Source organism: Scyliorhinus canicula, chromosome 3 (assembly GCF_902713615.1).
Source record: "Scyliorhinus canicula chromosome 3, sScyCan1.1, whole genome shotgun sequence".
Lineage (NCBI taxonomy): Eukaryota > Metazoa > Chordata > Chondrichthyes > Carcharhiniformes > Scyliorhinidae > Scyliorhinus > Scyliorhinus canicula.
Window position 1 is genome coordinate 273,647,391 of NC_052148.1, and position 144,179 is coordinate 273,791,569.

Consider the following 144,179-nt stretch of genomic DNA (forward strand, 5'->3'; position numbering starts at 1 on the left):
CAGCAGGAAGAGCAGTAGGCGTAGGCAGGAGATGGAGGAGTCCCTCGTGTTAATCTGCCTCTCAAACAGATCCACCATCTTGGATAGTGTTGGGGGTGACGGCATCTCAGGGGTCAGTCTGCAGCCAGCGTCTGGGCTGAACGTCCTGCAGTTCAACCTGGATCTAAGTAGAGGATGGTCTTTATGTTGGACCTTTAGACAAAGACCAACAGGTCAGATAGAGGTCAGGGGCAGGATTCTCCGTTCCTGAGTCAGTGTTGATGCTGGAGCAGAATTTGTGGACTTTCACGACAGCAAAGCCAGCGCCGCACCTGGACCGTGGAGGGTCAGCGCCAGCACCAAGTGGAACACAATCCATTCCAATGAGAAACGGGGCCGGATTCACCGGGTCCGTGACTGACACTCGGGAGGCTGACAAGCTGCAGCCACACACACACATTACACTCACCACACACACTCATCCCAGCCCCACACACACATTACACTCCCCACACACACTCATCCCAGCCCCACACACACATTACACTCACCACACACACTCATCCCAGCCCCACACACACATTACACTCCCCATACACACTCATCCCAGCCACACACACACATTACACTCCCCACACACACTCATCCCAGCCGCACACACATTACACTCCCCACACACACTCATCCCAGCCGCACACACATTACACTCCCCACACACACTGATCCCAGCCCCACACACACATTACACTCCCCACACACACTCATCCCAGCCCCACACACACATTACACTCACCACACACACTCATCCCAGCCACACACACACATTACACTCCCCACACACACTCATCCCAGCCTCGAACACACATTACACTCCCCACACACACTCATCCCAGCCCCACACACACATTACACTCCCCACACACACTCATCCCAGCCCCACACACACATTACACTCACCACACACACTCATCCCAGCCCCACACACACATTACACTCCCCATACACACTCATCCCAGCCGCACACACACATTACACTCCCCACACACACTCATCCCAGCCGCACACACACATTACACTCCCCACACACACTCATCCCAGCCGCACACACACATTACACTCACCACACACACTCATCCCAGCCACACACACACATTACACTCCCCACACACACTCATCCCAGCCGCACACACACATTACACTCCCCACACACACTCATCCCAGCCGCACACACATTACACTCCCCACACACACTCATCCCAGCCGCACACACACATTACACTCCCCACACACACTCATCCCAGCCGCACATACACATTACACTCCCCACACACACTCATCCCAGCCCCACACACACATTACACTCCCCACACACACTCATCCCAGCCGCACACACACATTACACTCCCCACACACACTCATCCCAGCCGCACACACACATTACACTCCCCACACACACTCATCCCAGCCGCACACACACATTACACTCCCCACACACACTCATCCCAGCCCCAAACACACATTACACTCCCCACACACACTCATCCCAGCCGCACACACACATTACACTCCCCACACACACTCATCCCAGCCGCACACACACATTACACTCCCCACACACACATCCCAGCCGCACACACACATTACACTCCCCACACACACTCATCCCAGCCACACACACACATTACACTCCCCACACACACTCATCCCAGCACCACACACACATTACACACCCCACACACACTCATCCCAGCCACACACACATTACACTCCCCACACAAACTCATCCCAGCCGCACACACACATTACACTCCCCACACACACTCATCCTAGCCGCACACACACATTACACTCCCCACACACACTCATCCCAGCCGCACACACATTACACTCCCCACACACACTCATCCCAGCCCCAAACACACATTACACTCCCCACACACACTCATCCCAGCCGCACACACACATTACACTCCCCACACACACTCATCCCAGCCCCACACACACATTACACACCCCACACACACTCATCCCAGCCACACACACACATTACACTCCCCACATACACTCATCCCAGCCTCAAACACACATTACACTCCCCACACACACTCATCCCAGCCCCACACACACATTACACTCCCCACACACATTCATCCCAGCTGGACACACACATTACACTCCCCACACACACTCATCCCAGCCACACATACACATTACACACCCACACACACTCATCCCAGCCCCACACACACATTACACTCCCCTCACACACTCATCCCAGCCACACACACATTACACTCCCCACACACACTCATCCCAGCCCCACACACACATTACACTCCCCACACACACTCATCCCAGCCACACACACACATTACAGTCCCCACACACACTCACCCCAGCCGCACACACACATTACACTCCCCACACACACTCATCCCAGCCGCACACACACATTACACTCCCCACACACACTCATCCCAGCCCCACACACACATTACACTCCCCACACACACTCATCCCAGCCCCACACACACATCACACTCCCCACACACACTCATCCCAGCCGCACACACGCATTACACTCCCCACGCACACTCATCCTAGCCCCACACACACATTACACTCCCCACACACACTCATCCCAGCCACACACACATTACACTCCCCACACACACTCATCCCAGCCGCACACACACATTACACTCCCCACACACACTCATTCCAGCCACACACACACATTACACTCCCCACACACACTCATCCCAGCCGCACACACATTACACTCCCAACACACACTCATCCCAGCCGCACACACACATTACACTCCCCACACACACTCATCCCAGCCGCACACAAACATTACACTCCCCACACACACTCATCCCAGCCGCACACACACATTACATTCCCCACACACACTCATCCCAGCCGCACACACACATTACACTCCCCACACACACTCATCCCAGCCGCACACACATTACACTCCCCACACACACTCATCCCTTCTGCACACACACAATACACTCCCCACACACACTCATCCCAGCCGCACACACACATTACATTCCCCACACACACTCACCCCAGCCGCACATACACATTACACTCCCCACACACACTCCTCCCAGCCGCACACACACATTACACTCCCCACACACACTCATCCCAGCCGTACACACACATTACACTCCCCACACACACTCATCCCAGCCGCACACACACATTACACTCCCCACACACACTCATCCCAGCCGCACACACACAACACTCCCCACACACACTCATCCCAGCCGCACACACACATTACACTCCCCACACACACTCATCCCAGCCGCACACACATTGCACTCCCCACACGCACTCATCCCAGCCTCACACACACATTACACTCCCCACACACACTCATCCCAGCCGCACACACATTACACTCCCCACACAAACTCATCCCAGCCGCACACACACATTACACTCCCCACACACACTCATCCTAGCCGCACACACACATTACACTCCCCACACACACTCATCCCAGCCGCACACACATTACACTCCCCACACACACTCATCCCAGCCCCAAACACACATTACACTCCCCACACACACTCATCCCAGCCGCACACACACATTACACTCCCCACACACACTCATCCCAGCCCCACACACACATTACACACCCCACACACACTCATCCCAGCCACACACACACATTACACTCCCCACATACACTCATCCCAGCCTCAAACACACATTACACTCCCCACACACACTCATCCCAGCCCCACACACACATTACACTCCCCACACACATTCATCCCAGCTGGACACACACATTACACTCCCCACACACATTCATCCCAGCCACACATACACATTACACACCCACACACACTCATCCCAGCCCCACACACACATTACACTCCCCTCACACACTCATCCCAGCCACACACACATTACACTCCCCACACACACTCATCCCAGCCCCACACACACATTACACTCCCCACACACACTCATCCCAGCCACACACACACATTACAGTCCCCACACACACTCACCCCAGCCGCACACACACATTACACTCCCCACACACACTCATCCCAGCCGCACACACACATTACACTCCCCACACACACTCATCCCAGCCCCACACACACATTACACTCCCCACACACACTCATCCCAGCCCCACACACACATCACACTCCCCACACACACTCATCCCAGCCGCACACACGCATTACACTCCCCACGCACACTCATCCTAGCCCCACACACACATTACACTCCCCACACACACTCATCCCAGCCACACACACATTACACTCCCCACACACACTCATCCCAGCCGCACACACACATTACACTCCCCACACACACTCATTCCAGCCACACACACACATTACACTCCCCACACACACTCATCCCAGCCGCACACACATTACACTCCCAACACACACTCATCCCAGCCGCACACAAACATTACACTCCCCACACACACTCATCCCAGCCGCACACACACATTACATTCCCCACACACACTCATCCCAGCCGCACACACACATTACACTCCCCACACACACTCATCCCAGCCGCACACACATTACACTCCCCACACACACTCATCCCTTCTGCACACACACAATACACTCCCCACACACACTCATCCCAGCCGCACACACACATTACATTCCCCACACACACTCACCCCAGCCGCACATACACATTACACTCCCCACACACACTCCTCCCAGCCGCACACACACATTACACTCCCCACACACACTCATCCCAGCCGTACACACACATTACACTCCCCACACACACTCATCCCAGCCGCACACACACATTACACTCCCCACACACACTCATCCCAGCCGCACACACACAACACTCCCCACACACACTCATCCCAGCCGCACACACACATTACACTCCCCACACACACTCATCCCAGCCGCACACACATTGCACTCCCCACACGCACTCATCCCAGCCTCACACACACATTACACTCCCCACACACACTCATCCCAGCCGCACACACATTACACTCCCAACACACACTCATCCCAGCCGCACACACACATTACACTCCCCACACACACTCATCCCAGCCGCACACAAACATTACACTCCCCACACACACTCATCACAGCCGCACACACACATTACACTCCCCACACACACTCATCCCAGCCGCACACACACATTACACTCCCCACACACACTCATCCCAGCCGCACACACATTACACTCCCCACACACACTCATCCCTTCTGCACACACACAATACACTCCCCACACACACTCATCCCAGCCGCACACACACATTACATTCCCCACACACACTTATCCCAGCCCCACACACACATTACACTCCCCACACACACTCATCCCAGCCGCACATACACATTACACTCCCCACACACACTCCTCCCAGCCGCACACACACATTACACTCCCCACACACACTCATCCCAGCCGTACACACACATTACACTCCCCACACACACTCATCCCAGCCGCACACACACATTACACTCCCCACACACACTCATCCCAGCCGCACACACACAACACTCCCCACACACACTCATCCCAGCTGCACACACACATTACACTCCCCACACACACTCATCCCAGCCGCACACACACATTACACTCCCCACACACACTCATCCCAGCCTCACACACACATTACACTCCCCACACACACTCATCCCAGCCGTACACACACATTACACTCCCCACACACACTCATCCCAGCCACACACACACATTACACTCCCCACACACACTAATCCCAGCAGCACATACACATTACACTCCCCACGCACACTCATCCCAGCCCCACACACATTACACTCCCCACACACACTCATCCCAGCCGCACACACACATTACACTCCCCACACACAGTCATCCCAGCCCCACACACACATTACACTCCCCACACACACTCATCCCTGCCGCACACACACATTACACTCCCCACACACACTCATCCCAGCCGCACACACGCATTACACTCCCCACACACACTCATCCCAGCCGCACACACACATTATACTCCCCACGCACACTCATCCCAGCCGCGCACACACATTACACTCCCCACGCACACTCATCCCAGCCACACACACATTACACTCCCCACACACACTCACCCCAGCCTTCATACACATTACACACCCCACACACACTCATCCCAGCCCCACACACACATTACACTCCCCATACACACTCATCCCAGCTGCACACACACATTACACGCCCCACACACACTCATCCCAGCAGCACATACACATTACACTCCCCACGCACACTCATCCCAGCCCCACACACACATTACACTCCCCACACACACTCATCCCAGCCGCACACACACATTACACTCCCCACACACACTCATCCCAGCCCCACACACACATTACACTCCCCACACACACACATCCCTGCCGCACACACACATTACACTCCCCACACACACTCATCCCAGCCGCACACACGCATTACACTCCCCACACACACTCATCCCAGCCCCACACACACATTACACTCCCCACACACACTCATCCCAGCCACACACACATTACACTCCCCACACACACTCATCCCAGCCACACACACATTACTCTCCCCACACACACTCATCCCAGCCCCACACACACATTATACTCCCCACACACACTCATCCCAGCCACACACACATTACACTCCCCACATACACTCATCCCAGCCTCAAACACACATTACACTCCCCACACACACTCATCCCAGCCCCACACACACATTACACTCCCCACACACACTCATCCCAGCCACACATACACATTACACACCCACACACACTCATCCCAGCCCCACACACACATTACACTCCCCTCACACACTCATCCCAGCCACACACACATTACACTCCCCACACACACTCATCCCAGCCCCACACACACATTACACTCCCCACACACACTCATCCCAGCCACACACACACATTACAGTCCCCACACACACTCACCCCAGCCACACACACACATTACACTCCCCACACACACTCATCCCAGCCGTACACACACATTACACTCCCCACACACACACATCCCAGCCACACACACATTGCACTCCACACACACACTCATCCCAGCCGCACACACACATTACAATCCCCACAGACACTCATCCCAGCCGCACACACACATTACACTCCCCACACACACTCATCCCAGCCGCACACACACATTACACTCCCCACACACACTCATCCCAGCCCCACACACACATTACACTCCCCACACACACTCATCCCAGCCCCACACACACATCACACTCCCCACACACACTCATCCCAGCCGCACACACGCATTACACTCCCCACGCACACTCATCCTAGCCCCACACACACATTACACTCCCCACACACACTCATCCCAGCCACACACACATTACACTCCCCACACACACTCATCCCAGCCGCACACACACATTACACTCCCCACACACACTCATTCCAGCCACACACACACATTACACTCCCCACACACACTCATCCCAGCCGCACACACATTACACTCCCAACACACACTCATCCCAGCCGCACACACACATTACACTCCCCACACACACTCATCCCAGCCGCACACAAACATTACACTCCCCACACACACTCATCCCAGCCGCACACACACATTACATTCCCCACACACACTCATCCCAGCCGCACACACACATTACACTCCCCACACACACTCATCCCAGCCGCACACACATTATACTCCCCACACACACTCATCCCTTCTGCACACACACAATACACTCCCCACACACACTCATCCCAGCCGCACACACACATTACATTCCCCACACACACTCACCCCAGCCGCACATACACATTACACTCCCCACACACACTCCTCCCAGCCGCACACACACATTACACTCCCCACACACACTCATCCCAGCCGTACACACACATTACACTCCCCACACACACTCATCCCAGCCGCACACACACATTACACTCCCCACACACACTCATCCCAGCCGCACACACACAACACTCCCCACACACACTCATCCCAGCCGCACACACACATTACACTCCCCACACACACTCATCCCAGCCGCACACACATTGCACTCCCCACACGCACTCATCCCAGCCTCACACACACATTACACTCCCCACACACACTCATCCCAGCCGCACACACATTACACTCCCAACACACACTCATCCCAGCCGCACACACACATTACACTCCCCACACACACTCATCCCAGCCGCACACAAACATTACACTCCCCACACACACTCATCACAGCCGCACACACACATTACATTCCCCACACACACTCATCCCAGCCGCACACACACATTACACTCCCCACACACACTCATCCCAGCCGCACACACATTACACTCCCCACACACACTCATCCCTTCTGCACACACACAATACACTCCCCACACACACTCATCCCAGCCGCACACACACATTACATTCCCCACACACACTTATCCCAGCCCCACACACACATTACACTCCCCACACACACTCATCCCAGCCGCACATACACATTACACTCCCCACACACACTCCTCCCAGCCGCACACACACATTACACTCCCCACACACACTCATCCCAGCCGTACACACACATTACACTCCCCACACACACTCATCCCAGCCGCACACACACATTACACTCCCCACACACACTCATCCCAGCCGCACACACACAACACTCCCCACACACACTCATCCCAGCTGCACACACACATTACACTCCCCACACACACTCATCCCAGCCGCACACACACATTACACTCCCCACACACACTCATCCCAGCCTCACACACACATTACACTCCCCACACACACTCATCCCAGCCGTACACACACATTACACTCCCCACACACACTCATCCCAGCCACACACACACATTACACTCCCCCACACACACTAATCCCAGCAGCACATACACATTACACTCCCCACGCACACTCATCCCAGCCCCACACACATTACACTCCCCACACACACTCATCCCAGCCGCACACACACATTACACTCCCCACACACAGTCATCCCAGCCCCACACACACATTACACTCCCCACACACACTCATCCCTGCCGCACACACACATTACACTCCCCACACACACTCATCCCAGCCGCACACACGCATTACACTCCCCACACACACTCATCCCAGCCGCACACACACATTATACTCCCCACGCACACTCATCCCAGCCGCGCACACACATTACACTCCCCACGCACACTCATCCCAGCCACACAAACATTACACTCCCCACACACACTCACCCCAGCCTTCATACACATTACACACCCCACACACACTCATCCCAGCCCCACACACACATTACACTCCCCATACACATCATCCCAGCTGCACACACACATTACACTCCCCACACACACTCATCCCAGCAGCACATACACATTACACATCCCCCACGCACACTCATCCCAGCCCCACACACACATTACACTCCCCAACACACTCATCCCAGCCGCACACACACATTACACTCCCCACACACACTCATCCCCAGCCCCACACACACATTACACTCCCCACACACACACATCCCTGCCGCACACACACATTACACTCCCCACACACACTCATCCCAGCCGCACACACGCATTACACTCCCCACACACACTCATCCCAGCCCCACACACACATTACACTCCCCACACACACTCATCCCAGCCACACACACATTACACTCCCCACACACACTCATCCCAGCCACACACACATTACTCTCCCCACACACACTCATCCCAGCCCCACACACACATTATACTCCCCACACACACTCATCCCAGCCACACACACATTACACTCCCCACACACACTCATCCCAGCCCCACACACACATTACACACCCCACACACACTCATCCCACCCACACACACACATTACACTCCCCACACACACTCATCCCAGCCACACATTACACTCCCCACACACACTCATCCCAGCCGCACACACATTACACTCCCAACACACACTCATCCCAGCCGCACACACACATTACACTCCCCACACACACTCATCCCAGCCGCACACAAACATTACACTCCCCACACACACTCATCCCAGCCGCACACACACATTACATTCCCCACACACACTCATCCCAGCCTCGCACACACATTACACTCCCCACACACACTCATCCCAGCCGCACACACACATTACACTCCCCACACACACTCATCCCAGCCGCACACACATTACACTCCCCACACACACTCATCCCTTCTGCACACACACAATACACTCCCCACACACACTCATCCCAGCCGCACACACACATTACATTCCCCACACACACTCATCCCAGCCCCACACACACATTACACTCCCCACACACACTCATCCCAGCCGCACATACACATTACACTCCCCACACACACTCCTCCCAGCCGCACACACACATTACACTCCCCACACACACTCATCCCAGCCGTACACACACATTACACTCCCCACACACACTCATCCCAGCCGCACACACACATTACACTCCCCACACACACTCATCCCAGCCGCACACACACAACACTCCCCACACACACTCATCCCAGCCGCACACACACATTACACTCCCCACACACACTCATCCCAGCCGCACACACACATTACACTCCCCACACACACTCATCCCAGCCTCACACACACATTACACTCCCCACACACACTCATCCCAGTTGCACACACACATTACACTCCCCACACACACTCATCCCAGCCGCACACACACATTACACTCCACACACACTCATCCCAGCAGCACATACACATTACACTCCCCACGCACACTCATCCCAGCCCCACACACATTACACTCCCCACACACACTCATCCCAGCCGCACACACACATTACACTCCCCACACACACTCATCCCAGCCCCACACACACATTACACTCCCCACACACACTCATCCCTGCCGCACACACACATTACACTCCCCACACACACTCATCCCAGCCGCACACACGCATTACACTCCCCACACACACTCAACCCAGCCGCACACACACATTACACTCCCCACGCACACACATCCCAGCCGCGCACACACATTACACTCCCCACGAACACTCATCCCAGCCACACACACATTACACTCCCCACACACACTCACCCCAGCCACACATACACATTACACACCCCACACACACTCATCCCAGCCCCACACACACATTAGACTCCCCATACACACTCATCCCAGCCGCACACACACATTACCCTCCCCACACACACTCATCCCAGCAGCACATACACATTACACTCCCCACGCACACACATCCCAGCCGCACACACACATTACACTCCCCACACACACTCATCCCAGCCGCACACACACATTACACTCCCCACACACACTCATCCCAGCCCCACACACACATTACACTCCCCACACACACTCATCCCAGCCACACACACATTACACTCCCCACACACACTCATCCCAGCCCCACACACACATTACACTCCCCATACACACTCATCCCAGCCGCACACACACATTACACTCCCCTCACACACTCATCCCAGCCTCACACACACATTACGCTCCCCACACACACTCATCCCAGCCCCACACACACATTACACTCCCCACACACACTCATCCCAGCCACACACACATTACACTCCCTACACACACTCATCCCAGCCCCACACACACATTACACTCCCCACACACACTCATCCCTGCCACACACACACATTACGCTCCCCACACGCACTCATCCCAACCCCACACACACATTACACTCCCCACACACACTCATCCCAGCCACACACACATTACACTCCCCACACACACTCATCCCAGCCCCACACACACATTACACTCCCCACACACACTCATCCCAGCCCCACACAAACATTACACTCCCCACACACACTCATCCCAGCCGCACACACACATTACACTCCCCACACACACTCATCCCAGCCACACACACATTACACTCCCCACACACACTCATCCCAGCCCCACACACACATTACACTCCCCACACACACTCATCCCAGCCGCACACACACATTACACTCCCCACACACACTCATCCCAGCCCCACACACACATTACACTCCCCACACACACTCATCCCAGCCACACACACACATTACACTCCCCACACACACTCATCCCAGCCCCACACACACATCACACTCCCCACACACACTCATCCCAGCCGGACACACATATTACACTCCCCACACACACTCATCCCAGCCGCACACACACATTACACTCCCCACACACACTCATCCCAGCCGCACACACACATTACACTCCCCACACACACTCATCCCAGCCGCACAGACATTACACTCCCCACACACACTCATCCCAGCCGTACACACACATTACACTCCCCACACACACTCATCCCAGCCGCACACACGCATTACACTCCCCACACACACTCATCCCAGCCACACATTACACTCCCCACACACACTCATCCCAGCCGCACACACGCATTACACTCCCCACACACACTCATCCCAGCCGCACACACACATTACACTCCCCACGCACACTCATCCCAGCCGCGCACACACATTACACTCCCCACGAACACTCATCCCAGCCACACACACATTACACTCCCCACACACACTCACCCCAGCCACACATACACATTACACACCCCACACACACTCATCCCAGCCCCACACACACATTACACTCCCCATACACACTCATCCCAGCCGCACACACACATTACACTCCCCACACACACTCATCCCAGCCGCACACACATTACACTCCCCACACACACTCATCCCTTATGCACACACACAATACACTCCCCACACACACTCATCCCAGCCGCACACACACATTACATTCCCCACACACACTCATCCCAGCCCCACACACACATTACACTCCCCACACACACTCATCCCAGCCACACATACACATTACACTCCCCACACACACTCCTCCCAGCCGCACACACTCATTACACTCCCCACACACACTCATCCCAGCCGTACACACACATTACACTCCCCACACACACTCATCCCAGCCGCACACACACATTACACTCCCCACACACACTCATCCCAGCCGCACACACACAACACTCCCCACACACACTCATCCCAGCCGCACACACACATTACGCTCCCCACACACACTCATCCCAGCCGCACACACACATTACACTCCCCACACACACTCATCCCAGCCTCACACACACATTACACTCCCCACACACACTCATCCCAGCCGCACACACACATTACACTCCCCACACACACTCATCCCAGCCGCACACACACATTACACTCCACACACACTCATCCCAGCAGCACATACACATTACACTCCCCACGCACACTCATCCCAGCCCCACACACATTACACTCCCCACACACACTCATCCCAGCCGCACACACACATTACACTCCCCACACACACTCATCCCAGCCCCACACACACATTACACTCCCCACACACACTCATCCCTGCCGCACACACACATTACACTCCCCACACACACTCATCCCAGCCGCACACACGCATTACACTCCCCACACACACTCATCCCAGCCGCACACACACATTACACTCCCCACGCACACTCATCCCAGCCGCGCACACACATTACACTCCCCACGAACACTCATCCCAGCCACACACACATTACACTCCCCACACACACTCACCCCAGCCACACATACACATTACACACCCCACACACACTCATCCCAGCCCCACACACACATTACACTCCCCATACACACTCATCCCAGCCGCTCACACACATTACACTCCCCACACACACTCATCCCAGCAGCACATACACATTACACTCCCCACGCACACACATCCCAGCCGCACACACACATTACACTCCCCACACACACTCATCCAAGCCGCACACACACATTACACTCCCCACACACACTCATCCCAGCAGCACATACACATTACACTCCCCACACACACTCATCCCAGCCCCACACACACATTACACTCCCCACACACACTCATCCCAGCCACACACACATTACACTCCCCACACACACTCATCCCAGCCACACACACACATTACACTCCCCACACACACTCATCCCAGCCCCACACACACTCATCCCAGCCGCACACACACATTACACTCCCCACATACACTCATCCCAGCCACACACACCCATCACACACCCCACACACACTCATCCCAGCCCCACACACACATTACACTCCCCACACACACTCATCCCTGCCACACACACACATTACGCTCCCCACACGCACTCATCCCAGCCCCACACACACATTACACTCCCCACACACACTCATCCCAGCCACACACACATTACACTCCCCACACACACTCATCCCAGCCCCACACACACATTACACGCCCCACACACACTCATCCCAGCCCCACACAAACATTACACTCCCCACACACACTCATCCCAGCCGCACACACACATTACACTCCCCACACACACTCATCCCAGCCACACACACATTACACTCCCCACACACACTCATCCCAGCCCCACACACACATTACACTCCCCACACACACTCATCCCAGCCGCACACACACATTACACTCCCCACACACACTCATCCCAGCCCCACACACACATTACACTCCCCACACACACTCATCCCAGCCACACACACACATTACACTCCCCACACACACTCATCCCAGCCCCACACACACTCATCCCAGCCGCACACACACATTACACTCCCCACATGCACTCATCCCAGCCACACACACCCATCACACACCCCACACACACTCATCCCAGCCCCACACACACATTACACACCCCACACACACTCATCCCAGCCCCACACACACATCACACTCCCCACACACACTCATCCCAGCCCCACACACACACTACACTCCCCACACACACTCATCCCAGCCCCACACACACATCACACTCCCCACACACACTCATCCCAGCCGCACACACACATTACACTCCCCACACACACTCATCCCAGCCGCACACACACATTACACTCCCCACACACACTCATCCCAGCCGCACACACACATTACACTCCCCACACACACTCATCCCAGCCGCACAGACATTACACTCCCCACACACACTCATCCCAGCCGTACACAAACATTACACTCCCCACACACACTCATCCCAGCCGCACACACACATTACATTCCCCACACACACTCATCCCAGCCGCACACACACATTACACTCCCCACACACACTCATCCCAGCCGCACACACATTACACTCCCCACACACACTCATCCCTTCTGCACACACACAATACACTCCCCACACACACTCATCCCAGCCGCACACACACATTACATTCCCCACACACACTCATCCCAGCCCCAAACACACATTACACTCCCCACACACACTCATCCCAGCCGCACATACACATTACACTCCCCACACACACTCATCCCAGCCCCACACACACATTACACTCCCCACACACACTCCTCCCAGCCGCACACACACATTACACTCCCCACACACACTCATCCCAGCCGTACACACACATTACACTCCCCACACACACTCATCCCAGCCGCACACACACATTACACTCCCCACACACACTCATCCCAGCCGCACACACACAACACTCCCCACACACACTCATCCCAGCCGCACACACACATTACACTCCCCACACACACTCATCCCAGCCGCACACACACATTACACTCCCCACACACACTCATCCCAGCCTCACACACACATTACACTCCCCACACACACTCATCCCAGCCGCACACACACATTACACTCCCCACACACACTCATCCCAGCCGCACACACACATTACACTCCACACACACTCATCCCAGCAGCACATACACATTACACTCCCCACGCACACTCATCCCAGCCCCACACACATTACACTCCCCACACACACTCATCCCAGCCGCACACACACATTACACTCCCCACACACACTCATCCCAGCCCCACACACACATTGCACTCCCCACACACACTCATCCCTGCCGCACACACACATTACACTCCCCACACACACTCATCCCAGCCGCACACACGCATTACACTCCCCACACACACTCATCCCAGCCGCACACACACATTACACTCCCCACGCACACTCATCCCAGCCGCGCACACACATTACACTCCCCACGAACACTCATCCCAGCCACACACACATTACACTCCCCACACACACTCACCCCAGCCACACATACACATTACACACCCCACACACACTCATCCCAGCCCCACACACACATTACACTCCCCATACACACTCATCCCAGCCGCACACACACATTACACTCCCCACACACACTCATCCCAGCCGCACACACACATTACACTCCCCACACACACTCATCCCAGCAGCACATACACATTACACTCCCCACGCACACACATCCCAGCCGCACACACACATTACACTCCCCACACACACTCATTCTAGCCGCACACACACATTACACTCCCCACACACACTCATCCCAGCAGCACATACACATTACACTCCCCACACACACTCATCCCAGCCCCACACACACATTACACTCCCCACACACACTCATCCCAGCCACACACACATTACACTCCCCACACACACTCATCCCAGCCCCACACACACATTACACTCCCCACACACACTCATCCCAGCAGCACATACACATTACACTCCCCTCACACACTCATCCCAGCCTCACACACACATTACGCTCCCCACACACACTCATCCCAGCCCCACACACACATTACACTCCCCACACACACTCATCCCAGCCACACACACATTACACTCCCTACACACACTCATCCCAGCCCCACACACACATTACACTCCCCACACACACTCATCCCTGCCACACACACACATTACACTCCCCACACACACTCATCCCAGCCCCACACACACATTACACTCCCCACACACACTCATCCCAGCCGCACACACACATTACACTCCCCACACACACTCATCCCAGCCGCACACACACATTACACTCCCCACACACACTCATCCCAGCCACACACACATTACACTCCCCCCACACACTCATCCCAGCCCCACACACACATTACACTCCCCACACACACTCATCCCAGCCCCACACAAACATTACACTCCCCACACACACTCATCCCAGCCGCACACACACATTACACTCCCCACACACACTCATCCCAGCCACACACACATTACACTCCCCACACACACTCATCCCAGCCCCACACACACATTACACTCCCCACACACACTCATCCCAGCCGCACACACACATTACACTCCCCACACACACTCATCCCAGCCCCACACACACATTACACTCCCCACACACACTCATCCCAGCCACACACACACATTACACTCCCCACACACACTCATCCCAGCCCCACACACACTCATCCCAGCCGCACACACACATTACACTCCCCACACACACTCATCCCAGCCACACACACACATTACACTCCCCACACACACTCATCCCAGCCCCACACACACTCATCCCAGCCGCACACACACATTACACTCCCCACATGCACTCATCCCAGCTACACACACCCATCACACACCCCACACACACTCATCCCAGCCCCACACACACATTACACTCCCCACACACACTCATCCCAGCCCCACACACACATCACACTCCCCACACACACTCATCCCAGCCCCACACACACACTACACTCCCCACACACACTCATCCCAGCCCCACACACACATCACACTCCCCACACACACTCATCCCAGCCGCACACACACATTACACTCCCCACACACACTCATCCCAGCCGCACACACACATTACACTCCCCACACACACTCATCCCAGCCGCACACACACATTACACTCCCCACACACACTCATCCCAGCCGCACAGACATTACACTCCCCACACACACTCATCCCAGCCGTACACAAACATTACACTCCCCACACACACTCATCCCAGCCGCACACACACATTACATTCCCCACACACACTCATCCCAGCCGCACACACACATTACACTCCCCACACACACTCATCCCAGCCGCACACACATTACACTCCCCACACACACTCATCCCTTCTGCACACACACAATACACTCCCCACACACACTCATCCCAGCCGCACACACACATTACATTCCCCACACACACTCATCCCAGCCCCAAACACACATTACACTCCCCACACACACTCATCCCAGCCGCACATACACATTACACTCCCCACACACACTCCTCCCAGCCGCACACACACATTACACTCCCCACACACACTCATCCCAGCCGTACACACACATTACACTCCCCACACACACTCATCCCAGCCGTACACACACATTACACTCCCCACACACACTCATCCCAGCCGCACACACACAACACTCCCCACACACACTCATCCCAACCGCACACACACATTACACTCCCCACACACACTCATCCCAGCCGCACACACACATTACACTCCCCACACACACTCATCCCAGCCTCACACACACATTACACTCCCCACACACACTCATCCCAGCCGCACACACACATTACACTCCCCACACACACTCATCCCAGCCGCACACACACATTACACTCCACACACACTCATCCCAGCAGCACATACACATTACACTCCCCACGCACACTCATCCCAATCCCACACACATTACACTCCCCACACACACTCATCCCAGCCGCACACACACATTACACTCCCCACACACACTCATCCCAGCCCCACACACACATTGCACTCCCCACACACACTCATCCCTGCCGCACACACACATTACACTCCCCACACACACTCATCCCAGCCGCACACACGCATTACACTCCCCACACACACTCATCCCAGCCGCACACACACATTACATTCCCCACGCACACTCATCCCAGCCGCGCACACACATTACACTCCCCACGAACACTCATCCCAGCCACACACACATTACACTCCCCACACACACTCACCCCAGCCACACATACACATTACACACCCCACACACACTCATCCCAGCCCCACACACACATTACACTCCCCATACACACTCATCCCAGCCGCACACACACATTACACTCCCCACACACACTCATCCCAGCAGCACATACACATTACACTCCCCACGCACACACATCCCAGCCGCACACACACATTACACTCCCCACACACACTCATCCCAGCCGCACACACACATTACACTCCCCACACACACTCATCCCAGCAGCACATACACATTACACTCCCCACACACACTCATCCCAGCCCCACACACACATTACACTCCCCACACACACTCATCCCAGCCACACACACATTACACTCCCCACACACACTCATCCCAGCCCCACACACACATTACACTCCCCACACACACTCATCCCAGCAGCACATACACATTACACTCCCCTCACACACTCATCCCAGCCTCACACACACATTACGCTCCCCACACACACTCATCCCAGCCCCACACACACATTACACTCCCCACACACACTCATCCCAGCCACACACACATTACACTCCCTACACACACTCATCCCAGCCCCACACACACATTACACTCCCCACACACACTCATCCCTGCCACACACACACATTACACTCCCCACACACACTCATCCCAGCCCCACACACACATTACACTCCCCACACACACTCATCCCAGCCGCACACACACATTACACTCCCCACACACACTCATCCCAGCCGCACACACACATTACACTCCCCACACACACTCATCCCAGCCACACACACATTACACTCCCCCCACACACTCATCCCAGCCCCACACACACATTACACTCCCCACACACACTCATCCCAGCCCCACACAAACATTACACTCCCCACACACACTCATCCCAGCCGCACACACACATTACACTCCCCACACACACTCATCCCAGCCACACACACATTACACTCCCCACACACACTCATCCCAGCCCCACACACACATTACACTCCCCACACACACTCATCCCAGCCGCACACACACATTACACTCCCCACACACACTCATCCCAGCCCCACACACACATTACACTCCCCACACACACTCATCCCAGCCACACACACATTACACTCCCCACACACACTCATCCCAGCCCCACACACACTCATCCCAGCCGCACACACACATTACACTCCCCACATACACTCATCCCAGCCACACACACACATCACACTCCCCACACACACTCATCCCAGCCCCACACACACATTACACTCCCCACACACACTCATCCCAGCCCCACACACACATCACACTCCCCACACACACTCATCCCAGCCCCACACACACACTACACTCCCCACACACACTCATCCCAGCCCCACACACACATCACACTCCCCACACACACTCATCCCAGCCGCACACACATATTACACTCCCCACACACACTCATCCCAGCCGCACACACACATTACACTCCCCACACACACTCATCCCAGCCGCACACACACATTACACTCCCCACACACACTCATCCCAGCCGCACAGACATTACACTCCCCACACACACTCATCCCAGCCGCACACACACATTACACTCCCCACACACACTCATCCCAGCCGCACACACACATTACACTCCCCACACACACTCATCCCAGCCGCACACACACATTACACTCCCCACACACACTCATCCCAGCCGCACACACATTACACTCCCCACACACACTCATCCCAGCCCCACACACACATTACACTCCCTACACACACTCATCCCAGCCGCACACACATTACACTCCCCACACACACTCATCCCAGCCCCACGCACACATCACACTCCCCACACACACTCATCCCAGCCGCACACACACATTACACTCCCCACACACACTCATCCCAGCCGCACACACACATTACACTCCCCACACACACTCATCCCTGCCACACACACATTACACTCCCCACACACACTCATCCCAGCCGCACACACACATTACACTCCCCACACACACTCATCCCTGCCCCACACACACATTACACTCCCCACACACACTCATCCCAGCCGCACACACACATTACACTCCCCACACTCACTCATCCCAGCCGCTCACACACATTACACTCCCCACACACACTCATCCCAGCCGCACACACACATTACACTCCCCACACACACTCATCCCAGCCGCACACACACATTACACTCCCCACACACACTCATCACAGCTACACACACACATTACACTCCCCACACACACTCATCCCAGCCTCACATACACATTACACTCCCCACACACACTCATCCCAGCCGCACACACACATTACACTCCCCACACACAGTCATCCCAGCCACACACACACATTACACTCCCCACACACACTCATCCCAGCCCCACACACACATTACACTCCCCACGCACACTCATCCCAGCCGCTCACACACATTACACTCCCCACACACACTCATCCCAGCCGCACACACACATTACACTCCCCACACACACTCATCCCAGCCGCACACACACATTACACTCCCCACACACACTCATCCCAGCCCCACACACACATTACACTCCCCACGCACACTCATCCCAGCCGCTCACACACATTACACTCCCCACACACACTCATCCCAGCCGCACACACACATTACACTCCCCACACACACTCATCCCAGCCGCACACACACATTACACTCCCCACACACTCATCACAGCTACACACACACATTACACTCCCCACACACACTCATCCCAGCCTCACATACACATTACACTCCCCACACACACTCATCCCAGCCGCACACACACATTACACTCCCCACACACACTCATCCCAGCTGCACACACACATTACACTCCCCACACACACTCATCCCAGCCGCACACACACATTACACTCCCCACACACACTCATCCCAGCCGCACACACACATTACACTCCCCACACACACTCATCCCAGCCGCACATACACATTGCACTCCCCACACACACTCATCCCAGCCCCGCACACACACACATTACACTCCCCACACACACTCATCCCAGCCGCACACACACATTACACTCCCCACACACACTCATCCCAGCCGCACATACACATTGCACTCCCCACACACACTCATCCCAGCTGCACACACACATTACACTCCCCACACACACTCATCCCAGCCACACACACACATTACACTCCCCACACACACTCATCCCAGACAACAAGATGGCACTGGTTATGCTGGAGCGGGTCCATCCCATGTGCTCCATGTGGCAGGTTGGGGACAGTTCCAGTCCCCAGGGTCAGCATGTGTGCAGGAAGTGTCTCCAGTTACAGCTCCTGGAAGCTCGAGTTTCAGAGCTGTAGCGGCGGCTGGAGACACTGTGGAGTATCCGTGAGTTGGAGAGTATTGTGGAGAGCACGCATAGAGAGGTAGCCACACCGCAGGCTCAGACTCCGCAGGCAGGAAGGGAATGGATGACCACCAGACAGAGCAAGAGAGCGAGGCAGGCAGTGCAGGAATCTCCTGTGGCCATTCCCCTGCAGAACAGATATCCCGCTTTGGATACTGTTGAGGGGAATGGCCCCTCAGGGGAAAGCAGCAACAGCCAAACTCCTGGCACCATGGTTGGTTCTGCTGCAGAGTGGAGGGGGGATAAGTGTGACAATGCAATAGTTATCAATAGGAGAATAGACAGGCGTTTCTGTGGCCGCAAACGAGACTCCAGGATGGTGTGTTGCCTCCCTGGTGCGAGGGTCAAGGATGTCTCTGAGCGGGTACAAGACATTCTGGAGGGTGAGGGTGTGGTAGGCAATATTATGGGTATCGCGGTACCTCAGTGGGATGTACCTTATGCTGTAGTATGAGTGGTAAAATCTGCCTGCTGGTTCCGCCCAGCAGGCGGAGCATAAGAGTCTGTGTTTCACCCACAGCAGTCATTCTGTACCAGAGCTGCTGGGGTAACTACTTGTTCATTAAAGCCTTCAACTGGACTACAATCTCGCTTCAGTAGTGATTGATCGTGCATCAGAGGGTGAACAGCCAGTGGTTGTGGTGCACATCGGTACAAACGACACAGGTAAAAAAAGGGATGAGACCCTAAAAGCAGAATACAGGGAGCTGGGAAGGAAGTTAAGAAATCGGACCTCGAAGGTAGTGATCTCAGGATTATTACCGGTGCCACGTGCTAGTCAGAGTAGAAATGACAGGATATATAGGATGAATACGTAGCTGAGGAGATGGTGTGAGGGGGAGGGTTTCAGATTCCTGGGGCATTGGAACCGGTTCTGGGGGAGGTGGGACCTGTACAAACTGGACGGGTTACACCTGGGCAGGACTGCAACCGATGTCCTAGGGGGGATGTTTGCTAGGGCAGTTGGACAGTGTTTGAACTAATATGGCAGGGGGATGGGAACCGATGCAGGAAGTCGGAAGGTAGTAAAACAGGGACAGAAGCAAAAGGCAGTAAGGGGGAAAGTGTAAGGCAGAGACGCCATAGTCAACAATCAAAAAGGGCGACAGTACAAGGTACAGTGACTGAGGGGAGCTCAGTGAATAGGCCCAGTAATACTGGAGGGTGAGAAGGTTAAATCAAACACCAGTGTTTTGTGCTTAAACAAAGGAGATTACAATGGGATGAGAGAAGAGCTAGCTAAGGTAGACTGGGAGCAAAGACTATGGTGTAACAGTTGAGGAACAGTGGAGAACCTTCCAAGTGATTTTTCACAGTGCTCAGCAAAGGTTTATACCAACAAAAAGGAAGGACGGTAGAAAGAGGGAATAAAACGGGAAGTAAAAACATAAATGAAAAGCGACGCGGCAGGTTGTTACATGAAGATATGGGTTCAACGACAAGGAAAATTAGGAGAAAAGTTAAGAGGTAAAATAACTTAGGAGAGGTTACTGATCGAGGTGTTAAGATTCAAAACAGAGGTATAAAAGCCAACATAAGTGTACTTTACCTGAATGCTCGTAGTATTCGGAATAAGGTAAATGAGTTGATGGCGCAAATCATCGTGAATCCCTATGATTTAGTGGCCATTACTGAAACATGGTTAAAGGATGGTCACGACTGGGAGTTAAATATCCGAGGGTATCAAACTATTCGGAAGGACAGAGTGGATGGTAAGGGAGGTGGTGTAGCTCTGTTATTTAAGGATGACATCCGGGCAATAGTAAGGGATGACATCGGTGCTATGGAGGTTATGGTTGAATCCATTTGGGTGGAAATCAGGAATAGTAAGGCGAAAAAGTCACTGATAGGAGTAGTCTATCGGCCACCAAATAGTAACGATATGGTGGGGGAGGCAATAATCAAAGAAATAATGGATGCGTGTAGAAATGGTACAGCAGTTATCATGGGGGATTTTAATCTACATATCGATTAGTTTAACCAGGTCAGTCAAGGCAGCCTTGAGGAGGAGCTTATAGAATGTATCCGCGATAGTTTCCTAGAACAGTATGTAATGGAACCTACAAGGGAACAAGCGGTCCTAGATCTGGTCCTGTGTAATGAGACAGGATTGATTAATGATCTCATAGTTAGGGATCCTCACGGAAGGAGCGATCACAATATGGTGGAATTTAAAATACAGATGGAGGGTGAGAAAGTAAAATCAAATACTAGTGTTTTGTGTTTAAGCAAAGGAGATTACAATGGGATGAGAGAAGAACTAGCTAAGGTAGACTGGGAGCAAAGACTTTATGGTAAAACAGTTGAGGAACAGTGGAGAACCTTCCAAGCGATTTTTCACAGTGCTCAGCAAAGGTTTATACCAACAAAAAGGAAGGACGGTAGAAAGAGGGAAAATCGACCGTGGATATCTAAGGAGGAAGTGGAAGACACAAATAACATGCCAGTGACTGATGGAAATGAGGCTATGACAGGTGAGGACCTTGAGATGATTGTTATCACTAAGGAGGTAGTGATGGGCAAGCTAATGGGGCTAAAGGTAGACAAGTCTCCTGGCCCTGATGGAATGCACCCCAGAGTGCTAAAAGAGATGGCTAGAAAAATTGCAAATGCATCAGTGATAATTTACTAAAATTCACTAGACTCTGGGGTGGTCCCGGCGGATTTGAAATTAGCAAATGCGGCACCACTGTTTAAAAAAGGAGGTAGGCAGAGAGCAGTAAATTATAGGCCAGTGAGCTTAACTTCGGTAATAGGGAAGATGCTGGAATCTATCATCAAGGAAGAAATAGCGAGGCATCTGGATGGAAATTGTCCCATTGGGCACACGCAGCATGGGTTCTTAAAGGGCAGGTCGTGCCCAACTAATTCAGTGGTAATTTTTTGAGGGACATTACCAGTGTGGTAGATAATGGGGAGCCAAAGGATGTGGTATATGTGGCTTTGATCTTTGGGTCCTCACTGTCCACGGGGATAGTGCCAGAGGACTGGAGAGTGCCGAATGTTGTTCCTCTGTTTAAGAAAGGGAATAGGAATGACCCTGGTAATTATAGGCCAGTTAGTCTTACTTCGGTGGTCGGTAAGTTAATGGAAATGGTCCTGAAGGATAGGATTTATGACCATTTGGAAAGATGCAGCTTAATCCGGGATAGTCAACACGGATTCGTGAAGGGTAAGTCTTGCCTCACAAATTTGATTGAGTTCTTTGAGGAGGTAACTAAGTGTGTAGATGAAGTTAGAGCAGTTGATGTCGTATACATGGAATTTAGTACGGAGTTTGATAAGGTTCCCCATGGTCGGCTTATGAAGAAAGTAAGGAGGTGTGGGATAGAGGGCAATTTGGCCAATTGGATAAGTAACTGACTATCACATAGAAGACAGAGGGTGGTGGTGGATGGAAAATTTTCAGACTGGAGACCAGTTACCAGCGGTGTACTGCAGGGATCAGTGCTGGGTCCTCTGCTATTTGTGATTTTTATCAATGACTTGGAGGAGGGGGCTGAAGGGTGAGTCAGTAAATTTGCTAATGACACCAAGATTGGTGGAGTGGTGGATGAGGTGGAGGGCTGTTGTAGGCTGCAAAGAGACATTGATAGGATGCAGAGCTGGGCCGAAAAATGACAGATGGAGTTTAACCCTGATAAGTGCAAGGTGATACATTTTGGTAGAAAAAATTTGAATGCAGATTACAGGGTCAACGGCAGGGTTCTGAGGAATGTGGAGGAACAGAGAGATCTTGGGGTTCATGTCCACAGATCTCTGAAGGTTGCCACTCAAGTGGATAGAGCTGTGAAGAAGGTTTATAGTGTGTTAATGTTTATTAACGGGGGCTTGAGTTTAAGAGCCGCGGGGTTATGCTGCAACTATACATGACCCTGGTGAGACCACATTTGGAATACTGTGTGCAGTTCTGGTCACCTCACTATAGGAAGGATGTGGAAGCATTGGAAAGGGTGCAAAGGAGATTTACCAGGATGCTGCCTGGTTTGCAGGATAGGTCTTATGAGGAAAGGTTGAGGGAGCTAGGGCTTTTCTCTTTGGAGTGAAGGAGGATGAGAGGCGACTTAATAGAGGTTTATAAGATGATGAGGAGGATAGATAGAGTGGACGTTCAGAGACTATTTCCTTGGGTGGATGTAGCTGTTACAAGGGGGCATAACTATAAGATTCAGGGTGGGAGATATAGGAGGGATATCCGAGGTAGGTTCTTTACTCAGAGAGTGGTTAGGGTGTGGAATGGACTGCCTGCTGTGATAGTGGAGTCGGACACTTTCGGAACTTTCAAGCGGTTATTGGATAGGCATATGGAGCACACCAGAGTGACAGGGAGTGGGATAGCTTGATCTTGGTTTCGGACAATGCTCGGCACAACATCGAGGGCTGAAGGGCCTGTTCTGTGCTGTACTGTTCTATGTTCTATATCTGGATTTCCAGAAAGCTTTTGACAAGGTGCCACACAAAAGGTTGCTGCATAAGATAAAGATGCGTGGCATTAAGGGTAAAGTAATAGCATGGATAGAGGATTGGTTAATTAATAGAAAGCAAAGAGTGGGGATAAATGGGTGTTTCTCTGGTTGGCAATCACTAGTAAGTGGTGTCCCTCAGGGATCCGTGTTGGGCCCACAATTGTTCACAATTTACATAGATGATTATGGAGTTGGGGACCAAGGGCAATGTGTCCAAGTTTGCAGATGACACTAAGATGAGTGGTGAAGCAAAAAGTGCAGAGGATACTGGAAGTCTGCAGAGGGATTTGGATAGGTTAAGTGAATGGGCTAGGGTCTGGCAGATGGAATACAATGTTGACAAATGTGAGGTTATCCATTTTGGTAGGAATAACAGCAAAATAGATTATTATTTAAATGATAAAATATTAAAACATGCTGCTGTACAGAGAGACCGGGATGTGCTGGTGCATGAGTTGCAAAATGTTGGTTTAGAAGTGCAACAGGTGATTAAGAAGGCAAATGGAGTTTTGTCCTTCATTGCTAGAGGGATGAGTTTAAGACTAGAGAGGTTATGTTGCAATTGTGTAAGGTGTTAGTGAGGCCACACCTGGAGTATTGTGTTCAGTTTTGGTCTCCTTATCTGAGAAAGGACGTACTGGCGCTGGAGGGTGTGCAGAGGAGATTCACTAGGTTAATCCCAGAGCTGAAGGGGTTGGATTATGAGGGGAGGTTGAGTAGACTGGGGCTGCCCTCGTTGAAATTTAGAAGGATGAGGGGGGATCTTATAGAAACATATAAAATTATGAAGGGAATAGATAGGATATATGCGGGCAGGTTGTTTCCACTGGCGGGTGAAAGCAGAACTAGGGGACATAGCCTCAAAATAAGGGGAAGTAGATTTAGGACTTAGTTTAGGAGGAACTTCTTCACCCAAAGGGTTGTGAATCTATGGAATTCCTTGCCCAGTGAAGCAGTTGAGGCTCCTTCATTACATGTTTTTAAGGTAAAGATAGATAATTTTTTGAAGAATAAAGGGATTAAGGGTTATGGTGTTCGGGCCGGAAAGTGGAGCTGAGTCCACAAAAGATCAGCCATGATCTCATTGAATGGCGGAGCAGGCTCGAGGGGCCAGATGGCCGACTCCTGCTCCTAGTTTTAATGTTTCTTATTCTGCTGATGGGTTGGCTGGGGCCAGAGGACACCCAGGGAGGAGGCCTGGGGGTGGGGGGGGGGGGGGGGGGGGGGGTGGGGGGGGGGGGGGGGGAAGATCCGTAGACCCGTAGACCCGTGGCCCTAAGTTCTCAGTGGGCAGTCAGCGGCGTGCGCAGCTGCGTGGCTGCCGTGCCGGCTGCGGTAACGGTGTTCCGTGCCCGTCCACCCCGACCCAATATCCCACATCCTAACCACCCCCCACTACTCCCCCCGGCCCTGGCAGAAGCCCCCCGTCCAGCGGTCCGACTGTCAGCAAACTATGCCGCTGTTGGACACTTTCTGTACCCCCCTCTCTCCCTGAGCTGCCGCCAAGCCAGTTTAATGATGTTTATAAAGCACAAGTGAACCGTACCATCGGGAATTCGGCCCATCTGAGGCAGCGAATCACGGAGTCCCCAGAGAATACCGGGTCAGGTCCACTAATGATATGCAAAGGGTGTTTACTGTACGTGCATTCTGGACTACATTGACACCGCTGGCAAGGTGACGGAGAATTGCGATTTGGTGTCAAATTGGCGCCCGCTGCGATTTTGGCGTCGGAACCTATTCTTCACCCAATCGCATTTCCTGATTTCGGCGAAGGCCAATGGAGAATCCCGCCCCAGGGCTTTGACCCTCCAACTTCTTGATCAAACCGAAACTAAAAGCAAAAAATACAGTCTCACACAGTAAGGAACATTCCCGAAAAAAAACCTGACCAATCAGCACGATCCATTGATAAGACCCGGCAATCTGAAACAGTCTATTGGCCGACAGCCAAGTCCATCATGTCATCGTCGATATCTGAGCAATGACACATCATGCTGGAGGTTCTTTTTTTAAATATAAATTAACGGTGAAGTTCATTTGCAAGGCACAGGCAAATGTTTGTCCATGTACAAAAATTGAAATAGCAGAATAACGGAAATTAAAAAGAACAAAACATGGGGCAGCCAGGGTTTAACAGGAGGGTCCTTACAAGATGAACTTTAATAGTGTTGACCAGAAGATGTAAATATTCTCATGCTGCAGTGACTGAGACATGGTTGAAAGAAGGGCAGGACTGGTAACTCACCATTCCAGGGTACAGAAGTTTCAGGTGTGATGGGGGATGTGAGAGAGGAGGGGGCATTGCAATATTGATAATAGAGACCATCACGGCAGTAATGAGGGAGGATGTCTTAGAAGGCTCTTCAAATGAGGCCATATGAGTGGATCTTAGAAATGAAAAAGGGGCAGTCACTGGGATTATGCCTCCTACAGGTTGTGTTGGCGGCAGGATCTGGGTTTGTGCAGCGGGAGAATGACCCATTCACATCTATTTAGCGGGCCTGGCACCATTTTCTCCGTACCTCCGTCATTCTTCTCAAGGGAGCTGCCCCCAAGTCCATCGAAGGCGCCCCCTCCCGCCCGCACAATACACGCCCTTCTCGCCCCTCCTCTACCAGACCCCAACCCCACAGACCCCGCTTCCCCAAAACCCCTAACACAGGAGCCCCTCCAGGAGACCCCCTAAATAGGGACCTCCTGAATAGGGGATTCCCCCGAACTAAAGAAACCCTCCATAGGGACCCCCTAACATGAGGGACCCCCACAGATACCACCTTACCGGCGCCCCCCCCCCCCCACACACACAGGGGCCGCCTAACTAGATGGATCCCCCCCCCCCCCTCCCCCCCCCACACACCCAGAAATATGGCCTATGTCAGGAAGCTGGGGAGCCGCCAGACAGTGACAGAGATTACAGCTGGAACACTGACATAGAGGCACCACGTGTCCATTCCTGGAGAGAGAACAGCTGTGACCTGTAATTAAACCCTCCAGACCCTGGAGCAGAAACCCATTCATTCATTTGTAATAGTGGGCTGTGATTGACAGTTTCCACAAAACAGCTGGAGCCTTGATTCATTCATCTTCCTTTCATGGGTGGGTGACTCGGGGCTGGATTCTCCCTGCGACCTCCCTGGTCAGGGCTGGATTCTCCCTGCGATCTCCCTGGTCAGGGCTGGATTCTCCCTGCTATCTCCCTGGTCAGGGCTGGATTCTCCCTGCGATCTCCCTGGTCAGGGCTGGATTCTCCCTGCGACCTCCCTGGTCAGGGCTGGATTCTCCCTGCACAAAGTGAAACAAATTCCCAGCCCTGCAGGGGGCGATCAAGGACCCGGAGTGAATCTCACAGCTTTTGCTGCAGATACAGGTCCCCGAACTTCCTGGTCAGGGGCCGCGCATGCGCAGGCCGGCGGCCTCCAGCGACCGCACCGTGCTCCATGGCAGACTCGGGCCGCGGAGCCAGACCGAAGAAACAGACCCCACGATCCTCAACCCCCGCACCTTAAATCCCACCTATAAGGCCCCCCCTCGTCTATGGTCCGCCCACCCCCGACCAGGGAGGTCGCAGACTGAGTCCGCAGCCACCATGCCTGCATCACGACCGGCAATAGGTGGTTAGTTCTACACCGTCGGGAACTCGGCTGGTCTGGAGCGGTGGTTTGCTGAGTGGGTCTCTGGCAATGCCCCCCCGGCGACGCGGTGTACTCCACGGTGACACCAATTTTTGGTGCCTGGAGAATTGCTGGCCAGAGCCAGGCCCGATTGCCGCGTCAAACTGGAATCCCCGCCCCAGCGCCGGTGGTGATTTCGGCGTCGGGCTGCGGAGAATTCAGCCCCCTAAGTGCTGAAACGCCAATACTTACAAACATCAACCACATCAAAGAGAGGTAAGTGCATTGCAGTCACATATTGGAGTGATTGGAATGCACTTAATGTACCGACTGTTCTGTGGCTTGTTGCGTGGCTGATGAGTCCGATCCTCGAGCCGCATCTACGACTGCACACTTGCCAGGTGTTTCCAGGAGGTGGGATCGGTCCTTGCATTCTAGATAAACGCAATAAACATGAGGTCCCTCAGGAGTTTTGAGTGATTGGAGTGTGCTGCCTGAGAGGGTGGCGGAGGCAGGTACACTCACAACATCTGGACAAGGGCCTCAATCACCACGGCAGAGTAGGCTCTGGACCAATTACTGAATTAGTATAGATGGGTATTTGATGGTCAGCATAGACAGGGTGGGCTGAAGGGCCTGTTACTCTGCTGTGTGACTCTATGGGTGCAATTGAACGGAAATGTTTCTAAGTGTCATTTGTGGTGGGTTTTGCTGCTGGTTTGACCCCGGCTCTCTTGGAGAGATCCTCATCGCTATCTAACCACACTTAATCGTTTGTTTAGGCCCTGGGGGGTTTCTTCCTGGTCAAGCCCACACTAAGGGCGCAATTGAATAAGAAGGTTTCTAAGTTTGGCAGCGAGGGGGAGCTGCTATAAAACGTTAATTGGTCCACATAACGAGGGCCCACCCCCTGCCATCCAACATGCCCTGCCCACACATCCCCGGCGCAGCAAGGGCCCCTGGTCACCCAACCCCACACCCCCTACCCCAGACACCCACACCTAACATTACCTGAACAGGTGGATTGGCCATGATAAATTGCCCTTAGTGTCCAAAATTGCCCTTAGTGTTGGGTGGGGTTGCTGGGTTATGGGGATAGGGTGGAGGTGTTGACCTCGGGTAGGGTGCTCTTTCCAAGAGCCGGTGCAGACTTGATGGGCCGAGCGGCCTCCTTCTGCACTGTAAATTCTATGATAATCTATGATTAATCTAGGACAAAGGTTCGGCACAACACCGTGGGCCGAAGGGCCTGTTCTGTGCTAAATTTTTCTATGTTCTATGTTTTTCCATTAACCAGGCACTGGCCCCTCCCCAGTGCACACACCCACCCTCTGGTCACCAAAATGTCCCCGGTGCTGGGGCCCAGACCCTGGGTGTTGGATGTTGGCCGCTGCACCTGCGGTGTTGCCTCCCGCAGTGTTCAGGTTCACTTCCAATTGGGATGCTGGGAATGACTCCCACATGTTACAGGACCCGCCCACCCACGGGAATCCATTTGGGATGTGTGAAGTGCTCACTTAACCACGATTGCCAAGTCCCAATTAACCTTCAGCCACGGCCAGTGGCCTCCGCGGTCAGCGGTCAGTGGGAGTTATGGGTGGTCAGTGGGAGTTATGGGCAGTCAGTGGGGGTTATGGGTGGTCAGTGGGGGTTATGGTGGTCAGTGGGGGTTATGGGCGGTCAGTGGGAGTTATGGGTGGTCAGTGGGAGTTATGGGCAGTCAGTGGGGGTTATGGGTGGTCAGTGGGGGTTATGGGCGGTCAGTGGGAGTTATGGGCGGTCAGTGGGAGTTATGGGCGGTCAGTGGGAGCTATGGGTGGTCAGTGGGAGTTATGGGTGGTCAGTGGGAGTTATGGGCGGTCAGTGGGGGTTATGGGTGGTCAGTGGGAGTTATGGGCGGTCAGTGGGAGCTATGGGTGGTCAGTGGGAGTTATGGGTGGTCAGTGGGAGTTATGGGTGGTCAGTGGGAGTTATGGGTGGTCAGTGGGAGTTATGGGTGGTCAGTGGGGGTTATGGGTGGTCAGTGGGGGTTATGGGTGGTCAGTGGGAGTTATGGGTGGTCAGTGGGAGTTATGGGCGGTCAGTGGGAGTTATGGGTGGTCAGTGGGAGTTATGGATGGTCAGTGGGAGTTATGGGTGGTCAGTGGGGTTATGGGTGGTCAGTGGGAGTTATGGGTGGTCAGTGGGAGTTATGGGTGGTCAGTGGGAGTTATGGGCGGTCAGTGGGAGTTATGGGCAGTCAGTGGGAGTTATGGGTGGTCAGTGGTGTTGTGTTCTGCTTCTTCATGTAGCATAAGCTGCTTCCTTGATGTATACTCTGACAAAGGAAGGTTCAGACGTCTTAACTGCCCATTGGTCGTGTCCTATTCTATGTGTTCATTAGCTGTATGTCTACATGTCATGATGTCTCTGGTGCTCCCTCTAGTGGTTACCTAGTTGCAGTGTACCTACATTAACCCCTTGTGTATTTACAGTGATGCATATCGCCACAAGTGGGAGTTATGGGTGGTCAGTGGGGCAGGCGGGCTGGGGCTGAGGTTTCCCCCAGAACAAGAACACAATCCAGGGGGTGGAATGGCCTACCCACGGGCGCTTAGACATCCAACTCCCCCCCCACCTCCCCAAGCCATGTGCAGGCAACTCCCCCCCCCCCCCCCCCCCCCCCCCCACCCTGGCGACTCTGCACTTTCCCTGCCACTGATAGCAGGCAGACCTGACCAAGACCAGCCCCACCCCCCCCCCCCCCCCCCCCCCCCACCCCGGCGACTCTGCACATTCCCTGCCACTGATAGCAGGCAGACCTGACCAAGACCAGCCCCCCCCCCCCCCTCCCCCAGGGCCTCGCCCTCCCCACCCACCCTCTTGAACACTGAGGCATAAACCCAGCACCCCCCAGGCTCTGTGCCTGTGCGTGAAGATGGCGACTCACCTCCTCCGCTCCCCACAGCAGCCCATCCACCACGCTGACTTTTTTAAAAAGGTGACTAACTGTCGCCTGCGTGCCCACTTGCTGGGGAGACCATTGGATCACCGGAGGCCGTTAGACAGGTGCTCACACCAGTTAATTGTGTGGGGATTGGCCCTAAGTGGTGATTATTGATTTCTCGCCACGTTATAGCGGGTTCCTGATTTCACCAACGGGAGTGGGCCGATTGGATCATAAACCGATCAGCATCCAGCACAGTTCTCGAGTTCGACCTCTCGCGCAATTCATTGGCCTTGTCGAGCCCTCGCTTAAGTGCAACACAGCCATTAAATCGCACCCTTAGAATTATTTTTATCACTGGGGAGCTGAACTCGCTGGCTCCTCAGAGATCGGGCCACCATTTTGAAAGGGGCATATGACACAGGGGTTATGGGAGTGAGACCCACGCAGACACGGGGAGAATGTGCAAACTCCACACGGACTGTGACCCGGGGCCAGGATTGAACCCGGGTCCTCAGCGCCGTGAGGCAGCAGTGCTACCCACTGCGCCATCGTGCCACCCTGACCTCCATAAATCTAGTAGACACACCCTTTATGGTCAACAAATACGGATTCCCACTTTCTGTCTTAGGAAGCCGTCCCACGTGATCCATTAGGACCCTAGTAAAAGATTCCTGAAATGCTGGAATGGGTATTAAAGGTGCTTGTTTGATTACCGCTTGAGGTTTCACTATTACCTGACACGTGTGACATGTACAGCAAAATTCAATTACATCCTTATGCAGTCCAGGCCAATAAAAATATTTTTGTATTTTTGCTCGAGTTTGCCTTCCTCCAAAATGATCCGCTACTTAAAACTCATGTGCTACCCGCAAAATCTCTTACCCACCGGTAATACAGCTTGATGAACTTCTGCCCATTTTTCATCTGCCTGAATATGTAATGGTCTCCTCTTCCTCATAAACACATTCTTTGTAATGTAATAACACTCCGATACACTCAGATTCTATTTCTGTATATGCTTTCTGATACCACTGCTTTATCTCTGAATCCTTCTGTTGTAATTCTACCAGCTTTCCTGAATTAAAGATATCCGCTTCGCCCACTACCTGCTCTTGGTCTTTATCAACCATCTGGTCAAAGATTGTTTCTGTTAGCTGGAGCTCTCCCTGTCATTACACCTTTGATTTCTCCTCCTCCTGTCTCACCCTGTAGCTTTGTGATCTTGTCACCACACAGTCAGGAAACACCCCAGGATATGCCTCTTGCAAAAACCCCAGTTGATTGACTTTCCACTGGCACTTCAACCACAGCAGGCATCACACTTCACCTGTATTTACGGGGAGCTTGTTCAATAAATCTGGTTAATATCGAGAATTCTCAAGCAAATATTTTATTCAATAATAAACTTTGCACCCCTTGATTGTCATAACAGAAAGAAGAAAGAATAACTTGCATTTATATGGTGTGTTTCACACTTACAGCTGATGAAGTACTTTATGAAGTGTAGAGTCACAGACACAATTTACTTTCTTATTGTCCTTGATCAGTATATTTTGTACGGAAGGAAGTAGATATTTTCTTACCCTTGGAGAGTGTATTCCAATTAAATCATTCAGCAACAACCTTTTGTGAGTTTAAAATAAAGGTTTGTCATTCTCACCCATTTACCCCAAAATAATGCAATGTCACATTCTCGGTCTTATACATACACACCAGAATATTGGACACAGGTGAATGCAGTGCTCTTTTACAGATGAAAGTGAATTTAGTCTCTGATTTATGATTTCCAGTCGCCCACGTGGCAGGTTTGTGATTTCTTGAATGGATTCCTTGATTTAAAGTTGAAGAAAGGGCCCTGTAAATCGAAGGGTGCACAGCAGGTTGCGAGGTTTCTTGTCGTCAAATATCCGGGAGTTTGGTTCTCAAGTGAACTTTTAACTGTAACAGGTTATGTATTTTGGTTGACATGCAGTTAGTTTCAGAGTCTGTGGGTCTCACACTGGCTGATGGTTCTGGCAGATCTGCTGGATCCCAGGGTAATTTTCTTTCTATTCATTCTTGGGATGTGAGCATAACTGCCTGGGCCAGTATTTATTTCCCATCCCTAATTCCCCTTGAATTGAGTAGCTTGCTGGGCCATTCCAGAGGGCATTTCAAAGCCAACTACATTGCTGTGGGTCTGGAGTCACGTGTAGGCCAGACAGGGTAATAAGGGTCCAGTCCATGAAACCAGCTTTGACCACAGCATTAACACTTCTGAAGTCCACACAGTCATTTGGATGGGGGAGGCCATCGTGATATTACGGGAATTTGATAGTGACCAACGGGTTTCAATCTTCCCTTTTGTCCAGTATGAAACATGGAAGCAGGCAGTCTGTAAATTCCATAATCTTTAGGTATTTGGTCCATCCTTAAACAATGAGATGTGTGAATTCCAAAAATGGCTATGAGGTACCCGTCTTCATGTCCGTATTTAATTAGGTATTCGCCAGAGACTTTATACTATCGACTGTCCAAATGTCACATGATTTGCCACAACCATTGTAACAGCTGGTTTGTGTCCAATTTTTAAAAGTATCGACTGATTATAAAAGCAGGGAGGTCATGTTGGAGTTGGAGAACTTTGGTGAGGCCACAGCTGGAGTACTGTGTGCAGTTCTGGTCGCCACATTATAGGAAGGATGTGATTGGACTGGAGGGGGTGCAGAGGAGATTCACCAGGATGGTGCCTGGGATGGATCATTTAAGTTATGAAGAGAGGTTGGATAGGCTTGGGTTGATTTCTCTGGAACAGAGAAGACTGAGGGATGATCTGATCGAGGTGGACAAGATTATGAGGAGCATGGACAGGGTGGATAGGGAGCAACTGTTCCCCTTAGTTGAAGGGTCAGTTACGAGGGGGATACAAGTTCAAGTTGAGGGGCAGGAGGTTCAGGGGAGTTTGAGGAAAACATTTTTACCCAGAGGGTGGTGAGGGTCTGGAACGCACTGCCTGGGAGGGTGGTGAGGGTCTGGAATGCGCTGCCTGGGAGGGTGGTGGGGGTCAGGAACACACTGCCTGGGAGGGTGGTGGGGGTCTGGAATGCCCTGCCTGGGAGGGTGGTGAGGGTCAGGAACACACTGCCTGGGAGGGGGGGTGAGGGTCAGGAATGCGCTGCCTGGGAGGGGGGTGAGGGTCTGGGACGCACTGCCTGGGAGGGGGGTGAGGGTCTGGGACGCACTGCCTGGGAGGGTGGGAGAGGCTGGAACACACTGCCTGGGAGGGGGGTGATGGTCAGGAACGCACTGCCTGGGAGGGTAGTGAGGGCCTGGAATGCCCAACCTGGGAGGGTGGTGGGGGTCTGGAATGCGCTGCCTGGGAGGGTGGTGAGGGTCTGGAATGCCCTGCCTGGGAGGGTGGTGAGGGTCTGGAACGCACTGCCTGGGAGGGTGGTGAGGGTCTGGAATGCCCTGCCTGGGAGGGTGGTGAGGGTCTGGAACGCACTGCCTGGGAGGGTGGTGACGGTCTGGAATGCGCTGTCTGGGAGGGTGGTAGAGGTGGGATGCCTCACATCCTTTACAAAATACCTGGAGGAGCACTTGGCAACGTCATGACATTGACGGCTCAGGGCCAAGTGCTGGCAAATGGGGTTAGGTGGGCAGGTCAAGTATTTTATATGTGGCGGTGCAGACTCGATGGGCTGAAGGGCCCCTTCTGTGTTGTATTATTCTGAGATTCTGTGAAAGTTCATATTATGACCTGTCTGAACTGGGCATGATTGTAATTACTGTTGTAATGCAGGGGACATGACAGCCAATATGTGCACAGCAAGCTCCCACACTCAGCAATGACATAATGACCAGATAATCTGTTTTTTTTCCCGATTTGAATGCTTGTACAAAACCATAACTGCCTCACAAGAAGAAACTGAGCAATTAACTGAGTTTAATGAGATAAATATCATCTGTCACTCGTTGTAATGATTCCTGCACAATAGGCAGAAATTGGGTGATTCACGGACGTGGTCGGCATCCGTTAGCAACATCCTCATCGAATTTCCTACTGTCGTCTCAGAACAGTTAGTGCACAGAGGCCGGAATTTACCAGCTGTTTACACCGGTGGGACCGCACGCTGATGGCACCCCCCCCCCCCCCCCCCCCCCCTCCCCCCTCCCCCGCCCCACCGCCAGGAGTTTCCCATCGGCAGGGCTGCGGAGAACCCCATTGGCAATGGCAGGATCAGAGAGTCCCACCACCCGACAATGGCGGGATTCCTCCATGGCGCGTTGCACAGAAATCCCCGCCCAGCATGTTTGAATATTAAATGCAACCTTTGTGTCTAATTATCCAGTTTCACATCTCCATTTGTTGGTGAGTATCTTCAATATTTGTTCTACACTTTCTGCAGGTGAGTTGCTGTTCCGACTAGTCTCATAGAACATAGAACTGTACAGCACAGTACAGACCCTTCGGCACACAGTGTTGTGTCCAATTAGTCTGAAACTAAGATCAAATCAACCTCCTCCCAAACATTCTAGTGCACTCCATGTGCCTATCCAATAACCGCTTGAAAGTTCCTAAAGTGTCCGACTCCACTATCACAGCAGGCAGTCCATTCCACACCCTAACCGCTCTCTGAGTAAAGAACCTACCTCGGACATCCCTCCTATATCTCCCACTCTGAACCTTATAGTTAAGCCCCCTTGTAACAGCTACATCCACCCAAGGAAATAGTCTCTGAACGTCCACTCTATCTATCCCCCTCATCATCTTATACACCTCTATTAAGTCGTCTCTCCTCCTCCTTCGCTCCAAAGAGAAAAGCCCTAGCTCCCTAAACTTTTCCCCTTGAGACCTTACCTCCAATCCAGACAGAATCCTGGTAAATCTCCTTTGCACCCTTTCCAATGCTTCCACATCCTTCCTATAATGAGGTGACCAGAACTGTACACAATACTCCAAATGTGGTCTCACCAGGGTCATGTATAGTTGCAGCATAACCCCGCGGCTCTTGAACTCAAGCCCCCTGTTAATAAACGCTAACACACTATAGGCTTTCTTCACGGCTCTATCCACTTGGGTGGCAACTTTCAGAGATATATGGACATGAACTCTGAGATCTCTCTGCTCCTCCACATTCTTCAGAACCATGGCGTTAACCCTGGAATCCGCATTCAAATTTGTCTGACCAAAATGAATCACCTCACACTTTAGTCTCACCTCGCTTCTGAATGTGAAGCCTCTGTTGAGGGGATTGGAGAAAAAAGCTTTCTGCTGAGAAAAAGTGAAAGAACTTATCTGCTTTTGATGTGGTCAAGAGCTGTCAGTCATAGCTAGATGTATATAAACATTGTGTGTAATTTCAAAGCAGGGTACTTGAGATCCATTCAAGCGAGAAGGGAAATTAAGTTAAACAATCCAGATGTTTGGCTGTCTGGAAGTTGTCAATCACGGCCTAGTAAAAACTCTTTCTCATTGATGTGGTTAAAAGTCTTGCAGATCAGATGCGGATCTGAGGGGAGGGGTTAAACCCCGGTTATGTGGTTCCAATTTCTAGGTATGACAGCTGCTTCTTATTCTGCCTGAGGCAGCAGCTATAAGGGACAGGTGAGTTTAAAAGCAATGATTTGTTTTCATTGTTTCTGTCTGGACTGCTCTTTAGCTTCCAGGCAGGGGACTCTTGTATGGGGGGGGGGGGGGGGGGTCTCTGCTATGAGTCCGAGGTCTCTGTTATGTGGGTCTGATGGGGGTCTCTGCTGGGGGTGTCTGGTGAGGGGTCTGGTGGGGGTGGGATGAGCAAGATTTGCATTTGTGTGGGTGAGGGGTTCTCTGAAGAACTTTGGGGGACCTACACTTAGCCCACCGCGAGTTTCACTGCATCAGGGCCGCACTGTCAAATACCTGCACCAATCCACGGCCACATGAATCGCAGCCCAGAGGACCAGAGAATCACAGGGGCGTGAAGAATCCGGTGTCCAGCCCATTGATAGGATGCAAATTGGTCAGTTTGACCTATTTACCCCCTCCCGCTGGTGTGAGGAGCGAGACTCAATGGTGCTGCCAGTGGGGGACTGGAGCATCGAGTGACCATACCGTTGTACTAACGACGCTGGATTCTCTGCCTGATCGCAGATCTCTCTACCGGTATCGGGAGCAGAGAATTCAACCCTACATCATAGAAGCTTCAGACACATTGGTCTGTGTGATCTCCTGGACTGGATCGCCCGCGGGAGTTGGAGTTGGAATTTTCTGAGCATCAGTTCACGAGAAAACAAGAAGTCAAAGCAGGAGGGGACCATTCGGCCCATCGAACCTCCTCCGCCAGTCAATACGATCATTGCTGATCTCATCTCGGCCTCAACTCCACTTTCCTGCCCGTCCTCCATAACCCTTCAACCCATTACTAATGCTACCCCTTATCCTAAATCCTAAATATAAACCAGATTACCCCACAAGAGGAAGCATCCACTCTACGTCTATTTTATCATCTTACATACCTCAATTTGATCTCCTCTCATTCTTCTAAACTCAAGAGAGTATAGCCCTAAACTGTTCAATCTCTCTTCAGAAGACAACCCCCTCATCTCTGGAATGAATCAGGGATAACAACCAGGTTTGTCTGAGGATTTGAAGGTCTTTAAGATGATGAGGAATTTTGTCAGGGGAGATGGTGCTTCCACTTTTGGAAAGTCCAAAGCTAGTATCTACTAATATAAGACAGTCATTAATAAATTTGACTGAGAGTGTGTGAAACCTGCTACCACAGGGAGTGGTTATGCCAATAGTACAGACACATTTAAGGGTAAGATAGATAAACACATGGGGGGGGGGGGGAAGAAATAGCGGGGCGTGTTCGTCGGGTGAGTGGAGTGGGTAGGAAGGTTGTCTGGAGCAGAAAGGCTAGCATTAACCAATTGGGCTGAATGGCCTGTGTTCGGGGCTGTACACTTGATGCCAGAAAGGACAGAAAAATGAGTCCGCTCGCAGTACAGCAGCAGAAACATGAGGCCTGTTTCCATAGAAATCTGGAAATAAATCGAGCTAATTGCTAACAGAATTATTTATGCTTTACTAATGAAGTGATCCCAATGAGGATAAGATTTGTCACCTTAGAGACAGAATAGTTGCCCGAAAAAAAAACAGACTGTTGCTCAACTAATTATTGACTGCCCTTCATTGCCCTCAATGAAGAGTCTGCTTCACAGAATGGCCCTCAAATTCTGTCCGTCACAATTGAGATCACAGATCAGGCATCAGATGACATCAGATTGCTGAAAATTATCTGAAATCTGGACACTCAACAACCTGACAATCAATATTCAGTGGTGGGTATGTAAATCGAGTAACCCCTGCACCCCACCCCTTCCCACAACGCAGAATTCAAATTCCGAATAAAGATCCTTATGTGGAATTCTCTGCAATCGATAGGTTGTCCTGCTCGATGGTCAGTTTAGAGATGGGCTTTGCTGAATGTGGACCCTGCAACAGAATTAAAAATGCATTAAAATTTGCACAAAGGCAGAGGATAAATATTAAATCGTAAATTAATTTCATCATAAATATCCAAACCTGAACTACATCTGGCATTCAATTAGCTTAACTATTCATCAGCTTATCTGGCCTGACCATGTTAAAAGTTCACTAAACCTTCCTCTCCTCGTTAAATGCTCCCATTACTGCAGCACCCTCCTGGAGAACGGGCTAAAATCAGCTTCCTTACCCCGCCAGGACTGCCCACCCCCTTCAACTCCTGTCTGCTGCCCTCTGTGGTCTGCCCTCTGTTACATTTCCTCATCAGGAAAATAATAATAATCTTTATTAGTGTCCCAAGAAGGCTGACATTAACACTGCCATGAAGTTACTGTGAAAAGCCCCTAGTCACCACACTCCGGCGTCTGTTCGGGTACACGGAGGGAGAATTCAGAATCCCCAATTCACCTAACAGCACGTCTTTCAGGACTTGTGGGAGGAAACCGGAGCACCCGGAGGAAACCCACGCAGACACGGGGAGAACGTGCAGACTCCGCACAGACAGTGACCCAAGCTGGGAATCGAACCTGGGACCCTGGTGCTGTGAAGCAACAGTGCTAACCACTGTGCCACCGTGCTGCTTCAACTGATTCCCTCACTCTCACCCACACCCCCAGGTGAACCCCATACCCCACCCCATCCCTTCATTCCAGCCTTGACCCCCAAGGGATATTAACCCATTAACACAGTTTGTGGGGGAATAGATAAGTTAGTAAATGATTCCTTATTGTCAGCTTTTTATAGCATCCTCTTGATAAATGCAATAAACAGGACATCCACCGTACATACTGAGCCTGGGATAGATCCTCAACTTTTCCATTTTCCACAGCATCATTCTTCCCATAAGACACTTCACCTGTAATTTGTCAGAAAACATCCAAAATAACGACATGAGCCAGTGACAAATTCAGGACTATTTTTTGATGTTGCCAAAGAACAAAGAACATTACAGCTCAGGAAGAGGCCCTTCGGCCCTCCAAGCCTGTGCTGATCCACATTCCTTATTTAGTTTGATTACTTATTGATCTGTATCCCTCCTTTCCCCACTCATTCATGTGTCCATCAAGATACATCTTAAACATTGCTATCGTGCCCGCCTCCACCACCTCCACTGGCAACGGGTTCCAGGCACCCACCACCCTCTGAGTGAAAAACTCTCCCGCACATCCCCCCTGAACTTTCCCCCTCTCACCTTGAACCTGTTTGCCTTTGTAATTGAGGCTTCCACCCTGGGAAAAAACTTCTGACTGTCTCGACCCTGTCTATACCTCTCGGTGTTTTGTAGAGTAAGGGAGCTGGGTGACACCCTTGGTTAATACACTGTCCTTTGACCTCTGCAACCTTTATTTATTCTTTAATGGGATGTGAGTGTCGCTGATGAGACCAGCATTTGTTGCCCATCCCGAACTGTCCCTTGACTGGAAAGCTTGGATAGAATGGCTCGGACAGAGTGGCTCGGACAGAGTGGCTCGGACGGAGTGGCTCGGACGGAGTGGCTCGGACAGAGTGGCTTGGACAGAGTGGCTGGGACAGAGTGGCTGGGACAGAGTGGCTTCGGCAGAGTGGCTTGGACAGAGTGGCTTGGACAGAGTGGCTGGGACAGAGTGGCTCGGACGGAGTGGCTCGGACAGAGTGGCTCGGACAGAGTGGCTCGGACAGAGTGGCTGGGACAGAGTGGCTCGGACAGTGTGGCTCGGACAGAGTGGCTCGGACAGAGTGGCTCGGACAGAGTGGCTCGGACAGAGTGGCTTCGGCAGAGTGGCTGGGACAGAGTGGCTCGGACAGAGTGGCTTCGGCAGAGTGGCTTAGACAGAGTGGCTTCGGCAGAGTGGCTCGGACAGAGTGGCTCGGACAGAGTGGCTCGGACAGAGTGGCTCAGACAGAGTGGCTCGGGCAGAGTGGCTCGGACGGAGTGGCTGGGACAGAGTGGCTCGGACGGAGTGGCTCGGACAGAGTGGCTCGGACAGAGTGGCTGGGACAGAGTGGATGGGACAGAGTGGCTGGGACAGAGTGGCCCGGACAGAGTGGCTCGGACGGAGTGGCTGGGACAGAGTGGCTCGGACAGAGTGGCTCGGACAGAGTGGCTCGGACAGAGTGGCTCGGACAGAGTGGCTCAGACAGAGTGGCTCGGGCAGAGTGGCTCGGACGGAGTGGCTGGGACAGAGTGGCTCGGACGGAGTGGCTCGGACAGAGTGGCTCGGACAGAGTGGCTGGGACAGAGTGGCTGGGACAGAGTGGCCCGGACAGAGTGGCTCGGACAGAGTGGCTCGGACGGAGTGGCTGGGACAGAGTGGCTCGGACGGAGTGGCTCGGACAGAGTGGCTCGGACAGAGTGGCTCGGACGGAGTGGCTCGGACGGAGTGGCTCGGACGGAGTGGCTCGGACGGAGTGGCTCGGACGGAGTGGCTGGGACGGAGTGGCTGGGACGGAGTGGCTCGGACGGAGTGGCTGGGACGGAGTGGCTCGGACGGAGTGGCTCGGACAGAGTGGCTCGGACAGAGTGGCTCGGACAGAGTGGCTGGGACAGAGTGGCTGGGACAGAGTGGCTCGGACAGAGTGGCTGGGACAGAGTGGCTCGGACAGAGTGGCTCGGACAGAGTGGCTCGGACAGAGTGGCTCGGAGAGAGTGGCTTGGGCAGAGTGGCTTGGGCAGAGTGGCTGGGACAGAGTGGCTCGGACGGAGTGGCTCGGGCAGAGTGGCTCGGACAGAGTGGCTCGGGCAGAGTGGCTCGGACAGAGTGGCTCGGACGGAGTGGCTCGGACGGAGTGGCTCAGACAGAGTGGCTCAGACGGAGTGGCTCGGACGGAGTGGCTGGGACAGAGTGGCTGGGACGGAGTGGCTCGGACGGAGTGGCTCGGACAGAGTGGCTCGGACAGAGTGGCTGGGACAGAGTGGCTCGGACAGAGTGGCTGGGACAGAGTGGCTCGGACAGAGTGGCTCGGACAGAGTGGCTCGGACAGAGTGGCTCGGGCAGAGTGGCTTGGGCAGAGTGGCTGGGACAGAGTGGCTGGGACGGAGTGGCTCGGGCAGAGTGGCTCGGACAGAGTGGCTTGGGCAGAGTGGCTCGGACAGAGTGGCTCGGACGGAGTGGCTCGGACGGAGTGGCTCGGACAGAGTGGCTCGGACAGAGTGGCTTGGGCAGAGTGGCTCGGGCAGAGTGGCTCGGACAGAGTGGCTTGGGCAGAGTGGCTTGGGCAGAGTGGCTCGGACGGAGTGGCTCGGACAGAGTGGCTCGGAGAGAGTGGCTTGGGCAGAGTGGCTCGGACGGAGTGGCTCGGACGGAGTGGCTGGGACAGAGTGGCTCGGAGAGAGTGGCTTGGACAGAGTGGCTGGGACAGAGTGGCTGGGACAGAGTGGCTTGGACGGAGTGGCTCGGACAGAGTGGCTCGGACGGAGTGGCTCGGACAGAGTGGCTCGGACAGAGTGGCTCGGACAGAGTGGCTCGGACAGAGTGGCTTGGACAGAGTGGCTGGGACAGAGTGGCTCAGACGGAGTGGCTCGGACAGAGTGGCTGGGACAGAGTGGCTCGGACGGAGTGGCTCGGAGAGAGTGGCTTGGGCAGAGTGGCTGGGACGGAGTGGCTCGGACAGAGTGGCTCGGACAGAGTGGCTCGGACAGAGTGGCTCGGACAGAGTGGCTCGGACGGAGTGGCTCGGACAGAGTGGCTCGGACAGAGTGGCTCGGACAGAGTGGCTCGACGGAGTGGCTCAGACAGAGTGGCTCGGGCAGAGTGGCTCGGACGGAGTGGCTCGGACAGAGTGGCTGGGACAGAGTGGCTTGGACAGAGTGGCTCGGACAGAGTGGCTTGGACAGAGTGGCTCAGACAGAGTGGCTCGGACAGAGTGGCTCAGACAGAGTGGCTCGGACAGAGTGGCTCGGAGAGAGTGGCTCGGACAGAGTGGCTTGGACAGAGTGGCTGGGACAGAGTGGCTGGGACAGAGTGGCTTAGACAGAGTGGCTCAGACAGAGTGGCTCGGACAGAGTGGCTCGGAGAGAGTGGCTCGGACAGAGTGGCTCGGACAGAGTGGCTGGGACAGAGTGGCTGGGACAGAGTGGCTTAGACAGAGTGGCTCGGACAGAGGGGCTCGGACAGAGTGGCTCGGACGGAGTGGCTCGGACAGAGTGGCTCGGACGGTGTGGCTTGGGCAGAGTGGCTCGGACGGAGTGGCTCGGACGGAGTGGCTTAGACAGAGTGGCTCGGACAGAGTGGCTCGGGCAGAGTGGCTTACGAGGGAAGTTAAGAGTCAGTCACACTGCTGTGGGAATCATGTGCAGGTCAGACCAGATAAAGATGGCAGATTTCCTTCCCTAAAGAACTTGGCAAACCAGATTAATCTTTTTATGACCATTGATGAAAATCTCAAAATCCAGAATTATTAATTGATTGATTAATAATTCCACCGGCTGCTATTGGGGGATTTGAACCTGTGCCCCCAGAGCATTGTGGGATTTTCTGGATTACTAGACATTATGACCACACCACTGTTGCCCCTTTAACCAACCCACATCAATAGGAATGATACTCTCCACTCCCCAACTGTCATGGTAGGGAGATATTAGGAATTTTGGTCCAGAAATGGAGTCCAAGACGTAGCAGGAAATTTAAGGGTTAAACAGACTGAAGGAAAAGACTGCTCACAGCAGAGTTAGAGGGAGACGCTCACAGCCTGAGTTACCTTGTCCCATTCAGACCTAATCTCGTTAGTGGGAATACACAGGATGCCCCGGCTCAGGAACGATGATCCACTCAAGATCCATTGTCATTCGGGACAGCCTTGATTTACCAAACCATTAACCAATCACAGAGTCCGATTACCTATTTGTCTGTCAATGGAAGGTTAGTTGCATCCAAATAGCATAGCTCTGTTCTTTGTATAAACATGAGTGGGCAATCATCGAAGATAATGATAATAGATTCAAGTCTGTCCACCTCAAAGGAGAACCTTTGTTTTAGGAGCGGGGTGGAGCTTAGTGAGCGAGAGAGGAAGTACTGTTTTGAATAGTTACAAGCAGAAGGCTGTGGAAACAGAACAGAGAGGTCACGAAAGTTCCCACCGAGGCAGGCTTTGGAAAAGGATTCTGAACCAATGTTCTTACCTTTGTAAATGCAAGTATTTGCATTTACAGCAGTAAATTGAAGGGGTGTAGGTTAGGTTGATCTTAGATTAGGATAAGTGGTTGGCACAACATCGTGGGCCGAAGGGCCTGCACTGTGCTGTACTATTCTATGTTCTATATTGCCTTTGTCTGTCTCTGATAGTGGAACAAGAGCTGAATGCTCCAGAACAGTGTTGTTTAATGGGAACTTGTGTGTTAAGGTTACAAAACTGCATGTAATCTCTTAATGTTAGAGCTGAAGTAAAAGTTTAAATATTGTTTTCTTTTCTTTCATTTTAATGAAGTTAGTTTATAAAATAACCACACCTTATTTCTGATACTATCACTCCCAGGTCGAATCGATCTTTCCGCACCGTATTAAAAACGTGACATGCCTGGTTCAGTATCTTAGCCACTGTTGAGGGCTGGCCAGGATTCTGTAACACCCATTGTGAAATTAGGTTGGAAATGAATGTGTCTCCATATGAGAAAAAGTGGCTTCAGTTTGTGATAAACTGAAACATTCACGCGCACCGGGGCAGTGCAAGAAATATATCTGTCAAACTGGTGCAACTGGAGTTAGTTTCATGAATGACATCTCTGGGGTCTCTCTGCCCTGCTGTAGTTGATCCGGGAATTCGCATTCAGCCATTGGAGATCCAGTCATTACTGGGAGATCTCGCAATCTGGTGGAAGCAGCAGGAAAATTAAAAACGAGAGAAAGTCAGACTTCTACTTGGTGGCAAATCTGTAAACTAAATTGGCATTGAAAGTAAATTAGTGCTGTGCTAAATCAGCTGTTAGGTTCCTCGTCTGCGTTCGAACTTGAGTTAAGTCTGCCCCTTGTTCAGTTCAAAACGTTGGACACTACCTGGGCTGGAGTGAATGGGTCAGGGCTGATGGCTCCCATTGTCCTCCAAAAGGGTCACCGGGTGTAAACCTAAGTGAGAAAGTCCATTTCACATAGGAAAATTGAAGCCAGCAGAGAAAATGTCCTTCCCATTAGCTTTGGCCAGGTTTGAACCCAGAGATAAAAGCACAGTGGAGTAAATGTCCACCTTCAGCATACGGTTAGTAACGCAAACAGGCAGCTCGACCACAGTAATATATCCCATCTGATTTTCAATCCATCAACATTAGTCTGGAATATAAAGCTAGTCCCAGTAATGTAGACCATGAAAATATCATCGATTGTTGTAAAAACCCATCTGGTTCATTAATCCCCTTCAGGGAAGGAAATCTGCCGCCCTTACCCGGTCTGGCCTACATGTGACTCCAGACCCACAGCAATGTGGTTAACTCTTAAACTGCCCTCAGAAATGGGCAAGCCACTCAGTTCAAGGGCAATAAATACTGGCCCAGCCAGCAAATGCCCACATCTCATGAATGAATAGATTTAAAAACTAATAATCTCAGGCATATTGGGAAGTGTCTTTCATGTGTAGACTATCCCTCTGCGAAATTACAATCCATGTGATCAAAGAGAGTGAGATAATATTTGAAGGGGAAACATTTTAAGCTCTTTGAAGACAAGGATTGATTGATTCGCTCTTTCAAAGAGCCAGGACTGGTATAATGGGCCAAATGGCCTGTTGCGTACAGTGTGATTCTAAGATTCTAATATCTAATCAATTACAATATTATGGGTGCAATTTAACAGCCTCGTTCAGCCTAACTTAGTGTCGGGGCGAGGCGGCGGAATCTCGCCAGATGCCTCTCTCAAGATTTGCGACCCTCGAAATGCCTCGCCAGTATTAACGAAATCTCGCGAGATGTCGAAATCTGGATCTCGCCCTCACTGGGCTGGCAGTGTCAGGGTGCCCAGATGCCAGGTTGGCACTGCCAGGGATCAGGTCTAACAAGTGGAGGGGGGGATTAAGGGGTGTTCCCCAGGGCCTCCCTGAGGTTGGGGGGGGTGGGGGGTGGGGGTTGTGGAAAGATCAGAGCAGCCAGACAATATGGCGTTCCGGTAGACAAGTAGCCTTTCCGGCTGGGTTCGCCAGCAGGAAGTGACTCAAGTGTGGCCTTGGCAGAGAGAAACTCCCCAAGGCCCAAAACAACGGCAAAATGCCGCTGAATAGCCGCGTGTTTCCCGGTGCAGCAGCCTCTGAGGAACATCCAGCTCAACACGCCCAAAACCGGACATAGATTTCTTTTCGTTGAATCGCGCCCTATGTCTCCAATCCTTATTTCTTTCCCAAGCTGCAATTATTTTTGGTTTTGTTCAGAAGTCTCCTCAACGCTGCTCAGTGAACTGAGGGGTGGAGCTGGTGGGATGAGGGAAACATCTGGGAGGACCTCTCATGCTTTCAGTACATTTACTCTGCGGGTGGAAAATCTCCTGATTCCCAGACATGATACAAAGATGTGCAGGTTTGGCGGATTGGCCATGGTCAATGCGTTACGGGGATAGGGTGGGTGAGTGGACCGAGGTAGGCTGCTCTTTTGGAGGGTCGGTCCAAACTCGATGGGCCAAATGGCCTCTTCTGCACTGTTGGGATTCCATGGATAAAAACCGCTGGCCTGTTTGATGCAGCACTCACCTGGTTGATATCGACACAGCTTCTCCCACTTTCTCTGCTAAAGAACGGGAATTTAATCATCAATAGGTTCTGATTCAAAGCACAAAAGGAATTGATAAACCGCATCTGGATGCTTACCAAACTCTGTGCTGGTTTCCAGAGGTGACCCACACCATTTGCCCTAATCCACTGGAATTAAGCATTCCCACACAAACTCCAATCTCACTTTGAATGTGGCTGTTCAGAGTTGTTGCATTTTGAATGATTCAGACGATAAATGTTTTCAGGAACCGTTCATACCAGCATCTGTATCGGTTGTCCTTATAGAGATGAGAGTCACTTGGTCTTTATCTGTAATTGCTCTGCATAGATTTTGTGGAAAAGAGAATCACAATTAAGAGGTAATCTCTTCATTACAATATCCCAAAACTGCATCTTAACATGGCATGGCAGTGCAGAATGAGTCAGTATCTCCCACTGTTTTTATTGCAAGTTTAATTACCCCCAACAATGGTAAGTGGGAGCATTTTGTCCTCTCTTTCATGGGTTTTGGGCAAAACCAGAAGTTATTGTCCATCCCTAATTGCCCTGGAACTGAGTGGCTTGCTAGGACCTTTTCAGAGGGCAGTTCAGAGTCAACCACATCGCTGTGGGACTGGAGTGACATGGAGGACAGACTGGGTAAGGACGGCAGATTCCCTCCCTGAGGGACATTAGTGAATCAGATGGGTGTTTACACGATGGAGCTGAGTAGTGTTACAGATATTTATTCCTTTAAAAGAGATTTTAATAACTGCTGAGTTTTAGATGTTTGTGACACAGTGATTCTGCTGCAATGGTGATCACAGCAGCTTCACTCTGCCTTCAACGATGAAGAATCGCGGCCACCGTGGCAGTATTGTTAGAATTTGCGGGATCACATTGCATCGCCTCTTTAGATTCTACAAATAAACAAACAACAGGAATCTATTTTGGAAATGAATAACAGGATGCTGTATAAGGTTTCAGCTGTCAACAGCTGAATATGTATTTGATGGACTCCTCACTTCTGACTTATCAATTTATATTTTAAAAGTCACCATAGTCCCGGGGGATATACAAATATCAATTTGTAACCAGTTGCTCACAAACAATCGGCATGTCTACATTTATCCTGTCCGTATAGATTCAGTTCTTTTAACAAATTATACTTACTGGTCTGACGTGCTGTTTTTCGCCTCTGTTCAAAGAACAGAAATAAAATGTTTGAATTGTGGAAAAGATAAACAAAGCTGATCTTTTTCTCAGTAAATGTTCTGCAACACATTTCCCATTTAGACCCAGCCAAACTCCTAACAAATCATAACATAAGAACTAGGAGCAGGAGTAGGCCATCTGGCCCCTCGAGCCTGCTCCGCCATTCAATGAGATCATGGCTGATCTTTTGTGGACTCAGCTCCACTTTCCGGCCCGAACACCATAACCCTTAATCCCTTTATTCTTCAAAAACTATCTATCTTTACCTTAAAAACATGTAACTGAAGGAGCCTCAACTGCTTCACTGGGCAAGGAATTCCATAGATTCACAACCCTTTGGGTGAAGAAGTTCCTCCTAAACTCAGTCCTAAATCTACTTCCCCTTATTTTGAGGCTATGTCCCCTAGTTCTGCTTTCACCCGCCAGTGGAAACAACCTGCCCGCATCTATCCTATCTATTCCCTTCACAATTTTATATGTTTCTCTAAGATCCCCCGCATCTTTCTAAATTCCAACGAGTACAGTCCCCAACCTCTTTTCATAATCCAACCCTCTCAATCCTGTGATTAACTCAGTGTTGGTGCTGCGGGGTCGAATGGGGGTGGGACGTATATAATTGGGCACAATGCCTACCTCTCCCGCACCCTCCCCGCCGCTATTATATGCAGGGTGGGTAAGTGTTAGACAGCACATCCACCCATGGGCAAAATGAGTCTTGCTAATGGCCAATTAATTGTCACGTGAGGGCCTCATCCTAACCCTCCCTTAGGGGATGGAGGACAGAGTCAAGTGTGAAGCCCAGAAGGCTTATGGCGGGCGGGAGGGGGCTGGGGATTGTAGCCATCTGGGATGGCCACTTTCAGTATATAAAATGGACACTCACAGAGTCTGTAGGGAAATATGGACAATGCAAAGCAAACAAGCACAGAGCCAGAATGTATATTTGGAAGGCAGACTGTAGACGGAACCGAAACTCTGGGTCGATTTACATGTTGATGGCCCATCTCCGGGAAGCAAAGGACAAGTGGTCAGGTAGCCGATACCGTCCCAGACAGTCCGGCGCCCCTACCCCAGCAAGAAGACACAAACAAAGCAAGGCCAACGCCCACTTAGGACACGCCCAGCCATCAAGGCACCCGCCCCTTTATTGGTTTAGATGGATGGCAATGATCAAGAAGCTGCCCAATTAATTGGGCCCAGGTTTAAGGCCCGCCTAAAAGCGCGAAGCCCCTCCAAATATAAGAAGGAAACCCCACGAAAGATTCAGCCTCTTGGATTCGGCTCTCAGGCGGAGAGACCCTTCCACCAGCATCACCAGAAGCAGTAAGTTCAAAGTCAATGCTCGCTACCAGACGGACGGCCTTAGCTGTTCTCCTGTCACCTCTTCAAACCCAACAGCCTCAGATCCGAACAATGGCCATTGTTCCTCTGACCTAAGTGGGCACCCGAAGTGAAGTATAGGCGTTAGTGATAGAGATAGTTTGGCCTGTAGTGTTATTGTGCATGAGTAGATCTTACTGTGTGTAAATAAAGTAGTATTGACTTTGAACTAACTAACTGGTGTATTGGCTCTTTGATGGGTATTGGGGTTGAACCTTGTGGCGGTATCCAGAGATACCTGGCCACTCTGAAAGTATACACATAATTAGGATTAAGAGAGGCGACCTTATTAACCGCCATATTTATAGCTGGTAAATACAGCAACAGGATCGCCTCCTTTACAGGCCTCCTGAGCCTTTCACAGGTTCCCCTCCTTCCAGGTCGTTCCCACATTACCCTCCCCCCCTGGCCTATCCACCCCAGAACCCCCTCCCAGCCTGGACCCAGCAATATCATTTTCCCCCACCCCCAACTTACCTCAGTTTAACTCCATCAACGATCTCTGTTGGGGACTGGGTGCAGTCCCAGCAGGTGGCCATCACTCCTGGTGGTGCTGCTGGCACCAGAGTGCGGCTATTTGTTAGGCCACAGCACTCCCCTCCAGCTGGTAAAGCCCCTCCCCCCTGGCCTGGTACCTGGCAGTGCCCCTGTCAGCCTAGTAGTGCCTGGGTGGAACTGCCAGGGTGCCAGGCTGGCAATGCTAGGGTGCCTGGGTGCCAGAGAGAGTGCCAGGGTGCCACCCTGCCCTGTCCCCAACCCCCCAGCAGTCTCTAATGGCTGGGAGACCCCCTCAATGCCGGTACGACTAGTCCACATTTATGGGAACGAGCACTAAATGGCACCCTGGCGAGGTACCCCGGGAGCTCCGGGGGAATCCCACAAACGCTTATTTAAATTAGCCGACTGGATATTTAAATATGCAGATCTGAATCACGCCCAGTGAAGGTGAGATCACGATCGCAAAATCTCACAAGATTTTGTTGAATCCCGTGAGGCATTTCAAGCATTGCAGATCTTGCGAGTTGCCTTTCGCGAGATTCAATAACCTCGTCCTGACACCACGTTGGGCGCGACAAGCCTGCTGAATCACACCCGTTCGCTCTCTCTCTCGAGAGGAGAAGGACGAAGGAGAGATATGTTTGGGATTCCAGGTTTTCAGGGATGTATGGAAACTTAACTAGTGATGCACGATCAATTGCGCAAAGACGAGAGTTGGATGCAAACGAGGCTTTATTACACTAAGATGTGTGGCCTCCTACAGCAGCTGGCCAAATGGCTGCTGTATGGGGAGCACACATATTGATACTCCGCCTACTGGGCGGAGCCAGCAGCCAGGGACTACCCCCATACCTGTAGTACAGGGCCTTACCATACATGCCCTAATATATACAGCAGTGGTTACTATCACAACTAGATTCAGGAAAGATTTTTTTTGGCAACAGAATTCTAAACCTCAGGTGCACAGAATGTTTAAGGCACCTGGACAGATGTAGCAATGGAGAACGTCCACATCATTCACTCTGTCACCAGTCAGGGCCCACGCAAGAGCAGAATACGGACAGGTTTGCATTTACATATCGCCTTTCATGACCCCTGGACTGACTGAAGCACATTCCAAACAATGAAGTTCTTCTTGAAGTGAAGCCTTCGTTATAATGTAAGGAAACCGGGCAGCTCATTTTCACACAGCAAGATCCCACACACAGTAAGGTGGTAATGACCGGATAATCTGTGTCGGTGATGTAGATCTCCTGTGAAGTAACGCCATGGGAGCCTTTACATTCAAGTGACGTAGAAAAGGAACCAACAGATTGCCTCAAAAATGATAGAGGAGTAAAAGGTGAGGGAGGAATGCCAATCTCCGGATGGGAGTAGGAAGGGTTAAATCCAGTGCAATGTGGAAGGATTGTTTCCGACAAGAGGGAGGATTCGGAGACACTTACTACAGAACTGGAGAAGGAAAGTGCCTGTGAACTTGAGTGCGTGGGATCGATGGAAACCTGACCTTCTCCTCTCTTTACCATGAATGGTCATTACAGAAACAGGCAACACAGTAGGAGGCCTTTCAGCCCATCGTGTTTGTGCCAGGTCATGGACCACTTACTGTAGCCTTGCAAATTTCCCCTCTTCAGACGCACTGTCCCGATGGGTCACCAGGTGCTAATCACCAGCAATTATTTTGGCGATGATCTTTGCGTTCCTCGCTCTCCACTGGAGTAGTACCGGATGATAGGAGGGAGGTGAATGTTGTTCCCCTGCCCAAGAAAGGGAACAGGGAAATCCTTGGGAATTACAGACCCACCAGTCTTACGTCTGTGGTGAGCAAAATATTGGAAAGGATTCTGAGAGATAGGGACTTATGATTATTTAGAAAAACATAATTTGATTAAAGATAGCCAGCATGGCTTTGTGAGGGGCAGGTCATGCCTCACAAGCCTCATTGAATTCATTGAGGATGTGACGAGACACATTGATGAAGGTCGGGCAGTGGATGTGGTGTATATGGATTTCAGTAAGGCATTTGATAAGGTTCCCCATGGTAGGCTCATTCAGAAAGTTAGGGGGCATGGGATACAGGGAAATTTGGCTGTCTGGATACAGAATTGGCTGGCCGAAAGAAGACAGCGAGTGGTAGTGGATGGAAAGTATTCCGCCTGGAGGTCGGTGACCAGAGGTGTCCCGCAAGGATCTGTTCTGGGGCCTCTGCTCTTTGTGGTTTTTATAAATGACGTGGATGAGGAAGTGGAAGGGTGGGTTAGTAAGTTTGCCGATGACACAAAGGTTGGGGGAGTTGTAGATAGTGTTGAGGGATGTTGCAGGTTACAGCAGGACATTGACAGGATGCAGAGCTGGGCTGAGAAGTGGCAGATGGATTTCAACCTTGATAAATGTGAAGTGATTAATTTTGGAAGGTCAAATTTGAATGCTGAATACAGGGTTAAAGGCAGGATTCTTGGAAGTGTGGAGGAACAGAGGGATCTTGGGGTCCCCTGCCACCCAGGTTGATAGGGTTGTTAAGAAGACGTATGGTGTGTTGGCTTTCATTAACAGGGGGATTGAGTTTAAGAGCCGTGAGGTTTTGCTGCAGCTTTATAAAACTCTAGTCAGACCACACTTGGAATAGTGTGTCCAGTTCTGGTTGCCTCATTATAGGAAAGATGTGGATGCTTTGGAGAGGGTACAGAGGAGATTTACCAGGATGCTGCCTGGACTGGAGGGCATGTCTTATGAAGAAAGGTTGAGGGAGCTAGGGCTTTTCTCACTGGAGCGAAGAAGGCAGAGAGGTGACTTGATAGAGGTGTACAAGGTGATGAGAGAGTGAATCGCCAGAGACTTTTCCCCAGGGTGGAAATGGCTGTCACGCGGAGACATAATTTTAAGGTGATTGGAGGAAGGTATAGGGGAGATGTCAGAGGTAGGTTCTTTACACAGAGAGTGGTGGGTGTGTGGAATGCACTGCCAGCAGAGGTGGTGGAGTCAGAGTCATTAGGGACATTTGAGCGACTCTTAGACAGGCACATGGACAGCAGTAAATTGAAGGGGTGTAGGTTAGGTTGATCTTAGATTAGGATAAATGGTCGGTACAACATCGTGGGCTGAAGGGCCTGTACTGTGCTGTACTGTTCTATGTTCTATCTATGTTCTATCTGATGAAGATGCATCAAAGAGAGGCAAGAGGTGGAAAAACCCACAGTGTTGGGTAAGGGCGGAACCGACAACCAATGAGGAGTTGTTTTTGAACAGACAGTGAAAAAGGAAGTTTTACTGTTACCTCGCTTTTGCTTCCGATAATTTCTACATTTGAATCTCAGAACAATGAGACTGATGAGAACCATCATTGCAATGACAAGCAGCAGGACCAGCACCAGGTTTTCTAAAGGGATAGAAATTTGGAACAATGGTTAGAGAAAACCAAGTAACAAACAGCAATCAATAGCTCGGAGTGAAGCATCCTTACCATGAATCCTTGTAAAGAAATAAAATAAAATAAACACTTTTCACAAACACAGGGCACTTCAAACCACCGTACAGCCAATGGCGTACTTTCTCAACTAGTCATAGGTGCAATGGAGAAATTCTGTGCACAGCAAGATCCCACAAAGAGCGCAATAATGAGCATTTGATCAGTTTCAGTGCTGTTGATTGAGGGATACATATTGGCCCCAGGGCACCAGGGAAAACACTCCATCGCTCTTATTTAAGATGGTGCCATAGAGTCTCCTACACCCAGCTGAGAAGGCAGACTGGGATGTCACGGTCTTGGAGAGGATATGGAGGAGATTCACTAGAATAGGGCCAAGGGATGAGGGACTTGGTGGAGAGACTGGGGAAGCTGGGCTTGTTCTCCCTGGAGTAGAGAAGGTTACAGGGAGATTTAATAGGAGGTTTCGAAAATGAAGACTGGTTTTGATCGAGTAAATAGACTGGAGTAGCTGGAGAGTCAGTAAGCAGAGGGACACAGATTGAAGGTAATTAACAGACGAACTCGAGGTGAAATGAGGATATGTTTAATGTGGCGTGTTGTTATCATCCTGATTGTAATTGGGGGGAAGGAACTGTGAGGATGGCCTAATTGGATTAGTCTTTCAAGGTGCCGGCACATTCATGATGGGTTGAATGGCCTCCTTCTGATTCCATACTTAATCTGAGCCCCAATAACCTGGTCATTCTAAATCTCATCCCCAGTAAGGGTTAACTGGACCATCACAACACAACGATCATTAATCTGGACCCAATAACACAGCGATTGTTAACATGAATCCCAATATTCATTAATCAGAACTCCATTGGTAGTGATATCTCAATAACCTAGTGATCATTGATATGAACCCCAATATCACACGCATCACTTGCTGAAAAACACTGTTAAATCTCTCAGACACAATTTGCTGATGACAATCTCGTTCTGAGATTCTTGCAAACTATTGTTACAGCACCAATGGATAGTGGCTGGTTTAGCACAGTGGGCTAACTAGCTGGCTTGTAATGCAGAACAAGGCCAGCAGCGCGAGTTCAATTCCCGTACCAGCCTCCCCGGACAGGCACCGGAATGTGGCGACTAGGGGCTTTTCACAGTCACTTCATTGAAGCCTACTCGTGACAATAAGCAAATATTTTTTATCATTTCCAGATGTGTCGAACCAGCGCTGGTTAATGGTTTATTATATAAACGGAAGGATATGGGAGTGGAGGGAACTTTGGTGTGAGCTCCGATCTGTGGGAACCACCGGTTTGTGCCGGGAAAGTTGGATGGAGGGTTTTCGGAGGTGGCAGAGAGCGGGGAATGAGAGGCTGGGGGATCTGTTTATTGATGGGAGCTTTCCTGGTTTGGCGGAGTTGGAGGAGGAGTTTGATTTGCCGGGTGGGAATGGGTTTCACTATCTTCAGGTGAGTGACTTTGTACGAAGGCAGGTCTCGACCTTTCCGCTTCTCCCGCTCCAGGGGATACAGCATAGGGTAGTTTCGAAAATGGGAGTAGGGGAAGAGAAGGTGTCAGAAATTTATAAAGAGTTGATGGAGTGGGAGGGGACCCAGATAGGGGAGGTAAAATGTAAGTGGGAAGATGAGCTGGGAGGGGAGGTAGAGGCGGGTCTGTGGGACGATGCTCTGAGCAGAGTCAACACGTCTTCAAGATGTGCCAGGCTCAGCCTGATGTGGCTCATCGGGCACACATGACGGTCGCCCGGATGAGCAGGTGTTTTGAAGGGGTGAAGGACAGGTGTGGGACGGGAGGGCTCGCAAACCACGTCCATATGTTTTGGGCTTAGGGATTTGCGGATGTCATGCCCACGGTATTAAAGACAAGGGTGGCACCGAGTTCAGAGAGGCCACCTTTAGAGTTTCGGAAAACCCGGGAGTCCAGGGAACGAGAGAGGCTGATGTTTTGGCCTTTGCCTCCTTAGTAGCCCGGAGACGGATCTTACTGGCGTGGAGGGACTCGGAGTTAGCGTCATGGCCGGGTTTCTCAGGCTGGAGGCAAGTTCGCCCTGAGAGGATTAACGTTAGCGTTTGTTCAGAGGTGGCAGCCGTTTATCGACACCTTCGGGGAAAATTAAACTGTTAGCCATTACAGTAAGGGGGGGGGGAGTTAGGGAATGAGGGGGGGGTGGGGGAAGATAATTTAGTTTAGGCGAGATCAACGAGTGGAGGAAGAGGGACTGGGGAACTGTGTGTATCAGCCATGTTGGCTGGGTATGGTTTTGGTGGTTGGGGGGAGGGGGGGGGGATTTACTGAGTTATGTTTACATTTGGAATTGTTGTTATAAAATTGTAAATGCTGTAATAAAATGTTTACAAAAGAAAAAATGGTTTATTATATAAACGAGAGCCCCCACATTGAGAGCAATGACCAGAATATTAGATGTGGTGATTTTGCTCCAAGTTCCACAGTCTGTCTCATTCTCTGCCCATTAATCTCTGTTATTGGACAATACTATCATTGTATTTGTGGGTTATTCCATTAAAACTGAACACACACACAGACATACGCACACACACACAAACACAAACACACGCACACACACACAAACACAGACACACGCACACACACACACAAACACACACACAGACACACGCACACAAACACACACAGACAGACACACACACACACGCACACACACACAGACAGACACACATACAGACACACATACACACAGACTCACACAGACAGACACACACACACACACAGACAGACACACACAGCCACACACACACACAGACACACAGACACACACAGACACACGCACACACACACAGACACACACAGCCACACACACACACACAGACAGACACACACACACACAGACAGACACACAGACACACACAGACACACGCACACACACAGACACACACAGACAGACACACACACACACACACACGACAGACACACAGACAGACACACATACAGATACACGCACAGACACACACACACACAGACAGACACACACAGCCACACACACACACAGACAGACACACAGACACACACAGACACACGCACACACACACAGACACACACAGCCACACACACACACAGACAGACACACACACACACAGACAGACACACAGACACACACAGACACACGCACACACACACACACACAGACACACACAGACACACACAGACACACACAGACAGACACACACACACACACACGACAGACACACAGACAGACACACATACAGATACACGCACAGACACACACACACACAGACAGACACACACACAGATACACACAGACATACGCACACACACACACACAGAGATATACGTACACACACACAAACACACACACAGACACAGATACACACACAGACATACGCACACACACACACAAACACACACACAGACACACACACAGCCACACACAGACACACACACAGCCACACACACGACAGACACACACACAGATACACATATAGACACACACACACAGACAGACACACACACACAACAGACACACAGACAGACACACGCACAGATACACACACAGACACACACACAGACAGACACACACGCACACACACACAGACAGACACACACAGACACACACAGACAGACACACACACACACACACGACAGACACACAGACAGACACACATACAGATACACGCACAGACACACACACACACAGACAGACACACACACAGATACACACAGACATACGCACACACACACACACAGAGATATACGTACACACACACAAACACACACACAGACACAGATACACACACAGACATACGCACACACACACACAAACACACACACAGACACACACACAGCCACACACAGACACACACACAGCCACACACACGACAGACACACACACAGATACACATATAGACACACACACACAGACAGACACACACACACAACAGACACACAGACAGACACACGCACAGATACACACACAGACACACACACAGACAGACACACACGCACACACACACAGACAGACACACACACAGACACACACAGACAGACACACACACAGATACACACACAGACACACACACACACACAGACAGACACACACACAGACACACACACAGATACACACAGACATACGCACACACACACACACACAGACATACGTACACACACACACAAACACACACACAGACACACACACAGCCACACACACGACAGACACACACACAGATACACACATAGACACACACACACAGACAGACACACGCACACACAGCCACACACACGACAGACACACACACAGATACACACATAGACACACACACACAGACAGACACACGCACACACAGCCACACACACGACAGACACACACACAGATACACACATAGACACACACACACAGACAGACACACGCACACACGCAACAGACACACAGACAGACACACACACAGATACACACACAGACACACACAGACAGACACACACACACACACGCAGACAGATACACACGCACACACAGACACACACAGACAGGCACACACACACACACGACAGACACACACACACAGATACACACACACACGCACACACACAGACACACACAGACAGACACACACAGATACACACACACAAACACACACACACAAAGGTCACAAAACAACAAGCAAAGAGGTGAAATAGATGTATCTTCATGGTTGCAACACAGCCTGTTTAGAAAGGAACCCAATCGTTCAGATATAGCAGTGTTTAATTCTACCCTGGCTGCACTGCAAACCAAGGGAGGTGATGGCAAAGCCAGGGTTGATACAATAGCAAAGAGTTTGCAAGTGAAACCAACATCCTCACACCAGGAATCTCAGGTTCCAGACAAGAATTTTGATCCTGTCGATCTTGTAGGAACAGTCATGATGTGGAGATGCCGGCGTTGGACTGGGGTGAGCACAGTTAGAAGTCTTACAACACCAGGTTAAAGTCCAACAGGTTTGTTTCAAACACGAGCTTTCGGAGCGCAGCTCCTTCCTCAGGTGAATGAAGAGGTAGGTTCCAGAAACATATATATAGACAAAGTCAAAGATGTACAATCAAGTGAGACCATTCCTGGTGTGTTTGTAGAGAATATTGCCAACTAACCTTACTGTCATACATCCCTATTGCCCTTATCTGGGGCATTATAGAGCATTGCCATACACCTCCCTTTAACTATATAAATTAAAACACTAGGAAACACCAAAATAGCTGGGGGTTTTAAGTCAAGTGAATGATCTGATCTGGACAAAACCCTCATATTGTGCACAGGATCTAAATCATTCGTAACTCATCTACAAAAGATTTATCAGGAGATCAGAGGTATGTCAGTACCGCAGCCTACATTCCCCTCAGAAAAAGTAGCTTTAACTGCCCCCCACATCCCCCACCCGGAGGATCAGAGCCTCAGGAGTTAGATCATAAACAGAGATTAATCAAGCTTGTATTCTCTGCAATACAGAAGGTGAATGGGTGATTTGATTGAATTTTTTCTAGGATTTTGAATGGAATTGACAGAGTAGACGGAGATAAACTTTCTGTGTGGGTGGAGGGCAGAGGACACGGAGAGGTGAGCTGATGGTCATAACCAGGCCATTCAGTGGAGGAGTTCGGAAACACAAAGGGGGTTAGAAGTGGAGAGCTCTCTCCCACACTAGGTTCCACCTCAATTAACAATTTGAAAGCTGTGATCAATCAAGTTTTGCTTTAAAGGTTATTCAGGGGAGATGGAGCCAGGATGGATAGAAACGTAGAAAATAGGAGCAGGAGGAGGCCATTTGGCCCTTCGAGCCTGCTCCCCCATTCATTATGATCATGGCTGATCATCCAACTCAATAGCCTCATCCCGCTTTCCCCCCATTTCCTTTGATCCCCTTCGCCCAAAGTGCTATACCTAACTTTTTTTTAAACGTATATGTTTTGGCCTCAACTACTTCCTGTGGTAATGAATTCCACAGACTCACCACTCTCTGGGTGAAGAAATGTCTCCTCATCCCTGTCCTAAATGGTCTACCCCGTATCCTTAGACTGTGACCCCTGGTTCTGGACACACCCACCATTGGGAACATCCTTCCTGCATCTACACTGGGCTAAATCGCTGGCTTTGAAAGCAGACCAAAGCAGGCCAGCAGCACGGTTCAATTCCCGTACCAGCCTCCCCGGACAGGCGCCGGAATGTGGTGACTAGGGGCTTTTCACAGTAACTTCTTTGAAGCCTATTCGTGACAATAAGCGATTTTCATTTCACCCTGTCCAGTCCTGTTAGAATTTTATAGGTTTTTATGAGATTCCCCCCTCATTCTTCTGAACTCCAGCGAGAACAATCCCAACCTAGTCAATCTCCCCTCATGCGTCAATCCTGCCATCCCAGGAATCAGTCTGGTAAACCTTTGCTGCCCTCCCTCCATAGCAAGAACATCCTTCCTCAGATAAGGACACCAAAACTGCACACAATACACCAGGAGTGGCCTCACCAAGTGTCGTGGAAATTATAATAAAGACAAATTCTTCGAGGTTCGATTTAAGGAAATTTACTTACACAAATATATTTGCGGAGAGAGAGTGTCCCGGCTGCAAAGCCAGTGCACCGCACTCTGAGATTCAATTGAAGGAAGCATATTTTTATAGTCTGAATTAACAGCTGGAAGTAAACAGCCATGTTTATAATAAATAGACCTTGGAAAGTACGTAAGATGAAATACGTAGTGCGTATGGTCTTGCCCTTGGCTAAAACCAACTTGAGTACACATTTTGTTATCTTTCAGAGGACAATGTGTTATCATATGGGCAGCACGGTAGCATAGTGGTTAGCACAATTGCTTCACAGCTCTAGGATCCCAGGTTCGATTCCCGGCTGGGTCACTGTCTGCGTGGAGCCTGTATGTTATCCCCGTGTCTGCGTGGGTTTCCTCCGGGTGCTCCGGTTTCCTCCCACAGTCCAAAGATGTGCAGGTTGGGTGGATTGGCCATGCTAAATTGCCCTTAGTGTCCAAAATTGCCCTTAGTGTTGGGTGGGGTTACTGGGTTATGGGGATAGGGTGGAGGTGTGGGCTTGGATAGGGTGCTCTTTCCAAGAGACGGTGCAGACTCGATGGGCCGAATGGCCTCCTTCTGCACTGTAACTTCTATGATAATAAGGCTGAGACCAAAATATTAAGCAGTATTTCATTTATGTTTCCTGACCTACTTATTTTCGTTCAAAAGCAGTGTTAAACTATATAGTCAAGCATTTCCCAGCATGCTTCTAAGTTGGCAACCCATTAATTTCCCTTCCACACTAAGGCCCTGTATAATTGCAGCAACACATACCTGCTCCTGTACTCGAATCTTCTGAAACATACCATGGGCGGGAATCTCTGCCGGCCGGATTCTCCGTTTTGCCGCAGCCCGGGGGTTTCCCGACGGCGTGGGGCTGCCCCACAATGGGAAACCCCACTGACCGACCGGTGTAATGGAGAATCCTGCCGGCGGGTCGGGGCAGAAATGGGGCGCGGCCGGGCGGAGAATACAGCCCCATATTTACAAAATGAGTAAATGATTTAAGATACAAAACGGCAGAACAGGCTCGAGGGGGTTAAATGACTTCCTCCAGTTCCCATGTTTTGTTTTAACGATCGATTTGTTCACCACACAATAATCCTCTCTCCCTTCCTCCCCATCCCCACCCCCACTGGTCGAGAACACGAATAAAAGAATGGTTCTTACTGTCAATTGGCAATTCTCGATCTGGAGCTTCATTTGTGACTGTGTCATTCCTGGATTCGTCTTTCAAAGATACAGTGGGCCCTAGTGATATGTAAAAATAATAAAACTTTCAAACATCGATAATCGTAAAGACTAGAAAATTCCAGCCCAATAAACTCAAGGTAATTCTCATTCAATTTTACTCCAATAGCAGAGAACTGCCTGTACTTCCACCAGTCAATACTAAAACATTCATAAATACAACCACAAGTCAATTAAAATGATCCCACAGGGATTTAAGTGTTCCTGACTGTTGCTCTATTTATTTATCTCAGTGAACCACAAGCCTTTCCCTTATATCGATCAAATGACCACACAACCAGTTAGTTCAAAAGATGGTTTATTTACATACACAAGAGTTATCTCAACATGCAAATACAATATCCACTACAATTTAAACTACATCTATCAGCTATAATAACTTAGACTTAACTTCAGGGTGACCGGCACTGTGCAAATGGATAGGGCCTTTATCCGGATTTCATTTGACTGGTTTGAAGAAAGTGGCTCTGTCTCTGCTGGGCTCATCCATCAGGTAGCGATTGTTGGTCTTGAATTTAGCTGGCTGTTCCTGCTGCAATTAGGTTGGCACAGGCCGGATCCAAGAGAGACAGAACACATGGCTGTGTCCTCTTTTATCCCTCTGGGATTTCGTGCTCTTTGGGGCGGTCCTTAACCTTGGACCCAATAGTCCAACAGGGATCCGATCACCGTCTTTGATTTCGGCCAATAAAGGAGCAGGTGCCTTGGTAGCTGGGCGGGTCCTTAGCGGTCATTGACCTTGGCTGTTGGGCTTTCCGAGTAAGCGGAGTGGCGCCGATCAGTCTGTGGCTGTACCGGTTGCTTGATTGGAATTCTATTGTCCTGGGGAAATGGGCCATTAAAATGTAAACGAGCGGGAGTTTCGGTCAGGTCTGGTTACCTGTGTTTTAGATACACATAGGCTCTGAATCTGTCTGAGTCCTGGGTTGGCCATAATTCCCATGGTCCTTTGCAGGTGGCCATCTTAGATATCTACATGACAATATATGTATCGCAAATAAAGAAGAATCATAAAATCATACAACGCAGGAAGCGATTTAACCTATTATAGACCTGAAAAAAATATTTTAGTATAACTTGGCCACTTTTACACTACTTTAAGATTATATTCACTAGAGTAAAGGTGTTATGTATTTAAGTAACGCATTCCTGTTGGTAAAGTGTCGCATGATCTGTAGTGACGTCAGCAGAGTGTCTGTGGGGACTTTAATCCTCCATCTTGTATTGTACCAGCGGCATCTCCTGAATAAACCTTGCATCGTGCCTGGAATAAATCCAGGTGTGCGGCACCTTTTCTCTTTGCAGCACATTGAGAACGTAACAAAAGAGAAAACTGGCGATGAGGATTGAGGAAGGAGAAAACTGTTGAGGCGCTGAAATTTTTGCCGAGAAAAGTGAAAACAGCGAAGAGAGGGGATGAGGAGATTATCGGGACCGGATTCAAATGTCGATCGAAGGAAAAGCTGTCGATGGAAACAGGTTTGGAAAGTAAACAACGCACAATAATAAGCAAACAGAACACAAAGTGGAAAAGCTTGCTTGCCGTTGGAAGTGGGTAGACCCTAAGCTACAGAGACCACACACACAGCAAAGTGAAACGGGCTGTGGGAATGGGAATTCAGACACCTTTCTGATTCGGGAGAAAGGGGTGTGGTCTAAGCAAATTGGCACTGCCAGACTGGAACCCAGGTAACACTGCCAGGGTCCAAGGCTGGCAGTGCCAAGGGGCACAGGTGGTACCAGCAGTGTCAGGGTGCCATCCTGCCAGGGGGCAACCACATGGGAGCCTCCGATCCCTCGGGAGAACCACCCCCCCCCCCCCCCCACAGGTGCCGCAGCATCTGGGCCTGTTTGTGGTGACCAGTACTGAATGGCGCTCATCTGAGGCAATGGTGTTAGATCCCAACACCTCGGGTAGTTGTTGTGGAGCTGTATGTTAGAGTGAGGCTAGCTACTCACTCTAATATGCAGATTTGCCGAATACTGATCCTGCCCACAATGGGCAGGATGCAGGTTGCGACATCTCGCAAGGCGTAGCGAGCCAGGTAGATCCCAGAAGAAGCCTCTCCTGACTCCTACCGGCTGTGTCGCTGCCCCGTTTGCCTGAATGTGGGTGCAATGCGGCCGGTAGATTGCACCCATCTACAATGAATTAATGAAATGCGAGAAGGGTATTTCTCACCAAGACCCCTTGTAATCGCAGAAAGGTTTGGTTAGCGCGAAGACGAAAGCATCTTACAATTTGTGGTGACCTTAAGAAGATTAGCAAAAGTTTGGTGCAACACTGGACGACACGCTTCGTGATAGGCTGGGGGGTGTGGGGGTTTGGGGGTTCAGTGTGGGGCAGGTGGGGGGGAGTGGGGGGGAGTGTGGGGTATGGGTGTGGTGTGGGGGGTGGTGTGGGGCGGGTGGGGGCGGAGTGGGGGGGAGTGTGGGGTATGGGTGTGGTGGTGGGGAGGGTGACACACATGCCACGGGGATCCGCAGCTCAGTGGGGGGGGGGTCTCACTTGCTCCCCTGATGCTGACCTCCGCCTGGGCGACTACCCTCTCTCTGGGCCCACTAACCGGGTCCAGAGCCCACCGCCCTGCTGCCCCGCTGCCCCGCCGCTCCCGCCGCCCCGCCTCCCCGCCTCCCCGCCTCCCCGCCTCCCCGCCTCCCCGCCGCCCCGCCTCCCCGCCTCCCCGCCTCCCCGCCTCCCCGCCGCCCCGCCTCCCCGCCTCCCCGCCTCCCCGCCTCCCCGCCTCCCCGCCGCCCCGCCTCCCCGCCACCCCGCCTCCCCGCCTCCCCGCCTCCCCGCCTCCCCGCCTCCCCGCCGCCCCGCCGCTCCGCCGCCCCGCTGCAGTGAGGGGCCACAGGTCCGGCGGTACCCATCTGGTCCTCTCTCTCTCCTGGCGGTTGTGCGCCACCTCCTCCTGGGCAGTGGTGAGGGGTGGAACAGAAAGAGCACAATATTAGGCAGTCGGACGCATGCAGCACAGGGGGCAGGCAGCTGGTGGCTTCCGTGGCCAGGGCACATGGCCATGGCAGCCGGTATGGGTGCTGGCATGTGATGCAGGGGGCGGAGTGCACACACTGCCGATGGGTGGGGGTCGGTTGCCCTCCAAGTCGGGGGTGGGGGTAGGGTAAGGTGTGTTTGGGGCAGGGATTGGTGCCAGGGGGCACAGTGCTGTTTGGGGCGGGGTGCCAGGGGCACAGTGCTGTTTGGGGCGTGGTGCCAGGGGGCACAGTGCTTTGGGGCGGGGGGCCAGGGGGCACAGTGCTGTTTGGGGCGGGGTGCCAGGGGGCACAGTGCTGTTTGGGGCGGGTTGGTGCCAGGGGGCACAGTGCTGTTTGGGGCGGGGTTGGTGCCAGGGGCACAGTGCTGTTTTGGGGCGGGGTGCAGGGGCACAGTGCTGTTTGGGGCAGGGGGGTGCCAGGGGGCACAGTGCTGTTTGGGGCGGGGTGCCAGGGGCACAGTGCTGTTTGGCGGGGTTGGTGCCAGGGGCACAGTGCTGTTTGGCGGGGTGCCAGGGGCACAGTGCTGTTTGGGGCGGGGTGGGAGGGGGAGTGCTGTTTGGGGGGGGGGGGGGGTGGGGGGGGTGCCAGGGGGCACAGTGCTGTTGGGGCGGGGTGCCAGGGGGCACAGTGCTGTTTGGGGCAGGGATGGGCCAGGGGCACAGTGCTGTTTGGGGCAGGGGTTGGTGCCAGGGGGCACAGTGCTGTTTGGGGCGGGATTGGTGCCAGGGGCACAGTGCTGTTTGGGTGGGAGTTGGTGCCAGAGGCACAGTGCTGTTTGGGGCGGGGTGCCAGGGGGCACAGTGCTGTTTGGGGCGGGGTGCCGGGGGCACAGTGCTGTTTGGGCCAGGGATGTGGTGCCAGGGGCACAGTGCTGTTTGGGGCGGGGGTTGGTGCCAGGGGCACAGTGCTGTTTGGGGCGGGGGTTGGTGCCGGGGCACAGTGCTGTTTGGGGCGGGGTGCCAGGGGGCACAGTGCTGTTTGGGCGGGGTGCCAGGGGGCACAGTGCTGTTTGGGGTGGGGTTGGTGCCAGGAGGCACAGTGCTGTTTGGGGCGGGGTTGGTGCCAGGGGGCACAGTGCTGTTTGGGGCGGGGGTTGGTGCCAAGGGCACAGTGCTGTTTGGGGCGGGGTGCCAGGGGGCACAGTGCTGTTTGGGGAGGGGTGCCAGGGGGCACAGTGCTGTTTGGGCCAGGGATTGGTGCCAGGGGGCACAGTGCTGTTTGGGGCGGGGTGCCAGGGGGCACAGTGCTGTTTGGGGCTGGGTGCCAGGGGGACAGTGCTGTTTGGGGCGGGGTTGGTGCCAGGGGGCACAGTGCTGTTTGGGGGGGATTGGTGCCAGGGGGCACAGTGCTGTTTGGGGCGGGGATTGGTGCCAGGGGCACAGTGCTGTTGGGGCGGGGATTGGTGCCAGGGGGCAGTGCTGTTTGGGCGGGGTGCCAGGGGCACAGTGCTGTTTGGGGCGGGGTTGGTGCCAGGGGCACAGTGCTGTTTGGGGCGGGGTGCCAGGGGGCCAGTGCTGTTTGGGGTGGGGATTGGTGCCAGGGGCACAGTGCTGTTTGGGGCGGGGTGCCAGGGGGCACAGTGCTGTTTGGGCAGGGATTGGTGCCAGGGGGCACAGTGCTGTTTGGGGCAGGGATTGGTGCCAGGGGCACAGTGCTGTTTGGGCAGGGGTGCCAGGGGCACAGTGCTGTTTGGGCAGGATTGGTGCCAGGGGCACAGTGCTGTTGGGGGCGGGGTGCCAGGGGGCACAGTGCTGTTTGGGGCGGGGTGGCCAGGGGGCACAGTGCTGTTTGGGAGGGATTGGTGCCAGGGGGCACAGTGCTGTTGGGGTGGGGATTGGTGCCAGGGGCACAGTGCTGTTTGGGCGGGGGCCAGGGGGCACAGTGCTGTTTGGGGCGGTGGTTGGGCCAGGGGCACAGTGCTGTTTGGGGCGGGTTGCCAGGGGGCACAGTGCTGTTTGGGGCAGGGATTGGTGCCAGGGGGCACAGTGCTGTTTGGGGGCGGGGTGCCAGGGGCACAGTGCTGTTTGGGGCAGGATTGGTGCCAGGGGGCACAGTGCTGCGACTCACCCTGGCCACCCTGAGGAGGATTTGCAGCTTTTAGCGCCACTGCAGTCCGAGCCCACATCGCTCACGTCCTCTGCCACCTGCGCCCAGGCCTAGTGTACGACAGCAGCTGGCAACCTCCTTCCCACCCCAGGGTATAGCCCACCTCTCCTCCATAGTGTTGAAGATAATCTGAAGCTGTGCGTCTGCGAACCTGGGTATTGCTCTCCGTGCTGTCATTCTGTTGGCTGGGATGAGCGTGTGTGGGTAATAGAGTGCTTATTACGCGCTTGCAGCTTGTTAGCCCTGCGAGTGTCAGTCCGCATTCCGCCAATCGGGCACCACGTTTCATCGGAATCACTCGAGTTCCACATGGCACCACTGCCAGGCCATTAACCATCGGTGGGTTGATCTGGGATCCGTGCCAATTTTGCTGTCGTAGATCTCCACCAATTCAGACCCAGTGTCAGCACTCAGCTTCTTCCGCAGAGAATTCCGCTGCTGATCTCGGAAAGGGAGGATCCCGCCCATTTTCCTTTCTCCAGCTCTCTTCTTGAACGCACCCCCGTTGCACAGCACTGATTAACACTGCAAAGACATGGGTCACATTCATAGACAGGGACTCATTCTCTACAAACAAGAGGACTATGTTCAAGCCTTGTGCCTTTTCTGAATTACCCGGGAGCTTGGGGAATCTCTCATTCCCCATTGTATTCTCCATGACAGCACCTTGCCCAATCGCAGTCAACCTGCCAACCAATCACCATCCCTTCTCTCCTGTAGTAGAATTACATAAGAACATAAGAACATAAGAACTAGGAGCAGGAGTAGGCCATCTGGCCCCTCGAGCCTGCTCCGCCATTCAATGAGATCATGGCTGATCTTTTGTGGACTCAGCTCCACTTTCCGGCCCGAACACCATAACCCTTAATCCCTTTATTCTTCAAAAAACTATCTATCTTTACCTTAAAAACATGTAATGAAGGAGCCTCAACTGCTTCACTGGGCAAGGAATTCCATAGATTCACAACCCTTTGGGTGAAGAAGTTCCTCCTAAACTCAGTTCTAAATCTACTTCCCTTATTTTGAGGCTATGCCCCCTAGTTCTGCTGTCACCCGCCAGTGGAAACAACCTGCCCGCATCTATCCTATCTATTCCCTTCATAATTTTAAATGTTTCTATAAGATCCCCCCTCATCCTTCTAAATTCCAACGAGTACAGTCCCAGTCTACTCAACCTCTCCTCATAATCCAACCCCTTCAGCTCTGGGATTAACCTAGTGAATCTCCTCTGCACACCCTCCAGCGCCAGTACGTCCTTTCTCAAGTAAGGAGACCAAAACTGAACACAATACTCCAGGTGTGGCCGCACTAAACACCTTATACAATTGCAACATAACCTCCCTAGTCTTAAACTCCATCCCTCTAGCAATGAAGGACAAAATTCCATTTGCCTTCTTAATCACCTGTTGCACTTGTAAACCAACCTTCTGTGACTCATGCACTAGCACACCCAAGTCTCTCTGAACAGCGGCATGCTTTAATATTTTATTCGTTTAAATAATAATCCCGTTTGCTGTATTCCTACCAAAATGGATAACCTCACATTTGTCAACATTGTATTCCATCAGCCAGACCCGAGCCCATTCACTTAACCTATCCAAATCCCTCTGCAGACTTCCAGTATCCTCTGCACTTTTCGCTTTACCACTCATCTTAGTGTCATCTGCAAACTTGGACACATTGCCCTTGGTCCCCAACTCCAAATCATCAATGTAAATTGTGAACAATTGTGGGCCCAACACGGATCCCTGAGGGACACCACTAGCTACTGATTGCCAACCAGAGAAACACCCATTTATCCCAACTCTTTGCTTTCTCTTAATTAACCAATCCTCTATCCATGCTACTACTTTACCCTTAATGCCATGCATCTTATCTTATGCAGCAACCTTTTGTGTGGCACCTTGTCAAAGGCTTTCTGGAAATCCAGATATACCACATCCATCGGCTCCCCGTTATCTACTGCACTGGTAATGTCCTCAAAAAATTCCACTAAATTAGTTAGGCACACCTGCCTTTTACGAACCCATGCTGCGTCTGCCCAATGGGACAATTTCTATCCAGATGCCTCGCAATTTCTTCCTTGATGATAGATTCCAGCATCTTCCCTATTACCGAAGTTAAACTCACTGGCCTATAATTTCCTGCTTTCTGCCTACCTCCTTTTTAAACAGTGGCGTCACGTTTGCTAATTTCCAATCCACCGGGACCACCCCAGAGTCTAGTGAATTTCGGTAAATTATCACTAGTGCATCTGCAATTTCCCTAGCCATCTCTTTTAGCACTCTGGGATGCATTCCATCAGGGCCAGGAGACTTGTCTACCTTTAGCCCCATTAGCTTGCCCATCACTCCCTCCTTAGTGATAACAATCGTCTCAAGGTCCTCACCTGTCATAGCCTCATTTCTATCAGTCACTGGCATGTTATTTGTGTCTTCCACTGTGAAGACCGACCCAAAAAACCTGTTCAGTTCCTCAGCCATTTCCTCATTTCCCATTATTAAAACTCCCTTCTCATCCTCTAAAGGACCAATATTTACCTTAGCCACTCTTTTTTGTCTTATATATTTGTAGAAACTTTTACTATCTCTGTTTTTATATTCTGAGCAAGTTTACTCTCATACTCTATCTTACTCTTCTTTATAGCTTTTTTTAGTAGCTTTCTGTTGCCCCCTAAAGATTTCCCAGTCCTCTAATCTCCCAGCAATCTTTGCCACTTTATATGCTTTTTTCCTTCAATTTGATACTCTCCCTTATTTCCTTAGATATCCACGGTCGATTTTCCCTCTTTCCTTCCGTCCTTCCTTTTTGTTGTTATAAACCTTTGCTGAGCACTGTGAAAAATCGCTTGGAAGGTTCTCCACTGTTCCTCAACTGTTCCACCATAAAGTCTTAGCTCCCAGTCTACCTTAGCTAGTTCTTCTCTCATCCCCTTGTAATCTCCTTTGTTTAAACACAAAACACTAGTATTTGATTTTACTTTCTCACCCTCCATCTGTATTTTAAATTCCACCATATTGTGATCGCTCCTTCCGAGAGGATCCCTAACTATGAGATCATGAATCAATCCTGTCTCATTACACAGGACAAGATCTAGGACCGCTTGTTCCCTCGTAGGTTCCATTACATACTGTTCTAGGAAACTATCGCGGATACATTCTATAAACTCCTCCTCACGGTTGCCTTGACTGACCTGGTTAAACCAATCGACATGTAGATTAAAATCCCCCATGATAACTGCTGTACCATTTCTACATGCATCAGTTATTTCTTTGTTTATTGCCTGCCCCACCATCTCGTTACTATTTGGTGGCCGATAGACTACTCCTATCAGTGACTTTTTCGCCTTACTATTCCTGATTTCCACCCAAATGGATTCAACCTTATCCTCCATAGCACCGATGTCATCCCTTACTATTGCCCGGATGTCATCCTTAAATAACAGAGCAACACCACCTCCCTTACCATCCACTCTGTCCTTCCGAATAGTTTGATACCCTCGGATATTTAACTCCCAGTCGTGACCATCCTTTAACCATGTTTCAGTAATGGCCACTAAATCATAGTCCTTCACGATGATTTGTGCCACCAACCCATTTACTTTATTCCAAATACTACGAGCATTCAGGTAAAGTACACTTATGTTGGTTTTTTTACCTCTGTTTTGAATCTTAACATCTCCAGTTTTATTCCTTTTGTTATTACTGGGCCTATTCACTGTGCTCCCCTCAGTCACTGTACCTTGTACTGTCGCCCTTATGGATTTCTGACTATGTCTTCTCTGCCTTGCACTTTTCCCCTTACTTCCTTTTGTTTCTGTCCCTGTTTTACTACCTTCCAACTTCCAGCATTGGTTCCCATCCCCCTGCCACATTAGTTTAAACCCTCCCCAACAGCTCTAGAAAACACCCCCCCTAGGACATCGGTTCCAGTCCTGCCCAAGTGCAGACCGTCCGGTTTGTACTGGTCCCACCTCCCCCAGAACCGGTCCAATGCCCCAGGAATTTGAATCCCTCCCTCTTGCACCATCTCTCGAGCCACGCATTCATCCTATCTATCCTGACATTCCTACTCTGACTAGCTCGTGGCACTGGTAGCAATCCTGAGATTATTACCTTTGAGGTCCTACTTTTTAGTTTAACCTCCTAACTCCCTGAATTCCGCTTGTAGGACCTCATCCCGTTTTTTACCTATATCGTTGGTGCCTATGTGCACCACGACAGCTGGCTGTTCACCCTCCCCCCCCCAGAATGTCCTGCAGCCGCTCCGAGACATCCTTGACCCTTGCACCAGGGAGGCAACATACCATCCTGGAGTCTCGATTGCGTCCACAGAACCGCCTGTCTATTCCCCATACGATTGAGTCCCCTATCACTATAGCCCTGCCATTTTTCTTCCTGCCCTGCTGTGCAGCAGAGCCAGCCACGGTGCCATGAACCTGGCTGCTGCTGCCTTCCCCTGGTGAGCCATCTCCCTCAACAGTATCCAAAGCGGTATATCTGTTTTGCAGGGAGATGACCGCAGGGGACACCTGCACTGCCTTCCTACTCTTGCTCTTTCTTTTGGTCACCCATTTTCTATCTCCCTCAGTAACCTTCACCTGCGGTGTGACCAACTCGCTAAACGTGCTATCCACGACCTCCTCAGCATCGCGGATGCTCCAAAGTGAGTCCATCCGCAGCTCCAGAGCCGTCAAGCGGTCTAACAAGAGCTGCAACTGAACACACTTCTTGCACGTGAAGGAGCCAGGGACAGTGGACGTGTCCCTGAGCTCCCACATCGCACACGAGGAGCATGACACGGGTCTGGGATCTCCTGCCATGTCTTAAACCCTTGGTAAACTTAAACAACTACAATTTCAAAATAAAAATAAGTAAATTAGACAATGAAAAGAAAAAGAGAGACTACTTACCAGTCACTTACCAGGGTTAAAAAGCACCTCCTCACACTCTGTACCGAATTACCTCACTGCACCAAATTACCAAATTTCAATCCTCCACTCTGTACGAGTCTCACTCCGGATGAGTCTCCTGGAAAGTGCTTTGATTTATCAAAAACTTGGCATTCTTGCTATTGTCTTGACGAGTGTAAGGTGAAAAACTTCAACAACATGTCTCTAATATTGGCAATATTCCAATTTGGCCATCCTGTGGATAAACCTTACCATCTGTGGATGCTTCCTTTGCAAAGTGTGTTGTGGAATCGGAATCTGTTCCCAGGTTTCCAGGCGGAGTTGAATTGGCAGCTGGCGGAATTCCTGGAGATTCTGGGTGTGAATCAATGTTTCCTCCTGTGGTACAGAATACATTAATCCTGACACTGGCTGCAATGTCTAAAGTACTTTGTGCTCAACTTAACGCTCAGGTTAAAAGTAAATTCTAATGAACAGGTAAATGATGGAAGTAGCTCATTGGATCTTCCTTACTGAGGGATCGCCACAGAAACAAAATGCTCCCCTTCGGAGAGGGTGCGGAGGAGATTTACCAGAATGGAGGCAGGGGTGAGGGACTTCAGTTAATGTGGAGAGACTGAGATGTTCTCCTGAAAGCTCTGGGGGGGGTGATAGAGGTGTTCAAAATGACAAATAGAATATATAAGGAGAAACAGTTTTCATTGGTCAGTAAGTGAGGGAAGCAGGTTGAAGAGAATTGAGAAAAGACGAGAAGGGTATTTTATTTTTCGACAGCGAGTTATTGTGATCGGGAATGCGCTGGCCGAGAGTGTGGAGGGAGCAGATTGATTAGGGAGGTTCAAAATGGATTTGGGAGACATACTTGTGGGGGAAAGCAGGCAGGATAATGGGAAAAGAGCAGCGGAGGTTGGACACACACACCATGGGCCAAATGGCCTCATTTTGCATTGTGAGACTCTGAGTAAATCTGATTGAGTTTCCAGCCAGACACCAGTAGATGGAGCACGATATACACAGGAGGTGATGAGGGGAGAATTGGGTTGTTCATGTTAATAATAAGGAAAAACATCACTTAAACGGAAGCAGTGGAGCGAACCTGGAGACACTGCTGAATATCTCAACAGCAGTGTAAAAATGCAGCAGTGTCAATGTACTCTGTCCTATCTCTCTTTTCACAACACATCTTTCTGTTACATTTGAACGGCTGTTAAATTGGGGTCAGCCCAGTATCACAGGGTAAATTTGAGCCTGTACTCAGAACGAGAGAGTCAATGCTACAAGCTTTTTTCTAACTTAAACTCCAAGGTTTGACAGTGAGGAAAGGAAGGCATTACTGAATGCATTGCTGGCCAAGCCCCTTGCGAGAGAAAGACACAGAAAGACAGATAGATAACGAGAGAGAGAGACAGAGAGATACAGACAGAGAATGACAGACAGACAGTGATCGAGACACAGAGAGACCGACAGAGAGAGGGACACAGACAAAGATAAAGAGATAGACAGATAGAGATAGATAGGCAGACAGAGAATAACAGGCAGTGAAAGAGAGACAGACAGACTGAGAAAGATGAATACTGCAAGAGAGAGAGAGACAGGCAGAGACAGGCAGAGACAGATGGAAAGACAAATGGAAAAAGAGAGATTTGCAATTCTGTCGGACCTTCGACCAATTCATGAGGTTCCAAAGTGCTTCACAGCCAATGAAGCATTTTTGAAGTGCAGTCACTGTTGTAATGTTGGGAATGTGGCAGCCAATTTACACACAGCAAGATCCCATAAACAACAACGTGATAATGACCGAGATATATTTTTTTGTGATATTGGCTGAGGTGTGAGACCCAGGGACAACAACTCCTTTTCTCCTTTGAAATTGTGTCTTGGAGCTTTTGAGGCCACTTGAGAGGAAAGAACTGGGCCTCGTGAATTGTGCATCTAATGCTCCAAGAAATATTTTTACATTTCTGAATTAAGGTTTTCCAACATTATTTCTTGGCCATCAATGTCCATTGAACCTTTTCGGGCAAATGGACTAAGAAGTTTCGATTTTGTTCGGTGAATGTTTATGTGTTTTGTATCCAACAATTCACCATTCACTAAAGTGGGGGCAGCAGTGTTTGTAGGCAATATTAAACTGCTAATTAAATACAAGGCCAATGGTGTCATTTGACAGATTTTACAGTTATTTGACAGTGTTAACAGTTATTTGACAGTCATTTGACAGTTCCTTGACAGCTTTGACAGTTCCTTGAGTGCTCTGGAATACCAATGAGTCTATGCACTTTTGCTGCTCAATCGTGTTTACTTCTAACAGTCCCAAGGGGTGCCTTACCTCTCCTAAAAGTGTCCTGGGACCCTACCCAGAGGAGTACCACACCTCTCCAAAGGGGTACTCTAGCTATCCAAATGAATCCACCAAGTTCAGACATCCTCTTACCTGGTGTAATCTGCATACTCTGAATTTCACACTCCTGGCCGACTAGGAGCCAATTAAAATCATAGAACAATTACAACACAGATGAGGCCATTCAGCCTGTTATGTCTGTGTTGTCCCTCTACAAGACCAACTCAGCTAGTCCCACTCTCCCGCTTTTACCCCATAACCCTGCAAGTATTTTCTCTTCAGATAATGCTACAATTGTCCTCCCAAAGCCATGATTGAATCTGCCTTTTCCTCACTCTCAGGCAGGGCATTTCCGATCCTAACCACTCACTGCAAATCGCTTTAAACCTGTCTCCTCTGGCTCTCAATCCGTGGGAGCTGTGAATCAAATTTTCACCATGATGGAAATGCTGGGAAGTCCCGCCCCCGAACATGGCACATCCTATTTTCGCGGGGACAGAACTGAAGTCAGGCAGGTGTTCACCCCTGCGCGATTTACAAAGGCATCTGCCATTGAAACCATTAGCTGCCTCCACTGGAGTGAGATTTTGGAAGGCCAGGAGGGTGAAACTCAGAGTGTGCAGATTACACCAGGTAAGAGGAGATCTGAACTTAGGTGGATTCGCTTGGATACCCCTTTGGGAGATGTAAGGCACCCTTTGGATTGTTCAAAGTAACATGATTGAGCATCACAAATGCATAAACTCATTAGAATTTTAAAGTGGTCAAGGATTTTTCAAAGCAGTTAAGTAACTATCAAACTGTCAAAGAACTGACATACTCAAAGAAGTGTCACAGCTGTCAAACAACTGTAAAGCTGTCAAAAATTGTCAAACTGTCAAAGAACCGCTAAAGCTACCAAATATGTGTCGAAGGACACCAAGTAGGTTGGCTTGGACAGCAAGGGCAAGATGTGGTGGGTGAGGGGCATGAGTTGGCACAATTTTGCATGGGTGTATGAGGGACCTTGGGGTGGATGGGGCTATGAGGTGGCATTGGTTGGCATGAAAGGGGCATGGGGTGTATATGGGGGAAGAGGTATGAGGGCTGGAGGGCAATCTTTTGCTTCAACCTTTTCTAAAATGTAATTCCTCAAAGTGTCTGATCACAGAGGTGGGTCTCCCCTTCCCCACACCCAGTAGCCTACACACTACTTATAGGACGGCATGTCCAGCTCCTACTCCAGCCCAAACCCTGAAATGAACATTCAAACATCAGACCATCATTTCTGAAGGTTGGGGTCACAGAGCCAGACTCAGACATGAAAGTCTGGATCATTGTCTCTCTAACCCATCTGTGTAGACCCTCATGAGTATGTTATCAGGGTTATAGCTTGTTAACCAATGTTCAAGTCATTAGTTGCATGTCTTCCTTTCAGCATATTTATTACTAACCATTACCATGTGTTGTAGCCGCAGAATCAGATATTAAAGTTCTTGTCTCAGCTTCAGATGATGGTCTGGTTGGTGATGAGGTTGGTAGTTCTGCGCATCCCCCTGCAGTGCACAATATTCCATGTTAGTACCACCCTGGATGGCCAGAAACTGTTTAACATTGTTCATGCCTTTTTGGATGCAGGAAAGAATAGATAGAACCATAGACTGATACAGCACCAAAGGAATCCATTCAGCCCGCCATACCTATACCAGCCCTTTGAGACAGCCATCCATTTTGTTCCATTCCCCCTGCAGACGGCAAATCATTCCACTTCTAGGAAAATGATTATTCAATCAGTTTTCACCCCACTATCAGGTAGCGCAGTCCAGGTCACAACTATTCTCTGCCTCAGGGCAGCACAGTGGCGCAGTGGTTAGCACTGCTGCCTCACAACGCTGAGGTCCCGGGTTCGATCCCGGCTCTGGGTCACTGTCCGTGTGGAGTTTGCACATTCTCCCCGTGTTTGCGTGGGTTTCGCCCCCACAACCCAAAGATGTGCAGGGTAGGTGGATTGGCCATGCTAAATTGCCCCTTAATTGGAAAAAATGAATTAGGTACTCTAAATTTATTTTTTAAAACTTTGTTTTGTTAACGTTGAGGGAGAGATTGTTGTCATTGCACCGTGTCACTAGGTTCTCTATCTCCGAACTGTATTCTGACTCATCGTTGTTTGAGATCCAACCCACTACGGTTGTGTCATCAGCAAACTTGTAGATGGAGTTTGAGCCAACTTTTGCCACACAGTCGTGTGTGTACAGGGAGTATAGTAGGAGGCTAAGTATGTAGCCTTGCGGGGGGCCCAGTATTGAGGGCGATCGTGGATGAGGTGTCATTGTTTATCCTTGCTTACTGATTGTGGTCTATGGGTCAGGAAGTCGAATAGCAGGTAACAGTGTGCAAATGCAGAGGATATTTAAAGGAGGAACCGCTGTGTGTGTAATATTGACTCACACTCTCAGGATGAGACACAGATTTACATTGCCCATGTCTTAACTTCTGAAATATTTGTTGTGCTGTTAGTTATTCCTGCTATCCATACGCTGGAGATTTTGTAAGACTGATGCAAACACCAGCGATAAACAAGGTTCACCTGGCAGGAAACACAGAGGTAAACAAAATAGACGGGACAATTAGTGGCACCGTGATCTGCCGGTCGGTCGATAAGTTATGTGAAAGGTTGAGATTGATAAAGGAGTCATCTCTGTAATGAGCTGAGCTTCAGAGAGAGGTGAGGTTCCGTCATAATGCCGTTTTGCCAATTACCACTGGGATGTCCTTCGTTTGGTAGTCGAATTATGGAATATTTCAGAACAGGAGGACGCCATTCGGCCCATCGGGTCAGTGTCACTTAGTCCCACTCCCCTTCCTAATTGGCCAATCCTTGATTCAAACAGATTTCCTGGTGGGAAGCAAAGGTGAGAGATCGGACAAGCGGCAAAACTGAATCAAACCAGTTCCTGATGCAGGAATGTGTAAGATTGGGAATATAGACAGTTAAGGGGATTGGGAAAAGCGAGGAGAGTGGATCTGTTTAGTTTTGTTGGATATTTTCCTCGATAGGAGTGAACTGAAACACTGGCCTGTGTCGAATCTGGGTCTTTGTCACAGAAAAGGGAACAGACTCCCCATGAATGTGAGAAGAATGATCTCAAATCTCTGGCAATTTACCCTGAATCACGAATCAACTATCATCCATTTAACCATTCATACTGAATAACTAACTATTTACATTAATCACTAACCAGCCAACATGCATGTAACTATTTATACTGTATCACTAACTATTAACACTAAATCACAATTGTGGAAGGGAAATTAATGAGTTGCCCACTTAGAAGCATGCTGGGAATATTGTCTATATTTTAACACTGCTTTTGAATGAAAATAAGTAGGTCAGGTAACGTAAACTAAATACTGCTTAGTATTTTGGACTCGGCCTTATTATGATAATAAGTTGTTCTTCCGAAGGACAACAAAATGCGGACTCGAATTGTTTTTAAACCAAGGGCACAACATTCATATTTCCTCTTGCGTATGTTCCCAAACTTTATCTCTTCAAAGTTGTTTATTTCACACTATAAATATAATGGCTTCCAACTGTATAACTCAGAGTATTGTGTAATGGCTATGCATCCAGACCATGGCCCTCTCCGCAAATGTTTGTGTTGAATAGATTTCCTTAATCGAAACTCGAAGAATTTGTCTTTATGATAATTACCACGACAACTAACCAGCTAACACATTCAACTATTTATACTGAATCACTAACTATTTGCACTATATCACTAACCAGCTAATGTACATGTAACTATTTATACTGAGTCAGTAACTAGCTAACATATATCTAACTATGCTTCAGTGCTGTTTGACAAGTTGTGTGAGTGGGCAGATGCATGGTAGATGCAGGGTAATGTGGATAAATGGATTAAAAAACAGAAGGACAAATTATTACTTGAATGGCTCTAGATTGAGAGAGGGGAATGTGCAATGGATCTGCGTGTCCTCGTACACCAGTCACTGAAGGTAAGCATGCAGGTGCAGTAGGAGGTAAAGAAGACCAATGGTTTGTTGGCTTTCATAGCGAGATGATTTGAGTACAGGAACAGGGATGTCTTGCTGCAGTTATACAGGACCTTGGTGAGGCTACACCTGGATTATTGTGGGCAGTTTCGGTCGCCTTACCTGTAGAAGGATCTTCTAGCTATGGAGGGAGTGCAGCAAAGGTTTACCAGACTGATTCCTGGGATGGCGGGACTGACGTATGAGGAGAGATTGAATCGGTTAGGATTGTATTCACTGGAGTTCAGAAGAATGAGGGGGGATCTCATAGAGACTTATAAACTTCTAACAGGACAGGACAGGGTAGATGGAGGAAGGATGATCCTGATGGTGGGGGGGTGTCCAGAACAAGGGGTCACAGTCTGAGTATACGGAGATGAGGAGAAATTTCTTCACTCAGAGAGTGTGAGCCTGGGGATTCGTTACCACAGGAAGTAGTTGAGGAAAACATGAATGTTTTCAAGAAGGAATTAGAAATAGCTATTGAGGTTAAAGTGAACAAAGGAAATGGGGGGGGGGGGGGGGAAACAAATTATTGAGTTGGATGATCAGCCATGATCATGTTGAATGGCGGAGCAGGCTGCAGGGGCCGAATGGTCTCCTCCTGCTCCTATCGTCAATGTTTCTGGGAAATTACACTGAATAGTTTAACAGGTAAATTACATTTAATGGTTTACACTGATCATGAACCCAACTAACAGATATTTAGACAGCGCAGCTCACCCCAGTACTGACCCTCTGACAATGCGCACTCCCTCAGTACTGACCCTCTGACAGTGCGGCACTCCCTCAGTACTGACCCTCTGACAGTGCAGCACCCCCTCAGTGCTGACCCTCTGACAGTGCAGCACTCCCTCAGTACTGACCCTCTGACAGTGCAGCACTCCCTCAGTACTGACCCTCTGACAGTGCAGCACTCCCTCAGTACTGACCCTCTGACAGTGCGGCACTCCCTCAGTACTGACCCTCTGACAGTGCGGCACTCCCTCAGTACTGACCCTCTGACAGTGCAGCACCCCCTCAGTGCTGACCCTCTGAACAGTTGCAGCACTCCCTCAGTACTGACCCTCTGACAGTGCGGCACTCCCTCAGTACTGACCCTCTGACAGTGCAGCAATCACTAGCGACTCGTGTTATTCCCAGGAGACGGCTACCGTCCACTTCAGTCATGTTAATGAGATTGAAATGAATGCAAATGAGGGTTAATAATATTCTCGCCCTTTTTGGCTGAGATCTGGAACTCACCTCCGGGAACGGGCAGCTGAATTGCAAACTGATTCGCGCTCAGCGTGAATCTCGATTTTGACATTTCCCGCTATTTACCCGGCATATCCAACTCCACGCTGGTGCAACGCGGTGGGTAAATCGTGCCAATGGAATCAAAATCATAGCAAGAAGATTTGGAAAGAGCTGTGGAGAATTATTTTCACTTCGAGTTGTTGGGATCAGAAATGTTCGACTTGGTGATGGTGGAAGCCGATTTCAGAAATAACTTTCACAGGGATTTTTTAAAATTCTCCTCCTTTTACACATTTTCTCCCAAATGTACACCCATCAACAATAAACAATAAACAATGATCAGTAACAAATGCAATGTCAATCCCCATATCAATAATAACGCTCCCATCCTCCCCCCAAACCCCAGACATTAGCTGCATGTTAACATAAACAAATGACAAAAAGAATGAGGAATCACCCATAGTCACCCTTAACCACACAGTCCCCCTCACCCCCAACCCTCCCAGCCCCCTCCCCCAATCCTCCCAGCCCCCCCTCTCACCAACCCTCCCAGCCCCCCCCTCCACCAAACCCTCTCCCAGCCCCCCTCCCCAACCCCCCCAGCCCCCCCCTCCCCCCCAACCCTCCCAGCCCCCCTCCCCCAACCCTCCCAGCCCCCCCCCCCCCAACCCTCCCAGCCTCCCCTCCCCCCAACCCTCCCAGCCCCCCTCCCCCCAAGCCCTCCCAGCCTCCCCTCCCCCATCCCTCCCAGCCCCCCCTCCCCCAACCTCCCAGCCCCCCCTCCCCCCAGCCCTCCCAGCCTCCCTCCCCCAAACACGCCCAGCCCCCCCCCCTCCCCCCAACCCTCCCAGCCTCCCCTCCCCCAACCCTCCCCAGCCCACCCTCCCCCATCCCTCCCAGCCCCCCTCCCCCACCAACGCTCCCAGCCTCACCTCCCCAACCCTCCCAGCCTCCCCTCCCCCCAACCCTCCCAGCCGTCACCCTTCCCCCCAACCCTCCCAGCCTCCCCTCCCCCCAACCCTCCCAGCCCCCCTCCCCCCAACCCTCCCAGCCCCCCTCCCCCCCAACCCTCCCAGGCCCCCTCCCCCAACCCTCGCCAGCCCCCCTCCCCCCAACCCTCCCAGCCTCCCCTCCCCCCAATCCTCCCAGCCCCCCTCCCCCCAAACCTCCCAGCCCCCAAACTCCCCTAATGTTCGATGTGATCCAATTCTCGAAAGTGCAGAATGAATAACGCCCATGAATTGTAGAACCCCTCCATCCTTCCCCTCAGTTCAAATTTGACCTTCTCAAGAGTCAAGAATTCCAGCTGGTCCCCCCATCACGCCCAGCTGACACTACCCCCTTCTCCAGTCCCCCTGTCGTCAGCACCTCCTCCAGCAATGTGGAGGCCGGCTCCACCGGGAAGCTCTGTATCTCCTTCCTGGCAAAATCTCGAACCTGCATGTATCTAAACATTTCCCCCTGCTCCAGTCCATACTTCCCTTCCAGCTCCTTCAATCCCGTAAACCGACCCCCAAGAAACAATTCTTTTAGTGTCCTAATTCCTTTCTCCTCCCATCTCCGAAACTTTCCATCCCACTTCCCTGGCTCAAATCTATGGTTCCCCGAATCAGCATTTCCCTTGGTCCTGCCCCCAACCCGAAGTGTTGGCGAAACCTCCTCCAAATTCTCAATGAAGCTATTATTACCGGACTCCCTGAGTATTTCCCCGGGGCCATCGGGAGCGGCGCTGTTGCTAGCGCCTTCAATCCCGACCCCCTGCACAAACTCTCCTCCAATACATCAGCTTCGGAAGACCCAAACCCCCTGTCTGCCTCCCTCTCTGTAGTAGCACCTTTCTAATTCTGGCCACCTTCCCTCCCCACATGAACGAGGTAATCATCCCTTCAAGCTCTCTAAAAAATGCCTTTGGCAGGAAAATCAGTAGGCATTGGAAAATAAACAGAAATCGCGGCACACGTTCATTTTAACCGCCTGTATCCAACCCGCCAGCGACAGAGGGAGACCTGCCCACCTTGCCAGATCAGTTTTCACCCTCCCCATCAAACTAGAAATGTTGTACTTACAGAGCCCTCCCCCCCTTAACCCCGGGCAACCTGCACCCCCCAGGTACTTTCACAGGGAATTGACAGGTTTTGGTGAATGAGAAATTTACAGAGATACAGACAAAACGCGATCAAGTGGGATATAAGCACAACTCCTCTCTCAAAGGGCTAGCACAGGGTTGATGGACTGGTTGGCTCCATCAGTGCAGTCGGTGGCTCTGATTCTGCTCTGTGAATCCCGAGCTTGCGTATTTTCCTCTATTGGTTCCCTCGCATCGATGAAAGTCCTTGAAAAACAGTCCGATCATCCTGATTCCAATGTGTCCCGTTTCTTTCTATTTTTTTCATGCTCCACATTTTCTGATATTCTCAATTTGGTTTGAGTGGGGTTTGCCAGCAAAACTGAAATCAGATCACGTCCCCCATATCCTCCCACATCTGTCTACAATTACCATTCATCAACAAACACTAACTTGTCTCCAATACATCCACATTTCCACCTTCCGCATGACTCATCCTCCTTCTAAGTGGGAGTTCAAACCCTTTGGAGCTGCCGCTATCTATCTCGGCTACACAATCTCAGCAAATGTTTTTTTACAGGATCCATGCTGCCTGGATCAGGGGTTTCTGGATTGTACCGATGATGGTGACAAAAAAAACACCCTGAAGAAGCCCGGCGAAATATTTAGGAGAAGAAGTCTCCAAATAATTATTATCGAGGTGATGAAAGAATACAGCTGTAAGGAGATGTGCTATCTGACTGGTGTGAGAGCCCTTGTGCGACAGGAGTGTGTCTCAAGTGTAGCTGTCGACAAGGGTCATCTGGTCAAAGGTCAGCTCATTAAGAATGATTGAAACCCTCCCCAGATTTCTGTTTGTCTTTCAGTGCCTCCCCCTCTTCATCCCAAAGGCCTTTTCCAAGCGGGTGGATAAGGTGATTTAGGGCTTTGTGTGGGCGGGTAAAACCCCGCGAGTGAGGAAAGTGTTGCTGGAGCGCAGTCGGGGGGAGGGTGGGTTGGCGCTGCCGAACTTCTGCAATTACTACTGGGCGGCTAATATAGCCATGATTAGGAAGAGGGTAGTGGGGGAGGGGTTGGCATGGGAGCAGATGGAGGCGGCGTCAGGTAAAGACACCAGTTTGGGAGCACTGGTAACGGCACCTCTGCCGTTCTCACCAATCCGATACTCCACAAGTCCGGTGGCGGTGGCAGCTCTGAGAATCTGGGAGCAGTGGAGGAGATATAAGAGAGTGGAGGGAGCATCGTTTTGGACCCCGATTTATAATAAGCACAAGTTTGTACCGGGTAGGCTGGATGGTGGGTTCCAGAGATGGCAAAAGGGCAGGAATTAGAAGGATGGGGGATCTATTTATAGACGGGGGCTTCCCCAGCTTGAAAGCTTGGAGGATAAATTTGAATGGCCAGCAGGGAAAACTTCAATTCCCTTACCGGCCTCCCCGAACAGGCGCCGGAATGTGGCGACTAGGGGCTTTTCACAGTAACTTCATTGAAGCCGACTTGTGACACTAAGTGATTATTATTATTATCTGACCAATCTGACAAAGGAAGTAAAAAAGGACCTGCAAAGATGGAACACACTCCCACTCTCCCTCGCAGGGAGAGTGCAGACGATCAAAATGAACGTATTGCCCAGGTACCTCTTCCTGCTTCGATCCATCCCGATCTACATCCCCAAGGCCTTTTTCAACTCACCGGACAAGTTAATCATGCTGTTTGTATGGGCAAGTTAATCATGCCGTTTGTATGGGGGAGGGAACAATGTTAGGATCCCAAAGAAAGTCTTACAGAAAACAAATTCCAGGGGAGGGCTCGCCCTCCCAAACCTACAGTGCTACCACTGGGCGGCAACAGCAGAAAGAGTAATGGGATGGATTAAGGAGCCAGAAGGGGGAACCTCACTCCGGGCCCTCGCCACGGCGGCACGGCCATCCCCACCCAAAAAACACTCCAGCAGCCCAATGCTGGGAGCCAACCTCCAGACCTGGAAACAGTTCCGACAGCAATTCAGCCTGACTGAAATGCCCGACATAGCCCCCATCTGCAACGACCATAGGTTCACACCAGCGCTGACTGACGCCACCTTTAAAAGGTGTAGACAGGAGGGGGGGGGGGGGGGGGGCAGTGACAGTCAGGGACCTATACACCAGTGTTCTTCAAACCCGGGGGCGCGACCCGCCGGTGGGTCGTAGGCGGGTGTCGGGAGGGTCGCGGAGCCATCCTTGGCGGCGCTCCCGATCAGCGAATCAGCCGCAGCAGCCGGCTTTTAATAATGCCGGCTGCAAGCGGTCTTCAAAGTGGCCGCGAATATATTTTTAAAAATCGGCCGCATTGCGCATGCGAGCCCGATCATCGACACAGAAGATTTTTTGACCTAATCTATCTAATCTTCCTACCTAAAGGGAGGCAGAGGGCAGGTCACGCCCGTCGAACATCGACGTCACGTGCTTTGGGCGCAATTGCGATTCCTCCATTTTGTTAGCAGCAAACAAGCAACAGAGCTGTCAAATTTAGAATAGATTGTTTTGTAATAAGGAAAAGAGGGCCAGAGACACAAACAGGCCAGAGACACAAACAGGCCAGGGTATCACAACTAAACCTGCTGGAGAGAGAGTGGCTCAGGAGAGTCCACAACAGCACAAAGCAGTGTTGGTAAGAGCTGTCAAGGAGAATCCACAACAGGACAAAGCAGTGTTGGTGTGAGCTGTACAGGAGAATCCACAACAGGACAAAGCAGTGTTGGTGAGAGCTGCACAGGAGAGTCCAAACAGGACAGGTGTGAGTTCCAGGGCCTCTGGTGAACAGCCCATTAAGAAGAAACTGAAATCAGGCACAAAGCAGTATAAAGAGGATTTTTTAAGGTATGGCTTTATTAATTGTGCCAATGCAAATCAGGATGTAAAGCCCATGTGTGTTATATGCAGGGAAGTGCTGGCAAATTAAAGTTTAAAACCCTCCAAACTTCAAAGGCATTTGAAGACTAAGCCTGGCAAGTTCAAGGACAAACCTCTTGATTTTTTTCAAAGGAAGCAACGAGAAGTTAAATCGTCGGCTGAAATGTTACATTGAACGACAAAGTACAATTAGCCTCTTACATGATAGCTTACCGTGTAGCTAAAGAGAAAATGCCCCACACAATAGGAGAGAGATTAATTCTCCCTGCAGCATTAGATATAGTTTGTACGGTCATAGATGAGAGGTTCGTTGAAAAAGTGAAATGCATCCCACTTAGTGATAGCACAGTGGCTCGCCGAATTTCTGATATTGCTGAGAATTTAGAAGCACAGCTTATTTCTCATTTAAAATCAGGGCAGGCATTCTCAATACAACTGGATGAAAGAACAGACATTTCAGATTGTGCAACCTTGCTGGTGTACATTAGGTATGTTTGGCGCAATGAACTTGTTGAAGATTTGCTGTGCTACCTGACTTTAGCAACCCACACGACTGGCACAGTAATTTTTGAAGTTTTGAATAGTTTTGTGGTTGGAATGTGCCGGCTCGACTGGGTTCATTGCAGAGGAATCACAAGTGATTGGAGCAGCCAACACGATTGGGAAAAACAGCGGACATTGTTTGGAATCATTGTTTTATTCACCGTGAGGCACTGGCATCGAAAGGAATTCCATCCAATCTTGAAGTGGTGTTGAAAGGAATAGTGAAAGTTGTGAATTTCATTAAACGCAGCCCACTCAATACCAAACTTTTTGACACTGTGTTCCGATATGGGGGCACACATTTATTGTCCCACACAGAGGTACGTTGGCTGTCAAAGGGTCGGGTGCTACTCAGAGTTTACGAACTGAGGTACGAAATTCACGCTTTCCTCCTCGAGAAATTGTCCCCTCTGGCTGATTCGTTTGCTGATGAAACTTGGATGTTAACTATGTCTTACCTTGCAGACATCTTTTCAATTCTAAATGAACTGAACCTCAAACTGCAAGGGAAGGATGATGGTTGCTTTCGGCACTCTGAAGAAATCGAAGCTTTCTGAAAAATATTGAAAGTTTGGCAATTGCGAGTGCAAAGCCAAAACTACTACTTGTTTCCCACTTGTTTCCCACACTGTTACAACACATTGAAGAAAACAGCATTAGTAAGGAAACTGTAAATGGATTGGCAAGCCTTATTGAGTTGCGTCTGCTGTCCTGGTCGACAATTTTGGTCGCTACTTTCCAGAGAAGTTTAAGATTCTGAGAAAGAGGAGGTGCGTGAAAAATCCCTTTGAGTTTGAGACCCCAGAATCAGTTCTTAACTTGCAGAAGAAATTGAGCTTATGCATCTCAGCTGTGACTGCAATGAGGCTGTCAGAATTCTGGAGTAGCATCTCTGAGGAGTATCCGGAGCTGAGTAAAACAAGCATTTTTTGCTCTTGCCCTTCACAATGACCTACATGTGCGAGGTTGGATTTTCCGTCCTCACAAAGGTGAAGACGCCAGAAAGGAACCGGCTGAATCTTTCACCCAATATGCGCATAGCCCTCTCTTCCTATGAACCTGATTGGAGTGAGATCGTGAGGACCAAGCAGGCTCACCTCTCGCATTAACGGTAAGAGAAAATGGTGGGTCGCAAAGGTCGGCCGGCGTGGGTCGCGAGGGTCGGCCGGCATGGGTTGCGAAGGTCGGCCGTGTTGGATCCCGAAATTGGCCGGTTGGTAAAAATGGGTCCCCGGAAAAAAAGTTTGAAGAACACTGCTATACACCAACGGCAGGGTCACAACACTGGACAAACTGAGGGAGAGATTCCAGCTCGCTAAGGGCAACAAACTCAGGTACCTGCAGCTTAAAAACTTCCTATGGAAGGAGACAAGGACATACCCACGCCCACCACGACAGACGCTATTGGAGGAATTACTTTTGGTGTAAAATTCTAGGTAAAGGAAACTGTAGCAACATGTACAAATGACTGATAGAGAGGGCCGACACTGTACAGGACGCAACAAGGAGGAAATTGGAGGACGACTTGGGGCTCGAAATATTGTGGGGACTCTGGAGCGAAGCACTACAAAGGGTCAACTCCACCTCCACGTGCGCAAGGCTCAACCCAACGCAACTAAAAGTGGTACATGGAGCCCACTTAACAAGAACGCGAATGAGAAGGTTCTTCCCAGAGGTAGAGGATAGATGTGAACGGTGCCAAGGAGACCAGGCCAACCACACCCACATGTTTTGGTCTTGCCCCAGACTTGCAGGGTACTGGACAGCCTTCTTTGAGGCAATGTCCAAAGTGGTGGGGGTGAGGGTGGAGCCGTGCCCAAAAGTGGCGGTCTTCGGGGTATCAGACCAGCCAGATTTCTTCATGGGCGGACGCCCTTGCCTTTGCTTCCCTATCGCCTGCCATAGAATCCTGTTTGGCTGGCGGTCAGCAGTGCCACCCAAAGCTGACCTATCGGAATTCCTCCAAATAGAGAAAATCAAGTTTGCCATCCGAGGGTCGGGTGATGGCTTCCTCAGGACATGGGAACCATTCACCCAACTGCTCCGGGACCTGTTTGTGGCCAACCAACAAATAAAGAAACAATCAAGTCGCCAAGTGCCAGGGGAAAGTAGCCAAGACATGAGAAAAGAGAGGGAAGGGAGGGAAGACCCTGGGGGGGGGGGGGCAAAAGAGAGTAGCCAAATACAGCTGAAAAGAAAGGGCAGCAGCAGAGAGGGGGGGGGGGGGAGAAGGGGGCAGTGATAGGAGGGGCAGTGAGGGAGGAGAGACAAGGGGAGAAAAATAAAAGAGAGAAGCCAGAGGGGAGGAAAGAGGAGGGAACACAAACTAGAGGGAGAGCACAGGAAATGACAACACAACAGGGCAAAGGAGAGTAAGGAGGTACAAGAGGAAGAAATGACAGATGGCCGAAGTGGAGGCAAATGCACAAAAACAAAAAAAGAAAAACCGACTGGGAAATGCAGGAGACATCAGGGTCTCCAGCCAGCCCGGTTTGTTTTGCTTGATTTGTTTGTATTACAATAAAACAGGAAAGATGGTGGGGAGAAAGACCCCCTCCCCAATGTCATGTTGATGAGCCATCAATTGCACGTGAGACGAGTTGCTGTACAAAGTTAGGCTTTAATAAGCTAGAACTTAGCCCTGCGGTCGACTACAATAAATGGACGACCGCCGGGCGTTCCGACTATTTATACCTCGGTATGGAGGCGTGGTTAACTCAGCCTCTCGACCAGGGCCAATGGTAAGCCGGTGTTCTGCACCAATAGCAGACAGCTATGCAAATCATACCACCACACATGTGTAATGACATTTTCTCTCCGTTGCTTCTCTCTGGAAACACTGACCCTGTTTTTATTTTCCCACCCCTTGTTTTTTGAGTTTTTTAATGTTTTTGTTATTTCTTTTTGGTTTCTCTGCGTGTACATCTGTAAATATACCATGCATAAAACCCAATAAAAACATTCTTAAAAAGAAACAGAAATATACAGGATTAGCAAACAGTTATTTCTCTATTTAGAAGGGGAGATACAATAAATCCAGGGATTTCAGAAGCAGTTACATTAGCAGTGATGGCGAGGAAGGTAATGGAACCTTTACGCAATTATGTACTAAAATCATCTCAAAATTCAAAATACAATATAACTGCCAGCACAATTTCCAAAAGGAAAAGTCACATTTGATCAACCTCATTCTTTGAAGATGTACTGGATATAATGTATTTAGATTTTCAAAAGGACTTCAATAAGGTACACTTGGCAAACACATACCTCGGTTCATGTGGGGGTGGCACAGTGGCACAGGGGTTAGCATTGCTGCCTCACACACCAGGTTTAATTCCCACCTCGGGCCATTGTCTGGACGTTCTCCCCGGGTCTGCGCGTGGGTTTCCTCCGGGTGCTCCGGTTTCCTTCCACTGTCCAATGATGTGCAGGTTAGGTGGATTGGCCGTGCTAAATTGTCCCTCAGTGTCCAAAGGTTACATGGGATTACAGGGTTAGAACGTAGAAGCGAGTGCAGGTAGGGTGCTCATTCAGAGGGTTGGTGCGAAATTGATGGGCCAAATGGCCTACTTCTGCACTGCAGGGAATATATTGTTCTATGTGGGGATGTTGGTAAAGAACAAAACAGAAAGCTAACCAGCTAGAAAACACAGAGTGGTCAAGATGACGTGATTAGATGTTGCAGTAGTGCGAAAGGGTGAAATGACAAAGGGGAGGACGGTCAACACCTCCATAAACAAATGGGTCCAAATGTTTTTATGACAGTGCGGCGCTCCCTCAGTACTGACCCTCTGACAGTGCAGCACTCCCTCAGTACTGACCTTCTGACAGTGCAGCACTCCCTCAGTACTGACCCTCTGACAGTGCAGCACTCCCTCAGTACTGACCCTCTGACAGTGCGGCACTCCCTCAGTACTGACCCTCTGACAGTGCAGCACTCCCTCAGTACTGACCCTCTGACAGTGCAGCACTCCCTCAGTACTGACCCTCTGACAGTGCAGCACTCCCTCAGTACTGACCCTCTGACAGTGCAGCACTCCCTCAGTACTGACCCTCTGAAAGTGCAGCACTCCCTCAGTACTGACCCTCTGACAGTGCAGCTCTCCCTCAGTACTGACCCTCTGACAGTGCAGCACTCCCTCAGTACTGACCCTCTGACAGTGCAGCACTCCCTCAGTACTGACCCTCTGACAGTGCAGCGCTCCCTCAGTACTGACCCTCTGACAGTGCGGCGCTCCCTCAGTACTTTTTTTAAAAAATAAATTTAGAGTACCCAATTATTTTTTCCAATTAAGGGGCAATTTAGCGTACCCAATCCACCTATCCTGCACATCTTTGGGTTGTGGGGGTGAAACCCACGCAGACACAGGGAGAATGTGCAAACTCCTCACGGACAGTGACCCAGGGCCGGGATTCGAACCCGGGTCCTCAGCGCCGTAGGCAGCAATGCTAACCATTGTGCCACCGTGCCGCCCCCGCTCCCTCAGTACTGACCCTCTGACAGTGCAGCACTCCCTCAGTACCAACACTCTGACAGTGCGGCACTCCCTCAGTACTGACCCTCTGACAGTGCAGCACTCCCTCAGTACGGACTGGGGCTGGTTTCACACACTGGGCTAAATCGCTGGCTTTTAAAGCAGCCCAAGGCAGGCCAGCAGCACGGTTCAATTCCTGCACCAGCCTCCCCGAACAGGCGCCGGAATGTGGCGACTAGGGGCTTTTCACAGTAACTTCATTTGAAGCCTACTTGTGACAATAAGCAATTTTCATTGTCATTTCATTTCAGCCTCTGACAGTACGGCACTCCCTCAGTACCGACCTTCTGACAGTGCGGCACTCCCTCAGTACTGACCCTCTGACAGTGCGGCAGTCCCTCAGTACTGACCCTCTGACAGTGCGGCACTCCCTCAGTACTGACCCTCTGACAGTGCAGCACTCCCTCAGTACTGACCCTCTGACAGTGCGGCATTCCCTCAGTACTGACCCTCTGACAGTGCGGCACTCCCTCAGTACTGACTCTCTGACAGTGCGGCACTCCCTCAGTACTGACCCTCTGACAGTGCAGCACTCCCTCAGTACTGACCCTCTGACAGTGCGGCACTCCCTCAGTACTGACCCTCTGACAGTGCGGCACTCCCTCAGTACTGACCCTCTGACACTGCAGCACTCCCTCAGTACTGACCCTCTGACAGTGCGGCACTCCCTCAGTACTGACTCTCTGACAGTGCGGCACTCCCTCAGTACTGACCCTCTGACAGTGCAGCACTCCCTCAGTACTGACCCTCTGACAGTGCGGCACTCCCTCAGTACTGACCCTCTGACAGTGCAGCACTCCCTCAGTACTGACTCTCTGACAGGGCGGCACTCCCTCAGTACTGACCCTCTGACACTGCAGCACTCCCTCAGTACTGACCCTCTGACAGTGCAGCACTCCCTCAGTACTGACCCTCTGACAGTGCAGCACACCCTCAGTACTGACCCTCTGACAGTGCAGCCCTCACTCGGTACTGACCCTCTGACAGTGCCGCACTCCCTCAGTACTGACCCTCTGACAGTGCAGCACTCCCTCAGTACTGACCCTCTGACAGTGCAGCACTCCCTCAGTACTGACCCTCTTACAGTGCAGCACTCCCTCAATGCTGACCCTCTGACAGTGCAGCACTCCCTCAGTACTGACCCTCTGACAGTGCAGCTCCCTCAGTACTGACCCTTTGACAGTGCGGCACTCCCTCAGTACTGACCCTCTGACAGTGCTGCACCCCCTCAGTACTGACCCTCTGACAGTGCGGCACTCCCTCAGTACTGACCCTCTGACAGTGCAGCACTCCCTCAGTACTGACCCTCTGACAGTGCAGCATTCCCTCAGTACTGACCCTCTGACAGTGCAGCACTCCCTCAATACTGACCCTCTGACAGTGCGGCACTCCCTCAGTACTGACCCTCTGACAGTGCGGCTCTCCCTCAGTACCGACCCTCTGACAGTGCGGCACACCCTCAGTACTGACCCTCTGACAGTGCGGCGCCCCCTCAGTACTGACCCTCTGACAGTGCTGCACACCCTCAGTACTGACCCTCTGACAGTGCGGCACTCCCTCAGTACTGACCCTCTGACAGTGCAGCACTCCCTCAGTACTGACCCTCTGACAGTGCAGCACTCCCTCAGTACTGACCCTCTGACAGTGCAGCACTCCCTCAGTACTGACCCTCTGACAGTGCGGCACACCCTCAGTACTGACCCTCTGACAGTGCGGCGCTCCCTCAGTACTGACCCTCTGACAGTGCGGGCTCCCTCAGTACTGACCCTCTGACAGTGCGGCACTCCCTCAGTACTGACCCTCTGACAGTGCGGTGCTCCCTCAGTACTGACCCTCTGACAGTGCAGCACTCCCTCAGTACTGACCCTCTGACAGTGCAGCACTCCCTCAGTACTGACCCTCTGACAGTGCAGAGATGGTCAGCCTCGGCCCTCTATCCAGCCCCACTACCTCACGCCCCCCCCCCCCCCCCCCCCCCCCCCCCCCACGCTCTACAGAATAAATTTGACCCAATGTTCCCTTCTCTCCAGCTTTGGTAAAGAGTCGTCCAGACTCTCTCCAGACAGCCGCCGTCAGACCTGTTGATTTTCTGTGTTTGTTTCAGATTCCAGCATCCACAGTAATCTGCTTTTATCTTCGTGTTTATTCATTCAGTCTGGGAAACTTTGTTCTCCAACAACCGCACTCTCTATTGGGATGATCCCATTGTCAATGCTTCACATTAGCTACACCAGAGAATATCTGCTATGGTTAGATATAAACAGTGTGCAAACTCCTGAAATTAGTGTTCCCAACTTTAAGCTATATTTTAGCCACTTATGACACATCCGGCATCTGAAAATGCCTGTCTAATCTGAGCAAATCTCTGGAGCTGTAGCTGAATGATTTAAAGCTGGTTGTTGTAATTCTGAAGGACACATTATGAAGGAAGGGGCAATTTGAACAGAGGAATTAGGAGCAGAAGTCAGTAATTCAGCCCCTCCAGCCTGCTCCGCCATTCAATCAGATCATGGCTGATCTCTTCCTGGTCTCAAACCCACCTCCCCACCTGCTCCCCAAATCCCTTTGACCTGTTGTTTTATTAGAAATATATCTATCTCCTTCCTGAAACCATTTAATGACTCAGATCCCACCGCACTATGGGGCAGCGAGTTCCACAAATTCACCACCCTCTGTGAGAAGTAGTTCCTCCACATTTCAATTTTAAACTTACCACCTCTCAACCTGTATCTGTGACCTCTGATTCCAGATTGCCCCACAAGGGGGAACATTTGGTCCACGTTTACTTTACCAATCCCATTTAGTATTTTATACACCTCGATCAGATCCCCTCTCATCCTTCTAAACTCCAGCGAGTATAAACCCAAACTATTTAATCTCTCCTCGTACGTCAACCCTTTCATCCCCGGAAACAACCTGGTGAGCCTCCTCTGAACTGTCTCCAACGCCGCCACATCCTTCCTCAAATAAGGGACCAAAACTGGACACAATCCTCCAGATGTGGTGTCACCAACACCCTATACAATTGCAACAACAAGACTCTACTTTTATACTCCAGATCTATTGCAATTCCTGATCCGTGGGTAACTCATGTGATGGGATAAAATTGGTCATTCCACCGCCTGGTTTGTATCTGGGAATATCCTCAAAGGAATTAGGTCACACTTGGAGTATAGTGTTCAATTCTGGTCGCCACATTCCCAGAAGGATGTGGTGGATTTAGAGAGGGTGCAGAAGAGATTTACCAGGATGTTGCCTGGCATGGAGGGCATTAGCTATGAGGAGCGGTTGAATAAACTCGGTTTGTTCTCACTGGAACGACGGAGGTTGAGGGGCGACCTGATAGAGGTCTACAAAATTATGAGGGGCAGAGACAGAGTGGATCGTCAGAGGCTTTTCCCCAGGGTAGAGGGGTCAATTGCTAGGGGGCATAGGTTTAAGGTGGGAGGGGCAAGGTTTAGAGGCATGTTTTTTACACAGAGGGTAGTGGGTGCCTGGAACTCGCTGCCGGAGGAGGTGGTGGAAGCAGGGACGATAGTGACATTTAAGGGCATCTTGACAAATACATGAATAGGATGGGAATAGAGGGATACGGACCCAGGAAGTGTAGAAGATTTTAGTTTAGACGGGCAGCATGGTCGGCACAGGCTTGGAGGGCCGAAGGGCCTGTTCCTGTGCTGTACTTTTCTTTGTTCTTTTGTTCATTGAATACTCCGGACACCTGATGGAGCTGTTGTTCATCAGCCCCACGGAATAAACCCTCGAGTATTTGCTCAGCTGTTCCTGAGTCCTTGAAAGGAACAAAAGTAAGGAATTGAAACACTTTCTTACCGAGCAACGTGTGAGAGAAGCAGAACAGCCAAAGAATGGTTCCAGCCCAGGACCTCATGTTCCCGCGTCTGTATCCCGGGATCGCAAACGCTGGCTACTTCTTTTCCGATCCGGCGATGACCAGCTCAGCGAATGTAGGGAAAAGGTTTGAACCAACAGGGAACACTCCTGGTTATTTTAGAACTTCCTCCGAGAAGCAGCAGGAAATCTGTGCAACCTGACTGAAATCCAGCCAAGGGGAAAGGTTTGTAACAATGATTTACAACAAATCAACAGGGAGATAGTGAAAATAGGAAGACTGCAATAAAGAGAGCGCTGTGAAAACCCCGGGTCACTGCTGAGATCCAGCGTCTATTCGAATGAACTCTCCTAAGTCCATGATAAACTCAAACACATAGCTGTGCGTACAGTACAAACTCATTATTACACCAAGAGCACCCTTGTTTTGAGCAATTAGGCGCTGGGTCTCTGAGTTATGCATCATGTCTGGATCTAATGAGGTGGTAACATTTGAAGCAGGGTCTTTCTCAATCCAAAGAATTACACACTGAATGAGCTTGGCTCCAGTCAACATCACCGGCAGCAGCATTGGAGAAACAATCATTTTCAAATTGTGCACAGCTTTGCAAAACAAACAGATAAACTGAATCATCCTTTCCAGTTCAAACGAAGATAATCTTCAATGCGAAACAGTTAATTTAGCTCCAGAGATTTGAGCACGGAATCCTGGTTCACATTCGTGTCTCAGTACTGAGGGAGTGCCGCACTGTCAGAGGGTCAGTACTGAGGGAGTGCTGCACTGTCAGAGGGTCAGTACTGAGGGAGTGCTGCACTGTCAGAGGGTCAGCACTGAGGGAGCGCCGCACTGTTAGAGGGTCAGTACTGAGGGAGTGCTGCACTGTTAGAGGGTCAGTACTGAGGGAGTGCCGCACTGTCAGAGGGTCAGTACTGAGGGAGTGCTGCACTGTCAGAGGGTCAGTGCTAGGGAGTGCTGCACAGTCAGAGGGTCAGCACTGAGGGAGTGCTGCACTGTCAGAGGGTCAATACTGAGGGAGTGCTGCACTGTCAGAGGGTCAGCACTGAGGGAGTGCTGCACTGTCAGAGGGTCAATACTGAGGGAGTGCTGCACTGTCAGAGGGTCAGTACTGAGGGAGTGCTGAGCTGTCAGAGGGTCAGTACTGAGGGAGTGCCGCACTGAGCGGGTCAGTACTGAGGGAGTGCTGCACTGCGAGAGGGTCAGTACTGAGGGAGTGCTGCACTGTCAGAGGGTCAGTACTGAGGGAGTGCTGCACTGCGAGAGGGTCAGTACTGAGGGAGTGCTGCACTGTCAGAGGGTCAGTACTGAGGGAGTACCGCACTGTCAGAGGGTCAGTACTGAGGGAGTGCCGCACTGTCAGAGGGTCAGTACTGAGGGAGTGCTGCACTGTCAGAGGGTCAGTACTGAGGGAGTGCTGCACTGTCAGAGGGTCAGTACTGAGGGAGCTGCACTGTCAGAGGGTCAGTACTGAGGGAGTGCCGCACTGTCAGAGGGTCAGTACTGAGGGATTGCACAGTACTGACAGTACTGTCCTGGAAATGTCAACCCTGATTTTCGTGGTTAAGAGTGAAATTTGAACTTTGAATATTCTGTGTAGTAGGGGGAGACTGCTACTCCCTGCTCCAAGCTGACACTAAAACACTGAGCACGTTTGTGTGTCACAAATTAAAATACTGTTCTTGTGGCAAGTTTGAGTTGTTTTTTTACCAGGTTTTCTGGAAAACAGGTCTGATTATCCTTCGTTAAACCTGCCAACAAAGGAGCAATGAGCCATGAGCGCCCAGCAGCAGGATGCTGAACAAAGAGACAAGTTGTTGTGACAGACTATTTGTGAACTCTCTATTGGGCAGGGGGCTGGGAAATACAACGTGGTACTTTTTCAAACGGGCAGCATTCTGAATTGTACGTAAACAGGATGTGACATTCTTTCAAAGGAGCTGTCCAGTGTTTACAGACGGCCTTCTGCTTTATGTCGGGCCAACTTCAATATTTTCACTTTTGCCAAGGACCACCTTCATTAATCGTACTTCCAGTGCGACTTGGAGACAATCTCCAAGCTTTTGGATATGAATGGCTTTAACGGAGAGCATTCTGCTCCTTTCTCCTGGGGAAACAAATGAAGCAATTCACAATCGATCCGCTCAACAGCCATTGATTTGGCCTCTTTAACATTGACGATGATTCATCCTTTGACTGAAATACCTGCCTATAATCTATGAACAGAGCCAATCATTAATCACTGTCTGCAAGAGAAACAGCAACAACATCAAAGATAAATGAAGTTAACATTCCCACAGGGGTCACTCTGATTGGAAGTCCTGTTTGTCTTTGGTTGGAGTTGCTGTCCTAACCAATAACTTTCCTTTCCCGCTGCTCAGAGATGCTCCCTGTTCCAAATTGGGTAAGGTGTCATTAATTACTATTAAAATTGAAGACTTGAGAAAGAACTTAAAGAAAGTTGAGTGTGAGTCATTGGCCTGAATTTTCAGGATAGTAGGAGCTTAGGCAGCAGGTTGGCCCCGTGGTTAGCACTGCTGCCTCACAGCTCCAGGGTCCCGGGCTCAATTCCGGCCTCAGGTCTTTGCATGGGTTAGGTGGGGTTACTAGGTTACGGGGATAGAATGGAGGCATGGCTGAAATAGGGTGCTCTTTCCAAGGGTCAGTGCAGACTCGATGGGACGAATGGCCTCCTTCTGCACTGTAGGGATTCTATGATTAGTACCAAAGAATCCCCGCAGTGCAGAAGCAGACCATTCAGCCCAGCGGATCTGCAGAGACCCTCTGAAAGAGCACCCCCCCCCCCAGACCCACTCCACCAACCTCACCCCGTAACCCCATCTAACCTGCACATCTTTAGACACTAAGGGGTAATTTATCATGGCCAATCCACCTAATCCACACATCTTTGGACTGTGGGAGGAAACCGGAGCACCCGGAGGAAACCCACACAGATTCAGGGAGAACGTGCAGACTCCGCACAGAGAGTGACCCAGCCGGGAATCGAACCTGGGACCCTGGCGCTGAGAGGCAACAGCGCCCTCCTGCAGTTCTGCTGCCATATTACACCCTACTGAGTGCTGATTGGCGTAAAGCAGGACTTCCGCCCTCACTCAGGTGTAAGTCCCACCTTGGCCAGTTGCCGGCCAGTTGGATTGGCCAGCAGCTTTTCAGCCCCTCCACGCACAGTGCCGTAGTGGCCAGAAGAGGCGCTGCATGGAGCTACCTGGCCCACTGTCCCAGAACCTGGAGGGCAGGTAAGCGGCAGGAATCCCAGGGCAGGAGGTTAAGGAACTGCTGGAGGCCGGGAAAGGGGCAATCTGCTTCTCGTAGGATTTTCCTGGGAGAGGAGGAAGCGTGGGGGGGGGGGGGGGGGGGGGGGGGGTGGAGATCCTGAGGTCATCGGGCCTCAGGGGAGGGCGCCCTCAGACAGTCCTCCCCACCACCCCGAGCTGCCATCTGCCCACCAGCCTAAAAACTGAGGCCAGACGGGGAAACCCCCCCAAAACCCTGCCGTCCGTGGTCCAGAGTAAATTTACGGATATCCAGTCCATGTCATTTCACAGCCTCTTCCAGCCTCGAAATCTGTCGGCTGAGGGGGTGGTGGTAAATTCTGACCATTACAGAATTCTGGTTTCCATCGCTTGGACTCTATTGGTTTAGGAACATTGAGTTGCAAACATTCTGTAGTTTCACACAAAGTCCATATTTCAGTAGAACTGTGAGCAGATTCTCCTGTCCAAGAGCAGGATACAAGAGTGGACAGATCTCTGGCTGAGGGTTTCATGTCTTTGTTGTGAGAGACGGTTTTCTGACCCTCAGAGGGTCATTTCTGATGCAGAACGAAGTTGTGACTCGGTGTTGCTGACTCCCTGATGTCAGCTGGACGCACCTTCAAACAAATTATTCTCATTACCAGCTCCACATGTTTCATTTTCCAAGTTGGACAAATGAAAAAGGTGCAGAGTGAAAGGTTAAAACCATCACGTTCCAGTCAAATTCAGACAAGACACAGAGCACAAGTTCAACAATAATCCATTGACAGTAATTCACTATTCTGGTCACAACACTGAAGCACTTCCACAGAAATATAATCATTTAACAAAGAAATTAGCAGAAACCTCTTTACCCAGGGAGTGGGGAGAATGTGGAACTCGCTCCCACAGGGAGTGGGGAGAATGTGGGACTCGCTCCCACAGGGAGTGGGGAGAATGTGGGACTCGCTCCTACAGGGAGTGGGGAGAATGTGGAACTCGCTCTCACGGGGAGTGGGGAGAATGTGGAACTCGCTCCCACAGGGAGTGGGGAGAATGTGGGACTCACTCCTACAGGGAGTGGGGAGAATGTGGAACTCGCTCTCACAGGGAGTGGGGTGAATGTGGGACTCGCTCCCACAGGGAGTGGGGAGAACGTGGGACTCTCTCCCACAGGGAGTGGGGAGAATGTGGAACTCGCTCCCACAGGGAGTGGGGAGAATGTGGAACTCGCTCCCACAGGGAGTGGGCAGAATCTGGGACTCAATCCCACAGGGAGTGGGGAGAATGTGGGACTCGCTCCCACAGGGAGTGGGGAGAATGTGGGACTCGCTCCCACAGGGAGTGGGGAGAATGTGTGACTTGCTCCCACATGGAGTGGGGAGAATGTGGGACTCGCTCCTACAGGGAATGGGGGAGAATGTGGGACTCGCTCCCACAGGGATTGGGGAGAATGTGGAACTCACTCCCACAGGGAGTGGGCAGAATGTGGGACTCGCTCCTACGGGGAGTGGGGAGAATGTGGGACTCACTCCTTCGGGGATTGGGATAATGTGGGACTCTCTCCCACGGGGAGTGGGGAGAATGTGGGACTCGCTCCCACAGGGAGTGGGGAGAATGTGGGACTCGCTCCCACAGGGAGTGGGGAGAATGTGGGACTCGCTCCCACAGGGAGTGGGGAGAATGTGGGACTCTCTCCCACAGGGAGTGGGCAGAATGTGGAACTCTCTCCCACAGCGAGTGGGGAGAATGTGGGACTCGCTCCCACAGGGAGTGGGGAGAATGTGGGACTCACTCCCATAGGGTGTGGGGGGAATGTGGAACCCGCTCCCATGGGGAGTGGGAAGGATGCACTGTCCCCTGGAGGCAGGATCCTCTCTTCCCTCCGCTGCCCACGGCAATTTCCATTCAAAGTGCCCCACACCATTGGGAAATCCACAGGGAGGGGATGAGCTGTCCACGGAATCAGAGAATCCCTCAAGCAGCAAACAGTCAGAGAATTTCGGCCCTCAGCTAACATTCCCAATGCAGCACTGAGGGATATCTGAGGGAGAGCTGAGGGAGTGCTGAGGGAGAGCTGAGGGAGAGCTGAGGGAGAGCTGAGGGAGAGCTGAGGGAGTGCTGAGGGAGAGCTGAGGGAGAGCTGAGGGAGAGCTGAGGGAGTGTTGTGGGAGAGCTGAGGGAGTGCTGAGGGAGAGCTGGGGGAGAGCTCAGGGAGCGCTGAGGGAAAGCTGAGGGAGAGCTGAGGGAGAGCTGAGGGAGAGCTGAGGGAGTGTTGAGGGAGAGCTGAGGGAGAGCTGAGGGAGAGCTGAGGGAGAGCTGAGGGAGAGCTGAGGGAGTGTTGAGGGAGTGCTGAGGGAGAGCTGAGGGAGAGCTGAGGGAGTGCTGAGGGAGTGTTGAGGGAGAGCTGAGGGAGAGCTGAGGGAGAGCTGAGGGAGAGCTGAGGGAGAGCTGAGGGAGTGTTGAGGGAGAGCTGAGGGAGAGCTGAGGGAGAGCTGAGGGAGAGCTGAGGGAGAGCTGAGGGAGTGTTGTGGGAGAGCTGAGGGAGAGCTGAGGGAGTGCTGAGGGAGAGCTGAGGGAGAGCTGAGGGAGAGCTGAGGGAGTGCTGAGGGAGCGCTGAGGGAGTGCTGAGGGAGAGCTGAGGGAGTGTTGAGGGAGAGCTGAGGGAGAGCTGAGGGAGAGCTGAGGGAGAGCTGAGGGAGAGCTGAGGGAGTGTTGTGGGAGAGCTGAGGGAGAGCTGAGGGAGAGCTGAGGGAGAGCTGAGGGAGAGCTGAGGGAGAGCTGAGGGAGTGTTGTGGGAGAGCTGAGGGAGAGCTGAGGGAGTGCTGAGGGAGAGCTGAGGGAGAGCTGAGGGAGTGCTGAGGGAGAGCTGAGGGAGAGCTGAGGGAGAGCTGAGGGAGAGCTGAGGGAGTGTTGTGGGAGAGCTGAGGGAGAGCTGAGGGAGTGCTGAGGGAGCGCTGAGGGAGAGCTGAGGGAGAGCTGAGGGAGTGTTGTGGGAGAGCTGAGGGAGAGCTGAGGGAGTGCTGAGGGAGAGCTGAGGGAGAGCTGAGGGAGAGCTGAGGGAGTGCTGAGGGAGCGCTGAGGGAGTGCTGAGGGAGAGCTGAGGGAGAGCTGAGGGTGCGCTGAGGGAGCGCTGAGGGAGCGCTGAGGGAGAGCTGAGGGAGTGCTGAGGGAGAGCTGAGGGAGTGCTGAGGGAGTGCTGAGGGAGAGCTGAGGGAGAGCTGAGGGAGAGCTGAGGGAGAGCTGAGGGAGTGCTGAGGGAGTGCTGAGGGAGAGCTGAGGGAGAGCTGAGGGAGTGCTGAGGGAGAGCTGAGGGAGAGCTGAGGGAGAGCTGAGGGAGTGCTGAGGGAGAGCTGAGGGAGTGCTGAGGGAGAGCTGAGGGGGGCGCTGAGGGAGAGCTGAGGGTGCTGAGGGAGTGCTGATGGAGAGCTGAGGGAGTGTTGTGGGAGAGCTGAGGGAGTGCTGAGGGAGAGCTGAGGGGAGCGCTGAGGGAGAGCTGAGGGTGCTGAGGGAGCGCTGAGGGAGTGCTGAGGGAGAGCTGAGGGAGTGTTGAGGGAGAGCTGAGGGAGTGTTGAGGGAGAGATGAGGGAGAGCTGAGGGAGAGCTGAGGGAGATCTGATGGGGAGAGTTGAGGGAGAGCTGAGGGGGTGCTGAGGGGGCGCTGAGGGAGAGCTGAGGGAGCGCTGAGGGAGAGCTGAGGGAGGCTGAGGGAGAGCTGAGGGAGAGCTGAGGGAGAGGTGAGGGAGTGCTGAGGGAGAGCTGAGGGAGAGGTGAGGGAGTGCTGAGGGAGTGTTGAGGGAGAGCTGAGGGAGAGGTGAGGGAGTGCTGAGGGAGTGTTGAGGGAGAGCTGAGGGAGAGCTGAGGAAGAGGTGAGGGAGTGCTGCGGGAGAGCTGAGGGTGCTGAGGGAGAGCTGAGGGAGTGCTGAGGGAGAGCTGAGGGAAGGCTGAGGGAGAGCTGAGGGAAGGCTGAGGGAGAGCTGAGGGAGCGCTGAGGGAGAGCTGTGGGAATGCTGAGGGAGAGCTGAGGGAGAGCTGAGGGAGAGCTGAGGGAGAGCTGGGGAGAGCTGAGGGAGTGTTGAGGGAGGGCTGAGGGAGAGCTGAGGGAGAGCTGAGGGGGAGAGCTGAGGGAGAGCTGAGGGAGTGTTGAGGGAGAGCTGAGGGAGTGCTGAGGGAGAGCTGAGGGATAGCTGAGGGGGAGAGCAGAGGGAGAGCTGAGGGTGCTGAGGGAGTGCTGAGGGAGAGCTGAGGAAGTGAGGGAGTGCTGAGGGACTGCTGAGGGAGTGCTGAGGGAGAGCTGAGGGAGAGCAGAGGGAGAGCTGAGGGAGAGCTGAGGGAGAGCTGAGGGGGGCGCTGAGGGAGAGCTGAGGGGAGAGCTGAGGGAGAGCTGAGGGAGTGTTGAGGGAGAGCTGAGGGAGTGCTGAGGGAGAGCTGAGGGAGAGCTGAGGGGGAGAGCAGAGGGAGAGCTGAGGGTGCTGAGGGAGTGCTGAGGGAGAGCTGAGGGAGAGCTGAGGGAGAGCTGAGGGAGAGCTGAGGGAGTGCTGAGGGAGAGCTGAGGGAGTGCTGAGGGAGAGCTGAGGGAGTGCTGAGGGAGAGCTGAGGGAGAGCTGAGGGAGTGCTGAGGGAGTGCTGAGGGAGAGCTGAGGGAGAGCTGAGGGAGAGCTGAGGGAGCGCTGAGGGAGAGCTGAGGGAGAGCTGAGGGAGCGCTGAGGGAGAGCTGAGGGAGAGCTGAGGGAGTGAGGGAGCGCTGAGGGAGTGCTGAGAGAGAGCTGAGGGAGAGCTGAGGGAGAGCTGAGGGAGAGCTGAGGGAGAGCTGAGGGAGCGCTGAGGGAGAGCTGAGGGAGAGCTGAGGGAGCGCTGAGGGAGAGCTGAGGGAGTGCTGAGGGAGCGCTGAAGGAGAGCTGAGGGAGAGCTGAGGGAGTGCTGAGGGAGCGCTGAGGGAGTGCTGAGGGAGAGCTGAGGGAGCGCTGAGGGAGAGCTGAGGGAGAGCTGAGGGAGAGCTGAGGGAGTGTTGAGGGAGTGTTGAGGGAGAGCTGAGGGAGTGAGGGAGTGCTGAGGGAGAGCTGAGAGAGCGCTGAGGGAGCGCTGAGGGAGAGCTGAGGGAGAGCTCAGGGCTATAGTGTGCTCACAGTTGGGGGCATCTGCCAGGGCCGGTGGAGCAGCGGGGGTGGAGGGGGCGCGTGGGGGGGTGGGGGGGGGGGGGGGGCAGGAGGTTGGCCGTGGAGGCGGCATGGACGGGCACGGCACACCATTGCCGCATCCGGCAAGGCAGCCATGCTGATTGCACGCCTCTTACAGCCCACTGTGAACGTGGGCACACCCCCAGGCCACACACCCCCCGGTGCCCCCTGGCCCCAGCTGACCCATCAGCTGTATGGGCGTGCTCCAGCACAACCAGTGCCACGTTCTTGCCTGGAATGAGTGTGTGTGGGAAGTGAAATGTGAATATGCATCTCCTGCTCGTCAGGCCCTCGAGTGCCCATCCCGTTGCACGACACGCCGACGTGCATTGCCATTGCATGGGTTCCACGTGGGACTCGTGCTAGCCCAGGAACGGGTCCAGAATCGTTCTGAGACCACCGCAGTGTTCACAGCCATAGAGCATGTGCAGTTCAGTCCCTGCATCTGCAATCTGTCTCTCAGGCGGAGAATCCGCCCCTTGTCTTTTTGGTTCGATGTTAAACCCTTTCTGCAGCTTTGTGGGGTGTGAATGATTCCATGGCCCTTTCTGTGGATCCGTTTGCTGCTCTGTATGTCTTTCCCAACCTGCGGTTTTCTCCATCACTCTTTGAAGGTATGTCAACTCCTTCTTTCTCTTTTATAACATCTGTATTCTTTAATTAAACATGTTACAACTCTCATCATTTAGGGATATTTTCAACTCTTGTATTCTACCAAACAAAACATGTTCAAGGGGCTGAATGGCCTCCAGCTCAGTCACAGGCAACATTCCTCCTCTGCTGAGCTACACACAGCTGGTGTGAGGTTGAAGGAGGAGTAGGTTTTGAGAGGAAACTATTCTTTCTACTATTTTTAACGTGGTGTTTGGGAGAGTGGGACTGAATCAATAGTAGCTTCCAAAATGAGAACTGGGTAAATATTTGAATGAGGTGAAATTGCTGCGTCTCAGGCAAGAGGCAGACAGACGTGTTAACAAGAACAAAGAACAAAGAAAATTACAGCACAGGAACAGGCCGTTTGGCCCTCCCAGCCTGCGCCGATCCAGATCCTTTATCTAAACCTGTTGCCTATTTTCCAAGGTCTGCTTCCCTCTGTTCCCGCCCATTCATATACCTGTCTAGATGCTTCTTAAATGATGCTATCGTGCCCGCCTCTACCACCTCCGCTGGCAAAGCATTCCAGGCACCCACCACCCTCTGCGTAAAAAACTTTCCACGCACATCTCCCTTAAACTTTCCCCCTCTCACCTTGAAATCGTGACCCCTCGTAACTGACACCCCCACTCTTGGGAAAAGCTTGTTGCTATCCACCCTGTCCATACCTCTCATAATTTTGTAGACCCCAATCAGGTCTCCCCTCAACCTCCGTCTTTCCAACGAAAACAATCCTAATCTACTCAACCTTTCTTCATAGCTAGCACCCTCCATACCAGGCAACATCCTGGTGAACCTCCTCTGCACCCTCTCCAAGGCATCCACATCCTTCTGGTAATGTGGCGACCAGAACTGCACGCAGTATTCCAAATGTGGCCTAACCAAAGTCCGATACAACTGTAACATGTACTCTTGTACTCAATACCCCGTCCGATGAAGGCAAGCATGCTGTATGCCTTCTTGACCACTCTATCGGGACTGTTCTTCCAAAGAGCGGGCACAATCTCAATGGGCTGAAGGGCCTCTTCAGAAGAATGAGAGGTGACCTTATTGAGACATATCGGATTCTCAGGGGGTTTGACAGGGTCGATGCTGAGAGGCTGTTTTCTGTTGTGGGAGAGTCTAGGACCAGAGGGCGGAATCTCAGAGTAAGGGGTCACCCATTAGAGACAGAGATGAGGAGGAATTTCATCCCTCAGAGGGCAGTGAATCTGTGCAATTCTTTATAATAATTATTGTCACAAGTAGGTGTTGTGTTCTGCTGCTTCGGAGAACACAGGCTGCTACTTGATGCAGTCTTAACTAAAGGATGCTCCAGACTCTGAAATGAGTTCAACGTGTTTATTGAATTATTAACACAGTTCTCAAATGAGTTTGACCCTCTGCTAATCTAACTGTAGTAACTCAGTCTAACTGTACCAGCTTGCTCTAAGCCATGTGCTGGGGTGTGATGCTGCTGATCAACCCTGTCTGACTCACTAGATGTCTGTCTGTGGAAAGAGGCAAGGTGTGAGTTCCTCATCCCTTTTATAGTGTTTATGTCATGCCCCCTTGTGGTGATAACACCTCTTGAGTGTCCTGACTGCCCATTGGTTGTGTCCTAGTCTGAGAGTTCATTGGTTGCATGTTTGCATATCATGACAGTAGGCTTACATTAATACTGCAATGAAGTTACTGTGAAAAGCCCCTAGTCGCCACATTGGATTGGATTTGTTTATTGTCACTTGCAATGAGGTACAGTGAAAAGTATTTTTCTGCGAGCAGCTGAAACAGATTATTAAGTATATGAAAAGAAAAAGAAAATACATAATAGGGCAACACAATGAACACAATGTAACTACATAAACCCCGGCATCGTGAAGCATTCAGGGGTGTAGTGTTAATCAGTTCAGTCCATAAGAGGGTCATTCAGGAGTCTGGTGACAGCGGGGAAGAAGCTGTTATTGAGTCTGTTCGTGCGTGTTCCCGGACTTCTGTATCTCCTGCCATCTGTTCAGGTACACAGAGGGAGAATTCAGAATGTCCATTTCACCTAACAGCACGTCTTTCTTGACTTGTGGGAGGAAACCGGAGCACCCGGAGGAAACCCACGCAGACGCGGGGAGAACGTGCAGACTTGGCACAGACAGTGACCCAAGCCGGGAATCGAACCTGAGACCCTGGAGCTGTGAAGCAACAGTGCTAACCACTGTGCTACCTTGCCACCTACCACAGAGAACTGCAGAGGTTGGGTCGTTAAGTATGTTCAAGGCTGAGATAGATTTTTAATCAGTGAGGGAATCAAGGGTTATGGGTTTAAGCCGGGAAAGCGGAGTTCTGGATTATCACATCAGATCAGTCATGATCTCATTGAGTGGTGGAGCAGACTCGATGGGCTGAATGGCCTACTATGTCTTAATGTCTCTGCTGATTCCATAAACATCTCAATTAAATTTTTGATTCCTTTTTCTATTTTTACCTGAGAAGGTCATATACCCAAATTTTCACCATGAACCCAGTGCTAACCACGAACCCAGTGCTAACCATGAACCCAGTGCTAACCATGAACCCAGTGCTAACCACGAACCCAGTGCTAACCACGAACCCAGTGCTAACCATGAACCCAGTGCTAACCATGAACCCAGTGCTAACCATGAACCCAGTGCTAACCATGAACCCAGTGCTAACCATGAACCCAGTGCTAACCACGAACCCAGTGCTAACCACGAACCCAGTGCTAACCACGAACCCAGTGCTAACCATGAACCCAGTGCTAACCATGAACCCAGTGCTAACCATGAACCCAGTGCTAACCACGAACCCAGTACTAGCCATGAACCCAGTGCTAACCATGAACCCAGTGCTAACCACGGACCCAGTGCTAACCATGAACCCAGTGCTAACCATGAACCCAGTGCTAACCAGGAACCCAGTGCTAACCATGAACCCAATGCTCACTGATAGAACATAAGAACTAGTAGCAGGAGTCGGCCATCTGGCCCCTCGAGCCTGCTCCGCCATTCAATAAGATCATGGCTGATCTTTTTGTTGACTCAGCTCCATTTACCCGTCCGCTTACCATAACCATAAAGTTCTTTTGGCCAGTCCCCAGGTGAGGTTCCCTAAATGAGTTAAGCTGGGCAAGACCCACTCAACCTGTTACCATCTGGCTGGGATACCCTCCAAGGTGTTATGCCCCGGGCGAGGAAGAATGAACTGGCTCCCTGGGCGGGATTCTCCGGCCCCCTGTCGGGTGGGGAATCGGCGGGTGTCGGCGTGAATCCCGCCCCTGCCGTCCTCCCAATTCTCCCGCCCCCCCTCCCAGAAACCGGCCCGGCGTGAGTCGCGCCGCCAGCCTTGGGGAATGGCGGGGTCCGGCCCGACTCAATGGCCACCGGGGCGGCCCAGATTCTCCGGCCCACAATGGGCCGAAGTCCCGCCTGCCTGTAGCCGGACCCGACGGCGTAAATCAGAGTAGGTCCCTTACCAGCGGGACCTGGTGGCACGGGCAGGCTCCGGGATTCCTGGGGGCCGCGGGAGGAAGTTGCCCCGGGAGGTGCCCCCACGGTGGCCTGGCCCGCGGTCGGGGCCCACCGATCCGCAGGCGGGCCTGTGCCGTGGGGCAACTCTATTTCTCTGCATTGGCCGTTGTGATCCTCCGTGATGGCCGATGCGGAGACAAAACCTCCCGCGCATGCACCGAGTCACGCCGGCCGGCGGAGGCCATTCGGCACCCGTTGGCATGGCGCCAAACCCCTATCCCGCCGGCCGGCGGGGCGCCAACTACTCTGGGGCGGGCCTACACCCTGAAGGTGCGGAGGATTCCACACCTTAGGGGCGACTCGATGCTGGAGTGGTTCACGCCACTCCGTCCCACCGGGACCCCCTCACCCCACCGGGTACGGGAGAATCCCGCTCCCTTTCTTTATTCAACCCCTTCTGCTGGTTGCAACTCGATTAATCTGAAAAGGATTCCCTCGCAGACACTGGGCTGGATTCTCCGACCCCCCCGCCGGGTACGGGAGAATCCCGGCCACCGTTTCCGAGTCCCGATATTTATGTTTTAAAAGGAGCCAATTTAACCAGCGTTTCTTGAGTTAAAGGTCGAGTGAGTTTCTTAACTGGTAACGGCGAGAGGACGATAACACACACGAGTATCTATCCAATCATACAGATAGGAAATGAGAACTGAGAGCAAAGTAAGTCAGACAAAGTATATGAGATATTCCTTGACTCATGAGGAGCAGATGGTTGAGCTTTGTGGCTGTTGAAATTCGGATTTATGGTAACGCTGACTTCAGAAGGCGAATGGTTGGTTTTGAGATTCAATTGTTTGCTGTGATGTGGATGAGATTTCCCGTTTCCGTTTCAGCTGGTGGTCTTTGCTAACTTGACTTAGTTCCATAATCAGAGAGGGCAGCACGGTAGCACAGTGGTTAGCACAGTTGCTTCACAGCTCCAGGGTCCCAGGTTCAATTCCCGGCTGGGTCACTGTCTGTGCGGAGTCTGCACGTCCTCCCCGTGTCTGCGTGGGTTTCCTCCGGGTGCTCCGGTTTCCTCCTACAGTCCAAAGATGTGTGGGTTAGGTGGATTGGCCATGCTAAATTGCCCCTTAGTGTCCAAACATGTTAGGTGGGGTTACGAGGATAGATTAGATACGTAGGCTTCAGTAGGGTGCTCTTTGTCAGGGCTGGTGCAGACTCGATGGGCTGAATGGCCTCCTTCTGCACAGTAAATTCTGTGATTCTGTGAGATGGAGATATACCCGCAAATAGCTTTTTCAGGAATATTGCTCCTGACTGGGTGTTTGCTTCTGTCTCACACACGCACGCACAGTCCGACACACACACCCTGACCCACTGATCCAAAACAAGCCATGTTTCCGTCGGCCAACATTCCGTTCCAACCCAACGGTAAACTACATTTCCTTAATCCCCTGAGCAAACAATTTGTTTCGGAATCCTGCGAAGGGAAGTGATATTTCTCAATCTTCAAACCGCTGTCAGAAATCAGAATCAAACGATTGTGTTTGTTGCCCAGTTTTCATGGTCAAAGCACGAGTGGAAACGGGACTTATTGACGTCCTTTTCAGCATCCACCGTCCAGCCCCATGGTTACACAAAAACAAATCATTCGTAAATACAAAGGGAATCTATTTCAGGAGGAAGCGTTTATGTGACAGTTTCTTATTCATCCAGGTTCATCTCTGAGCCACGAAAACATTCAACCATTGAGCAAACAAGCAGCGATTTGCTCGCGATCCAGAGTACCACTTCTTTAACCCCTTCTTCACATGTTGGAAGTGGCTCTGGGACTAATGCCCATGTAGCTTAAAATGAAAGAACATAAAAATAACTTAAATAGTTGATGCTGACATTTATTAACTTATGAAAACATTAATTTGCTAATAATTGTCCCTGATGGCTAATACAATATAAAATCATGCGATGAAATGGCAATTAATGGTACGACCAAGCCGTTGGGCGCGATTTAACAGGAAAAAACAGAGGCCGGATTCCCTGCCTTCTCCATCAGTAATGGCTTCCCCGATGCAGCATAAAATTGAAAAATTGGGATTGGCGCCGAGCTTTGGGATGAAATGAATCCATCTAAGGGCCACCTCCCAAAATGCACGACCTGTCCACCCCTGCTCTACCAGACCCCACCCCCGCCACACTCCCACCCACCCCCCCGAGAACCCCTAAAATGGGAGAACCCCCCCCTCCCCAAGAGACCCCTTAATATGAGATTCCCCCAACCAGGTACCCCCTGACTAAAGGACCCCCCCACAGGGCCCCCTAACTAGTGGGACCCCCACAGGGACCCTCTAAATAAATGGACCCCCACAGACTCCCCCAGAAAAAAGACTCCTGTCTGGATGCTAGAGAGAAGGCCAGGCAGGGGCAGTGACAGGAAATTACAGCTGTAACGCTTTCATAGAATCATAGCATTTACAGTGCAGAAGGAGACCATTCGGCCAATCGAGTCTGCACCAGCCCTTGGAAAGTGCACCACACTTAAGCCCCACACCTCCACCCTATCCCCTTTATCCCCGTAACCCAGTAACCCTACCTAAACTTTTTGAACACTAAGGGCAATTTATCATGGCCAATCCACCTAACCCGCACATCTTTGGACTGTGGGAGGAAACCGGAGCACCCGGAGGAAACCCACACAGACACGGGAAGAACGTGCAGACTCCGCACAGACAGCGACCCAAGCCCGGAATCGAACCTGGGACCCTGGAGCTGTGAAGGAACTGTGCTAACCACTGTGCTACCGTGCCACCCTACATTGGATACACCACGTGTCCATTTTGGTAACGAGGACAGCTGTAACCTGTGTTAAACCCCTCAGTCCTGGAGGTGCAAGCCATTCATTCATTTCAAGTAGTGCGCTGTGATTGACAGCTTCCACAAAGCAACCTTGATTCATTCATCTCCCTTCATGGATGAGTGACTCTTAAGTGCTGAAACTCTAATGCTTACAAACATCAACCACATCAAAGAGCGTTAAGTGCATTGCAATAACCCGCTTGAGTGTTTGGAATGCACTTAGTGATTGGAATGCACTTACCTCTCTTTGATGTGGTTAATTGAATTCCCTACTACTCAGCCCAACCTGTTCAACCTTTCTTCATAAGATAAGCCCTTCATCACAGGAATGAATCAAGTGAACCTTCTCTGAATTAATTCTATTGCAATCATATATTTTTCAGAGAAGGAGACTAAAACTGAACACAGTAAACCAGATGTGGTCTCACCAACGCCCTGTACAGCTGCAATAAAACATCCCAGCATGGGCGACATGGTGGCACAGTAGTTAGCACTGCTGCCTCACAGCAGCAGGGACCCGGGTTTGATTCCGACCTCGGCTGACAGTTTGTGTGGAGTTTGCATTCCTTCCCGTGTCTGCGTGGGTTTCCTCCGGGTGCTCCAGTTACCTCCCACAGTCCAAACATGTGCAAGTTAGGTGAGTTGGCCATGCTAAAACTGCCCCTTAGTGTCCAAACATATGTTACGGGGATAGGGCGGGTGGTGTTAGCCGAGGTAGGGCCGGTATAGACCTGATGGGCTGAATGGCCTCCTTCTGCGCTGTTGAGATTCTGTGAATCCCTATCTCAATATTCCATTCCCTGTGCAATAAACACCATCATTCCAGTTGCCTTGTTAATCACTTGCTGCCTCCAGATTGCTTACTTCACATCCATTACTCGATTGGATTATTCTTCATTTTCAATCAAACAAACAATTTGCCAATCTCCAATATTAGCACTTTAATTAATTAAAGTGCTAAAATAAATTCGAAATGGACGCTTTTTGTAAATGATGCCTATGGTTTCCCTCCTGATTCGCTCATTGTCCTGGTACAGGGTCAGGAAATGCAGGCATGCTGGTTATGTCACTGGACTAACCTGGATAACTGATCTGGGAAATCGAAGGTCAAACCTCGCGGCAACTGCTCAGAAATTAAAATTCCATTTATTAAATAAATTTGGAATTGTTACGAAAGAAGCTGGCATTATCGGGCGGCACGGTTGCATAGTGGTTAGCACTGTTGCTTCACAGAGCCAGGGTCCCAGGTTCGATTCTCGGCTTGGGTCACTGTCTGAGCGGAGTCTGCACGTTCTCCCCATGTCTGCGTGGGTTTCCTCTGGGTGCTCCGGTTTCCTCCCACAAGTCCCGAAAGACGTGCAGGTTAGGTTAGGGTAGGTGAATTGGGGGAATTAGGGGCTGGTTTAGCTCACAGGGGCTGGTTTAGCTCACTCAGCCAAATCGCTGGCTTTTAAAGCAGACCAAGGCAGGCCAGCAGCACGTTTCGATTCCCGTACCAGCCTCCCCGGGCAGGCGCCGGAGTGTGGCGACTAGGGGCTTTTCACAGTAACTTCATTGAAGCCTACTCGTGACAATAAGCGATTTTCATTTCATTTTCAATTGGACATTCTGAATTCTCCCTCTGTGTACCCGAACAGGCGCCAGAACGTGGCAACTAGGGGATTTTCACAGTAACTTCATTGCAGCCTACTTGTGACATTAATAAAGATTATTATAGTAATGGGGTGATCATGAAACTATCTGCGTCACTCATGTCCTTTAGGGAAGGAAATCTGCTGTCCTTACCTGGTCTGGCCTACATGAAATGAAAATCACTTATTGTCACGAGTAGGCTTCAATGAAGTTACTGTGAAAAGCCCCTAGTCGCCACATTCCAGCACCTGTTCAAGGAGGCTGGTACGGGAATTGAACCGTGCTGCTGGCCGCCCTTGGTCTGCTTTAAAAGCCAGCGATTTAGCCCAGCGTGCTAAACCAGCTCCTATGTGACTCCAGACCCACAGCAATAGAGACCATTTTACTTTGCTGACCTTTCAAGACAGCGAGTGTTTGTTCAGAGGGCGAGCTGAGCTGTATTACGTTTTAATTCTGTGGCACATGTTCCATTTAGAGATACATTAAAATGTCACCCCAGTTTTAAGCACTGAGACAGCAGCCTAAATATAAATTTGTCACTGATTGAGAAGCCCAAAGGTAATTTTGGGTGCTGCAGGTGATTAGTGATGCGCTACCGCACGTAGGCTGCAGAGGGCAGCTTGGCACTGCAATCCGGCAATTCGATTGGGGGAATGTTTCAAAGGATTGATCGAAGGTATAAATGGGTGTGACTGATTGGACAGTTCTTCCAGCGAGCCAGTACAGGTATGATGGGCAGAATGGCCTCCTTCTGCAACGTTAAACTGAGTGGAATTTCCTCTCCAGCCTGCGGCGGGTTGCAGGGTGGGCGGGGTCGGCAAGGTTTGGAGAGAGGCCAAAAATCAGCTGCAAACTGGAATTATCCCCTCAGCATTTTCATGGGGGGCTGGGGGTGGGCCGGGTCGGGTTTCCCACTGATCCGTGGCAGGAATGCCATTTGCACGCCCCTCCAAGTCACTCACTATCCTGACTTGGAAATACGTTGCCATTCCTTCACTATCGCTGGGTCAAAAACCTGGAACTCACTCCCTAACAGCACAGTGGGTGTACCTACACCACACGGACTGTAGACGATCAAGCAGGCAGCTCACCACCACCTTCTCAAGAGTAATTAGGGATGGGCAATAAATGCCGGCCTAGCCAGCGACGCCCACGTCCCAAGGAAAAAGTAAAATTTGACCACAGGATCCATTATAGAAAGGTTACCGCACAGAAAGAGGCCGTCAGACAGCACGTGGACGGATTCCTCCATCCTTCGCTCTTGTCTCCTGACTGCCTCTCCCAACTTTACCTGGTTTTCTGTCGCCTGTGATACCCCCAGCCTGTTTGAGAGGGCTGTGCTTACAGAGGTCAGCTTCTGACACAGACTCTGGGAGCCTGATCTCCAGCAGTTCTCCCAGTGTCAGAGACCTGGGCCGTCACTGCCTCTGACCGCTGCGGAGACGTGTCAGGGAGGTGTTCCCAGAACGTGACCCCGACCCTAATCTAGGTCCATGACCCACCGGGGTGTGTGTCTCTGTGCTGGTGGGGTGGGGGGGGGGGGGGGGGGAGGGTACAGTGATGAGGTTGTCTCGGGGCTCTGGCTCATGGTTGGTTAGGAGCTCTCTCTGGGTCTGCTGGTACCTGTAAGGGAGAGAAGACAGATTGGGATCACAATCAGACAGAATACAACACCCTGCGTCACTCAGTGGGATTATCAGGATGTGATTAACTCACAAAGGGCTGACCCAGACTGGATTGCTGGAAGAGGTCAATCTCACCTTCCCCACAGGAGTGATCTTCGTCTTCGCCTGTCTCCGTTTGGCAGCTCCGTCCTCCAACTGGGACATCGCCTGGATGTCGGCTGTGCCTCCTCCTGTCTGGGATCCCACCCTCGGGCTGTGGGTGAGGGTATCTGTGTGAAGATAAATGGAATGGAATGGGACCAGAGGAGATGGAGGAGGGGATGGGAAGCTCGCGTGTCTGCTGTGTGTGCTGAGCCCTCCCCAGTAGGGGCTGAGGATGAAGATTCTGGAGCCTGATCGATAAGATGCTGATGGTGTTAAAGTGCCCATGAGACAATGAGCCCTGACGTGTCCCCCGCTAATACTGTGCTATACTCCTGAGCAGTGTAACCCTTCGAGTGCCATTAGGAGAGTGTGAGATTGGAGTAAACTGAAGGTTGATTAACCCTAGCAGAGTAGATGAGACATTCATCCTCTTCCTGCACTGGATGACATTCTGGGAGTGGGTATCCAACATGCTCACCGCACCCGCAATGACCCCCCCCCCAACCTGTCAAGGTGAGGCTGGGGGGGCATCACTGGGGTAACGTGCTATTGCCCACCATCGATGAACACCTGCAGGGTGTCTTTGCAACATCCAGGAGTATTTGTGTTTTTCTCAGCAGGTATTTCGACTCAGCTCCTTCTGGAAGCTGAGCGGGAGAGAGTGATGGTGATGTTTACATATGGCAGGACCTTTGAGCCCATTATGTGACAGCAGGGCAGGTGAATCAGTGCCCGATGCCAAGTGATTCGGAGAGAAAAAAAAAATCACATTGTGCAATTAATGAGCTTTTGAGCACGAGATCGAGCGCAATTTCCCACCACGCCAGCTAGGGGGAAACACGCCACAGAACCCACCCACCAAAGTCTCCGGAAGAGAAATTCCTGCCGATGAGAGGCACGGAAAACACTGACAAACAGTGAAACTATGAGGAGTCTCAATGGAAAACTGGTCAACCTTGAGATAACTTGCCAATTTCCAATTGATCCAGATTTTCAGATTCATTCGGATCTCATTCCCAGGGTTCTCACTCCTGGAAACAATCTCAAACTCTCCACCAATAAAATAAATCTTTGCAGCACTTTTCCTTTCAAATCAATTTTCACAAGTATTTGGGGCAATTGGTTTTTATTTTGGGGGGCACACACCGTGTGTACTCGTCCGGCTCAGTCAGTCTCGCCACAGTAATGATGCCATTATCAGTCCTGAATGACTGAAAATTGTGGTTTGACATTTAATGTGTTTGCCCAGCATTCTTCTATTTCTTATTTCAGGGAGACACTAACATCTTTGATGAAATATAACAATGAGAGAAATTTCATTAAACTTGTTGAGTCGTGACAGACAATCGAAGATGAAAATTCTGCTGAGTCTCTGTTTTCACAACAGAAAAATAAACCTGTGGGAGTTCTTCCTGACTGTGCCTGTGTATTTGTGACATATCCACAAAATGTTAATTAACCAAACAGCCAATAACTCTCTCCCTGGAAAATACTGTAACAAATCTTCAACTTAATCACACAGAGCTCACCGTTCCTCAGTTGTTCAATGCAGTTTTGTGTCGTGTTGTTAACATTCACTCTGCATTAATAAAGCCCTTATTAACCATTAGTTGGAACGTACACAAGACAAGAATAGGTTTGTTCCCAACTCTGTTACCTGCGCTAATGACTATCCTCCGAACCACTAGCACCCAATAACTCTTTGCGAATGAATAAAATGTCTGTCCTTGGCTTTACAACAGCACCGTGCCAACAACAACCGCATTTTTAATCCCGTGATCTAAATAAACAGAAACGTTTGGGATTATTCCAAAGCCATTTTCAGAAATTGGATATATTCAATCAAAAAAACTAAAAAGTCATTTTCCGAAATGTAGCAAATTAAATGCAATGACTTCAATAACCGGTTAACCCAGCACACTGTCCTATATTTGGTGAATGGTTCAGGGAAAAGTCTCGTCAAATTTAGTTTCGGGACAGTGAATGCCACATTTAAAAGTGATCTTTGTCTCTGCTACCGAGTTAGGAAATCAATGTAGTTTTTTTTTTTTAATTTATATTACCCAATTATTTTTTCGAATTAAGGGGCAATTTAGCGTGGCCAATCCACCTACGCTGCACATTTTTGGGTTGTGGGGGTGAAACCCACGCAGATACAGGGAGAATGTGCAAACTCCACACGGACAGTGACCCAGAGCCGGGATCGAACCTGGGACCTCAGCGCCGTGAGGCGGTTGTGCTAACCACTAGGCCATTGTGCTGCCCTGGAAATCAACGTAGTTTTAAGGGATTTATATTTGTAGTGGCTAAGGGCTGGATTCTCCGCCCGGCCGCGCCACATTTCAGCCTCGACCCGCCGGCGGGATTCTCCGTTACGCCGGCCGGTCAGTGGAGTTTCCCATTGTGGGGCAGCCCCGCGCTGTCGGGAAACCCCCGGGCTGCCGGCAAGACAGAGAATCCCGTCGGCGGAGAATCCCCCCCAAGGTAAAGATTTAAGTAGGTTTAATTTACCGTTTCTGTGCCAGGAAGGGTAAAACGTATAGTTAGATTCCAGCACGGTGGCACAGTGGTTAGCACAGTTGCTTCACAGAGCCAGGGTCCCAGGTTCGATTCCCGGCTTGGGTCACTGTGTGTGCAGAGTCTGCATGTTCTCCCCGTGTCTGCGTGGGTTTCCTCCGGGTGCTCCGGTTTCCTCCCACAGTCCAAAGACATGCAGGTTAGGTGGATTGGCCATGATAAATTGCCCTTGGTGTCCAAAAAAAGTTAATTTTTAAAAATTTTTTTTATAAATTTAGATTACCCAATTATTTTTTCCAATTAAGGGGCAATTTAGCGTGGCCAATCCACCTACTCTGCACATTTTTGGGTTGTGGGGGCGAAACCCACGCAGACACGGGGAGAATGTGCAAACTCCACACGGACAGTGACCCAGAGCCGGGATCGAACCTGGGACCTCAGCGCCGTGAGGCGGTTGTGCTAACCACTAGGCCACCGTGCCGCCCCAAAAAAAGTTAATTGGGGTTACTGGATTAAGGGGATGGGGTGGAGGAGCCGTATGCTTGAGTCGGGTGCTCTTTACAAGGGCCGGTGCAGACTCGATGAGCCGAATGGCCTCTTTCTGCACTGTAATTTCTATGAATCTGTGAATAAGACCATAAGATATCAAACTATCTATCTCTGCCTTAAAGACACTCAGTGATTTGGCCTCCACAGCCTTCTGTGGCAAAGAGTTCCACAGATTCACCACCCTCTGGCTGAAGAAATTCCTCCTCATCTCTGTTTTAGAAGATCAGCCCTTCAGTCCGAGGCTGTGCCCTCAGGTTCTAGTTTTTCAAACATCCTCTTCACGTCCACTCTATTCAGGCATTGCAGTATCCTGTAAGTTTCATCCTGGCTTAAAGGTGTTTGTATGTGTGGGATTTGGTTTCTATGCACTTAGAGAGGGCTATGGCATGAAGGAAACCAGCAGTGGCTACTTGGCAACTGTGGCCTTGTAAGGTAGAGAAGCTTTCAGGTTTTAGTTTAGCTAATTTGATTGCAGTTGAGATAGGTAGTGACAGATCAGAGTAATTCCTACAAGGGAGGGGACGATGCTGGATCTAATTTTAGGGAATGAAGCTGGGCAAGTGGATGGAGTTTCAGTGGGAAAGCATTTTGGAAAGAGTGACCATAACTTCGGAGAATTTAAGGTAGTTATGAAAAGGGACAAAGATAGACCGGAAATGAAGGTTCTGAATTGGGAGAGGGCCAATTTAAATAAGGCCAGATCTTTCCAAAGTTAATTCGGAGCAGCAACTTGTAGGAAAATCTGCATCAGAGGAGTGGGACTCATTCAAAAAGAAAATAGAGAGAATGCAGGGCCGACATGTTCCCGTGATAGTGAAGAGTGGGAGCAATAAGTCCAGAGGACAGAGAATTGGATAAGGAACAAAAAAAGAGACTTATGGCAGAGCCCGAGGTTCAAAATCCTAGAGGAATACTGTATAGAATTCAGGAGGTTACTAAAGAAATAAATTAGGAGAGCAAAGTGGGACATGTAAAAGTACTGGCGGGTAAAATAAAGGAAAATCCAAAGGTGTTTTATAAATATATGAAGGGCAGGTAGTTGACCAGAGCAAGAGTAGGGCCCATTAGGGACCAATGTGACAATTTGTCTGTGAAACTGGAAGATGTAGGTGCGGCTTTAAGTGAGTACTTTGCATCTGTGTTCACTACGGAGAAGGATGATGGAGATAAAGAATTCAGGAAGGTGCATTGTGATTTACTTGAATGACTTAACATTGAGAGAGAGGAGGTATTAACAGTTTTAACGTGCCTAAAAGTGGATAAATCCCCAGGACCAGATGAGATGTGTCCCACGCTGCTGTGAGAGGCAAAGAAGGTGATTGACAAAACATTTCAAATCTCCTCTGGCCACAGGTGAGGTGCCAGAGGACAGGAGGACAGCTAATTTGGTGCCATTATTCAAGAAGGGATGTAGGGACGAACCAGGAAGTTACAGTCCAGTGAGTCTAACTTCAGTGGTAGGGAAACTACTGGAAAAAACTCTAGGGGAATATGCTGGAGTTGTAGAAAAGACTGGTTAGACCCCAGCTGGAGCAGTGTGTGCAGTTCTGGTCACCACACTATAGGAAGGAAGTGATAGCACTGGAGAGGGTGCAGAGGAGATTGACCAGGGTGTTGGAGTGTTTCAGTTATCAAGAGAGACTAGATAGGCTGGGGCTGTTCTGCCTCGAGCAGAGAAGGCTGAGGGGGGATCTTATTGAGGTTTATAAAATTATGAGGGACATAAGGTGGACAGGAAGGTACATTTCCCCTCAGTGGAGGGGTCATTAACCAGGGGGTATAGATTTAAGGTAAGGGTGGGAAAGTTTCAAGGGGATGTGAGGAAAACCCTTTTCACCCAGAGGGTGATGGGAGTCTGGAACTCGCTGCCTGGAAGGATGGGAGAGGCGGGAACCCTCACAGCTTTTTAAAAGTATTTAGATGAGCACTTGAAATACCAGAGCACACAAGGCTACGGACTAAGTGCTGGAAAATGGGATCAGAATAGTTAGGTGCTTGATGGTTGGCGCAGGTGCGATGGGCCAAAGGGCCTCTTTCCATGCTGTTAAACTCTATGACTTGATGACTCTCACAGCTCTGCTGGAAGCGGTTGGTTTTAGAAGGCTAAAGAGGGGACATCTATCTCAGCCTTGCTAGAAGAAAAGCCATACTATTGAGTAGTGGTTAAGAAAACAGATACCGGAAATCTAAAATCCAGTTAGTTAAGGAAACTAGAGAAATGAAGAGGCCTTTCCAAGAAGTCTGGTGTTAACGGAACAGAAGAACAGAGCTTACATTCTTATAACGCAGAGGAGCAGAGCAAACAGAAAATTATTGGAATTACTTTGTAATATTTGTAGACAGCCTTCGTACAACATCCCTCCTCCTGCTCATTTTACCGCCTGCTCCCTCGTTGGATGTGAAAGATTCCGTGGCACTATTTGGAAGAAGATCAGGAAGGTTCTCCCTGGCGTCCTGGCCAATATGTATTCTTCAGCAAACATCATCAAAACATACCATCTAGTTATTAACACATTGCAGCGTTTGGGATCTTCCTGTGCAGAAATTGGTTGCCACATTTCCTACATTACAACAGTGACTAAATTTTGTTAAATATTTAATGGGCAGTAAAGGGTATTGGGGTGTATTATCCTTCCATTGGATATGAACATCACCGGCTCAGCCAGTGTTTATCGTCCATCCCTAATTGCCCTTCAGAAAGTGGTGATTAGCTGCCTTCTTGAACCGCTGCACTCCACGTGGTGTAGGTACTGCCACAGTGCTGTTAGGGAGGGAGTTCCAGGATGCTGACCCAGCGACAGTGAAGGAACGGCCGATATATTTCCCAGTCAGGGTGGTGAGCGACTTGGAGGGGAACCTCCAGGTGGTGGGGTTCCCAGATAATGAATGACTTGGTAGGATGGACGTAGGGAAGTTGTTTCCATTAGCAGGGGCGACTAGGACGCGGGGGCACAGCCTTAGAATAAAAGGGAGTCACTTTAGAACAGAGATGAGGAGAAATTTCTTCAGCCAGAGAGTGGTAGGTCTGTGGAATTCATTGCCACAGAGGGCGGTGGAGGCCGGGACGTTGAGTGTCTTTAAGACAGAAATTGATAAATTCTTGATTTCTCGAGGAATTAAGGGCTATGGGGAGAGAGCGGGTAAATGGAGTTGAAATCAACCATGATTGAATGGTGGAGTGGACTCGATGGGCCGAATGGCCTTACTTCCGCTCCTATGTCTTATGGTCTTATGGTATCTGCTGTTCTTGTCCTTCTAGATGATGGATGTCACGAGTTTGGAAGGTGCTGTCTAAGGAACCTTGGTGAGTTGCTGCAGTGCATCTTGTAGATGGTACACACGGCTGCCAGTGTTCGTCAGTGGTGGAGGGAGTGAATATGTTAGCTCTACAATGCCCTCCAGAATGGCCTTGGAAGTACTCAGTAATACCAAATCGCTACAGATCAATCCAAATGAACTGGAGCCATTCACAAATACAACTCACTCTCCTTCGGTCAAGTCCAATTATGGAGGGACAATAAATGCTGGGTTGTCAGAGACACCTGCATCAAGCATGTGAATTAAAAGTAAAATAAAACGTGTTTGGAAGATCGTGGGGTTGTGAAAGGTGCTATAAAAATGCAATTTTTTTCTTTCTTCACATAGAGAGCATCAGAGAATTGAAAATGTAGCAATGAGAGAATTATGGTGAAAATAAAGAATGTGGGGAGGAGAGAACAGCGATGAAGGAAGAAGGAAAGAGAATCAGCAGCTGATTGAGGATTATGAGGAGAATCTAGGAGAATCTGAGGAGGACTAGGAAGAGAAACAATGCTTGTTACAGCCGGAAAGACAAACACGGAGAGCAGTGAACAGAAAAATAAAGCAAAGGAGCGATAACCCGTCAAAGCTGACAGCGTGCAACCAATAATCAATATCAGCCATGACATCTGTTCAGAAATTACTGGTGGATGCTGTATTTTCTTGGAGGTCATAGGTGAGACGACACGTTAGATGGGGGAGGAAGGGAACTTGTGTTGGTGAAGGGTCTGTGTTGGAGATAGGTTTGCATTGGGGAGCGACTTGTCTTGGTGAAGGGTCTGTGTTGGTGAAGGGTCTGTGTTGGTGAAGGGTCTGTGTTGGTGAAGGGTCTGTGTTGGTTATGGGTCTGTGTTGGTGAAGGGTCTGTGTTGGTTATGGGTCTGTGTTGGTGAAGGGTCTGTGTTGGTGAAGGGTCTGTGTTGGTTATGGGTCTGTGTTGGTGAAGGGTCTGTGTTGGTAAAGGGTCTGTGTTGGTGAAGGGTCTGTGTTGGTGAAGGGTCTGTGTTGGTGAAGGGTCTGTGTTGGTGAAGGGTCTGTGTTGGTGATGGGTCTGTGTTGGTGAAGGGTCTGTGTTGGTGAAGGGTCTGTGTTGGTGAAGGGTCTTGTGTTGGTGAAGGGTCTGTGTTGGTGAAGGGTCTGTGTTGGTGAAGGGTCTTGTGTTGGTGAAGGGTCTTGTGTTGGTGAAGGGTCTGTGTTGGTGAAGGGTCTGTGTTGGTGAAGCGTCTGTGTTGATGAAGGGTTTGTGTTGGTGAAGGGTCTGTGTTGGTGAAGGGTCTGTGTTGGTGAAGGGTCTGTGTTGGTGAAGGGTCTGTGTTGTAAAGGGTCTGTGTTGGTGAAGGGTCTGTTGGTGAAGGGTCTGTGTTGGTGAAGGGTCTGTGTTGGTGAAGGATCTGTGTTGGTGAAGGGTCGGTGTTGGTGAAGGTCTTGTGTTGGTGAAGGGTCGGTGTTGGTGATGGGTCTTGTGTTGGTGAGGGATGTGTGTTGGTGAAGGGTCTGTGTTGGTGAAGGGTCTGGGTTGGTGAAGGGTCTTGTGTTGGTGAAGGGTCTTGTGTTGGTGAAGGGTCTGTGTTGGTGAAGGGTCTTGTGTTGGTGAAGGGTCTGTGTTGGTGAAGAGTCTGTGTTGGTGAAGGGTCTGTGTTGGTGTAGGGTCGGTGTTGGTGAAGGGTCTTGTGTTGGTGAAGGGTCTGTGTTGGTGAAGGGTCTGTGTTGGTGAAGGGTCTGTGTTGGTGAAGGGTCTTGTGTTGGTGAAGGGTCTGTGTTGGTGAAGGGTCTTGTGTTGGTGAAGGGTCTGTGTTGGTGAAGGATCTGTGTTGGTGAAGGGTCTTGTGTTGGTGAAGGGTCTGTGTTGGTGATGGGTCTGTGTTGGTGAAGGGTCTGTGTTGGTGAAGGGTCTGTGTTGGGGAAGGGTCTTGTTTTGGTGAAGGGTCTTGTGTTGGTGAAGGGTCTGTGTTGGTGAAGGGACTGTGTTGGTGAAGGGTCTTGTGTTGGTGAAGGGTCTGTGTTGGTGAAGGGTCTGTATTGGTGAAGGGTCTGTGTTGGTGTAGGGTCTGTGTTGATGAAGGGTCTGTGTTTGTGAAGCATCTGTGTTGGAGAAGGGTCTGTGTTGGTGAAGGGTCTGTGTTGGTGATGGGTCTTGTGTTGGTGAGGGACGTGTGTTGGTGAAGGGTCTGTGTTGGTGAAGGGTCTGTGTTGGTGAAGGGTCTGTGTTGGTGAAGGGCCTGTGTTGGTGATGGGTCTTGTGTTGGTGAGGGACGTGTGTTGGTGAAGGGTCTGTGTTGGTGAAGGGTCTGTGTTGGTGAAGGGTCTTGTGTTGGTGAAGGGTCTGTGTTGGTGAAGGGTCTGTGTTGGTGACGGGTCTTGTGTTGGTGAAGGGACTGTGTTGGTGAAGGGTCTGTGTTGGTGAAGGGTCTTGTGTTGGTGAAGGGTCTGTGTTGGTGAAGGGTCTGTGTTGGTGATGGGTCTTGTGTTGGTGAGGGACGTGTGTTGGTGAAGGGTCTGTGTTGGTGAAGGGTCTGTGTTGGTGAAGGGTCTTGTGTTGGTGAAGGGTCTGTGTTGGTGAAGGGTCTGTGTTGGTGAAGGGTCGGTGTTGGTGAAGGGTCTTGTGTTGGTGAAGGGTCTGTGTTGGTGAAGGGTCTGTGTTGGTGAAGGGTCTGTGTTGGTGAAGGGTCTGTGTTGGTGAAGGGTCGGTGTTGGTGAAGGGTCCTTGTGTTGGTGAAGGGTCTGTATTGGTGAAGGGTCTGTGTTGGTGAAGGGTCTGTGTTGGTGAAGGGTCTGTGTTGGTGAAGGGTCTGTGTTGGTGAAGGTCTTGTGTTGGTGAAGGGTCTGTATTGGTGAAGGGTCTGTGTTGGTGAAGGGTCTGTGTTGGTGAAGGTCTTGTGTTGGTGAAGGGTCTGTGTTGGTGAAGGGTCTTGTGTTGGTGAAGGGTCTGTGTTGGTGAAGGGTCTGTGTTGGTGAAGGGTCTTGTGTTGGGAGGGTCTTGTGTTGGTGAAGGGTCTTGTGTTGGTGAAGGGTCTGTGTTGGTGAAGGGTCTTGTGTTGGTGTTAGGTCTGTGTTGGTGAAGGGTCTGTGTTGATGAAGGGTCTGTGTTGGTGAAGCGTCTGTTGGTGAAGGGTCTGTGTTGGTGAAGGGTCTGTGTTGGTGAAGGGTCTTGTGTTCGTGAAGGGTCTGTGTTGGTGAAGGGTCTGTGTTGGTGAAGGGTCTGTGTTGGTGAAGGGTCTGTGTTGGTGAAGGGTCTGTGTTGGTGAAGGGTCTGTGTTGGTGAAGGGTCTGTGTTGGTGAAGGGTCTGTGTTGGTGATGGGTCTGTGTTGGTGATGGGTCTGTGTTGGTGAAGGGTCTGTGTTGGTGAAGGGTCTGTGTTGGTGAAGGGTCTGTGTTGGTGAAGGGTCTGTGTTGGTGATGGGTCTGTGTTGGTGAAGGGTCTGTGTTGGTGAAGGGTCTGTGTTGGTGATGGGTCTGTGTTGGTGAAGGGTCTGTGTTGGTGAAGGGTCTGTGTTGGTGAAGGGTCTGTGTTGGTGAAGGGTCTGTGTTGGTGAAGGGTCTGTTGGTGAAGGGTCTGTGTTGGTGAAGGGTCTGTGTTGGTGAAGGGTCTGTGTTGGTGAAGGGTCTGTTGGTGAAGGGTCTGTGTTGGTGAAGGGTCTGTGTTGGTGAAGGGTCTGTGTTGGTGAAGGGTCTGTGTTGGTGATGGGTCTGTGTTGGTGAAGGGTCTGTGTTGGTGAAGGGTCTGTGTTGGTGAAGGGTCTGTTGGTGAAGGGTCTGTGTTGGTGAAGGGTCTGTGTTGGTGAAGGGTCTGTTGGTGAAGGGTCTGTGTTGGTAAAGGGTCTGTGTTGGTGAAGGGTCTGTGTTGGTGAAGGGTCTGTGTTGGTGAAGGGTCTGTGTTGGTGAAGGGTCTGTGTTGGTGAAGGGTCTGTGTTGGTGAAGGGTCTGTGTTGGTGATGGGTCTGTGTTGGTGAAGGGTCTGTGTTGGTGAAGGGTCTGTGTTACGTTCTGGTGCATTGCAATGATTGAGTCAATGCACCAAAGAACATCTAGTGACCAGTTCAGATTTATTAAATTACAATAATGTGGGTAGAAACCGATACGAATATTACTAACGAACTATGGGAGGAGAAAGGAATTAGAAATGGCAGGAGAAAGGAATCAGGACACTAAAAGATTTGTTTCTTGGGGGTTGGTTTGCAGGATTGAAGGAGCTGGGAGCGAAGTGTGGGCTGGAGCAGGGGGAAATGTTGAGGTACATGCAGGTTCGAGACTTTGCCAGCAAGGAGATACAGAGCTTCCCAGTAGAGCCGTCCTCCACATTGCTGGAGGAGGTGCTGACGACAGGGGGACTGGAGAAGGGGGTAGTGTCAGAGGTTTACCGGACTATTTTGGAGGAGGAGAAGGCACCACTGGAAGGGATCAAAGCAAAGTGGGAGAAGAGTTGGGAGAGGATATGGAGGAGGGGTTCTGGTGTGAGGTGCTCCGGAGAGTAAATGCCTCCACCTCGTGTGGGATGTTGGAGCTGATACAGCTGAAGGTGGTGTACAGAGCACACCTCACGAGGGCGAGGATGAGCCGGCACTTTGAAGGAGTAGAAGATGTGTGTGAACGTTGCGGGGGAGGCCCCGCTAATCACGTTCATATGTTTTGGTCCTGTCCAAAGCTGGAGGATTACTGGAAGGAGCTGTTTAGGGTAATTTCCAAGGTGGTGCATGTGAAACTGGGCCTGGGCCCTCGGGAGGCCATATTCGGGGTGTCGGACCAGCCGGGGTTGGAAACCGACGCGGATGCAGATGTTGTAGCCTTCGCCTCGTTGATCGCCCGAAGGCAGATCCTGATAGGCGCAACCTCTCCACCCTGTGCCCTGGCGTGGGGCGGGGGGACCAGCTGGAATTCTTAATGCTTGAAAAGGCCAAATGTGAACTGAGGGGAAGGACGGAGGGGTTCTACAATTCATGGGCATTATTCATTATGCACTTTTGAAAATTGGATCACATCGAACATTAGGGGGGTTGGGGGTTGGGAGGGTTGGGGGGCGGGGGGGACTGCATGTGTTAATGGTGACTATGGGTGATTCCTGATTCCTTTTTGTCATTTGTTTATGTTAACATGCGGGCTAATGTTTGGGGTTTGGTGGGAGGATGGAATCTTTGTTATTGATATGCGGATTGATATCACATTCGTTACTGATTATTGTTTATTGTTTATTGTTGGGTGTAAATTTGGAAGAAAATGTGAAAAAGGAGGAGAATAAAAAAATTAGAAAAAAATTACTAATGAACTGTAAACTGTTAACAACTAGAATACAAGAGCTTATACTAAATATAGCTATCCACAACGACTCCTCCCTCAGACTCCCCAAGGTTGCAGTGTCACATGGTGTAGTTCTACTGCCACCTGCTGGCTGGAGGTCGAACATATTAACATACAGAACTGCTTATGCATATCATTACATCCCCTTTCTTTTAGAGTTTAACTAAAATAAAATATACATAATTTCAACCAATTATCATACATATGATATGCATGGCATGACAATTCAGATTATTTACAATTACAGTGTCCACTACAGATTCAGTCAGGCTTCTTTCGATGTTTCGTTGAACTTCTAAAGCCAATTCCGCCGAATCTGCTTGACAAACTAGTGGCTCTGAAGATGACTCTGTTGGAACTGCATTACTCTGTGCACCTTCAGGTTGTATACTTGATTCTTGATCAGGTTGCGTTGATTTGGATAGACAGACGTTTTCACACACCGTCTGCTGACAGTGAAGTAACAGGTTGCTGAGTTTTTAACAAAGCTCTCCTGTTCCTCCTGAGTACCTGTCCTTGCTCTGTCATGCCTGTGTAGGGTTTTGGACCTATCTTCTGTACCACTGTTGCACACTTTGACCAGCCATCAGGGTCCTCCACACTTACTGAGGAAGAGCAGACAGGGAGATGTTGCTGAAAACAGCGGGTCTGGTGGCCTGAAGTGCATATGTTTTAATGCAAGAAGTATAACAGGTAAGGCAGATGAACTTAGAACTTGGATTAGTACTTGGAACTATGATGTTGTTGCCATTACAGAGACCTGGTTGAGGGAAGGACAGGATTGGCAGCTAAACGTTCCAGGATTTAGATGTTTCAGTCGGGATAGAGGGGGATGCAAAAGGGGTGGCGGAGTTGCGCTACTGGTAAGGGAGAATATCACAGCTGTACTGCGGGAGGACACCTCAGAGGGCAGTGAGGCTATATGGGTAGATATCAGGAATAAGAAGGGTGCAGTCACAATGTTGGGGGTTTACTACAGGCCTCCCAACAGCCAGGGGGAGATAGAGGAGCAGATAGGTAGAGAGATTTTGGAAAGGAGTAAAAACAACAGGGTTGTTGTGCTGGGAGACTTTAACTTCCCCAATATTGACTGGGACTCACTTAGTGCTAGGGGCTTGGACAGGGCAGAGTTTGTAAGGAGCATCCAGGAGGGCTTCTTAAAACAGTATGTAGACAGTCCAACTAGGAAAGGAGCTATACCTGACCTGGAATTGGGGAATGAGCCCAGCCAGGTGGTAGAAGTTTCAGTCGGGGAGCATTTCAGGAACAGTGACCACAATTCAGTAAGTTTTAAAGTGCTGGTGGACAAGGATAAGAGTGGTCCTAGGATGAATATGCTAAATTGGGGGAAGGCTAATTATAACAATATTAGGTGGGAACTGAAGAACCTCGATTGGGGGTGGATGTTTGAGGGTAAATCAACATCTGACATGTGGGAAGCTTTCAAATGTCAATTGAAAGGAATTCAGGACCAGCATGGCCCTGTGAGGAAGAAGGATAAATACGGCAAATTTTGGGAACCTTGGATAACGAGAGATATTGTAGGCCTCGTCAAAAAGAAAACGGAGGCATTTGTCAGGGCTAGAAGGCTGGGAACAGATGAAGCCTGTGTGGAATATAAGGAAAGTAGGAAGGAAATTAAGCAAGGAGTCAGGAGGGCTAGAAGGGGTCATGAAAAGTCATTGGCAAATAGGGTTAAGGAAAATCCCAAGGCTTTTTACACGTACATAAAAAGAAAGAGGGTAGCCAGGGAAAGGGTTGGCCCACTGAAGGACAGGGGAGGGAATCTATGTGTGGAGCCAGAGGAAATGGGTGAGGTACTAAATGAATACTTTGCATCAAAATTCACCAAAGAGAAGGAATTGGTGGATGTTGAGTCTGGAGGAGGGTGTGTAGATAGCCTGGGTCACATTGACATCCAAAAAGACAAGGTGTTGGACATCTTGAAAAATATTAAGGTGGATAAGTCCCCAGGGCCTGATGGGATCTACCACAGAATACTAAAGGAGGCTAGAGAGGAAATTGCTGAGGCCTTGACAGAAATCTTTGGATCCTCACTGTCTTCAGGTGATGTCCCGGAGGACAGGAGAATAGCCAATGTTGTTCCCTTGTTTAAGAAAGGGAGCAAGGATAATCCAGGGAACTACAGGCCGGTGAACCTTACGTCAGTGGTAGGGAAATTACTGGAGAGAATTCTTCGAGACAGGATCTACTCCCATTTGGAAGCAAGTTGTCGTATTAGTGAGAGGCGGCACGGTTTTGTGAAGGGGAGGTTGTGTCTCACTAACTTGATAGAGTTTTTCGAGGAGGTCACAAGAATGATTGATGCAGGTAGGGCAGTGGATGTTGTCTATATGGACTTCAGTAAGGCCTTTGACAAGGTCCCTCATGGTAGACTGGTACAAAAGGTGAAGTCACACGGAATCAGGGGTGAGCTGGCAAGGTGGATACAGAACTGGCTAGGTCATAGAAGGCAGAGAGTAGCAATGGAAGGGTGCTTTTCTAATTGGAGGGCTGTGACTAGTGGTGTTCTGCAGGGATCAGTGCTGGGACCTTTGCTGTTCGTAGTATATATAAATGATTTGGAGGAAAATGTAACTGGTCTGATTAGTAAGTTTGCAGATGACACAAAGATTGGTGGAATTGCAGATAGCGATGAGGACTGTCAGAGGATACAGCAGGATTTAGATCGTTTGGAGACTTGGGCGGACAGATGGCAGATGGAGTTGAATCCAGACAAATGTGAGGTAATGCATTTTGGAAGGTCTAATGCAGGTAGGGAATATATAGTGAATGGTAGAACCCTCAAGAGTATTGACAGTCAGAGGGATCTAGGTGTACAGGTCCACAGATCACTGAAAGGGGCAACACAGGTGGAGAAGAAAGTCAAGAAGGCATACAGCATGCTTGCCTTCTTTGGCCGGGGCATTGAGTATAAAAATTGGCAAGTCATGTTGCAGCTGTATAGAACCTTAGTTAGGCCACACTTGGAGTATACTGTTCAATTCTGGTCGCCACACTACCAGAAGGATGTGGAGGCTTTAGAGAGGGTGCAGAAGAGATTTACCAGGATGTTGCCTGGTATGGAGGGCATTACCTATGAGGAGAGGTTGAATAAAATTGGTTTGTTCTCACTGGAACGAAGGAGGTTGAGAGACGACCTGATAGAGGTCCGCAAAATTATGAGAGGCATAGACAGAGTGGATAGTCAGAGGCTTTTCCCCAGGGTAGAGGGGTCAATTACTGGGGGCTATAGGTTTAGGGTGTGAGGGGCAAGGTTTAGAGAAGATGTACGAGGCAAGTTTTTACACAGAGGGTAGTGGGTGCCTGGAACTCGCTGCCGGAGGAGGTGGTGGAAGCAGGGACGATAGTGACATTTAAGGGGCATCTTGGCAAATACATGAATAGGATGGGAATAGAGGGATACAGACCCAGGAAGTGTAGAAGATTTTAGTTTAGACGGGCAGCATGGTCGGCGCAGGCTTGGGGGGCTGAAGGGCCTGTTCCTGTGCTGTACTTTTCTTTGTTCTTTGTTCTTTTTACGATATCAGTGTGTTCTGAAGCTTGCAGAGACCTGGTTGACCTGTTATAGTATCTCTTCCAATTCCTCTTTTGAGACTGCAGTTGATGTTTTATTTTGTGACTTGCTTGTTGATTTGAAAGACATGGCAACGTTGTTCTTATCTTTCCGTTCATTAGTTATTGTGATGGTAACAAACCATTGCACGAAGGTGATGCTCGATAACTGAGCAATGCCGTATAACGATCATCCTGGCTGTCCATTGACTTTTACACTTTTCAATTCTGAGGTGGCCCTCATGAATTTTTTGTAAGATTTTGACTCACAGAGACTATTATTATTCTTTGTTGCCTTAATAGGAATCCATTGGCTACACTTAGTTCTGCTCTGATGCCGTGGTACTTTGAACATGATCCTTTTGGCCATCCCTCGTTGAGATTCTTGATTACCGTCTGCAGAACTTCATTCATTTTAGTTTCTGCCACTATTAGTTTCAATTTTTATCAGACACCAGCAATGTCTCTGTTATCAGATTGACACACTTGCACATCTTCTTCAATATGATTGTCTTCCAGCACATCTGTAGCTCTTGATAGTGCATCTGAAACTACAATGCGCTTGCCTGTCGTGTTTAATAGATAAAAATCATATGGCTGGAGCTTCATCGTTATTCTCTGGATGTGTGGTGACATCTCACTTCGGTTTTTTTTACCGATGGCTATCAATGGTCTGTGATCCATTTCTACCGGAAAAGTTGCTCGGCCTACACACAGCTCCGGACCTTTCCCAAGCCATTAACTGGGCCAAGACATCCTTCTCAATTTGAGCATATCGACACTCAGAGTCAGTCATCGACCTAAAAGCATAGACAACTGGCTTCCAATCCTCTCCATCTTCCTGCTGATACAAAACTGCGCCTCACCCATCATTCGACACATCAGTCGAGATTTTCATTTTCATGGTCGGTTGGGAAAATGCTGGCGCTGGAGCTGTTGTCAAAGCTGTCTTCAGAGTAAGCCATTCTTGATCATGCTTATCCGTCCGTTCAAAAGTATTCATCTTCTTGATAACTTCTCTCAGACACATTGTCTTGGCTGACAAATTTGGAACATATTCTCCTCTCAAATTGAGTTCATTATGATCCATGCATGTTCTTAAATCATTATTGCGTTTTTTAACACACACCATTGAATTTACCCAATTAGTTAGTTCTTTCATTTACTTAATGACCCAAGATTCATCATTCTATCAAGTTCAGTTTCCAACCAATCCCTTAATGGTGTTGGTACTCCTCCAGGAACATGTATTATGGGTTGCACATTACTCTTTAGTTGAATTCAGTAAGTAAAAAGCGTAGAAAATAATACTAATGCTACTAACGAACTGTAAACCGTGGACAACTAGAATACGAGAGCTAATAATAATAATAATCTTTATTAGTGTCACAAGTAGGCTGACATTAACACTGCAATGAAGTTACTGTGAAAAGCCCCTAGTCACCACATTCCGGCGCCTGTTCGGTACACAGAGGGAGAATTCAGAATGTCCAATTCACCCAACAGCACGTCTTTCGGGACTTGTGGGAGGAAACCGGAGCACCCGGAGGAAACCCACGCAGACACGGGGAGAACGTGCAGACTCAGCACAGACAGTGACCCAAGCCGGGAATCGAACCTGGGACCCTGGCGCTGTGAAGCAACAGTGCTAACCACGGTGCTACTGTGCCACTAATACAAAACACGACTATCCATAATGACTCCTTATCCAGTTTCCCCAAGGTTGCAGTGTCACATGGTGTAGTTCTGCTGCCACCTGCTGGCTGGAGGTCTAACATATTAACATACAGAATTGCTTATGCGTATGATGACAACCTGTTTTGGGGAGGGGCTTGTGTTGGGGAGGGGCTTGTGTTGGGGAGGGGCTTGTGTTGGGGAGGGGCTTGTGTTGGGATGGGGCTTGTGTTGGGGAGGGGCTTGTGTTGGGGAGGGGCTTGTGTTGGGATGGGGCTTGTGTTGGGGAGGGGCTTCTGTTGGGGAGGGGCTTGTGTTGGGCTAGGGGCTTGTGTGGATAAGGGAGTTGTGTTGGGGAGGGGCTCGTGTTTGGGAGAGGCTTGTGTTGGGGAGGAGCTTGTTTCGTGGCATGTTGGCTGCCTTCCATCTCGAAAGACGATGGTTTGCGCTATGGTGGTCAATTTGGGGTTACGCATCACCTGGTGAGGTTGAAAAGCTCCACTCTGGCACGTCGGTCTCTGTGTATTTGCTGCTGAGGAAGGCCCACAATTCCCTGGCCCCTTTTTCCTGAACCTGAGTTCACTTCTTGGCCAGTTGAGCTTTTCATTTCTTTTGTCTCTTCCAATGTCCTTCCAGAGAGTCAGCCTCCAGAGATCACAGCCGTCAGCAACCATCAATGTTCCATCATCTTCATATCTCACTTACGGGTATCCTTGAAACGGAAGGTTGACGGCAGAATAACATTATAGTAACAACCAGGACCATGGCATTCATCTTCCTGATGCTGATGGTCAAACCAAACACTTTGGAGACGTGAGACAGTCTGTTCATTTGCCACTGCAGGTGTGGAATGGTCATGTGGCATTGCCAGCTTCAAACAACTCTCTGATGAGGACTTGGTGCATCTTCGCCTTGGATCTCTGGTGAGCAGCTTTCCATCAGTCCTGGTGAGTATCAGCCACTTCGCCAGCTGCTGTAGGAGGCCACATATCTCTGTGTAATAAAGCCTCGATTACATCCTACTCTCATCTTTGTGTGATTGATCGTGCATCAATTTATTACACTAAGTTTGCAGAAGATGGACCTCCGCATCAAGCCGGATCACCTGCAGCTGCATCCGCTAGCAGACAATGCCAAAAAGGACTTTGAACATTGGCTAGCCTGTTTTGAAGCGGACATCGGGTCTGCGCCAGACACAATTCCGGAAGCACAGAAGCTCCAGATCCTTTACATGTTGCTGAGCTCCAATGTCTTTCCACTTGTCCAGGACGCGCTGACCTACGCAGAGGCTACTGAAGGAAAACTACACTCAGCGGATTAACAAAATCTACACCAGACACCTCCTCTCCACTAGGCGCCAGCTTCCCGGTGAGTCAGTGGAAGATTTCTGGCGTGCCCTGCTCGGCCTAGTTAGAGACTGTGACTGTGAGGCTGTTTCAGCCACGGAACACTCGAATTTGCTAATGAGAGACGCATTTATTACAGGCATTGGGTCTGACTACATCCGCCAGCGCCTCTTAGAAGGGGCCACGCTCGACCTCACGGCAACCAATAAACTAGCGCTCTCACTTACGGTCGCATGAAGCAGCGTTCAGGCCTATGCCCCCGACCGCGTGGCCCACCCCCCCTGTGCATCGTCGACTCCGTAGACGGCCGCCCCATCGTGGACCCCATCAGCGACCGCCCTCAGCCAACCCCACGCCTACGCCGCACAGCAGCCAACCAACCCCAGGGTGGCCCAAATGCTACCTCTGTGGGCAGTCCAAACACCCCCCGACAGCGCTGCCCGGCGTGGAGCGCCCTCTGCAAGGCCTGTGGCAAGAAGGGACACTTCGCTGCAGTGTGCCAGGCCCGCTCAGTCGCCGCTATTGTTCCGGCACCTCCCACGTGCGGCCAGTGGGCGCTGCCATCTTCCCCTCCTCGGATTATGTGCGGCCAGTGGGCGCCGCCATCTTACCCGACTCAGGACCCCTGCCCGTCGGGCACCTCATCCAGCCGCTGGTCGCCTACAACTACCGACGACCAGCCGCGTCTCGCCTTGGTCACGATTGACCAGTCTCGAAAGGCAACCTCGCAACTGCTTCAAATAAAGTGAAGATCAACGGGCACGAGATCTCCTGCCTCCTGGACACCGGGAGCACTGAAAGCTTCATTCACCCCGATACAGTAAGGCACTGCTCCCTCGCGGTACACCCCTCCCCGATGAACTTAATGCATTCTATGCTCGGTTTGAGCAGGTAACCAACAATCCGCTGTCGAGTGCCCCAGCAGCCCATAATTCACCCATACCCACCATCACAGCTTCCGCAGTCAGATCGGCCTTCCTGAAAGTGAACCCACGGAAGGCGATGGGCCCGGACGGGATCCCTGGTCGTGCACTCAGAGCCTGCGCGGACCAGCTGGCAGAGGTATTCACAGACATCTTTAACCTATCCCTACTCCACTCCGAGGTCCCCACCTGCTTCAAGAAGACCACCATCATACCGGTACCAAAGAAGAACCAGGCAACGTGCCTCAATGACTACCGCCCGGTGGCCCTGACATCAGTTGTAATGAAGTGCTTCGAGAGACTGATCATGAAGCGCATCACCTCCATACTCCCGGAACGCCTTGACCCACTTCAATTCGCATACCGTCGCAACCGGTCCACATCAGACGGGATCTCGGTCTTCAAACAGGAGATGGACCGAATGGTCGACCGGTACGGACTGCAGGCCACCTTCCCGTACCTGGACAATGTCACCATCTGCGGCCAAGATCAGCAGCACCACGATGCCAACCTTGCCAAGTTTCTCCACACCGCCACTCTCCTCAACCTCACGTATAACAAGGAGAAGTGCGTGTTCAGCACGAACCGCTTAGCCATCCTCGGCCATGTGGTCCAGAACATAGTTCTGGGGCACGACCCCGATCGCATGCACCCCCTCATGGAACTCCCCCTCCCCCACTGCCCCAAGGCCCTCAAACGGTGCCTGGGGTTCTTTTCGTACTACGCCCAGTGGGTCCCAAACTATGCGGACAAGACCCGCCCACTCATTCAATCCCCCGTTTTCCCACTGCCGGCCGAGGCTCACCAGGCCTTCAACCGTATCAAGGCCGACATCGCCAAGGCTGCGGTGCACGCGTTCGACGAGACGCTCCCCTTCCAAGTTGAGAGCGATGCATCAGGCATCGCTCTAGCCGCCACCCTCAACCAGGCAGGCAGGCCCGTGGCATTCTTTTCACGCACCCTCCATGCCTCCGAAATTCAGCACTCCTCTGTTGAAAAAGAGGCCCAAGCCATCGTTGAAGCTGTGCGGCATTGGAGGCAATACCTGGCCGGCAGGAGATTCACTCTCCTCACTGACCAACGGTCAGTTGCCTTCGTGTTCAATAACACAGCGGGGCAAGATCAAAAATGATAAAATCTTGAGGTGGAGGATCGATCTCTCATCCTACAACTGCGAGATTTTGTATCGCCCCGGTAAGCTCAATGAGCCCCCAGACGCCCTATCCCGAGATACATGTGCCAGCGCACAGGTGGACCGACTCTGGACCCTGCACAACAACCTCTGTCATCCAGGGGTCACATGTTTTTACTATTTCATCAAGGCCCACATCCTGCCCTACTGCATCGAGGAAGTCAGGGCGATCGCCAGAGACTGCCAGGTCTGCGCGGAGTGTAAACCGCACTTCTACCGGCCAGACCGTGCTACTTTCGTCTTTGCGTAATTGATAGTGCGCCAGAACACAACCCGGATTGATCTCGGTACGGATCTCAAAGGATTCTGCTGTTGCTCTGTCATAGCTGACTTTACCCATCATGTTGTCATGGAGAGAGGTCACACGGAGCAGTTCCAAAGAGGAGGAGGTCACACGGAGCAGTTCCAAAGAGGAGGAGGTCACACGGAGCAGTTCCAAAGAGGAGGTGGTCACACGGAGCAGTTCCAAAGAGGAGTCATTCAACTCACAACTCACAAACGTTTCTCGCTTCACAAATGCTGCCAGACCTGCTGAATTTTTCCAGCACTTTCTGTTTTGGTTCCACATTGAGCAGCTTCAGCGGGCAACCAATTTTCTCCAGCAAATAAATAGACCACCTCTGTTCACATGGTCACAGCCTGGGTGAGGCTGAAGAAGGTGAATTATAGCGGCCTCCTTTGTTCATGGCATTTAAAGGCAGTGATGGAACCATCAATTCACCAGACACATGTTTCTGATATGAATCTAGGCTTTAATCGACTTACTTCAGAGCCAGCCTGTTACCCGTTGATGAACTCTTAGTGAACTCAGGCTGACTCTGGACAAGGGTATTTATACAGCTGCACTAGGGGGAGGAGTCATGGCGGAGCCAAGGGCGGAGCCCAGTACAAGTTCCTGAGTACTCCCAGAGCTACTCCCCCTAGTGGTTGGATAACGCTACTGCGCTTACAAAGACAGTGTGAATTATCATATATACAACTATATTACATTCACCACATTCACCCCCTGCAAAATAATCAAGTCCGGCAGGGGTGATGGTCTACAAAGTCAGTCTGTCCGGTGGTTGAATTGTCCGCTGTGACCTGCGGAGCACCGGGGTTGCAGCCTCTTGCGGTGGCTGGATGGGTGTTGTGTGCTGGGGTACGATGGCGGACTCCAGGGAGGGTTGTATCCGAGCTTCATACTCTTCTGGTTCGACCGGGGACTGGGGGCACTGGGGGCTGGCCGGCATGGGGGCGCGGAACTGGTGGAGCGAGCTCGTGGGCTCGGGAGTGCAAGGGGGCAGCAACATAGGGTGTAGGGTGAGGGGTCCTTCTGTGGAGGTAGAGGGGGCGCTGGATCCGGCGGGTGCCAGATCCCGGAGGGATACTGTGTCCTGACGGCCGTCAGGGAACTCGACGAAGGCGTACTGGGGGTTGGAGTGAAGCAGGCGCACCTTCTCAACAAGGGGGTCGGTTTTGTGCGTCCTGATGTGTTTCCTCAGGAGTACCGGGCCCGGCGTCCTCAGCCATGCCGGAAGTGAGACCCCCATGGTAGTACCCCTGGAAAATATGAAGAGCCTCTCGTGAGGAGTCTGATTGGTCGCCGTGCACAAAAGGGACCTAATAGCGTGGAGCGCATCTGGGAGGACTTCCTGTCACTGGGAGACTTGGAGCTTTCTAGACCGGAGGGCCAGTAGGACGGTCTTCCAGACCGTCGCGTTCTCCCTCTCCACCTGCCCGTTCCCCCTGGGGTTGTAGCTGGTAGTCCTGCTCGAGGCAATGCCCTTGTCGAGCAGGTACTGACGCAGCTCGTCGCTCATAAAGGACGAACCCCGGTCGCTGTGTACGTAGCTGGGGAAACCGAACAGGGTGAAGATGCTATGCAGGGCCCTAATGACTGTGTGGGAGGTCATGTCGGGGCACGGGATAGCGAATGGGAAACGGGAGAACTCGTCTACGACGTTTAAAAAGTAAACGTTCGTGTTAGTTGAGGGGAGTGGCCCTTTGAAATCAATCGGGAGGCGTTCAAAGGGCCTAGAAGCCTTGACCAGGTGGGCCCTGTCTGGTCTATAGAAGTGCGGTTTGCACTCCGCACAGATCGGGCAGTCCCTGGTGACTGCTTTTACCTCCTCGTTGGAGAAAGGCAGGTTTCGGGCTCTGATGTAGTGGGCGAGCCAGGTGACCCCCGGGTGGCAGAGGTCATTGTGGATGACTTTCAATCGGTCAATCTGCGCGCTGGTGCATGTCCCGCGGGATAGGGCATCCAGAGGCTCGTTGAGCTTCCCGGGTCGATATTTGATATCGTAATTGTAGGTGGAGAGTTCGATCCTCCACCTCAGAATTTTGTCGTTTTTAATTTTGCCCCTTTGCGAGTTGTCGAACATGAAGGCAACCGATCTTTGGTCGGTGATGAGGGTGAACCTTCTACCTGCGAGGTAGTGCCTCCAGTGGTGGATAGCCTCCACAATGGCTTGTGCTTCTTTCTCGACTGAGGAGTGTCGGAGTTCTGAAGCGGAGAGGGTACGGGAGAAAAATGCAACGGGTTTCCCTGCCTGATTTAACGTGGCTGCAAGAGCTACCTCTGAGGCGTCCCTCTCAACCTGGAATGGAGTGGATTCATCCACCGCCCGCATGGCCGCTTTGGCGATGTCCTCCTTGATGCAGTTGAAGGCCTGGCGTGCCTCAGCTGACAGGGGAAATCGTGTGGTCCTATAGAGTGGGCGGGCTTGGTCCGCATATTGAGGGATCCACTGGGCGTAGTATGAGAAGAAGCCCAAGCACCGTTTGAGGGCCTTGGGGCAATGGGTCCGGGTCTGGGCCCAGACTCCGTTCTCCATGACATAGCCGAGGATGGCTAGTCTGGTTGTGCGGAAAACGCATTTCTCCTTGTTGTACGTGAGATTCAGTTTCTGTGCCGTCTGGAGAAAACGGTAGAGGTTGGCGTCGTGGTCCTGCTGGTCATAGCCACAGATGGTGACATTGTCCAAGTACGGAAACGTGGCCCACAGCCCGTACTGGTCCACCATTCGGTCCATTGCTCGTTGGAATACCGAGACCACATTAGTGACGCCGAAAGGGACCCGGAGGAAATGGAAGAGGCGGCCATCGGCCTCGAATGCCGTGTAGTGGCGGTCCTCCGGGAGGATTGGGAGCTGGTGGTATGCAGACTTCAGATCCACCGTGGGAAAGAGCCGATACTGGGCGATCTGATTAACCATGTCTGCAATCCTGGGGAGGGGATACGCGTCAAGGAGCGTAAATCTATTTATGGTCTGACTATAGTCGACAACCATGCGGAATTTTTCCCCGGTCTTAACAACCACCACCTGAGCTCTCCAGGAACTATTGCTGGCCTCTATAATCCCCTCACTGAGAAGCCTTCGGACCTCTGCTCTGATATATACCCTATCCTGCAGGCTGTACCGCCTGCTACAAGTGGCTACGGGTTTACAGTCCTTAGTGAAATTGGCGAAGAGAGGAGGGGGGGGGGGGGGAGATTCGCAGCGTAGCGAGGCTGCAGATAGTGAGTGGGGGCAGGGGCCCTCCGAAGCTGAGGGTGAGGCTCGAGGTTGCATTGGAAGTCTAGGCCTAATAAGAGTGACGCGCAGAGTTCGGGCAAAACGTAGAGTTGAAATTTTGAGTAGCTAGCGCCTCAGATTGTGAGTGTCGCGGCGGTACGTCCCTGGATCTGGACCGAATGGGAGCCTGAAGCGAGCGAGATAGCTTGCTGCACGGGGAAAATGGGGAGCGAACAGCGTCTCACCAGGTCTGGATGTATGAAGCTCTCCGTGCTCCCGGAGTCAAAAAGGCATGGCGTGTTGTACCTGTTGCTATGGACCTCTGCCATTGAGTTTCGTAGATTCTATGGTCGTGATTGGTCCAGGGTGACCGCGCTGAGTTGCGGGTAGTCGGCGGCTCGATCAGCTGTGCTGGAGTGGCCCCGTGATCACTGCCCTCTGAGATCATGGTCGAATTCGAATTCTTCCGCAGAGTTGTCTGAGCGCGGAGATGCCGATCGGGGCCGTGGATCGCACGTGGCGGGCGGCGAGGAAGATGGCGTCCAAGATGGCGGCCCCCATGAGTCGCACGTGGCCGGCCACGTGGTGGAGGTTTTCCAAGATGGTGGCCCCCATGGATCGCACGTGGCTGGAGGGGGCGGAGTCGGGGCATAGGCCGTAGCGTTTCGGGCCCCGCGGGCCTGGGGAGCGATTACTTCGTGCCGCTGGGGAGCTGGAAGCAGGGCCCTTTTTGCGAGGCACACTCTTGCGTAATGGCCTTTCCGCCCGCAGCTGCTGCAGGTCGCGTTGCGGGCCGGGCAGTGCTGCCGCGGGTGCTGGTTCTGGCCGCAGAAATGGCAGGCTGGAGCAGCATAGTGGCTGGGGCAGCATGGTGGCTGGAGCAGCATAGTGGCTGGCTGGAGCAGCATAGTGGCTGGCTGGGGCAGCATAGTGGCTGGCTGGAGCAGCATAGTGGCTGGCTGGAGCAGCATAGTGGCTGGCTGGGGCAGCATAGTGGCTGGAGCAGCATAGTGGCTGGCTGGGGCAGCATAGTGGCTGGCTGGGGCAGCATAGTGGCTGGCTGGGGCAGCATAGTGGCTGGAGCAGCATGGTGGCTGGGGCAGCATGGTGGCTGGCTGGGGCAGCATAGTGGCTGGGGCAGCATGGTGGCTGGCTGGGGCAGCATAGTGGCTGGGGCAGCATAGTGGCAGGCTGGAGCAGCATAGTGGCTGGGGCAGCATAGTGGCTGGGGCAGCATAGTGGCTGGCTGGGGCAGCATAGTGGCTGGAGCAGCATAGTGGCTGGGGCAGCATAGTGGCTGGCTGGAGCAGCATAGTGGCTGGCTGGGGCAGCATAGTGGCTGGGGCAGCATAGTGGCTGGCTGGAGCAGCATAGTGGCTGGCTGGGGCAGCATAGTGGCTGGCTGGAGCAGCATAGTGGCTGGCTGGGGCAGCATAGTGGCTGGAGAAGCATAGTGGCTGGAGCAGCATAGTGGCTGGCTGGAGCAGCATAGTGCCTGGGGCAGCATAGTGGCTGGCTGGGGCAGCATGGTGGCTGGGGCAGCATAGCGGCCGGCTGGAGCAGCATAGTGGCTGGTTGGAGCAGCATGGTGGCTGGGGCAGCATAGTGGCTGGGGCAGCATAGTGGCTGGCTGGGGCAGCATAGCGGCCGGCTGGAGCAGCATAGTGGCTGGCTGGAGCAGCATAGTGGCTGGAGCAGCATAGTGGCTGGGGCAGCATAGTGGCTGGGGCAGCATAGTGGCTGGCTGGGGCAGCATAGTGGCTGGCTGGAGCAGCACAGTGGCTGGGGCAGCATAGTGGCTGGCTGGGGCAGCATAGTGGCTGGCTGGAGCAGCATGGTGGCTGGCTGGGGCAGCATAGTGGCTGGGGCAGCATGGTGGCTGGCTGGGGCAGCATGGTGGCTGGCTGGGGCAGCATAGTGGCTGGGGCAGCATGGTGGCTGGCTGGGGCAGCATAGTGGCTGGAGCAGCATAGTGGCTGGAGCAGCATGGTGGCTGGAGCAGCATAGTGGCTGGCTGGAGCAGCATAGTGGCTGGGGCAGCATAGTGGCTGGCTGGGGCAGCATAGTGGCTGGCTGGAGCAGCATAGTGGCTGGCTGGGGCAGCATAGTGGCTGGCTGGGGCAGCATAGTGGCTGGCTGGGGCAGCATAGTGGCTGGCTGGGGCAGCATAGTGGCTGGCTGGAGCAGCATAGTGGCTGGAGCAGCATAGTGGCTGGCTGGGGCAGCATAGTGGCTGGGGCAGCATAGTGGCTGGCTGGGGCAGCATGGTGGCTGGCTGGGGCAGCATAGTGGCTGGCTGGGGCAGCATAGTGGCTGGCTGGAGCAGCATGGTGGCTGGCTGGAGCAGCATAGTGGCTTGCTGGGGCAGCATAGTGGCTGGCTGGGGCAGCATGGTGGCTGGCTGGGGCAGCATAGTGGCTGGCTGGGGCAGCATAGTGGCTGGCTGGAGCAGCATAGTGGCTGGCTGGAGCAGCATAGTGGCTGGCTGGGGCAGCATAGTGGCTGGCTGGGGCAGCATAGTGGCTGGCTGGGGCAGCATGGTGGCTGGGGCAGCATAGTGGCTGGGGCAGCATAGTGGCTGGAGCAGCATAGCGGCTGGCTGGGGCAGCATAGTGGCTGGGGCAGCATAGCGGCTGGCTGGAGCAGCATAGTGGCTGGCTGGGGCAGCATGGTGAATGGCTGGGGCAGCATAGTGGCTGGGGCAGCATAGTGGCTGGCTGTAGCAGCATAGTGGCTGGCTGGAGCAGCATAGTGGCTGGCTGGGGCAGCATGGTGGCTGGGCGGCCGCGTAGCACAGGCCTGGGGGAGTCGCTGGTCGGGGGCCCATGATTGGGTTGCGGGGTCCCCGGGGAACGAGTTAAGGCTGCGGAAGGAGACCTCCATCGTGGTAGCAGCTTCCACAGTCGTTTCTAAGTCCTGGGCCCTCTTTTCCAGCAGTCGTTGGCGCACATAGTTAGACCTAAGGCCCGCTACAAAAACATTGCGTACAGCAAGTTCCCTGTGTTCAGACGGTAACCGCTTGGTAATTACAGTCATTGGACAAATTATTGAGTTCCCTTAGAAATTCGGCGAGTGATTCTGTAGGCCGCTGGCGGCGAGTCGTGAACACATGGCGAGCATAAACTTCTTTAATAGGCCTTACATAAATTTTATCGAGAACAGCTAGCGCCACAGTATATGAACCGGCCGAGTTTAGTTGCATGGTGGCTCACCCTCGCGTGCAGTAGACTTAGCTTCTGATCCTCTGTAGTTTCGGCTGTGCTCGCTTCTGCCAGGTAGGCCTTGAAGCACCGCATCCAGTGGGAGAAGATTTCTTTAGTCTCTGCGTCCTGCGGGTCGAGTTCCAGGCGTCCAGGCTTGAGGGCCGATTCCATAATCGATCTTTACTGTTCTTAGATTAAATTGATGGAACCATCAATTCACTAGACACGTGTTTCCGATATGAATCTAGGCTTTAATCGATTTACTTCAGAGCCAGCCTGTTACCCGTTGATGAACTCTTAGTGAACTCAGGCTGACTCTGGACAAGGGTATTTATACAGCTGCACTAGGGGGAGGAGTCGTGGGCGGAGCCAAGGATGGAGCCCAGTACAAGTTCCTGAGTACTCCCAGAGCTACTCCCCCTAGTGGTAGGATAGTGCTACTGCGCTTACAAAGAAAGTGTGAATTATCATATATATATATATATACTACATTCACCACAGGCAGCACGGTAGCATAGTGGTTAGCACGGTTGCCTCACAGCTCCAGATTCCCAGGTTCGATTCCCGGCTTGGGTCACTGTCTGTGTGGAGTCCGCACATCCTCCCCGTGTGTGCGTGGGTTTCCTCCGGGTGCTCCGGTTTTCTCCCACAGTCCAAAGATTTGCAGGTTAGGTGGATTGGCCATGATAAATTGCCCTTAGTGTCCAAAAAGGTTAAGTGGGGTTGCTGGGTTACAGGGATCGGGTGGAGGTATGGGCTTAAGTAGGGTGCTCTTTCCAAGAGCCAGTGCAGACTCGATAGGCCAAATGGCCTCCTTCTGCACTGTAAATTCTATGATTCTATGATTTCAGTTACAGCTGCCGGATTGAGGTGATCCTGTCAATTGGAGATGTGAAACCAGACTGGGGATAAATTCACTCAGCCAAGATCGGCAGTCTGTCAAAGGGAGCACAGGTACATACCTTTCCCCAAACATTCAGCAGGGAGATGCCTCAAGAGTTGTTGAAATTGCCACGGTTGTTACAGGGTCGCAGCCTTTGCATCTCCCCCCGTTCTGAGGCACTGCGTTCTCTCCAGCAGAGACAGAGATGTTTGCGTCAGTGCTGTGGGTGTGTTGTTTCCCAGGGTTTGGTGATATATCATCCGTACCTGGAGGCTTGCCCCACCGCAAGTGAGTCAATAGCTTTGCTGAGCTGCTCCACTCTGGAATCCCATTTCCAGCTCGGCTGTGACAGGCAGACTTTCTGTGATGTGTCGATCTCCCTTGGTGACAGTGCACTCCCTGCAATGCAACAGCGGATGCTGGAATCTGAAACCAAAGAGAAAATGCTGGAAAATCTCCGCAGGTCTGGTAGCATCTGTAGGGAGAGAAAAGAGCGAACGTTTCGAGTCCAAAGCTCGATTTGTCAAAACTCAATTTGGCAAAGGATCACCTGGACTCGAAACGTTAGCTCTTTTCTCTCCCTACAGATGCTGCCAGACCTGCTGAGATTTTCCAGCATTTTCTATTTGGGCCTGGGATACTACTCAAGGTTTGCTCCACCCAGCTATCCAATTCAGTGATCACTCAATTGAAAAAAATAGCAAAATACAAAATGAGCAATTTGGTAAAGTCCTTTCTGTCACGCAAATGGACAACACTGGGGTCCCGCACCAATTCTCCACTAAATTGTGTAATTTTATTTGATTCACGTAAAGACAAAAATGAATTTCTTGATCATTTCTGAGTTGATGAGGTTGTGAAATGAGAATAATGAAAGCAGGCAAGGGTTATAAATGTCACGCTCAATTAAAGCTGTTCAAGGTTATTTAATCCTGGTTAGATTCATGGGAAACTCTGCATCCAATTGTTGGTTCTGTTGTATAATTTTCAAGAACACTGGGTTTCTTGTGTGAGCTCTGGCAGCAGTCGCTGTGTAGATTGAGACACAGACACAAGCTGACTGGAAGATCCACCATTGGATTTCAAATCAGCTTTCAGCCTTCAGAAACATACCCGTTAAAAAGAAAAACATTTTCCCAGGCTCGGAAGGAAAGTACAGGCACTGAATAAAACAATTACTTATGCTGCATTCAGCCGCCAAACACATTGTCAGGTTGCGGAATGTTTTTAATTGTTTTGATGGTAATTAAAATGTATTGGAAAGTTACAAAACACTTAGACAGTCTCTTTATAATTTATTTAGAGCAACATTTCACATTCCAATGCCTCTGTGCTACAGATACATCATTTTCTTGGTTTTATGAATGTCATTTGGGCTAAATGTGGGAGCAGATGGGGAACAATTTCCTAAACGACAGGTTGATGGATCCCTGGGATGGATAGTAGGGACACGTGGGATTATCCGAGGAAAAGTGCACAAGGGAACTTCACAGTAGCAGCCCCCAGGAAGTGGACATGAATTGTGTAAAAACCATAGACAGCAGAGAGTCTTGGATTGAGATCACATGCTTCAGTTTATTAAAATCCATCTGTCACTCTTCGTCTCTTCAACCTCTTGGTTCAGCTCCACTAAGTACCTTTCCTTTCTATTAAGTTTGCCAATGTTGGGAGTAGCACGGTGCCGCAGTGGTTAGCACTGCTGCCTGTAGCCAACTAAGATGGCCACCTGCAAAGGACCATGGGAATTATGGCCAACCCAGGACTCAGACAGATACAGAGCTTCTGTGTATTTGAAACACAGGTAGCCAGACCTGATTGAAACCGCCCCCCTCATTTGCATTTTAATGGCCCATTTCCCAGGACAATAGAACTCCAATCAAGCAACCGGTACAGCCACAGACTGATCGGCGCCACTCCGCTTACTCAGAAAGCTCAACAGCCAAGGTCAATGACCGCTAAGGACCCGCCCAGCCACCAAGGCACCCGGTCCTTTATTGGACGAAATCGAAGACAGTGATCAGAGCCCTGTCGAACTACTGGGTCCAAGGTTAAGGACCGCCCCAAAGAGCGCAAAATCCCAGAGGGATAAAAGAGGGCACAGCCATGTGTTCTGTCTCTTTTGGATCCAGCCTGTGCCAACCGAATTGTAGCAGGAACAGCCAGCTAAGTTCAAGACCAACAATCGCTACCTGACGGATGAGCCCAGCAGAGACAGAGCCGCTTTCTTCGAACCAGTCAAATGAAATCCAGATAAAGGCCTTATCCATTTGCACAGTGCCGGTCGCCCTGAAGTTAAGTATAGGTTATTGTAGCTGATAGATGTAGTTTAACTCGTAGTAGATATTGTGTTTGCATGTTGAGGTAACCCTTGTGTAGGTAAATAAACCATCTTTTGAACTAACTACCTGGTTGTGTGGTCATTTCATTGATATAAGGAAAGGCTTGTGGTTCACCGGCATCATTAATAATAGCAACAGTATTGGCGACGCTATTGGGATTGAAACGAGCAAAATGCCTCATGGCGCCGAGGTCCCAGGTTCGATCCTGGCTCTGGGTCACTGTCCCTGTGGAGTTTGCACATTCTCCCCGTGTCTGCGTGGGTTTCACCCCCACAACCCAAAGATGTGCAGGGCAGGTGGATTGCCCCATAATTGGAAAAAATGAATTGGGTACTCTAAATTTATATTTTAAAAGTTTGCCTGTTACTCACCTGGCTAAATTCTTTGGCATCATTACACTGAGAAGAGGAGGATCATGGGGGAAAAAGCCCATTGAACTAAATTTGCATTCCTCCCCAAAACATCCTTCTCATGCTCAATGAAAAAAAGGTCAGTTTCAGTTGGCAAATGCATGTTTCCTCGGAAATAAAACTTGACGTAGTGTTCAACCTCACTTTGTTTCAAGAAAATATTTTATTGAGGCACATTTTAACATTCTGAACAACAGAGCAATCCAACACCTGTAAAAC

At 51.1% G+C, this 144,179-nt stretch overlaps 1 protein-coding gene across 4 annotated transcripts; it reads right to left on the minus strand.

The window, feature by feature from the left end:
• Positions 1–38,507: 38,507 nt before the first annotated feature.
• On the minus strand, positions 38,508–95,151 carry LOC119963563. Of its 4 annotated transcripts, none has more exons than XR_005460123.1 (9): positions 94,422–95,151; positions 76,716–76,817; positions 73,194–73,319; positions 62,843–62,923; positions 54,959–55,060; positions 49,765–49,789; positions 48,797–48,932; positions 41,740–41,806; positions 38,508–40,899 (listed from the first exon to the last, which is right to left on the minus strand). XR_005460123.1 is itself a non-coding variant. In XM_038792869.1 (9 exons), the coding sequence occupies exons 1-9, from the start codon at positions 94,477–94,479 to the stop codon at positions 40,866–40,868; spliced, it is 657 nt and encodes a 218-aa protein (XP_038648797.1). In that variant the 5' UTR covers positions 94,480–95,144; the 3' UTR covers positions 38,508–40,865. The 4 variants fall into 4 exon arrangements, 3 of the variants coding, with proteins under 3 accessions (XP_038648797.1, XP_038648799.1, XP_038648800.1); XM_038792869.1 differs by having other exon boundaries at positions 48,871–48,932; positions 94,422–95,144; XM_038792871.1 differs by having other exon boundaries at positions 48,871–48,932; positions 76,722–76,817; positions 94,422–94,945.
• Positions 95,152–144,179: the final 49,028 nt, after the last annotated feature.

Excerpts from the sequence above, each read along its gene's own strand:
- LOC119963563 (XM_038792869.1), bottom strand. The coding sequence starts at position 94,479 with ATGAGGTCCTGGGCTGGAACCATTCTTTGGCTGTTCTGCTTCTCTCAC. Across the intron at positions 76,818-94,421 it reads CTTCTCTCACACGTTGCTCG|GGGGATGCGCAGAACTACCA; the intron begins GTAAGAAAGTGT and ends TGTGCACTGCAG. Across the intron at positions 48,933-49,764 it reads AAAAACAGCACGTCAGACCA|AGCAATTACAGATAAAGACC; the intron begins GTAAGTATAATT and ends AAATCTATGCAG.